The 144,179-nt window shown below is 42.5% G+C and overlaps 2 protein-coding genes and 1 pseudogene across 2 annotated transcripts; 1 reads left to right on the plus strand and 2 right to left on the minus strand.

Annotated features, from left to right (window-relative positions):
• Positions 1-36,590: 36,590 nt before the first annotated feature.
• Positions 36,591-117,014, minus strand: LOC147446429 (uncharacterized). The gene is made up of 8 exons (XM_086525652.1): positions 116,547-117,014; positions 42,916-42,995; positions 41,428-42,787; positions 37,770-41,357; positions 37,525-37,695; positions 37,353-37,434; positions 37,086-37,263; positions 36,591-37,004 (listed from the first exon to the last, which is right to left on the minus strand). The coding sequence occupies exons 5-8, from the start codon at positions 37,529-37,531 to the stop codon at positions 36,603-36,605; spliced, it is 669 nt and encodes a 222-aa protein (XP_086381778.1). The 5' UTR covers positions 37,532-37,695; positions 37,770-41,357; positions 41,428-42,787; positions 42,916-42,995; positions 116,547-117,014; the 3' UTR covers positions 36,591-36,602.
• LOC147446430 (histone H3.2-like) lies at positions 55,759-56,264 on the plus strand. The gene is made up of 3 exons (XM_086525653.1): positions 55,759-55,801; positions 55,950-56,082; positions 56,192-56,264. The coding sequence occupies exons 1-3, from the start codon at positions 55,759-55,761 to the stop codon at positions 56,262-56,264; spliced, it is 249 nt and encodes an 82-aa protein (XP_086381779.1).
• Positions 117,015-121,015: 4,001 nt separating the features above from the next.
• Positions 121,016-121,990, minus strand: LOC147446431 (uncharacterized; annotated as a pseudogene).
• Positions 121,991-144,179: the final 22,189 nt, after the last annotated feature.

Raw genomic sequence — 144,179 nt, forward strand, 5'->3', positions numbered from 1 at the left:
CTAAGTGAATGAAGCGTGACATATACTTCACCTTTTGAATGAACGAGATGACCTCCTTAAGACTCTTGGGTGATGGTAGCTCAATAAGAGCCTTTGCCTTCGAAGGATCCACTTCAATGCCTTTGTAAGAAACTTTATGACCAAGCAAGATTACTTCATCCTCACCTATATGGCACTTGTCGGGGTTGAGTTGACCTCCCATGTCGTAGAGCTTCTTTAAACCTTCTTCTACCCTTTGCAGATGCAATGATTTTGAGCTATAAATACAGAAATCATCAATGAACACCCTAATTGACTTTCCAAAGAATGCTTGAAACACCATATTCATGAAACGTTGGAATGTTGCAGGAGCATTTGTCAGACCAAATGGCATGACTCTAAAAGCATAACAACCCCAAGGAGTGATAAAGGTTGTTTTCAATTGATCCTCCAATGCAATCCCTATTTGAAAGTAACCTGAGTAACCATCGCACACAGTGTACTTCTCATGACCAGCTACCTCATTTAGTATCTCATCCTGGAATGGGAGGGGAAAGTGATCTCTCTTTGTTGCCTCATTGAGGGGACGGTAATCCACACACACCCTCCACTTGCCGTTCTTCTTAGGAGTGACAACAACAGGAGAGACCCACTCTGAATTCTCCACTGGATAAATGAACCCTGCTGCTAGAAGCTTTCTTACCTCCTTGAGTAGAGCCTGCTCTTTAATGACTCCTAGCCTTCGTAGCTTTTGAGCCTTAGGTGTGGCCTCTGGCTTCAACTCAATCTTGTGTTGAACAACATCTACTCCATGCACGTCAGTGTAGTCTTTAGCAAAAAGCCTAGGAAACTTCCTTAGCACACATTTGAACTCCTCTCTTTCATTCTTTGTAAGTGTTGTTGATAGCATACCTTCCAACATCCCTTCATCTTGATCACCTTCGTTCTCTTGAGGACCTACCTCCTCCAAGCCTTGACAAGAGGTCTCTTGGTTGCTTGGCTTAAACCTTACCCCCATGACTTCGATGGAAGACTCCTCTTCAGTAATGCTGCCGCTACTTTCTTCTTCTGAAGTGCTATCGGTCCAACCTTCTTCCGTCTCACTTTGAGATGATTCTTCATGGAGCTCCTCTTGGCGTTGCTCCTTCATGTCAAAGACAACCTTCTTGTGATTGTCATTCCTGCAAATTAGCTTTCCACTCTCCCAATCCTGCAAAGCTCGCATTTTCATTAGCCATGGTCTTCCTAGGATAAATGGGTAACCATTTCCCTTGGTAGACATGACATAGAAATCCACTGCCTTCTTAATGCCAAAGGCCTCCACAAAAACATTTTTACAAATGCCTACGCACCTAGCCTTGCTATTGTTTGCCATCTTGACCCTAATTTCAGGTGTCTCATGGATGTGCATGCCTAGTTTTTGCATGAGTCCCTCTGTCATGATGCAAATTTGTGCACCCCCATCCACTAGACCTTTCCTAACCAATCTCCCTTTGATGTAACAGTCTAGCACCGGTGTAATGTCCTCATTCATTTCAGCTTGTGCAATTTTTACAACAGGCACACTCTCTTTTACCTTTCTCCTAGTGCTAACTGCCCTTGTTAAATCCCTCCTAACTTGTGGACATAATGCAAGAAATTGAGGCCATGAAATATCAGGACCCTTACCTCTCATGTCTTCCAACAAGTTGTACGGAGCCATACCATGTCCAAGAGGGAAGTCTTGGAGATTGATACGACGTCGAGTCCTCTTAGCTTCCTTGGTCTCTTTTGCCTTCTTGCCTTGTCCATGGTCACTCTGTGATGTGACTCCTTCTTTCTCTTTACCTTTTCCTCGGCCACGCTTAATTCCATTGGCTTCCATGTCAACCTCATTTGAATTTGTCACCTCTACCACATGCACATTTGGATCTGGCAAAGGTGGAACTCCTTCTACCCCTTGTGAAGGTGGTCTTGGTCCATTTGGCCTTTGTAGAAGCCTTGGTTGTTGACCAGTTCCTTCACCTGCATTCATCACTGGGTAATTCAAGTTAGGCCTCCCTGGCTCCCCACGGGGCCAAGGACAATTATACATCCCATGTCCAGACTCTCCGCAATTCCAACATTGCAAGACTCTCCTAAGTCGTGGATCTCGCTCTTCAGACTTCTTTGCTTGTCCCTTTGGACCTACAGCTTGTGCAAGGTGAATTGACAGGCTGCTTAAAGATTCATTTAACTTCTCAATTACTTCCGCCGTTACCTCAGGAAGCTCCCTCGATGTTGATGCTTGTGACTTACCTTTGGGTCTAAGACCTTCTATTGGAACCTCTCCCCTTAAGCACTTGAGTTTCCTATACTTCTCAGCAGCCCTAGTTTCAGCTGCATCAAAAGTAGCAGGTGCACCCGCCTCAACTTTTACCTTAAGGTCAGGAAAGAGTCCGGCTATGAACCTCTCCTTCTTTAAAAATTCTGCACCATCACCAGGGTTAGCAACATTTCGTATCCATAGAGCCCAAAGACGTAGAAACTCTTGCTTGTACAAGTAGTAGTCATCTAAGTCTTTTTGCTTATGAGAAACAATGTCTTGCCATAGTTTCTGAGTGTTTTGGGGATCAAAGAAGTATCTCTTAAAACGATTCAAAACTTCTGTGTAATTCCCCTTAACTTCCTCAGGCAAAGAGTCAAACCAAGTACTAGCATCTTTCCTAAGGACCACCTCAAACATTTCTACACGTTCTTGATCGGTTACTATCCTCTTGATACGGCAAGACATCTTGAAATTTGCTAAAAATAATTCTGCATCCTCTCCAGGCTCTCCAAAGAAAAGAGGATATCCAGACATTTGGCGTTGGCTCTCCATTATTATGAAAGATTACAACACGAGTTACAATAAGGGATACAATAGAGATCTAGAACCACTCGCCTGCAAATGAAGAAGTGAGAAAATACCACTCTAGGTTTTCTTCTTCAGCTATCCAAGCTTCAATAAGGTCTCGATTTGTTTGATCAAAACAAAAGGGTAGACTATTGATGAGCTCTAAGAAGGGTTGAAATTCTTCAAAGCTAAGGCGATAAACAAAAATCTCTAGAACTTCCTTTCTGGATCCAAAAGAGCAACCACGTCCCAAGTGATAAATTGCACTTGCTCTACAATTCCCAATGCACAAGCGGTTTGTATAAAAACTAGATCTTCATGCTCGTCGAAGGCCGTGAGAAAGTAGCAATTGACTAGGAGCTCCTTTCCTTCGAGTTCCACACAGTCGGAGTGAGGCAACCTTCTCACAATTTCATAAAGAACATCCTCATCAAGTCCAATCAAGTTTGCAAGATTTAAAGACTCCACTTGTGCTACAAAATTCCTGGACAAAAACTCCTTAGGATTATGGTTAAATCATTCAAAAGCATAAAGAGATTTACAATGTCTCTATGAACAAAGTGTCATAGAAAGTAGAGAAGGATGAGAATTTATACAAATTTGCAATCTTCTCTATGCTCTCTTTATTAAGACAAGCTCTGAATAGCTCCCTATCTCCTTTTTGAAAGCGAAAGGAAGACTATTAATAAGATGCAAATGAGGGAAAAATTCACCAAATGTGAGTCTATGAAGCATGAACTCTGGCCGCAAGTTTCCTGAAGAAGAGTCTTCCTCAATGGTGAAATGCACTCGCCAAACGCCAAATTTCACTCTACAGGAAAAGCTCAATGGTGAAATGCACTCGCCAAACGCCAAATTTCACTCTATTTACCAATCTTAGGGCACACACTAGTTGGATGAATGCGCGGTCTTCCTTAGTGCCCAACAACAAGAAAAATGGAATCAACGCGTAGGACCTTCGTCTTAACTTCACCACCCTCTTGTTATGAGGGAGACGCCTTACTACTTGCTCCTGCAACTCAATTGGTAATAGAGCTAGATCTCTAAGGATTGAACTTTCACTGCACACACATTCCCAGTTAGAACAAATGATCGTTTTTTTTGTTTCTTGTAACAACTTGGACAAAGAAAAAACAAACATACACACTACTTTGCGGGCTGCACTTCATTTTAAAATAAAATGAACACATGTACATCAAAAGAAGTGTGGTAGTTGATGAGAGGTAGAATGACAGGGTTTGGTGATGATGCAAGAATTTCTCCTGCTCTTTGGGCACCAAACATGTGAACACCATTCGTTGTTTGAAAATGGATCTTTCTACTAATTGCAACGTTTATTCTAATGTGTGGAGTAAAATGAAAGGGAAAAACCTCTATTCCTGGGCCATTATCCATGGCCTATGCATGTCCTAATGCTTAAAACAAAACAAAAATATAGACGTCCAAACTAAGGTCGTACCTAATGAGAGGCAAAATAAAAGGATTTACTGAAGCGTTTATCTCGGCCAACCTAAGAGGACCTAAAATTCTACGAATGACACGTTGAAATTGCAACTTAGTACTAACAATTATGTGTACCTTTTGCCTTGCAATGGGAATGAAGGGATCATTGTTAACCCTCATGGCACACGGACACCCATCACCTACGATGGACGCGTATTATGTATTTGGTAGAGTCAGGTACCGGGCTTGTCGGTCCAATAGGGAAAGGTAGAGTGATCGCCGATGAGAGGCGCACTTTAACTTGGACATTCAAGGGATTAGTTGGTTAAGCATGGGCGCCCAAGTGTGAATGGGGTGAGCTCCTATAAAAGCCAACTAAACCTAATTTTTACTCATTCTCTCATTTGTGCAATTGAAGAGTGCTCTTGCTCCATCTCCATCTTCTTCTTCTTCTTCACCTCCTTGTGTGTGTGTGTGTGAGAGAGAGAGAGGGAGAGTGTGTGTGCGATCGAGCATTGCGAAGGCACGACGGCGGCGAAGCGGTTGAGCGCGGCACGACTGCAGCTTCTTCTTCATCGCGGCGAGGAATCCACCACGAAGGCGAGCGTAGAGCGGTGAGTGACACACCCTTTGTTTTCTTGAGCTTGCTAGTTTAGGCTTGTTGTGTTCTTGGAGCCGTTTGTGGCTCGCGTACGGTGTATTGGCAAGTCCCTTGCTTCGACAGTGCAGCAAGGAGCGCACATTTTTGGTGCCGTTGCCGGGGATATGCTCTACACTAAGCTCGGTTAGCACTTTACGCTTCCTTGTGGTGCAATCTCTATCATAGGAAAGGCAGGGAAGGAGTGTGTGGAAGGTTTCTGTTTTTTGCGTTTTCTGCAATTGCTGTCAAATTTCAATTTCTGCTATTGTCTGTGTTTTTTCAATTTCTGCAATTTCTGCATTTTCAAGTTCGGCGTTTTCAATTTCTGCAATTTTCTGCAATTTCTGCAATTTCTGCGTTTTTTTTGCATTTTCTGTCAATTTCTCCAGTTTCTGCGTTTTTCTGCATTTTTTTCAATTTTCTGCGTTTTTCTGCATTTTCTGCAATTTCTGCGTTTTTTTTGCATTTTCTGTCAATTTCTGCAGTTTCTGCGTTTTTCTGTAATTTTTTTCTATTTTTGCGTTTTTCTGTATTTTTTTCAATTTCTGCGTTTTTCTGCATTAAAAAAAAATAATAATAATAATAATTGAAAAAAAAAAAATTTTGAAAAAAAAAAAAACTCGCGAGTGGGTGGCGAAATTTTTCGAAAATAAAAAACGTGACTCTTAAAACGGACGGGTTGGTTTGTATAAAAGATAGATCGGGATCATTTTCCCAAGCCCAAGCCCAAGCCCAAGCCCAAGCCCAAGCCCAGGCCTCAGTCCTCAGTCGTATGATATATACTAGACTCACTTTTATATATATACCCTACTCCCTCAAGAGAGAATGAGAGCATGTGGGACAAGTCCTCCACTCTCCTCCTTTCTCTTCCCACTTGCACCCTTAGACTTTCTAGTTTGGGCCTAGTTCCCTACTGGAAATTGACAGTTTTAGAGATTTCGAGGGCATAGAGTGACCAAACGGAGGGCTGTAAAGCACGGCACGACCCTCTGACCGATACGCTCATTTCGAGCTATCACACGGCCCATTCCACGACACGCTCTAAAAAATCTAGCAAAAAAACAAACAAAAAACACGCTAAAAACTAGTCACAAGGCCTCCTAAAGCAGCTTTTTGACACCTTAGGGTATCAAAAGCATATGCACTTACGCTCTGGGCGGGTGCTAGAACACGAGCATATTGAGGGTGCCTCTGTTCATACGGACACCCATTACCCATCCAAGATAAGCTCTAGACCCTCAGCGGGGACACAAGGTAGCACCACCCAAGACCCTAAAATAGCCGCTAGTGATTCCTCCTCCGACTCAGAAATCATGGAAGCATACCCTACCCAAAACACTGAGAGAGAAGGCCATGCACCTCCCGAAGCTCCACAGCCTAGTACTAGTATGTTTAGCCGTTTCATGGAAACATTAGGTAGAGCTACTCGCTCGGAACCTGATGCAAATGAAGCACACGAAGGGGGTGGGGAAGTGGAATCTCCTTTCACATCTCACGTGGACCCCACACCCCCAAAGAGTGTCCATGTGGATATCCTACCAACTTCTTACCAAGAAGGCCCTGTTGAGCTGCCTCCTTCAGAAGTTCCCTCTAGAGTACCGTTGGTGCAAGTAAAACCACGGGGAGCAACATTGCTTCTACCTCACAAGAAACCGTTAACACGTCGACTCTAGAAGGATTGTTCATTAATGATCATTGGACATACGACCTCCACACTGAGGTGTTGACGGATCTACACTCTGGCCACGCCTACCATGTAGGATGGATAGAGATTGTACAATCCACCTCTAGTGCCACGAGCATCGAAGATCAACAGAAAATGATCTGTAATGTTATCCATGGCATTATTCAATCAGAAAGGCAAAACCGAGGGGTAAATATACTCTCAACTGGCCCATGAGATTTCTGGATACGAGCAAGGCTCAACAGCCTACTCTATCTCAAATGGAGACTCCTCTAATGATCCCCATGGACCCATCTTATGTCATTTCACCTGGGGTCTCTATGCAATCTGAGCCTCCGAGCGAAAACTTTAGCTTCCCTAACTTGGCTCAACCCTCTATCAAGGAAAACACAGTGCTCACTCCAGGGATAAGCCTGACAGAGAATGTACCGATGACATCTACGGTTAGCGCAATGCCACTACCTAGTGTCGTAGTACCTAATATGGGGCCTCGACCATATGTGCCTCTAGCCCCTTATGCACACATGGCCCCCACACCTCCAATTGTACCACTTGCTTATGCTCCTCGAGTGCCGCTCCCTAGCTCTTATCCGAGTGGACCTATGCCCGGTTATGTTCCATATCCTGCATCATCCACACATATGCCAAGACCGGTACCCGTTCCTCTCCCACATATGATTCCAAGAGTACCTCCACCGGCCCTGCCTCCTCACATAGGTGACTTGGCAGCGTTTGCTCAAACCATAGGTCGATCTATCGCGGAAAATATGCGTCATGCATCTGATAGAGAGCCTAGAAGTAAGGCAGTACAAATTGCCAAACTCACGCAAAAATTCAATGGGGACGAAGATGCTAGGAAACACATTGAAGTGTTTGAACAAGTATGTGATTCCTTAGGGGAACGCAACGAACTACATAAGTGCAATGCCTTAAGCTTGACATTAAGTGGGAAGGCTGGAGATTGGTATAGGACCCTAAGGGTGGACGAGAAAACAATCTACCCTACCCTTCGAAGGTTGTTTCTAAAGGAGTACATACGAGAAGGTGTGCTTTGGGGTGTAGCATCTCAGCTACAGAAGGCCGAACGTAAGGAAGGAGAGTCAGTAAGGGACTTCATTAGTCGTCTAAAGCACTTAAACTCTCGCTGCCCTGTAAATGAGCGCTTCAACAATAACCAACTGCTTGATCGATTCATTCGAGGGTTGAGGAATGAAGGAATCTATAATGGACTAGTGATTAGAGGTATCACAACCTGGGAAGATGTCACTGCCAATGCAATCCAATTAGAGGACAACTTGATGATAGCAGGCATGAGGGTGTCTACTGACACGAGATCCACTAGCTCACAAGCCATTGAGTATGAACCCATGACTGCAAAGCCCATTGCCAATGAGCCAAAGGTATTTGAGACATTCTTGACAGACCTCACCAAGGCAATCCAAGAGTCTCTTAAGGATAATCGACCCCCTCAAAATAGTCACATGTATCCAAGAAGGGAGCAACAATGGTGTTCCATTTGCTTAGGTCCACATAGCACTAGTGAGTGCCCTACGTTTAGAGTAAAATTTAATGGAACTTGCAACGCATGTGGTAGGTATGGTCACCAAGCTAAGGATTGTTTAATGATCAAACGTATGATGGCAAATAGACCACCTGTAGCCTGGACGGATGCGCCTCGAGCTCCTGTATTGATGCCTACTCCACCTGTTGAGCAACTACCGCAACACATGGTCCCTAGATCTCAAAATGTTGTACAAGCTACACCGCTACCACCTCCTGTGCTAGGACCGCAGCCCCCGCATCCAAGAGTCGCCCCTATGAACCAAGTGGGTTGCGAGCCATCAAACGCTTATGCAGATGGTTGTGAGGAGGAAATAGACACTAGTATTGCCTACGGACTTGATACATTGGAAGAATGTCCTATATACTACATGGAAGATTGTTGGGGACAAGTCAAGCCGGTTTATCAAGCTGCTGCTCTCGCATCCAGAGGTCAAAATATCAACACCCAGGCTAGGAGGCCACCTCTTCAATGCTACGAGTGTGGTGGACCACATCGAGTAGCGGAGTGCCCTATTAGGCTGCAAAAGAATGCTGCACAGATGCAAGTGAATCAAGGGAGCACGTCTGCAATGCCAATACTCACATGTAATCGTTGTGGCATAGATCACTTGATTGCCCAATGCCCCTATAACCCAAATGCGCCTAAAATCACACCCCTGAATTTGGTCGAAATTGCTAGTGTGACATCACCAATACCACCCGTCGCACCCGCTTATGCGATTACACAGTCCATGCTTCAAGGGCCAAGACATATCCTCGAAGAGAGAGATACCGCGTCAGTTATCCAAGCAAAGAAAAAGAAGACACGAAGGAAGAAGTCGCAGAATACGGAAAATTCAAAGCCAAGTTCCAAAACAAACATAGGAACAGGAGATGACCCCATGTATATGAATGACCTCGAGGATGATTCAGATTCAGTCGAGACAATGGAGACTAGAACCAATACCACAAAGGGAAAGACCGACAAAGAAAACCGTAACATGGAACCAAATGAAAACCGAATGAGAGAAAACCATAAAGAGCCTCTGAAAACACCACAAGTGTTTCCAAATCCAATCCAAGACCCCCAAGAAAAACCGCAGGGGCAAAAAGGGAAGAATCGTAAAAAGAAGATTGGGACGTACCCAAACCCTGTAGACGAGATTAAGCAGGTGAAACATCTAAGAGGTTTAGTGGAGGAGACTCAAAGGAAACTAGAACCAGAACCCATGCATGTAAAAATTCATGACACAGTGTTTCCCACGCAAGTTCATCCACCCCACATGAACCATAGACCGTTAGCCATATCTAGTATCATCCAAGAAGGGAGTGAGGACAGGACATCAGAAAGTGAGCATACACCCTTCTTGTTGGAAAGGATGTTTAACGAAGGAATACCTGATCCCATTGAGGAATATGAGATTCCATCCTCACCAGTTCCTAGTCAAGGACCTACACCCTGCAAAACGCCAATGAATGTTGCCAAACTAGTGGACTTCATGTCTTCTGAGGTCCGAACCACGATCATAGCAAAGCTGTATGGAGATCCTGAGTTATTCCTTGCACTTCGAGCATTCCTTAACGGAGAGCTACGAACGGGATTACCGCAGTTTGCGCAACCAAATAGGCCTGACTCGATTATGATTGATGAGGAAAATCATGTGCAATCACTTGACTTAGATGGACACGAGTCTGTGATCGAGGTACCCATTAACGAATTAGGGCAGTATTTTGAAGCGACGAGTCTAATGCGACCCTACCCATCACTACCAAGGGATTAACTATAAAGGGAATTCTTGATGGTGGTGCGGGAGTTAGCATCGTTACAAAAGATTGTTGGGAATCCATGGGAAAACCCCGCCTCAGTGTTACTAAAATTGTGGTAAAGATGGCAAATGGTACCATAGCCAAACCTATGGGGATGCTCAAGGATCTTAAGATCAAAGTTCTAGGATACAAGGTGCGACATACGTTCATTGTAATGGATTTCTCTAAACACCTTATGTCATATGAAATGATTTTAGGACGACCATTCATGAGGGAAGCACAAATGGTTCACGATTGGTCTAAAAATCATGTCTATTTGCAATTCCAAGACTCTGTCCTTAGAGTGGATTTGGTGACTGGTAAGGTACACCCTTAGGGAGTAAAACCATTATTGATCATTGCTCTGACACCACAGTTCACTCGGCCCCACTACAATATTGTTACACTTGTAAGAAGGATACAGACATTGGCCAAGATTCTCCTTATATGGATATCCTACCTGGGATGACTGAGTCGGACAATGTGGATTGGGTACACCTAGCTGCAACCATAGATACCTGGGGAAATAGAGGAACCACTTGGGTCACACCAGAGGGGGAAGAGGTACCACAAATTGCACCTCTGAACATGATCAGTGCCATACATGCATCTTCTAAGGGCAAGGCAATTGTGGACCAATCTGACAGTGACACTGATAGCTCAATAGAAGACTTTGACCAACACGACTTGGACACTGACTCCCAGAGTGAAACGGATTCTGAATCTCATGAATTAGAGAGTGGAGCAAGTTCACAGTCAAAACATTCGGAAGGATCGAGCACATCAACCGATGATAGCTCCTCCGAGAGTGAAGAGGACACCAACGAGGACTCCTTTAGTGAGCCAGATCTAAATGCAAATCAAAAGCAGGTCTCAAATAAGAAAAAGAAAAACCTTAAGAGGCGTCGATATCGAGCCAATGTACGTGCTAGGATAAACAAGAAGAGATCCTCAGCAGAATGGCTCAGTTATATAGGAGCATGTGATGCTCATCGAAAATTGGTAGACAATTGGGGTGAATATCTCCAAAATGTTATGTGGTGTAGACCACGACCCCATGACATAGCCCAATTAGAGATCATAGACAAGCCAAAGTTGAGCCGCACTGCAAGGAGGCGTCAAAACCAAGAGTTAGCTCGACAACACAAGAAAGCAGAAATGGAAGCACAAACCAACACACAACCAGAATCCACAGACTTGCATCCTGCACCAGAACATTTCAAATCTTACACCACAGGGGAAGCAAAGGTTGTGTACACAAAAGCCCAAAGAATACCTATCGATGGGAATAATGGAATCTATGATGGTCCGGCAATAGTTAAAGAAATAGAATTAGCTGACCCGGTGAAGAATCAAAACCTGTTTTTATTGCCCAAGACCTCACAGAAGTTGAAGAGGCGGTCCTCAAAGAGCTTCTCAAGGAATTCAAGGACGTATTCGCTTGGACATACCATGATATGAAAGGTGTTCCGCCTTCTGTGGTCCAACATACAATCCCTATGATTAGCACTGCGAAGCCCGTACAACAAAGACCCTACCCGATGAATCCTAAGTACGCAAAGATCATTCAAGAAGAACTAGAAAAGCTTAAAATGTGGGTTCATATATCCTATTGAACACTCTGAATGGGTGTCGCCAATAGTTATCGTGCCAAAAAAGAATGGGAAACTCAGGGTGTGCGTGGACCTCAAAAAAGTTAATGCAGCTACTAGAAGAGACCATTACCCCCTACCATATTCCGAACATGTACTCGAAAGAGTTGCAGGCAAGGAAGCTTATAGCTTTCTAGATGGGTACTCAGGCTACAACCAAATCACGATAGCGCTAGAGGACCAAGCTAAAACTGCCTTCATCACAGAATTTGGCGTGTTTGCATTTCGTGTGATGGCTTTTGGCTTAACAAATGCCCCTGCTACATTCCAACGATTAATAAACACTGCTTTTAAAGAATATTTGAGAGAGTTTTGTGAAGCTTTCTTAGACGACCTTTGTGTTTACTCTTCTTGGAAAGAACATCTATCATGTTTGCGGAAGGTGTTTGAAAAATGTAGGTTATATCGTATCTCATTGAACCCGTTCAAATGCCAATTTGGGTCAAGCATGGAGTTATTTTAGGGCATATAGTATCCAAGAATGGTATCTCAACCGATGAGAGCAAAATTAAAGTGATTCTAGAGTTACCACCACCAACCAATTACAAGGGAGTTCAAAGGTTCATGGGACACGTGGGTTATTATCGACGGTTTATTTTATTTTTCGCTGAGATAGCACGTCCTTTGTACAAGCTTCTCATTGAATTTAAATGGACTGAAGAGTGTGACCAGGCCTATGAACAATTGAAGAAAACACTAGCAAGTGCTCCAATTTTAAGGACACCTAACTGGGATGTCATTTTCCATGTGCATATTGATGCATCAAACTTTGCTATTGGGTGTGTTCTCACTCAACCAGGAGAACATAAATTGGACTATCCCATTAGCTTTGCAAGCCGTCAATTGAACGATGCTGAAAGGAACTACACCACTACAGAGCGAGAAGGTTTGGCAATGGTTTATGCAGTAAAGAAATTTCGCTACTACCTTCTGGCAAACAAGTTTGTATTTTATGTGGATCATCAAGCGTTGCTGTATCTGGTAAACAAGCCATGCTCCACAGGAAGAATCACACGATGGTTGTTAATTCTTCTTGAGTTTGATTTCACGATTGTAGTGAGACCCGGTAAAAGGCACGTCATGGCTGATCATTTGTCTCGCATACCCAATGGTGAAGCCCCTACAGGAGTTGATGATGAATTACCCGATACTTCCCTATTCATAGTTGAGACTATGCCTGAATGGAGTGAGAACATTGTTAACTTTTTAGTTAATGGTTTTCCACCCAAGGAACTTCGTAAGGATATCGCTCGAAGGCTAGTAAAAGAATGTGAACCCTATTGTTTGATTGCCGGAACCCTGTATAGATTAGGCAAGGACGATATTCTTAGGCGTTGTGCCCGCGAGGATGAATATTTGTATATCTTGCAAGAAGCACATATGGGCATAGCAGGAGGACATTTTTCAGGGGACCTGACTGCTAGAAAGGTGCTGCAATCAGGCTATTGGTGGCCAACTTTATTTAAGGATGCATCACTTTTTACAAAAGGGTGTGATGAGTGCCAACGTTACAAGACCACACAGCGCAAGGACAGAATGCCCTTACATCCTATTAAAGTAACCCAACCATTTGAAAAATGGGGCTTAGACTTTGTAGGCCCAATTAGTCCCGCAGCTCGCAACACTCAATCTCGATATATTCTAGTTGCTACGGACTATGTAACAAAGTGGGCTGAAGCTAAGGCTTCACAAAAAGCTGACGCGAGGACAACAGCTAAGTTTCTTTTTGAGAACATTATCACAAGATTTGGTTGCCCTTTTGAAATTGTTAGTGATAATGGTACCCATTTTATAAATGAGGTAATAAGAGAGCTTACCACGACCTTTATGATATCCCACCATAAGTCTACACCTTATTACCCGCAAGCTAATGGACAAGCCGAGAGCACCAACAAGACTCTAATCTCTATTTTAACCAAGACGGTAGAAGCTCATCGCACTGATTGGGATTTGAAGTTGACATCTGCTCTATGGGCTTATCGTACTGCTTATAAAGTGGCTATTAATTGTACGCCATTCAAAATGGTATACGGCCAAGAAGCGGTTATGCCTTGGGAGTTTGTCATTCCTAGTCTTAGGGTAGCTTCGCAAGAAGGATGGAATGGTAACCCTTAACCGAGCGTTTGTTTATCTTAGAAAAACTAGACGAAGAGAGACAGTTGGCTGTGCAAAATGCTCTTGTGGAAAAGGATAGGAGAAAGAAGTGGTTTGATCGCCATGTGAAGGACAAGGATATCAAAGTTGGTGATAAAGTCCTTATGTATGGAGTACGTAAAGAGAAGAAAAAGTTGAAATATGCTGGTAAAGGACCATATAGAGTATGTGAAATTACCCCACAAGGTACCCTTCGTGTGGAAACTCTTGATGGAGTTGAAACCATTGGATTCCTCAATGGGAGTAAATTCAAAAGATATTATGATCCTTTAAGCCAAGAAGAACTACGGGCCATTCATCAAAAGAAGGCCGCCAAAGCACAAACCGAGTTAAACAAGATACAAGCTCAAGCTGAGGCTAAGGAGCGACAACAACGTATAAGACAAAAACGAGAGGCTAACCTTGGGGTCACAAATGCATTCCACGTGGAAATCGAAGAGGATGGGTTGGACTCTGACACACCTCTACGATACCCATTGAGTTAAATAGTGCCTATGGAAAAGTGCTATATAACGCCTTATTGGACACGGGTGCTAAATACAATCTGCTATCCTATGGGGTGTGGTGTCAGTTAGGGAAGCCACCTCTATCTGAGAGTATTATCCAAGTCAAGGGTGTCAACAAGAAAAAAACTGCGGTTTTTGGAATCTGGCACACTTCTGTCAGTTATGACAATGGGGTGGTAGCTCAAGACTTTTTGGTCATGCCTACTGGAACTATGGAGGGTAATATAAACCTAGGCCGCACGTGGATGATAGCCACCAAATGCACTATTGATTGGGGGACTGGGGGTGTTACAACGCAAAAACCAACTCTTAGCCCTACCACTCAAACCATAGTCCCTGAGATATTGCCCAAGGAAATAAAACCCAAGACATTGCATGTCCAGGAGGTTGAACCATACGTCCCCATAGCCCAACTCTCTAGAGCTTCAACTAATGTAGTTGAAAGAAAGCTTGAGACACACAAGAACCATCCTAATATAACAGAGAAAACATACAAGTGGGTCCCTAAAACCTCTGTAGTGAGCATGGTTGATGCAAAAAAACGGAAACCTAGTAAGAACCGTACCACTCACTCCAAGAAATGTAAAGAAACGCTGCGTTGGATTCCTAAACGACTATTGGAAGCCCAAGGATACTATGAAGGAAATGATCAAATCTGGGTGCCCAAACGTAAAGTGTACTCTTACCTGTCACCTGGCCCATGTAAACCCAATCCTGTGGCTCCAAAACAAATTGAAAATCGCGGAAAGGAAAAAATCATGGAATGTTCACACCCGTTCTAGAGCTAGTTTGGGTACCAAAGAAAGAACGATTTGTTCCACCTAGCTCAGGAACAGGGAAAATCAAATGAAGCTTCTTGCTCTTCATGTAGTTCCTATATGCAAATAGAAGCTTCGACACAACCTCCACCTACCACTGTACATATCCATCCAAGCACGAAAGAGTTTGCACCTTCGGGGTAAGTTCACCACCTACAACAACGTTGCAAATAAAATCCTGGGAGAGTACCTTACCACCCTTGCAACTTGACGAGGCACCTAGGGTAATAGAAAACTACTGGCAAAAATCCTCACCTATTACCAACTGGAACAATTGGTTTCAAAAGGGTGACAAGCTCATTTCAAACGGTATGATCTACCCAAGGAAGGGGGGAGTGTTTGTGGACATCCATCATTCACTTGCTTCCCTCTCAACCTTTTTCCCTGACCTCTTAATCTCCGATCTTAGGGAATGTATATATATAGCCTTATACTCACAAAAAACAAAAATAGTAAAGAGCAAGAGCGCCTAGCAATGAGAGAGCACCCTATCAGATCTTACATATAAGTCCAAATTCACCGTGTCATTCAAGCAACACACAAAAACAACTCTTATGTTTTAAAGGCCTAACCAAATCTATCTGTCTTGTCAGAAATGGCTACTTCACCAGAGGCATGCACTTCTATTTTTGATGAAAGGTACCCCTTGTCTTTTCAACAAGTGTTCTACGTATGCTACCCTATACTTTCTTGCGAATGGGATTTGATAGAGAGCCTTGCATGTGAGAGAAATTTTGAGGAGTTAGAATGGCTGATACGTCTATGGCTAACTAGTGATCCCTACCCAGTAGCGAATGTGTCTCCAATGGCACATGCTTATTCTTTTGCACAAGATGAGTATCCACGCATCACGAGGTTCTTGATTAGCATGCTTGCACAAGAGGATGATGAAGAGGAACTAATAGAGACCGAGAAGACTATGGCCTCACGGACAACGATTTTATTTATCTAGATGATGAGGATAGAGGCCTAGCCTTAGGGTGGCCACCCGGTTTATATAATATCCTCTTTCCTTGATTCTAAAAGGGGTGACAGATAGGTAGGTTAGGGGTCTAGATTGTGTTTTGAGTTTGTTTTTTAGGAGTTTTAATTTTTCCCACTGATGTGCCTCCGGAGGTATTCTTGTGTTTCCTAGTGTGTACAGGAGCGTGTTGCTATTGATTGGATTTGGACCTTCATGGGACCTTTTCTTGTTCACACTTCAAATCAAGCGCGACCATCAACACAAACAGGTGTTCTTATCCATTAGCATTGCCCTTATCTTTTTTGCATCCATGTTTGTTGCTTTGAGTGTGATTGGTAGCATAATATCAGCGCATTTGCTTGGTATCAAACATTTAATTCAATGTAATCTTTTGTCATAGTCACTTGTCTAGGTTTAAAAATCAAGCAGTCCGACTAAGCTAGTTTGACCAAGCTAGGTATTAGAAATCTTCTCTTAATACCATGGGGAATGCCTTCCTAATAAACAATGGTTACTTAGGTTATTAATCCGATTTAGGCAGCATTGTATGAAATGTACTAGGGCTTTCTAGTGGGCTTAACCCTATTGACCTTTAGCGTAAGTATTATAAAGGGAGTTTACTAATGTGATGAGCCTGGGGAGGGTAACAGTGTTATATGGCCCCCCAAAGTTACAAAATTAAAATGATGAAAATGAACAAACAAAAAATCAAAGTGCCACAATGTAAAATTTTAAGCTGGAAGAGAAATCTCAGCTTGATTTGGTACTTCACTCACATGTATTGCCTATGGTACTAGAGCCCTAGAGGTTCCCAGTGTGGGTGCTTTTCCTTGAAAAGCAAAAAACCCAAGGCATACAAAATAAGCACCCACTTCAAAATTGAATCAGTGTGAAAAGACCTTGGGGGGTCAAAGAAAAAGTAATCAGTCAGGCGATGATTTCATGAGAAATTCCTTTTATGGTAGCTTAACTACAAAGTTTTCTAGGTATAGCCTCTAGTCAGCCCTCGAACATGAATACTTGGCTCTCGCGATTAAACAACTTAATTGACCACAGAAAGTTAAGAAGCTTACCCATGGTATTAATATTCGATCTCTAGTGCTTTTCGACCGTCAAATTAGCAACCCCAGACTTGTTTAATTTTCTACCTTTACATCTGTTTATGCATTTGATTACATTGCAATTTAATGTTCATTGCTAACAAATTGTTTGAAATTCTTTTACCAATCAATTTTTCTACCTAAAACTGCATATGCTTTTTAAGAGAATGCCATTACTGTGCCAATGTTGTTTGATTTTGCAGTGACTGAAGAAGGCTAAGGACATTCATCTCAAATGCTCTTCCACCTCGACGACCCAGCTTCAACTCAATAGCTTCCGAGGACGGAATCTACATCAGGAAGGGGGGCATGTTAACCCTCATGGCACACGGACACCCATCACCTACGATGGACGCGTATTATGTATTTGGTAGAGTCAGGTACCGGGCTTGTCGGTCCAATAGGGAAAGGTAGAGTGATCGCCGATGAGAGGCGCACTTTAACTTGGACATTCAAGGGATTAGTTGGTTAAGCATGGGCGCCCAAGTGTGAATGGGGTGAGCTCCTATAAAAGCCAACTAAACCTAATTTTTACTCATTCTCTCATTTGTGCAATTGAAGAGTGCTCTTGCTCCATCTCCATCTTCTTCTTCTTCTTCACCTCCTTGTGTGTGTGTGTGTGAGAGAGAGAGAGGGAGAGTGTGTGTGCGATCGAGCATTGCGAAGGCACGACGGCGGCGAAGCGGTTGAGCGCGGCACGACTGCAGCTTCTTCTTCATCGCGGCGAGGAATCCACCACGAAGGCGAGCGTAGAGCGGTGAGTGACACACCCTTTGTTTTCTTGAGCTTGCTAGTTTAGGCTTGTTGTGTGCTTGGAGCCGTTTGTGGCTCGCGTACGGTGTATTGGCAAGTCCCTTGCTTCGACAGTGCGGCAAGGAGCGCACAATCATACAAAGCTTCGTGATTCATGCAAACTACTTGACTATGCTAAAGGTTGATTCTACACAAAAATACACAAGCCGTTCCTCAGTGGGGGCACCAATTTGAGGCGGTCCGGGGCGGGCAACAAGAAGAGTGGCCTCTAGACACCCTTCAAGGCTCCCGTGCTGCTCAATGGGGCTGGGGCACAACACAACACAAACCAAAACAACAAACCCACCGCCAAATCCCAACTACACAAGGGGCACCACCTAGTTTAAGAGCGAACTAGGACGCAAAAGAGGAGAATCGTTAGAGCAACCCACAAACAAGCAAGGAATTTACACTAACCCTAACACCAATGGAACACTCTCACACACTAAAACACGAGAGAGAGAGAGAGAGAGAGAGAGAGAGAGAGAGAGAGAGAGAGAGAGAGAGAGAGAGAGAGAGAGAGAGAGAGAGAGAGAGAGAGTGCTCGGGCTGCTTTGAAACGTATCGGCAATGATCAAGCAAACACAACTATATATTTAAGAAAGAGAGAGAAAGGGGGAGGGGGTGCTTGTTACATTAATACCTTCTTACAAATCTGTCATGACAAATCAAAGTGAAATTAGTATTTGTTCAACATAGCTTGCGTAAATTTCACCACAACACATCACAAGAAAAGCCAACCCAATCACTGTCTTAGAGCCAGGGGAGTCCTCTCCACCCTGTCGCCCTCTTACAGTATGTGGGATTTATGGCTAGATTGATGACAACACCAGAGACAAGCTATCAAGAACTTAACAAAAAACACCAAGACACTTACGCATCATTGTTGTCCATTACTTCACGTTGGAAGGGAGACAAAATATCCAAGCTTAGTCCAAATCCACCCTCCTTGATTCAGCAAATGTTGGGCTTACACTAGTAGGAGAAATGATAGATTTCCTACTCTCAATTGAATGATCACTCTCTCTCTTACAATGGCATAGAGTTCCCTTGCTAATCCCCTATTACAAAACATGCACATGCATAAGACAATGAGCTTCCACTCAAGAGCTCCTTCTAGAGAGGTTGAGCTTGGCTTCTCAAGCTATAGCATAGTGCTCTTGCTTATGGCTCCCCAAATCCACCCTCCTTTTATAGCAATTTTGAAGGCTAGGGTTACTCCTCTAACCATGGTTGAGTTAGATTTTCAGCAATTTATCTAATTTCTTTTGCTTGGAATTATCAAGAAGTTGGTGGGGAAAGAGAGAGGAGAGAAATGGAGGTGATAGGACTTTTCATAGTGGGTTAGTGTTAGTAGAGTTAGTATTAATTTACAAATGGAATTGAATATTTACAATGGGAGTATCCATGTATGATACAAATAAGGAAGAAAAACTCTTAAGAGGTAAGAAAAGGTGGATTTCTTACAAGGTTGATGCTCCAAGTGTCTTGAGTAGGGCCAATTTTGACGCTTGTTGACGGTCCACTAGCTTTGACGGTACATTTTTTCTCCACTCTTGACCTTCCTTGGGAGACAAGGTAATTGAAGCTGAGTAATCAACCACCATGATGCTGTCTTTTAAGAGAAGAGGCTAAATTTTGTGGTTTTTTGATAGATATGGGTAATTTGGAGGAGGAAAAATGAGACTAGGTGGTCAATTTTGGAATGGAATTGTGTGTGGGAGGTATGAGTTCACCATGGTTTCTCTTATTCTTCAAGGTTGAGGAGAAGGTGAGTAGTGTGCAGAGAGGAGTGGTGAGAGAGATGGGGATGATGAGTGGAGAAGTGTGTGTGAAAGAGGAAAATGATAAAGTGGAAGAGAGAGTGTGGCTGCATAGCATGGGAAAACTGGGGTCCACTAAAAAAATCATAGCTCACAGATGGTAGCTCCAAAAATCATGAAAACATTTGGGGTGATTATTCAGAGCGTGGGCTACATTTTCTCTTTTGACCACCGCTCCAAATTCGGAGTGGAGATAGGTGCCAAAATTCTCACCAAAAAGCCTGTTTTTTATGCCTGCAAAAGTCTTTTAGTGGTCCCCTCCTTTGTTGAATTTGTACAATGCATCCAAGAGTGAGCCCCTCCTTTGTCATATTATAATACAAAGCATTCAAGTTGCCCTTGACCCATGCATGGAGGAGGATTATTGGTGAAATAAGAAATATATACATGGTGGGACTAGTGTATGGACTATTCATGGACTTTAGCTCAATGAGCACATGGTGTTAGAATAATGAGTAAAAATAATAATAAAAATATGGAGGAGTTATGGATATGGAAAGATATTGGAATCATATGATATGGTCCCTCCTTGAATTATTTTGGGTGAAAGAGGAAAATGTATGCAAGTAAATAATATAATAAAAGTAACCAATGAGTAGAAATCAATTTTTTGTTTTCACGAGGGTGAGGGTGAAAATGTGGGAGTGATTTGTATAAAGGAAAAATATGAGGTTAGAGTATGTACATATTGGCAAAAAAATAAAATTATGGTGTAAGAGGATGAAAGAAGGTGTACATAGGTTTAATAAAACACACACCTAAGTAGAAATATTTAAATAAAATACCAAAATAATTATAAAAAATCCCTATATTTAGGCCATATATACAATGAAATATTTACACACAAAGAGGCCATAATATACTTTTTTTTAAATTTTTTTTTTTTTTTGGCTCACCTAGCCCAGTGACTAGCTAGCTGAGGGTTTTTAAGAAGATATGGGAAAAGTCCCGTGACTCACGCACGCCTATGTACAGTGAAATGGTAGGGATAGCCACAGTGTTTGGGTGATTTTGGTAGGGTGAGGTAACTCACTGTGGCAATTACAAAGAGCCGAAAAAACGGCTATCATTAGCTCTCCCCCTGGATGATGGTATATTCATGTACCATCATAGAGCATCTTTTCCAAAGAGAGTGCTTCAGAGTCCTTGACAAGATCTGCATTGTTTAGCCCCTCAGAATTTTGGCTGGAGTTACACTCATGCTTCATGTAACAATACTGACATAAGACAGCGGCCTTTGGACAGATCTTTGGTAGATCCTTTGGTAGAAGGCGACTCAAATAGGGCTTCAAGCGATACCCGTTTACTTTCCTGGAGTGCTCTTTACCATTCAAGTCCATAAGCTGATAGTAACTTGAATTGAAAGCCTTCTTGACTATGTATGGCCCTTGCCATCTATTTTCAAACTTGGCATCAAAACGATTGTCAAGTCGATTGTCATACCTTAGCACAAGCTCTCCTTCCTTGATGCCTTTGTCCTTCAGTTTCTTGTCGTGCGTTTCTTTCGCTTGTGTGGCTTTCCTCTTGTAGCACTCGTATGCTGCTTCTCTTTTCCACTCAAGCTCCACTAACGTAAGAAGTCGATCCATCCATACCTCTTGATCATCTTGTGCTGATTTGCCATGAAGTCGCATTGTTGGAATGTTTAGCTCAATTGGCTGTAAAGCCTCTTGACCATAGACCAAGTGAAATGGTGTGAACTCCGTGGCTTCCCTATATGTGGTTCGATACGCCCACAAGGCACCATCCAAGAAGTCATCCCATAATTTTGTCTTGTTTTGCACCATCTTTCTAATGATTCCTGCAATGACACCATTAGCCTTTTCCACCAAACCATTTGACTGTGGGTAGTATGGTGTGCTATGACGATGTAGAATGTGAAGCTCTTCACAAACTTCTGTGAGCAAGCCTTTCCTAAACCCTGGACCATTATCAGAAACAATCTCCAAAGGTGTGCCAAATCTGCAACAAATGTGAGTGTACACAAACTTGCTAACTGTCCTCTCATTCACTCTTGCCACACTTTGAGCTTCCACCCACCTAGTCATATAGTCTACAGCCACTAGAATGTAGAGTTTACCATTTTTTGTCCTAGGCAGAGGACCCATAGCATCAATGCCCCACTTTTCAAAGGGTCCATTTGCAAGCACTATTTGCCTCGGGCCATGCACCAACCTTCTATTTCCATTTATCTGACAATTGTGACAGCTTTTACACCAATGTTGAACATCCACATGCAAGCTTGGCCAAACATACCCCGCAAGCAAAATCTTCTTCACAGTTGATTCTTGGGAAAAATGACCACCACATGCCTCTTCATGCAAACCTTTTAGAATGGCTGGAATTTCCTCGATAGTTGGTACTCTTCTGCACACTTGATCCTTCCCTTTTTGATAGAGGGAGCCTTCTAGGAAGAGATAGAAACTTGCCTTCTTCATGAGTCTCCTCTTCTGAGCCTTCGTGAAGTCTTGTGGAAACTCACCCTCCAAAATGTAGCCAATGATGGGAGCCAATGACTCCAATCCCTGGTATCTCGGTTGCTTGACAGCTGCTGCCACCATGATGACCTGCACTTCTTTCTTTACACATGCAACGGCTTGTTGTGCAAGTAAATCAGCATCTTCATTCTGTTTCCTAGGAATATGATATAGTTGCACTTCTTCAAATTGATTAAACAATCTACGAATGGCATGAACTTTTGTCCGTAAGCTCTCATTCTTGCATGCCCAAATGCCTAAAATCTGTTTAACAATGAGAAGTGCATCTCCCTTTACCATGAGGCGTTGTATCCCTTGGCCAATGCACATCTTCAAACCTTGAAGTAGAGTGTCATATTCTGCTTCATTGTTGCTAGCTGAACTTGGTAGATTGAACTTCTCTTTCATGACCACCTCTCCACTTGGGTTGAGCAACACTAGCCCTCCCCCTGCTTTTCCTGTGGCTCGACGAAAAGCTCCATCAAAGAACAAAGTAAAAGCATTAGGAATACTTTTTGGTGGTGGCAATGGTAGGGTCTTTACTTCAGGCACCTTAATCTCCTTTTCGTGCACCCTATAAGTGAGAATCCCTGCCAATTGTGCACGCACACTATCTTCTACCTTGAAAGAGTATTGAAACTCTTGCAACTCCATAATCCACTTTGAGATCCTAGTACTAAGATTCATTTGAGATGACACCCAAGGAACAAATTTTCTGCAGTGAGAATTACAAAAGGTTTTGGTAGCAGGTAGGATCTAAACTTTCTCACCGCAAACATGAGAGAAAGCATCATGAGTTCTGCTTCTGTGTAGTCTCTCTCCAAAGCATTCATGACCCTACTAGCAAAGTAGATGGGTCGCATCCTTGTACTGTGGGGATCTTGTTGTAGCAACACAGCACCAATTGTCTCTTTCGCAGCACTAGAGCTAACAAAGAATGTGTACTCCCAACAAGGAGGCATGAGTGTTGGTAGCTCTGACAAAATGACTTTAATGTTACAAAAGTACTCTTCAAGCTCATCAGACCATGCAAATTCTACTTGTTGTGTCAACTTTTGCAAAGGGTGAAGTAACTCCGAGGCTAAGTGAATGAAGCGTGACATATACTTCACCTTTTGAATGAACGAGATGACCTCCTTAAGACTCTTGGGTGATGGTAGCTCAATAAGAGCCTTTGCCTTCGAAGGATCCACTTCAATGCCTTTGTAAGAAACTTTATGACCAAGCAAGATTACTTCATCCTCACCTATATGGCACTTGTCGGGGTTGAGTTGACCTCCCATGTCGTAGAGCTTCTTTAAACCTTCTTCTACCCTTTGCAGATGCAATGATTTTGAGCTATAAATACAGAAATCATCAATGAACACCCTAATTGACTTTCCAAAGAATGCTTGAAACACCATATTCATGAAACGTTGGAATGTTGCAGGAGCATTTGTCAGACCAAATGGCATGACTCTAAAAGCATAACAACCCCAAGGAGTGATAAAGGTTGTTTTCAATTGATCCTCCAATGCAATCCCTATTTGAAAGTAACCTGAGTAACCATCGCACACAGTGTACTTCTCATGACCAGCTACCTCATTTAGTATCTCATCCTGGAATGGGAGGGGAAAGTGATCTCTCTTTGTTGCCTCATTGAGGGGACGGTAATCCACACACACCCTCCACTTGCCGTTCTTCTTAGGAGTGACAACAACAGGAGAGACCCACTCTGAATTCTCCACTGGATAAATGAACCCTGCTGCTAGAAGCTTTCTTACCTCCTTGAGTAGAGCCTGCTCTTTAATGACTCCTAGCCTTCGTAGCTTTTGAGCCTTAGGTGTGGCCTCTGGCTTCAACTCAATCTTGTGTTGAACAACATCTACTCCATGCACGTCAGTGTAGTCTTTCGCAAAAAGCCTAGGAAACTTCCCTAGCACACATTTGAACTCCTCTCTTTCATTCTTTGTAAGTGTTGTTGATAGCATACCTTCCAACATCCCTTCATCTTGATCACCTTCGTTCTCTTGAGGACCTACCTCCTCCAAGCCTTGACAAGAGGTCTCTTGGTTGCTTGGCTTAAACCTTACCCCCATGACTTCGATGGAAGACTCCTCTTCAGTAATGATGCCGCTACTTTCTTCTTCTGAAGTGCTATCGGTCCAACCTTCTTCCGTCTCACTTTGAGATGATTCTTCATGGAGCTCCTCTTGGCGTTGCTCCTTCATGTCAAAGACAACCTTCTTGTGATTGTCATTCCTGCAAATTAGCTTTCCACTCTCCCAATCCTGCAAAGCTCGCATTTTCATTAGCCATGGTCTTCCTAGGATAAATGGGTAACCATTTCCCTTGGTAGACATGACATAGAAATCCACTGCCTTCTTAATGCCAAAGGCCGCCACAAAAACATTTTTACAAATGCCTACGCACCTAGCCTTGCTATTGTTTGCCATCTTGACCCTAATTTCAGGTGTCTCATGGATGTGCATGCCTAGTTTTTGCATGAGTCCCTCTGTCATGATGCAAATTTGTGCACCCCCATCCACTAGACCTTTCCTAACCAATCTCCCTTTGATGTAACAGTCTAGCACCGGTGTAATGTCCTCATTCATTTCAGCTTGTGCAATTTTTACAACAGGCACACTCTCTTTTACCTTTCTCCTAGTGCTAACTGCCCTTGTTAAATCCCTCCTAACTTGTGGACATAATGCAAGAAATTGAGGCCATGAAATATCAGGACCCTTACCTCTCATGTCTTCCAACAAGTTGTACGGAGCCATACCATGTCCAAGAGGGAAGTCTTGGAGATTGATACGACGTCGAGTCCTCTTAGCTTCCTTGGTCTCTTTTGCCTTCTTGCCTTGTCCATGGTCACTCTGTGATGTGACTCCTTCTTTCTCTTTACCTTTTCCTCGGCCACGCTTAATTCCATTGGCTTCCATGTCAACCTCATTTGAATTTGTCACCTCTACCACATGCACATTTGGATCTGGCAAAGGTGGAACTCCTTCTACCCCTTGTGAAGGTGGTCTTGGTCCATTTGGCCTTTGTAGAAGCCTTGGTTGTTGACCAGTTCCTTCACCTGCATTCATCACTGGGTAATTCAAGTTAGGCCTCCCTGGCTCCCCACGGGGCCAAGGACAATTATACATCCCATGTCCAGACTCTCCGCAATTCCAACATTGCAAGACTCTCCTAAGTCGTGGATCTCGCTCTTCAGACTTCTTTGCTTGTCCCTTTGGACCTACAGCTTGTGCAAGGTGAATTGACAGGCTGCTTAAAGATTCGTTTAACTTCTCAATTACTTCCGCCATTACCTCAGGAAGCTCCCTCGATGTTGATGCTTGTGACTTACCTTTGGGTCTAAGACCTTCTATTGGAACCTCTCCCCTTAAGCACTTGAGTTTCCTATACTTCTCAGCAGCCCTAGTTTCAGCTGCATCAAAAGTAGCAGGTGCACCCGCCTCAACTTTTACCTTAAGGTCAGGAAAGAGTCCGGCTATGAACCTCTCCTTCTTTAAAAATTCTGCACCATCACCAGGGTTAGCAACATTTCGTATCCATAGAGCCCAAAGACGTAGAAACTCTTGCTTGTACAAGTAGTAGTCATCTAAGTCTTTTTGCTTATGAGAAACAATGTCTTGCCATAGTTTCTGAGTGTTTTGGGGATCAAAGAAGTATCTCTTAAAACGATTTAAAACTTCTGTGTAATTCCCCTTAACTTCCTCAGGCAAAGAGTCAAACCAAGTACTAGCATCTTTCCTAAGGACCACCTCAAACATTTCTACACGTTCTTGATCGGTTACTATCCTCTTGATACGGCAAGACATCTTGAAATTTGCTAAAAATAATTCCGCATCCTCTCCAGGCTCTCCAAAGAAAAGAGGATATCCAGACATTTGGCGTTGGCTCTCCATTATTATGAAAGATTACAACACGAGTTACAATAAGGGATACAATAGAGAGGTTGAGCTTGGCTTCTCAAGCTATAGCATAGTGCTCTTGCTTATGGCTCCCCAAATCCACCCTCCTTTTATAGCAATTTTGAAGGCTAGGGTTACTCCTCTAACCATGGTTGAGTTAGATTTTCAGCAATTTATCTAATTTCTTTTGCTTGGAATTATCAAGAAGTTGGTGGGGAAAGAGAGAGGAGAGAAATGGAGGTGATAGGACTTTTCATAGTGGGTTAGTGTTAGTAGAGTTAGTATTAATTTACAAATGGAATTGAATATTTACAATGGGAGTATCCATGTAGGATACAAATAAGGAAGAAAAACTCTTAAGAGGTAAGAAAAGGTGGATTTCTTACAAGGTTGATGCTCCAAGTGTCTTGAGTAGGGCCAATTTTGACGCTTGTTGACGGTCCACTAGCTTTGACGGTACATTTTTTCTCCACTCTTGACCTTCCTTGGGAGACAAGGTAATTGAAGCTGAGTAATCAACCACCATGATGCTGTCTTTTAAGAGAAGAGGCTGAATTTTGTGGTTTTTTGATAGATATGGGTAATTTGGAGGAGGAAAAATGAGACTAGGTGGTCAATTTTGGAATGGAATTGTGTGTGGGAGGTATGAGTTCACCATGGTTTCTCTTATTCTTCAAGGTTGAGGAGAAGGTGAGTAGTGTGCAGAGAGGAGTGGTGAGAGAGATGGGGATGATGAGTGGAGAAGTGTGTGTGAAAGAGGAAAATGATAAAGTGGAAGAGAGAGTGTGGCTGCATAGCATGGGAAAACTGGGGTCCACTAAAAAAATCATAGCTCACAGATGGTAGCTCCAAAAATCATGAAAAAATTTGGGGTGATTATTCAGAGCGTGGGCTACATTTTCTCTTTTGACCACCGCTCCAAATTCGGAGTGGAGATAGGTGCCAAAATTCTCACCAAAAAGCCTGTTTTTTATGCCTGCAAAAGTCTTTTAGTGGTCCCCTCCTTTGTTGAATTTGTACAATGCATCCAAGAGTGAGCCCCTCCTTTGTCATATTATAATACAAAGCATTCAAGTTGCCCTTGACCCATGCATGGAGGAGGATTATTGGTGAAATAAGAAATATATACATGGTGGGACTAGTGTATGGACTATTCATGGACTTTAGCTCAATGAGCACATGGTGTTAGAATAATGAGTAAAAATAATAATAAAAATATGGAGGAGTTATGGATATGGAAAGATATTGGAATCATATGATATGGTCCCTCCTTGAATTATTTTGGGTGAAAGAGGAAAATGTATGCAAGTAAATAATATAATAAAAGTAACCAATGAGTAGAAATCAATTTTTTGTTTTCACGAGGGTGAGGGTGAAAATGTGGGAGTGATTTGTATAAAGGAAAAATATGAGGTTAGAGTATGTACATATTGGCAAAAAAATAAAATTATGGTGTAAGAGGATGAAAGAAGGTGTACATAGGTTTAATAAAACACACACCTAAGTAGAAATATTTAAATAAAATACCAAAATAATTATAAAAAATCCCTATATTTAGGCCATATATACAATGAAATATTTACACACAGAGAGGCCATAATATACTTTTTTTTAAAATTTTTTTTTTTTTTGGCTCACCTAGCCCAGTGACTAGCTAGCTGAGGGTTTTTAAGAAGATATGGGAAAAGTCCCGTGACTCACGCACGCCTATGTACAGTGAAATGGTAGGGATAGCCACAGTGTTTGGGTGATTTTGGTAGGGTGAGGTAACTCACTGTGGCAATTACAAAGAGCCGAAAAAACGGCTATCAGCGACATGGTTTTGACCCGACCTCGGATGTGCTAGTAGAGGAGGCAGACATCCCGATCTCAGTCTGCTTTCCGGGTTTACGGAGGGAGTACCTTCCACTTCTCTCCAGGATTGGCTCCGCCATCGGGACTGTCCTGGAGACACCTCGTACGGCTACATCAGTAGCTGCCAAGGCGGCTGGCATCCCTTCAGTTCGAGTTTTGGTCAGAGATACCCACACCCTCCCGAAGGTCATCCTTCTGCCTCGGGTGAGTGGGGGTTGGCTTAGACAGAGTGTGGAGTACTCGGGTCTCCCGAACCAGTGCTTCATTTGCAGACATATGGGCCACCTAGCGAAGGCTTGTCCATGGAGGAGGCCACGACCTGCACCTCAGCCTCAACCCCAGCCTGCCAAGGCTGGGCCGCAGCCACAGCACCGGCACAACGCACAGATTCAGAGCCACCCTCCGAGCCTGGGGCTCCAGCGGCGGAGGGGTGGCAGCAGGCCCATGGCCGTCGATGCTAGGGGCCACAGTGACAGCCTGGCACTCAGAGTGGCCCTCAGGTGCCTACTCAGCAGCAGTGGGTTCCCACGGGGAACTGCTTTGGTCCTCTTGAGCAGGAGGAGCCCCCTACGCTAGCCTCCACCTCATCTTCACCCTCGCCAGCCGCCCCTCCTTCAGATTTCCCCTCCTCCTCCTCATCCTCTCCCCCGCCCTCTGCTCCCACCTACTCCCCTCCTCGCCCCCCTGTCTCTGTCGCCCCACCCCGCTTCTCTTCTCCTCCGCCCCCCTTAGCTCCTTCTCCCCCTCCTCCTGCTCCAGTACCACAGTCAACTCAGGAGGCTGGTCCCTCGTCGGCGGCTAGGAGATCTCTTGGCAGCGCCTTTGCCACGAGTTGCCTAGTGAGAGAGGGTCAGCCCTTCTTGCGGCCCCCTCTACAGATTCAGAATTCTTCCCTTGCAGCTATCCCTCGTGGTCTGATGAGCATTGACCTCCGACGCCGCTGGGATTTCTTCGACTACGGGTTTACTCGCATCCTCGGCGATTCCGGAGCAGACCACGAGGCAGCCTGCTTCAGGGTCCACGCTTTGTTCCTCGCCGCTAGGGGAACAGAGGCGTTGGACTCAGCAGTTGGTTTCTTCTTCCCCCTCTGTGGTAGGACCGAGACAGAGTGGTCCCTAGACTCAGTGGTGGGATGGTTGCATACACAGGTTCTCGAGTTCTCTCACCACATGGGAGAACTTGGAGTTACAGATTTGCTGCAGACTTTGTGGCCATTGGCCAAGTTTGCAGTGACACCCCCAGACTCAGCAGGATGTAGGCACATTGTGGTGTACTTTTTTTCTGATACGCAGTGTTTGCCTTGCTATGTATACATTCATGAGGACTCCTGGACAGAGGAGGTTGCTTTACGCAAGGCTCACTCTGCTTGGGCTTGGGCCAGGCACTCACTGTAGTCTCGCCTATCTAGAGGACGCTCAGATGCGGATTACTCCCCATCCAAGCCAGCCTCGAAGATAGCCCGTCTTGCTGCTGCGGCAGCATCTGTTCTCTCTAGCTCCCCATGAGGATCATCTCGTGGGACGTGCAAGGACTAGGTGGTCCCCAGTTTCAGCGACAGCGGGGCCGATTGCGTCAGGAGCTTCAACGTTGCCTTGTGGGAGGAGAGATTGATCTCCTTATGCTTCAGGAGCACCATTGTCTGAGAGCCGCATTCGGCGATGTGGTCAGATTTTGTGTGGACGTTATGATACCTTTTGGTCAGGTGCTTTTGGACCTGGAGGCATCCAGGGCGGGGTATGTATGACTATTGCGGATTCATTCCAGCAAGCCATTGTGGGAAGAGGCATTATTGTGCCAGGAAGGGCTCAGTGGATTACTATGCAGCTTCAGGGTGGCCTTGTGGGCTTCCTGAACATCTATGCGCCCAATGTGGCGAGTGCTCGTGCAGAGTTTTCGTCACAGATTGTTGAGTCTTTTCCACAGGTTGACCATTGGTGTGTAGGAGGGGACTTCAACATGTTGGAGGACCCTTCTGACAGGATCGGAGGCAGCCATGCTACTGTGCATGGAGTCGAGTTAGCAGCTTGGGAGAGGTTGTGTATGACTTTGAGGGTCTCGGATACATGGCAGCATTCTAGCTTTGTGAGGCCTCCAGAGAGTCTTGCCTTCTCTAGATCGGACCGCAGAGTGGGAGGAGTGAATCTATCGCGGATAGATCGCTTCTACACTAGTGACCACTTCAGTGACTTGGGGGGCTCAGTGGGCATCCTGGCAGGGACATCCTTCTCGGACCATTCACCAATGATCCTCACAGTGGCAGACAGGCAGAGGAGTGGGAGCACGATGCTTCGCATCCCAGAGCGGGTCTTGTTGGACTCAACACTCAGAGAGAGGGTAGAAGCTCTCTGGACAGAGGGCATGGACAGCAAGGCTCTACCTGCAGACAGAGTGGCCTTAGGCCTAGCTCAGCTTAGCCACTTTTTTCTCGGGGAGTCTCGGGCTCGACAGGCTGCAACAAGAGAGGAGGAGCAGTGTCTCAGACGAGGCATTGCTTCACTATAGAGGATGCAGGAGCAGCATCCACACAGGGAGGAGCAGTTACAGCAGGCTCGACAGGAGCTTGCTTGCACAAAGGAGAGGCGCCATGAGTTTGCTTTTTAGCGACAGGCATCTCAGTGGACTCTGGTGGGTGACAGAGTGACAGGTGTTTTTTTTGAGATAGTGGGACCTCGGCACTCACATGCCAAGGTCAATCAGTTGAGGAGACCCGATGGGTCAGTTGTTTGTGAGCCCGAGGATATGCGTGCAGTTTCTACTGACTTTTACCGTGAGTTACTGTCCGCTGAGCCCCAGTCAAAGAGACAGGATGCTTGCAGGGAGCAGGTTTGGGCACAGATGCCTTGTCTTGTGACTGAGGAGATGCGCCAGAGGCTAGAGATACCTCTTCAGCTTGAGGAGCTACACACGGCTCTTAGGGCCCTCCCTCGTGGTAGCTGTCCAGGTGAGAATGGGCTGACTCCTAGCTTCTTCTTGGAGTACTGGGACCTGCTTGGCCTAGATCTTTGTAGTGCCTTTCAGTACATTCTGTAGATAGGAGTGATGCCCGATAGCATGAGTGAGGGCCTGATTTACCTCATTCCAAAGGAGGGTGGCTCCTTGGATGAGATTCGATAGTGGCGCCCCATCACCATCCTAAACTCAGCCTACAAAATTCTTGCCAAGGCTCTGAGTTTGAGGATTCAACCACTTTTGGAGAGCCTTATACATGGGACTCAGACAGGTTTTGTCAAGGAACGCAGTATCGTTGACAACATCTTCACCTTTAGGGAGGCTTCTGCCCTGGCACGACTCCTTGGGGAGGACCTTGTGATTCTTCTTCTCGATTTTGAGAAGGCATACGACAAAGTTGACTGGGACTTTCTAGAGGGCACGCTACACAGGATGGGCTTCTCCGATGCTTGGATCAGAGGGGTGTCAGCTTTGTACGGACAGGCTCACAGTCAGGTGCTTTTGGCAAGAGGTAGAGGTGAGCGCTTCATGCTCACATGATAGGTCAGACATGGTTTTCCTCTTGCCCCCTTTCTCTTTCTATTCTATGCGGAGGCGATGAGCAGATTTTTGGTGTCACAGCAGGTTGGTTTGAGGGGCTTAGCACTCCCTATACGGGGAGATGAGCTTCTGGACGCTGAGTTTGCCTACGACTCGGCCTTGTACTTAGAGGACCAGGAGGACAATTTACACAGATGTGAGCAAGCTTTGGAGACCTTATGTTGTTCATCGGGTGCACTGATCAACTGGAGAAAGACAGTGGCTTTCTTAATTGGCAGTGCTCCTGTGCCAGATTGGATGCCAGGAGAGGGTTTCAGGTGGATTCTTCCAACGACTGCAGTTCGGTACTTGGGTTGTCAGGTTGGTTTGGACTTGACCCCCGAGCAGCAGATTGCTCCTCTTCTCCTGTCCATTAGGAGAAAGCTGTTACATTGGAGCTCAGCACGAATTTCGCTGGCTGGTAGAGTAGTAGTTGCCAACTAGGTGTTGTTGGCGACTATGTGGTACATCACTTCTTGCTATATCTTCTCCAGTTCTTGTATTAGCCAGGTAGAGAGGCTGACCAGGAACTTCCTTTGGTCAGGTCGCGACACTCAAATTGCCCAAGCCAAGGTGGCTTGGTCGGTCATCACACTTCCTTGTTCTCAGGGACGGCTTGGGATCATTGATCCAGCACAGCAGAGCAGAGCCCTTCTTGGGAAGTTCGTCGTCAGAGGACTTCTTCGAGGTGAGGAGCCCTGGAAGGAGTTCTTGTTGCAGAGGCTTCGTGCCAGGGTGCCTCAGTCAGGAGGCCCTTGGCAACCTTCGACCAGATGGATCTTTACAGAGCTGCGCCGAGTTGGTTTGAGCAGGAGACTGGAGGACCGATTTGCTGTGAGTTTTCTTCGATCTTGGGAGCTCTTACGGTGTGGCCTAGAGCAGAGATAGCCGACGTGCACGGAGGAGCGCCTACGGCAGCCCCTTGTCTGGAACCCCATGGTTAGCACTCAGAGAGGCCACTTGGTTGGGAGTCGGTGGCCTCATGTTTCTTGGGGTCCCATGAAAGCTGGTCCAGCGCGCTCTCTAGGTGACTAGCTAGAGTTCACAGGTTTGTCAGAGGAGGTGTAGGCTATCCAGCTAGAGGGCATGAGAGGGGTGCAGCACCCCGGTGGATGGGAGCCTTCACACGACTGGAGGTTCTCATTTCAGTCAGGGCTTGCTCAGAGACTGTCCTAGCTCTATTCTTCGAGCTCCAGGGTGGGGGACGATTACAACGAGTTTCAGTAGAGGCCCCGCAGGTAGTAGAGTGCTGTTTCCAGAGGATCCGAGTTGTGGGCATCTGTGGGAGGACTTGCTTCATAGACCCTGACCCAGCAACTCTTGAGACAGAACACTGGAGGCTATGGGCTTGGGAGTTCTATCCACTGGCACGAGTACAGTGGGATCCTGGTGAGTGGCTATGGAGGGACCCCTTCTCTTCTGCAGACCGCCCATGAGTCCCCTTCTTTCAGTACACTGTTCGGCTTGGACGTCATATACTTGCAGCACAGAGAGAGGCCCGCCCTGCTACAACACGTCATTGGCAGGAGGAGGGCCTCACAGTCGAGTTCTTGGAAGCTTTTTGGCAGAGGATGTGGGACTCTAGACAGCCAAGGCGAGTCACCTTGTTTAAGTGTGGCTGGTCGCACATAGAGCCACAGCAGTAGGGAGCTGTCTTGTGCATAGTGGTCTCTTGGCCACATGTGCAGCTTGTGACCATTTGGTGGAGAGTCAGAGTCAGTGTCTTTGGGACTGTCCCTTGTCCCAGCAGGTGTGGCTACGAGTTCTTTGGTTGATGCTTGCTCTCTCCACGGCTCGCCAGTACACTTGGGGGGCAGCGGCTTGGTCCACCCTCACGGGCCCGGCACTTCAGTTTGAGCTATCTTCCACCACCAGAATGATAGTGATATAGGGGGGGCGACCTACACTTCAGCCTACTACAGAGCTTACTCCACTCGAGTGGTGCAGTGAGAGAGAGGAGTGTTGGGAGCTCATCAGTGGCCTGACACTTTGGTTCATCTGGCGGGCCCACTTTTTTTGCATCTTTGAGGCTCGCCCTGTGCCACCAGCAGAGACTATTCGTGACTTTTGGCTACAGCTGATCCATACTCTCAGAGGACAGCTTGAGGGACTACAAGGCAACTTCGACTGCATGCGGGAGCGCCGTGAGGCTTTTGTTTGACTCTGGCGCCCTGGGCCTTTCTACACCATAGTCCAGGGGGTGATCAGATGGCACTACTGTCCACCTGTGTGGCTTTTCCCTCCTGCCATCTCTTGATTTAGCCCCATTGTATATATGTTGTTTTTTCATTGGGAGAGTCTCCCCATCATGCTTGTTGTAGCCCTCTCTTGCAGAGGTGGTTGTAGCCCTATGGGCAGTTTTCATTAACTAATAGAAGGATCTTTTTCTCGGAAAAAAAAAAACCTATAGACTTGTAGAGGAGAATTGGTGGCTACATCCTTTAACAATAGGCAATAGAGAACCTCTTTCTGCATGTTCAAGGGAAAACTTAATGTGACCATCAAAAAAGAAAGCATTCTTATGATTCCATATCAGCCATCACAAGGTGGATCTGATAATGTTCCAACAAAGTACATCTAATCTCTACTTTCATCCACCAAAAACTCCTTCAATGTAAAAGGAAGTGGATGCAAGTTTCCAAAGGCCAAGTGGATCTTTTGAAGTACTGTTCAATTCTAAGATTAGCTCATAAACAAATGGCGGATGTCTTCCTTGTGGTATATACATCTCGCTAATCACACATTAATTTTGTATGTTACTTATGCTTGTTAGCAATTTTATTCTTACAAATTGGGTGTACGATAAAACTTTTGTAAACCAGCTTCAAATTTGTTGGAGCTTTTGGATTTAGATTTATTATTTTTCAAGAGATTTCTAGTTATATATAAAATGATAGACAATTTATAATGCAATCCATCATCATATGTAATTAGCATACTCCATTTTATGTTGACTAACATTGTCCATGGAAAGGATTTTTGGTAATAGTTAGCATGCGTACATAAACCGTGTTCTGGTCAAATGGAGAGTTGGATCCATGAAGGATGACAGTGCAAAAAAATCAAGATGCTTGTCTTGATTTCATTGAACCTCCTACTAAATCGTGTTTTGGTCAAATGGGGAGCTAGATCCATGAAGGATGCCACTTCAACAAAACATTAGTGTTATTTATGAAGACATTAGGAAACGTTTGGACTCAAAAAAGGACTTTTTGGCATTAGAGAGAGAATGTTGTTCGACCAATAGAGTTTGAGTCACCACAACGGTAGCTCCAATTTATTTGATTTTTATCTCAAATTTGTGCGTTTTCAAAAAAGAGTTTTTTCTGTTAAAAATATCTGAATAAGAAGATACGACGCGATTTGTGCAAATTATTCCCCTGCGATGGGCGACAAACGCTGAATGTGCCATAACTCACATTCAATGAGGCACACCTTTTGATGAACACTTTTCAAGCTACTACTTCTTGTGTAAACTAGTGAGCCTCTTTTCTTTTATCGTTTTTGTGTAGTGTCACTTCGCAGCTAATAGAAGCAGAGATGGAAGGAAGATGACCATGACGACTATCCGCCTCTGTTAAGTCTGTGGAACTATTCAACAGCTTTGACTTAGACCATGGTCGCTGGATGTCTACCACAGTCACCATTGGTAGTTGGGTTCTGCTTCAAACAAGAAGAAGAAAACGGATGTCAAATGAATTCATCAACAGCTACAAAGGATGTGTGAAAGATTTTCACTTGTCTCAAACGGGAAAGACAATGAAAGAGGTGCTCATTGAGCATGCATATATGCACTCCAAACTACGACTACAACATTCACCTTTGGGGTTGCTTGCTCATAGACCAAACTGTGTGACTACTATATTGCTAAAAAGTCTTAAAGATCCTTCAAGTTATTTTGTTGACTATTTCTTGTGACCATTCTCTTATCTTTTGTTTTTGCAGATATTTATCCTTCTAACAAATAATACTGGCAACCAGTTGAGAGAATAATTGGTATTTTTTATGCTTTTCATGCTTCGGTGGGAGAACTTATGTACAGAACTAGTGCGAGAAGAGCTCTTGTAGAGAGGGGAGTTTTCTTTTACGACTACTTTTACAACGCCCCTTTCTCTGTCCATGGATTTGGCACTTTGAAACCTTTCCCTCTTCCTCAACAAGATTCCTCAAAGTGGCCAATTCCAACTTCAGAAACCTCTGAGTGTTTTGAACTCAAGCTTCATCAGGAAATTTTGAAGTGTTTGCGACCAAACATTGCAAGTAGGCAAGTACGAGTCAGTCTATTTATGCCATTACATGTCTTTATAGATTTCTTCCATGATGAGGAGGTTAGAAAAACAGAAACCATGTTCATCTGCAAATCCCAAACTTGCCTTGATTTTTTAGATGATAATTGGGATGTCAGTGATTCTGAAGGCATTTTGTGCAAAGTTGACAAGCGCTCGATTGTGTGCAAGTGTATGATAGCATCACAGAATTTTATAGTTTCTTTCTACTACATGAGGTGGCATCGAGTGAATGGTCAGTTGGTAGCTATGGATCAAGATTTAAGTGACAATGCTTTTAATCCCTTGATGTCCATCGAGATATGGTTTTCAAATTATTTGCTTACAGTTGTTGTGGTTAGATCAAATGTCACTTTAAGATAGGTTCGAGAGGATCTGTTAAATGAGTCCGATCTCAATTTGCCTTCAAATTTTTTTTTCAAGTGTAACATGCAAAAGGTACTAAGCTACATGTATTACTTTTATACGTTGATATTTCTATCGTGCTCATGTATCCCAATGTCTTATCGCGTACGTTGCATTGCAGGTACCTCACAGACAAGAAAAAACGACTCTTTGTGTACAGATTACCAATGACAGACTTGAAATAGTGAACTAACTGTACACAATGATTCAAATACTATTCTCAAAGATTACTCGACAAAGGCAGCTCTCTACATTACCAAACACCATTGGATCCTCACTCGCCCATTTTTTTGGAAAGCTGTACACAACATTTTGTAAACTTTGAACCATAATCAAAACAAAAGTCAAATTTCGATCCACTGCTTGTAATCAATTTGTTAAAAGTACATTTCATAATCTCTTTCTAATCTTGTGCGTACGGTGATGTGGGGCTGCTGGTTGAGGTTGAGGAGAGGTGGTGGCTTGGGGGTTTGGGGGCTCTGGAGCTGCTTCATGAGCAGCAGAGGTGTTGGGTGGGGGGTTTGAGGGTTCTGGAGCTGTTTCTTCAGGACGAGAGTTGGTGGGAGCTTGGGTTGGGGAGGTATCTGGGGAGATATTGATATGTGCTTGTGTTGGTGTGGCAGACACGGGGTATCTTGTCGGCGGAGGCCTAGGCATGGGCCTTGGTGCTGGCAAGATAAAAGCATCACGTGCTCCGTCTGGACGCATGGTCGCGCAATTGATCAAGTTTTCAATCATTCTGTTTCTAAACGAAGAAACATCAGCCTTTGAATAATCTACCAAATTTCTTACCTGCGTTAAGAACATCATGTTTATTAACATAGCTACTAACTTATTAAGATAAAAATCTGTAAACGAGTGTCAAATGCTTACACTTCTACGACTTCCATCAAGCATGACCCCTAAAAACATTTCTGCATTGAGTAAGACCCTCCATCCACAAGAGTAGGCATCGTCCTGCTTAGGGACTTTGTAACTAATAATCGTAAGATTCTCATATATCTGCTCTTGCGTTAAAGCTTCAAGAGCAGACACAAGCTTTCGAACAGATCTGCGCAAAATATAATTAAATTTCATAAGCGACTTTTAACAAACTTCTATGCGATGTCGAACAAAATACAAAACCTCTTAGCTACGTACTTCACCAATGAAATCCATGGATGAATTAGCAAGGTAGCACCGGTTTCGTTCAAGGTGTAAGAGAACAAGACTCCAATGAGATCTGTTACAAATAAACATAAGCAAAACATATGTCATCACAACAAATTAGAGTTCAAGATAAAATAATTTCACTATTGAAAACATTGCGTACCCTTCATGATAAGCCAGAACAAAAAATTTTGCCGTATCCATGTTCACTGACTGGAACCAGTCAACTATTTCCACTAAAGATGTATCCTCGGCCGTCAAAACGACCGAGAGGTTCGAGTCAAGGACGGTGACATCATCTTGCATATTCCAAGGCAAATTTGAAACTACAAAACTGTAAAGAAATTCGTGTCATACAAAATTGAATATATTAAAAGAATTTATTGTGAAAAAAAGAATAGCACGTACCAAAGCAATCAATTGATGATTGAGTCTGTGAGTTCCCTCGTCCGGTTCTGTAAAATTGCAATCTCGTGGGGGTGATAAGGAAAATATAGAATGCGTCCCCACACAGGAAGGCCAACATGGAAATAGGGAAACAGCAATGAAAAATATTCACCGTTGGCGTCGCTGATGGCATCTGCCATTTGTTCCTCCACCATCTCAAGGCATAACTGCTACAATCTCTCACTATCGTCTTCTATTGTGTCCCGCTCGGTGTTGAGACGGGTGCTATATTGATGCATTTGTGTAGACACTTCATGAACTTTGACCTTGTCAATAGGTGGTATTCTAAGAATATTGTCCATCTTTCGGTCTGAAATACCGGCAGGCGGTATTGTTTTGTCATACCTGAACCTGAGAAGGCGAAGTGTGTTGATGTCTCGCGGCATCAATGTTGTTCTATGGGCGTGGGCCGAGAGGATGTAGCTGTCCTGGAAAAGCTCTACAAAAAAATCCTCGGCGGCCTCGTGCAAGCATCCCATTGCACTTCGAGACCACCAGAAATTCAGGTTGTGTTGCTCGCAAATCTCGCGAACAACTCTCTGGAATGGCAGTTTAGGTATTGCCAATGAAATGTGCTTTTGGAGCTTACGAAGTTCGAGTAGAATGCTCCTATTCTGCTCGTATCTTCTTCTTCGCATTGTTGCCCATAACTGCGGCATGGTCTTGCCCGGAATCACCTGTGATGTTGACGGTTGCATTGTAGACAAGCTAGCCTGGCCCTGCGCACCAGACTGGCCAGGATAAACCTTCCTTGCTGTTTGCTTTGTGGGGGCCATGACCTGAACGAGGAGAATGCGAGGAAATATGGAAATCTGGATGTGGGTAAAAAGGCAGAGTGACTAGAGACACTTCGGAAAAAACGATGAGAAAAAAAAAGGGGGGGGGGGGGGGGGAGGGTGTTTATATTACCGGAATAAGTATAATGAGAAGAGGCGGCTGCACTAATCATGACATTGCGAGGTATGACAGGAAGCGTGCGAGTATAATGATTACGCGCCATGTGGCACATCGGGACTCAAGCGATATTGATGGTGCCCCAACGGGTTGCCCTAGCAACAACGGTAGGTTGCGGCACAACGCGAGGAGGTGGACCACAATACTCTGCACTGTTCGTATCACGTTATGACGCGACAAAAAGCTTTCGCGCCAAAACGCTATAGCGGTGCTTTCGTGGAGCGGCGGCACCAGTTTCGCATTGTGGCGCGACCGTTCCACGACGAATGACACTGGCGTAATCATCACGGCGACTGCATGATGCATACGTGGCACGACAAAAAAGGCATCTCGGCACAACGCAGGAGGCGGATCTGAGTACTCTGGACTGGCCGTATCGCGTTACGACTCGTCAACAAGTTGTCGCGCCAAAACGCGATAGTGGTGCTTTTCTGGTGCAGTGGCACCAGTTTCGCGTTGTGGCGCGATCGTTCCACGGGGGCGGCTGACATGTGGCATAATCATCACGGTGACTGCATGATGTACGCCGGCCCCATGATGCACGTCAATCGATGTCATCATTGTCCTCAGGAGTCCTATACATATGACTTGCTCCCCCATTTGCCCTTTGTTTGGATTTTGTGCTCTCTCGTCTATCTTCGCTTTTGAATTTCCGTTATGGACCCCTTCAATGTTGAAGCAGAGGAGGAAGTGCCTTGCTCTGAGGATGCCCCCCAAGACAAACTATCTCATTTTCTATACCGCATTGGGCTTCAGCAGCACGAGATAGAGATCAGGCCGATGTTCAATCCAGATTTTTCTTTGCATGAGTGGATTGTCTTCGCGCAACATTATCTATCAGGTTTTGATCAGACCTACCAACAGCAAACGTCTGGTGGCATTGTCGAGATACAAGGAGTTCGTTTTGTTCACATGAAGGATATCAATTCGGACTCCTCCAAGAAACACATATTTTCTAGGGAGTTGCCTTAAGCTGCCAGTGCACTTGCGGATAACAGACTACAAGTGTACACTTCATAACCGCAAGTGTCGAGTGGCTGAATATTATGCAGGTTTTATTTTATATTTGTATTTAATTTTGAATGAGCATGCTGATGCTGCAGAGGCCTCGCTAGAGGATCAGATTGGGGAGGGCCAAGAGCCCATCTCTCGGGGAAGCCTTGCCTTGCAGGTTTCAGAGGGAGTCTAGCTTTAGGAGGGTACTTTGCCTACTAGTGTTCTACCTACCATACCTATTGGTGATTTGCAGTATGTCATGCTTAACGACATTATGGAGATTTTTGAACTTCGAGAGGACTATTGCCTTGCCACTGTGGCACAGAATCTCGAAGCGGATGATGCTATCATTGACCCTGAGCACGACAAGTATTCTGTTATAGATGCCCATGTAAATGACGATGAGTTCGTTGACCCCGTAAGTGCACTTGTGATGATTTACAATGATGTTGCTAGGTATGAGCGCACGCTTCCAACAGAAAAGGAGTTCATGGAAGTGCAAAAAATGCTAGGGATTGAAGAAATGGGTAAGGCAAGCACTTCTTCATCATCTTTGGCCTCAACCTCCAATGCGCCCACTAGAGGTCAGAGCAGCATCAACCTATGGAATGAGGACTTACTTGAGGAAGATGAAAACCAGAAGGTAATCTTTTTTTATTTGCCTTACCTTTTTGGTTTCTACTTATCTCATTTCATAACTTTAATTTGTTGCAGTTGGTGGTCTATGATGATACCTTCATTCCTCGCCCTCGTGGACGAGGCATGGGAGATTTAGGAAAGAATTCCTCTCTCGGCCAATACTTAAAGAATCTTAAGTATCCGATTTTTTTGGTCTTCCATTCGTCCTTCTCCAATGACAACGCGGAGCTACCCTTGATGACGTTGAAGACACTTTCAAGATATTTAGGAGGGGCCGTCATTAGGTGGAACGCATATAAAATAATGCTTTTAGAAAAAAAGACCGCATTGTATATGTTTGGCCAATGGCCAGGAATGTATGGTTTGTGTAGTCGCTATTTTTTGACCCAAGCAGCATATGGTTTGGCATGCGGAATCACTGACCCTGCGCAATTACTAGAGTATGACAAGCATGCTATGTTTCGCAATAAACAACCAATTGCGCATTTGCCTACTGAAGAAATGTCTCTTGTGGCTGTGGAGGTGGAGACAAATGTATTATCGACAAACGAACCTGCAGGACTAGGTTGCAAAAGACCAAGCCAAGAAGAAGACGATAACACACAGTTGTCCAAGTTTTTCTAATGCGTTCTTTTTGAAGTCGCCACTCTGCATGTTGCGATGCCACAGAAGATGCCTCCCATATTTCCTTCTTCCGTTGTTTGCTTGCTAATCTCATTGCTTGGCCAATCTGACTGTCTTTGACACATTCCTTTCGGTGTGTTCTATGCATAAGCTTTTGATAAGTCATTGATGTAGTTCCTCCAAACTGTTGGCTTTGTTTGCACCACCTCCGTGACGAGTGTGGCTGAAATAGCCAGTACGGGCTTGGTAGTGAGTTTTCTCCATACCTTGTGTAGACCATATAGCCAAGCTACCATACTACCTAGCAAACCAAGGCATGTGGTTGCATATGATATGCTGCAAAAAAAAACCAGCCTATTGTTTATATGTAAATATATAATCACAATTTTATCAAATAAAGTAATACCATGTAATGAGTTATGTGTTGATTTGTCCATGCAGCTATGAAAGACCTGTGGAAGGTCTCCAGAGCGTCTTGAAACAATGTATAGCCAGTATCTCTCCAAGTATTGAGCTCACAAAACTTGAATATGGAATCCAAACTTTTCCACACGTTCGCTTTGCGAGTCCTTGCTGCACCATTGTCTGCGTGGTCAACCACCGCATTGTGCAGGTTTCTCCACCGGTTGTATCTCAATGTCAGCCTTTTGGCTTTTGCGTTGTCTGGCACTTGTTGGCATCGACAAGAAGAGACGGGTTTTCACACCGCCAATAGACAACTTCTTTGGCACATCTCGACCATTCTTCGACCTCTTCTCGTCCTGCTCTATTTTCACATGTCCTCCATGCAAGCCCATATATGAGAAAACTGTTTCCAATGATAATATAGCCCTTGGTTTTGCTGATGCTGGTCGAGTGGTCCAAGCAAAACAAATGTAAAGAAACATAATTTTATCAATGATTTTGCAGAGTGCATGCATCGTGCAAATATGTACTCTGGATAGTGGAATATCCAACACTGGGCAGAAGTTAAGGTCCTGCAACTGCTTGTCCGGTGCTCTCCTCCAATTTCTTTTGTCAAGAACAATGACTCCTCCCATGCAATACAAACAAGGGCTTTTACTTGTTTCTCCTTTTGAGATGTTGTACATACACTTTAGGGTTTTGAGATCTCCAGCCATATGCCACTCTACTGTGTGTGAACCCATGCCTAATACATCGAGTGTCTTTCCATTTCTCTGTTCGCTTATGACTTCAGGAATACTTGTTTGATGGAAAACCCAGTTAAGAATATCGAAATTCTCTACAGGCACCTGAAATGGGAAAACCAAACCAATCAAATGAAACATGTCTAACCATTTTTTTAAGCAAAAACTTGTTGATATCAAACCTTGAATGTGGCTAATAAGAAAATATTGTTTTTGGATTTCACGCTAAAGTTTCTAAGGTCGTCTGAAGCAATGCTTTCATCTAATTGTCTATTCATAAGTGTTATTGTGACACGCTTAACCTTTGTCTCTTTCACTAGCTCGCACTCATCCAGTTTAAGCACAAACTTCAAGACTCCATTGCATTCCTCTTTAGAAACCTTGAACAATTGAATGAAATATGTCTGCAAAGCTACTAAATCATAAAATATATTATTGTATTTGTCATAGACCACTTCCTCTGCTGATGGCGATCGGTACATTGCTTCAATGTGAAAAGGAGTGCCCAATGTCCGAAGCACTTCCTGGTTGACCTCTAGTCTTGTCTTTCGAATGGAGAAAGGATTTGGCAGCAACGTGTGCTTGAGATTGAACTTCTTACTTTGTTGCTGCATAGTTCTGTAAACAGAAAATTAAGTAAATGGACTATTTCCAAGTTTTCAAATGCTATACATATCCAATATACCTAAAAATTACAGACATTTGATTTGACCGGTGAAGACAATTGATTCAAACACCAGACATACCTAAAAATTGCAGAATAACCTTTGTTGGATATTTCGGCTTCATCCAGAATTGACTGAACATCACGTGTTTGGAGTTGATTCTGTTTCAAAAGAGTGTCAAGTTGCTTAGCAACAATCTTGCAGTAGCACTTATCGTCCAAAAGTCCGACGACATCTTTGCGTTTCAGTATGAGACCATAAGGAATTGAAGAAGTTGGTGTGTTGCTATCAATATTTGACTAAGGATGTAACAACGATCTAAGAATAAATATGAAAAGTAAGATATAAAACTACAAATGTAAAGATGAATTAAACTTGCTTGAATGATAATATTACTTGATTGCTTTAACCCTCTTCTTCAAACCCCTAGAACCAACCTTCAGCTGTTCAATGTCTCGTAAGCGTCGTTCTCTTAACCGAGGACCCAAGACAATATTTTTTTCTCTGAGATCCTGCGTGAGCTGCGTGATGCTTTCGTCCTTGCCTTTCAGTTACTTAGCGCACTCTGTCACAGTTTGCTTCAAGAAAAAGTTTTCTTTGTGTGCAAGGTCTCTCTCAAGCTTAAGAATATCACTTTTGGCCGCCAAATGCTTGGTGTAGCCATATAAACCAAAATAACCGTCTCCTACATAGTTCAGCAACGACGTTATGTTTCTGAATGGTGGAGTTGAGTTGGTGATAGGATGCTCAGGATATATCCTACCATCCACCCAAAGATCGATGCTTTTTTTACCTTGAAATCTGAAGTTCTCTTTTGAAGCTTCAGAAAGGATGCCTCGCTTATTCTTCTTGTGGAGGGGCTCGTATTCTCTGGACAGTTCAATATTCATATGATACACATCGTTTTGACTCCTCGTCTGAGTTCTTTGTGAAGATGATAATGACATTGAGACGACTTGGTGAATGAGAAAGCTCAAAACAGAGGAGAGCGCAAGAGTGGAGCAAATGGAAGAGAGCTCAAGGGAGGAGACTGCGCGCAGGCAGAAAGCAAGAGAGACGCAAAACTGAGGAGAATAATAACATTCAATGCACCTCGTTGAGCGCCAAATCTTAGTTTTGAAAAATCCAAAAGATTGAGACAATCGGCGTTCAATTCGGAGCCGTCGTATGTTATCATTGTCTGAATACTTTTTGAGAGTTTTAATAAACGTGCCCCCCAAATCTGATATCCGAGTTTTTTTGAAAGTGAATATCAAAACTGAAATTAGGGACTTTTTATTATCTCTCTCTAAGCTGACCTGGCATTTCTTACAAGGCCCATTTTTTAGTCCAAACTTTTCCTAATGTATGACCCTTTTTTTTAGGATGAAAACGCTTCTCCAAGGGGGGAGTAATGTCATGCCTAGGGTGAGACCGGGCAGGCCAAGGGCTAGGATGGACATGTAGTCAAGGGGTACTATATTTGATTAGCAATAAGCCTATATAGTGATGATGGGTGGAGAGTTGCATGGTCCAGTCTCCTCTGGTCTTAGAGTCCACCTTTCAAAAATACCTATAGCATGTGCGTTCAAGACATGTTTTTAAAACCCCTCCACACACACACACACACACACACTCTTCATCATGAATTAAAAGACCCCTCTTCCTTCATAAACCTGTAACATTTTTTCAATTTTCCATTTTTAAACCCCTCTTGTACAATTGTGGACATCTCTGATAAAATTCTTTCCAAAACCAATGTCATGTTATGACCAAAAAATGAAATCCCACTCAATTATGTCATAGGCTTTGTCAAAATCAATTTTGAAACAAATGTAGTCTAAGGCCTCACAGATTGTGATGATAGAATCGAGAATAAATATTCTCATGATAAACCCTTCTTGTTCCTTCAAATGAAGCGAATCCATGGTGGGTCTAGACCTTCCAACTAAAGAGAGAAAAAAAAAGATGCTTCATTCCAAAACAATGAGGTGGAAACACCTCCTAGTGCAACTCAAGCATGCCCAACATGTTTCCCCTCTTGCCTTTCATGCTAGAACTCACCCCCACTTGTCTTGGACTTTGCTTCGTAAGTACACATACCACACACACTTATTCAATTCACACAAAACAAGTGTGTGCTACTTTAGACATGTGGCCTACCTAAGCTTAGAAAACAAAGACTAGAGCCAAATTATTAAATGAGGAAGGCTTGATCTAACCTTAGTCTCTAGCTTCTCCCTTTCATTCAATAAAAACCATAAACTTACCTTTTAATTAATTAGCTCAGGTACAAGACCTTTGCACAAACCTTGGAGTCTTATGAAGCTGACCCGGGGCTACATCCTAGCTACTAATTTAGGATCTACTAAATAGGGATAAAATTTGGAAAAGATAAAACTCATCCTTTGGGCTTTGAAACTTTCACCTCCTGTGCTTTGGAGGTGCCGCCAAACTGCTCCCAAAATCTGCTAAATCTAGACCTACTAAATTTAAACATTTCATGAGACAAGTTAGAATTTCACCCTTAGGCTTTCTAGAATTCATACTTAGAGTCTAGAGAGTTATTCTAATGACTTGAGCTTAACCAATCACTTTCTATTTTTAGACTTGTATAATTGCTCAAGCGATCATTTCCTTTGCCTTGTACTTTTGATCAAGGATGCCCAGGATACATTTATCCTTCCTTTACTTATACATATGGATAAGATAATTAATTAGCAATTACCCTTGCTCTTTTATGGAAATTCCTTTTTTGGTCCCAAGCCTTGACCGGTTGGTCCATTAACACTTGATCAATCTCTTTAAGTTATTTTCCTTGGACTGAACTGGCCAATTTAAGTTGGAAATTAATTTTATAAGGCTAGAAATTAATATTCATGACCGTGTTATCAAGTGAGAAATCTCTTCACTATTGGACATCAATCTCGTCTTGTATACTATTCAAGTTTAGTTGTGGGGGTGCTTCTATAGCCTTTAGCCTAGCTTTTGGCAAAGAACAAGCATTAGCAGCCTCTCAATGTTCAGATTCTATAAGAGCTTTCCCCAAAACATTTTTACATGCATTGGAAATGAAAAAATTGAAGTCACTTGAGTTCTCCTTGGCATTCATAGTAGGCATCAAAGAAGCATCCCTATCCACAACCTCTTCATGTGTCGATGTGGAATGTGGAAGAGAAGATTGTCCCAGCATTGTGATAGGGGAAATAGCAGCAAGAATATGCAATCTATTTATTGCGTCTTCAAGTGGAGAGGTGGGGTACCCAAGTTAACAAGATAAGGAAGAAGTGTAGGCAGCCCAATAGAAGAATTGGCTATAGTAGTGATTCCTTGCATCATAAGGTGTTGAACTTGAGAAGCACCACCAGGCTTTGCAGATGAAGAGGTTTGGTTGAGGTCATTGATTAGTGCCTCATGTAGAGCCATAATTATACTCCCCAACAAGGGTGAACCAAAGGCCAATCAAGATGGTATGGATCAAAGGATAGGGTTGAGCGTATCTGATTCCAGATGAACTATGCACAATGAGGTGCATCAAACCTCTGTAGACCTTCTCTTCCAAACTTTACTTGTGTCCACTCTTCACTCTCCTACGTGCGTCACATCTACCACCTCTTATATTTAAGCATTGCTGCATCAAGAGCATCTATAAACCTTGAATAGCTTGGACTTTTCTACAAGTTCTTAATTAACCTTTTTGCATGGTCTCTACCGTACCACCACTTCTATATATACATACTTTAATTAATCTGGTTGTGTTGGGTGTGTGGTCAATAGCATCTCTAAATATTAAAATTCATGGACTTCGTGGGCGTTATTTCCACTTTGCTACAACTCCAATACATTCTCAAAATAAAGAATAGCTATAACTTTGGAAGCTTCAAAATGCAAGAAATATGCACATCATAAGAAAATTTTAAAATTCAATAATCTAAGAACTTAAACCTAAAAAGTTCAGCATGCCTTCTTAGGCCAAATTTCATTCGGTCAAGAAAAAGCTTTGACAATAGGCCTACTATTTTGGCACCAAAATAGGAATGTCCTCGTTTATAGGGATTTGAATAAATGCAATTTCGTCTAAAAAAGAATCTAAAAATTTGTTTCCGAGGGCATTCTATACCCTAATTATAGGATTTTCTATTTGATTTTTGATCTTACCACAATGAAAAATTAGGTTCTTAAAAATACTCAATCTTGAAAAATTGCATGCAATGGTTTTGTAAGGAAAGCTGTTAAAATAAGCAACAATAAAGAGTAGTTATACATTGGTTGATCACCCAATAATATTTTTAGTTGGAGTGCCAAACTTTAAAGATTCATAGTGGATGGATATTGCAGTTGAGGAGGACCGCAACACCATCATCAGTAATCAATTACTCTTGTATTCTTTACAGTCATTGAATGGTGCTAGGATGAGGGGGTGATTGACAAGAATTTTGTTCATGATGATAGCTTATAATCTACCATTTTTGTACCATTCATTGGGCCCCCACATAAAGCATCTAGAATTTCTCTAAATCCAAATAGGCAGCATCATCATGATAGCATACCATCTACCACTATTGTACCATTTGTTGGGCCCACACAGAAAGCATCTAGAATCATTCAATATCCAAATAGGCAACATCATCATGTAAGTATTCCTAGATCTACATAGCCTTTTTCTTTTGTAGATGCTTGTTCAGACGTAGCAATTTAATAGAGTAATCCAAATTAGTGTTTGAATCTAGATCTATAAGAATACCCTTGCCTTTGCTTACTCTATGGGACTCTTGCATTGTTTCCCTAGTGACTCTTTGTGAGTGTGCTCCTAAGTTGGATTAGATTGGATCTGATCCTTCCAATTTTGAGTCTAGTCCTCAGCTTGCCCTCTTGCCTTTGTGGCTCCTTATGTATTGCTAGTGTGCTCACCACCAATTTCCACGAACCTGGTGTTGGAGGAGGTTGTTCATTATCATCATCATCATCATCCTTGCTATTGCTTAAGCTAGCTCCATAGGCTCCTTCTTCTCTTCGTCGTCATCATCTTCATTTTTGCTATTACTTAAGCTAGCTCCATGGTCTCCTTCTTCTCTTTGTCGTCATCATCTTCTTCTTCTTCTTCATCACCCTCTTTCGGTTAGGTTGACTAATCTGGTAGTATACTCTTTAGAATTTGCATCCAAATCAAAATTAACCCACTAAGTTTTGCAAATCTTCCAGATTCAATGTCATATTACCTTCTAGGTTAAATATGTCCGACAGTGACTGGTTGATGGATTTATTCATAATTGAATGTTTAAGAGCGTTGTGAATTGTTTAAAGAGTACTCAAAGCAACCCTTTTTTGATCGAGAAGAGAATTTAGTGCATTGTTTTCCTTGCGCATTTTCTTTTTCTCTTCTTCCAAAATAGAGTTTTGGGCAGTTAGATGATCCAATTTTTGTTTCTAAACTATGATGATTTGCCCATCTTTTTTTTTATCTATTTGATGTTGAGATCTTTTAGGCAGAATTTTTCCTTTCTATACTCTTCAAAGTTGTTTCTAGCCTCTTAAAATTCCTCCTACAGGATGGTGAACTAAGAACATGAAATGGAACCTTGGGATGTCATCATCTCACCAATAGCATTTACAATGGTGTTCCACACTGTCTGAATGGAGGATTCACAACCGTAAAAGCAGTCAATTGTGTTGTTGTTTTTATCTTAGCCTTGAGCTATGTGAAGAGATCTACAAGGTTGTCCTATGTTGGCACATAATCCAAGATGACCTCTCCGACTGAGAGTCTCTCCTTAACATAGTGATAATGCACCTCAATGTGCTTTGTACAAGCAAGAAAGGTTGGGTTTGTCACAACCGTCAATGCGCCTTATATCTCATTGTAAATGAGAGTGCCTATCATAAAATCTAATATCTAACCAACGCAAATGATTTTCTCATATTAAACTAATCATTTAATGTGGGAGAATAAACGGGAACAAGGGGTAGGATATAGACATGTGCTTATAGATATATCTCAACACGGGGCCAATGGTAAAGGGGCCCAAATGAGAGATGGTCTATCAAAGAGAAAGTCTAACCCATGGAGAATACAGACCTTAGGGTTAGCTTCATTGAAGACCTCCAATAATTAGTGTAAAAGTCCTTTGACCTTAGGTAAGCTAGGGTTGAGCTTGAGGTGGAGCTTGAGGTGGGAATCCGGCCCAAGCTTAAGGTGCTTGCGGTGCTTGTCGTGCTTAATGACTAAGATGCTTGAGGTGCTTGATGATTGAGATGCTTGAGGTGCTTGTCATGCTTGAGATGCTAGGGTTGTACTTGAGGTGAGAACCTAGCCCAAGTTTGAGGGGCTTAAGGGCCAAGATTATGGTGAGAACTAGGCCCAAGGTTGAGGGGCTTGAGGTGGCACAAAAGTCAAAGCTAATCCCTACAAGGAGGAGGAGATCCCTAAAAGAGAGGGGATGAGAGAGAGACCACACACACTCACATAAGGCATGCTTGGTACAAAGAAAGCAAGAGGGACACTTGTCAAGTTCCTCCTCATGTTTCCCTCATGGTATGCCTTAAGCCTATTGGTTGGCCACCCATGGGGTCCAATGATAATTTAGAACATTTAATTAATTGTTTTTTCATTTATCAAGTCCCCTATCTCAAAGGAAAAAGGGGGACACTTTTCCCAAGGCTACGCTTGTTGCTTGATATGACTCCTACATATGATTGGCTAGGCCTGGAGGGGTCCAATGAGTTTCCAGCATGAGCTACAAGGGGGGGTCGTCCAAAGCAAGTAGGAGGCTTGCTTAGGGGGTATACTCTCCCACACACACTCTCATTGTGTGAAGTGCAAAGTGCAAGAGCTCCCTCTCCTTCTCCAAGCAAGTAGAGAGTTTGAGAGCCTACACCGACACTCTTGGCTATGGAGTGAAAATCCAACCAAGAGCCATGATTCAATGCTTAAGATTGCCATCTTCTCCATCTTCATTACTATGCTATTATGTATGCTAGCAAGAAGAGTGATGATAAGTGAGGAACTAATTCTTTCTCCTATGAAATGTTTCTTCTTGCTCTTCCCTACCCTCATTCCCTTCTAGCTCTCTCCACCTTCGAAGGTATTTGAGGTCTTAGGAGTGAGGCTTGGGATAGTTAATGCTTTCCCCAAATTTTATGTTATGCTCATGATGCATGAAGCTTTCCATCTTCATTGCATCACCTAGGTCACGAGGAACACAAAGATTGTATTGTAGCAAGTCTCTCTTGATGGGAGAAACCATAAGACAAATGCCTATTGGAGTGGGGACCGGCTCCACATAAATTTGGTCCTCAATTGTTGTCATGTTCTCTAAATACTCTCTCTTGCAAAAGTATTGTTCATGCCAAGTTAAGTAAATCTATGTTTATGTTGCTACCATCAATTATGTTCACCTGCTATGCTCCCAAAGTAATTTCATAAAATAACTCTCTCTAATTTACGCTACTCTCAAGTTAATAGGCCAATTCCATTACATTGGTATCAAAGCATTTGGTTTCTCTCTTCTTGCTTAAGAAGATAGGTCCTTAAGTAGCCTATAAATTGTTGACGTTGTTAATTATATTACAATAAGTGGAACTAGGATCTATTATTGGTTTTGCTGAGCCCACTATGTGGGATATGGTGCACACCTCGGGAGCTTTGGACTTAATAATGGAGTCTTTTTAAACTTGCCTACAGCTTCACCATTATTGAGCCATAATAAGTTCAAAAGGAGATAGCCCTCGACAACTCTGCTATGTTAGACCTACTCAACTACTCTCTATAATTAACCACTTCGAGCCGTGGGTGTAGATACTTAAGAGCCAATTTTCAAAGGCTAAGAGGAGTGGCAACTAAGGTTTTGAATTGCCAAAGCATACACTAAGTACGTACATAAATTTTGTTAACATGGCTGACAATAACCAAGAGAGTATAATGAACATAGATACCTTTGATTTTGCACATGAAGGTTCTAATGATGATGCCCCCATGTTTGTGAATTATCTCATAACTAGGTTGAAGCAAGCTATGGGCAACCCTGCTTTGCAAGCCGAAGTTACTCAACAACTTTGCGCTTATCGAATTTACCTTCCTCTCCAAGAGGAGTGAGAGCTTAGGAGGCCTCTTGAAGAGACCCCCAAGAGAAGACTCTCTCCCATACGAGAGGAGGAATCCAAAGAGCAAGAAAGAAATGAGACTTTAAGTTCCTCTGAAGATGTGGCTCCATGAAGATGGCGGTCTAGACGATTGCCCACTCCTCCCAAGAGGAAAAGATCAACACACAATTCTTCTCCTCTCCATTCGGGAAGGGAAGAGAGGAAACAAACAAAGAAAGGGCTAGAAAGAGGCCACCCTCTTCTCTTTCTTGTTCACCTTCCTCCTCTTCCAAAGAAATCTACGGCTATTCTCCTAGAGAATACAAGAGGGGAGGACATCACAAATCATACCTTGCATGGCAAAGGTCACAAAAACTAAAGAAGTTCAAGGAGGGAGGAAAGAGTATCTCTTTTCTCACCTATGATGGCACATTTGGTGATACCCACAAAGTGTTGGCTTTCATCCATCAATTTGATGCGACCTTTGGAGACAAGGGATTCACAGAGTCCTTTAAGCTACACCATGTAGCTATGCACTTCCAAAAATCAACTCGTCAATGGTGGGCTAGCCTTCGTGGAAACGGCAAAGCCTCAAAGACATGGAAAACTCTACGAGTTTCCATAATGAAGCGATTCCTTGCAAGCGATGCACAGGACAAAGTGCTTAGCGAATGGTGCAGTTTGAAGCTTCTCTCTCATGAGTCTATCCACAAGTATATAGAAAAGTTTGGTATTTACATCTCAAAGCTACCGTCTTTCAAAAGATAGACTTTGTCGCGCAAAAGCAGCAATTTTGTGTGGGATTACCTAAAGAGATGGCCGAATACATCAACTCTCAACGGCCTGGTTCTATCAGCGAGGTAATCCATCAGACCATGGTTTCTTCACGCATCAATTTCCATCAAGGGGCTAGACGGAATGTGAGGCCCATGGAAAACAAAGACAAACATGATGCAAAGGGGAAAACCAATGCTCAAAATTCTTCTCAAGGCACTTCCAACAACAATAACAATCGGTCCAAGGAGAAGGGAACTTACAAAGGCAAAAAGAGCTTGAAGCTTTTTGCAAGGGCCATAAGTGTTTCAAGTGTGGGGAGCAAGGACATGGCTACCGTTCTTGCCCCAATAATAATGCTTGCAATGAGACTCCTAGGGCTTCCACCATCGAAGCTCCAAAAGAGGACATTCATTGCAAAGGATCATCACTTTCCTATGCTTTGGGAAAGGTAAGAGAGCATGATGCCTTCATCTTGTTTGACCCTGGCTCTACTCACAACTTCATATCAACGGAGTTGGCCACCAATTGGGAATTCAATCTTTCGAGATGGGAGATATGGTAATGGCTGACACAGCTTTCAAGGGACAACAAGCCTCCGTTACTCCCTTCATTGGGAAGTTGAGGCTTCATGTACAACGCTATGTTGACAAAGAAGACTTTTTCATCTCTCCTCTCCAACATGAGGATGCTATCCTAGAGGAGCCATGGTTTGATCGCATGGCTGCCAATATGAAGTTCCCTACAAGGAGAATCTATTTTACCTACATGGGAAAGAACATGTATATAGATGCTAGTGAGCGTGGTCGCACTATTCCACTTGTAAATCCTCCTGCTTTTGATAAATCAATGAAGAGCTCAGTTTCTGTGTACATGATTTTTGTCAAAGAGTCTCTAAAAGATCCTAATGTTTCATCAAATATAAATGGTATGAATCAAGAAGAGTTAGACTTGTCGAATTTTCTGAAAGGATTCAAGATATGTTCTTCAATGATATCCCTATGGACTTGCCTCCAAAACGAGGGGATGATGACCATCGCATTGAGCTCTTTCTAGGAAGCTCACCGCCTAACAAGCCTCCTTATCGAGTCTCACAAGCTCAACAAGAGGAGATCATGAGGCAAGTACATGAATTGGTATGGTGAGGCCTAGTTCCTCTCCCTTTTGTTGTCCAGTTCTTTTAGTGCAAAAGAAAGATGGTACATATCGTATGTGTATGGACTATCGAGCACTAGACCATATCACTATCAAAAATAGATTTCTCATGCCTCGGATAAAAGATTTGTTTGATCAGCTACGGGTGATACCATTTAACGAGCAGTGAAAAGCGAGCAAGGGATAAACATCGAGCAAAGAATAAAAATAGATAGATAATATTGACCACGTTCAATTGTTTTTGTCTTCCATGTCCACTTCCTCCAAGCTTTAGTTGCATGTATGCATCATGTAAAAGTGGGTTTTTTTAATACTCTTTAGTGCCTCCTATGAACTTACCTAGGTATAGAAGATCGGTTGTTTTGATAGGTAATCCATATACCTATTTTGATGTTAAAGTCATGTGTGATCAAATAAACATGAACCTAACTTTTCTTGTATTCAATGCTAGATCATCTTAACATCAAAGCTACACAATAATGCTTGCCAATATATTGATATACATGATGCAATAACATATGATATTGACAATAATTGTACTTTTACTTTTGCTATGCATAGACAAAAAGAGATCTTAAAATTAACAAAAACCATGTTGATTTTAAACACAAAGATGCAGTAGGCAAGCACACTAGTTTTCTATCACTACCAAGATTGAAATCTCCGAAATTAGTAAAGGAGACTATTATTAAGAAAATTAGAAGTGTACTAGAGATGAAACTAAAGAAGAGAAAAGGCATAGTACGAATGAAATCTATCAAAAAAGAAGCCACGACAAAGGTACAACAAACACATTAATAACCTTCTCCTTGGTATCCATACTATTGATGTAGTTTGTTGCTTCACTTGTACTTACATCTCCATCATCCACATCACAATACTAATCACGCTCATCTATTTCTTGAATGACACTATTGTATGATTATCTGTATTGACTACCTGCTAAGTATTTGAAGTTATCGAAATGCTATCATAAAATGCTATAATGAAGCCCTTGATTGGATGTCTTTTAGCATCAAGGGATTGTCAATGAAGGCTAATAATTTTTTAACTTTATTGGTGGTGCTATGAAAAAGTCCATTGGAAATTGAAATCAGGAGTCTAGAGGATGGAAAGAAAAAGATGGTAGAAACTTAAAAAGTGAATCTCAAGTTTGATAAATGGTGAGAAATTTTGGTTTTGCTTGATTACAAAAGAAAACATCTCTTCCACAAGTATAGAATTTTCTTTACTTGCCTTTTATGAATCAAAATAAGCAATGATTAATACGGATCTAGAAAATGGTGGGAACACTACTTGATCAATTTAGGATTGTGTCAAAAACACAAGTACAAGAGTTTTTGTATGGCTGATAATGTTTAAAAGGATGTTGTAGGTCTTGATAACATTGAATTTCCTATGTGCAATCAATGCTTTATAAGATACTCATGTCTTTTCAACTTGTTGGGCATCAACTATCAGGTTTGCTTTGAGCAGGTGCTAAAAGGATTTGCAAGGATTGTTTAGTCAGTCGAGATAGACATATGTGATGCTTTAGACATATGTGATGCTTTATCTGTAGTTGTTCTCATTGTAGTTTATAGTATGGATGTAGATATCCTCTTGTATTTTTTTTAATAACACTCTCGATGTGAAAAGATTGCCTAAAGGAAAAAGCAATGTGTATGCTTCAGTAGTGGAAGGGGGGTTCCTTTTTGTATAGTAGAGTCATAGAAAGAAATTTATTACATTTTATTTTGATAAGAGAAGAAACGTTGGACCACACAAATACATCCTAACCTTATAAGAGCTAAACGTTCTATTTTCCCAAATTTTCCCCCTTCTATGTAGTGTGCTATGTAGTGATAGAGAATAAGAGCTCTGAAGCCTACACTTTCTTATTTGTAAAAGAAGATATGAGCATTGATGATAGACAAACTCTACAAAGTTAAATGTGAAGGGATTTTATTTGTATTGATCTAGGTTTTTTTTGTTTTTTGTTTTTTTTGCAAAACTCACAATTATGAGTGATTGTATTATAAAGTCACCGAGAAATATACAAATCATCCTCAAGCTCATGTCGAGTCTTGAGGGATAGAAAGTTACGTGCACCTAGTAACTTACTATTGCAATAGCAAGGCTTGACCAAATGGCGAGGGTCTCCCTAAGCCAATCATCTGAGTTATGCCTTTTACCTACCACATATATTATCTCCTTGATTTCTTGTACAATCTATATCAGATTTATGACGTCGAGTTTTAAACTAATAGAAGAATCCCCCAATAGCTCACATAAAAGAATAGATCCCATGAAAAGAGCACATTGTATAGATTTTTGTACAACTAGTGAATAGGTGGATTTCTTTTGAATTGGTATCAAAAGTCAATGTGAATCGAAGTAACAGATGGGGCTATGAGATATGTTTTGTGAAAGATTATGTCATGTGAAGAAAACTCCAAAACTAGTCTAGTGAATGGATAATTCTTAAGTTGTGGACTCATACATGCACCAACAAACTAGTGAATGGATAATTCTTAAGTTGTGGACTCTTACATGCACCAACAAACTTGGAACATAGGCATTGTTCGTGTCCTTGTAGTACATACTTGAAGCGGATTGCAACGCGGATTGTTGCATGTTTTTCATTTACATGCAAAATGGAGAGAAGATGAGTTTTTTTGGCTATGTTTGACTTGGTGAGGATCAATGATTTTTAACTTAGGGGGTCCTCAAGGCACATAAATTATCCTCACCAAGCCTTGAGTAATAGCATTTGGAAACGCAAGTTTGGAGGGCTAGGTGAGAGATATTGCAGGGTTCCTCACCTAGCCTTTTAGAATTGCGCTTCGAAATGCAAGTCTGCAGGGTCTGGTGAGAGACCCTATAGGGGGATGGTCAAGCGAATATCTTTTGCCTCACCAGGCCTTGGAGAATTGCGTTTGGAAACGCTAGTGTGGAATGGCAGGTGAGAGATCTTTCAGAGATCGTGATCTGGAGGAAGGTCTTCCGTGAATGGGTGTGTGAGAGAGAGAGAGAGAGAGAGAGAGAGGGGGGATACTGTTATGGTATGAGAATCAAAGCCATGGACACTGGGGCTAGCTGAGTGCTTGCTTCACTCCTCACGTGCAAGTAGCTTGCCACCAAGGCAGCAAGGAAGTTGGACCTTCCCACTGGTGGTGTCAAGAAGCCCCATCGCTTCAGGCCCGACACCGTTGCTCTTCGTGAAATTCGCAAGTACCAGAAAAGTGCAGATCTTCTCATTTGCAAGATTCCCTTCCAAGGGTTAGTGCCAGAAATCGCCCAAGATTTCAAAACCGACCTGTGCTTTCAAAGCTCTGTTGTTCTCGCTCTAGAAGAAGCAGCTGAATCTTATCTTGTTGGGCTTTTTGAGGATACTAACCTCTGCACTATTCATGCCTAAAGATATTCAGCTTCCTCGTTGTATCCGCGGTGAGCGAGCTTAGATGCCCATCATCTCTCTTCAATGATGTATTTATGCACCTTCATACTCACAAGAAGTTTTGGACAAATTCTTACAATAATTCTCACATTGTGACTTACCTCAACATCATGAGCTTTTGTAAGGGAGGCACCGCATACCTAGCTAGGTACGATTGGGGCAGGGGACTGTCGGCCCGGGGCGGGGGGGGGTGGGCGGTGGTCCCCTACCCCCAATCATACCTAGCTAGGTATGCGGTGCCAAGCTCATGATGTTATTCATTGTATGAAAAACATTGGAAAAGTCTCCATTTTCCTACATGAGAAAATTTCTAAATTTTCTTGTGACTCAAAATTTATCTCTCTCTTGATACTTCTGATTTGGCTCTCTTTCTTTGCGATCGTTTCTCTCTCTCTCTCTCTCTGTCTCTCTCTCTCTCTCTCTCTCCTTCCAAGGACGAGGACGCAAAGGAGGGGTGGGAGGGGGCTTGACGCCATGCAATTAAATGAGTCAGCATGCATTTATCTGCGCGCGAGAGAGAGAGAGAGAGAGAGAGAGAGAGAGAGAGAGAGAGAGAGAGAGAGAGAGAGAGAGAGAGAGAGAGAGAGGAAAGGGGATTTCTTGAGATTCAAGCTACTCAAAGAGTTTTTGAAATTGAGCAAACATACTACTGTCTCCATAGTAGTGATCCATTATTAATGTAAACTTAGGCTTGTGTCACAAATGTTTGGATGGATGTGCAGTGTTGGCAAAAAGTGATTTGTCTTGAAGACTTGTTTTGTTGAGGAAAATTGACCTCATCCCACACCCTCCATCCCCCTTCAGCCCCACCTACGGACATCATTGGTCAAAATTGTGTAAGGGTGCATCTGCACGGCGGGGGTAGAACTCCAAGCCCTCGTAAGCCATTTTGGAACATAGTGATTAATGAGGCTCTATGCATGAGCTACGCAGAATTTTGAAAGCGGGGATAGAAGTGGCCGTTTGCCAGCTTTGTCAAAATTGGCAGAGTGGGGAGAAGCAAGCAGGGTTTCATTGAGATCAGCGGGACGTGGGTTCTACTCCAGCTTGTGCGAGACTGCCCTAATGCTAGATGGAGGCCTTGGATCATGAATTTCTGTCAAACATGAAGACGTTCAATCAATTGAACGTAGTAATTAACTTCATTGAATTTTCAAAATGGAAGACGTGTTCAACTTGTATGGAGAGTTAGAATGATGTGGTCACCAAATTTGGTGCCCTTTATGAAGCATTGGTATGATCCTAGTACGGTTAAAAGAAAGCACAATTGCAGAGTTACTCTAGGCAAAGCCCACGTCGCCTCAGGGACTGCAACACATGAATCTATGATGACGACGATGTGGGAGACGTTGGCCACTTTGGGCTTAGGTTTTTCTTAATATACAACAGTATCCTTTTGTGTTTTTGCAAAACTCACAAGTGTGAGTGGATAGTATTAAGAACATCAGAAATATACACCAACCTTGAGCTCACACCGAGCCTTGAGGGTCAAAGGCCTAGGCTTTACTTATTACAAGATGTCATCATGACATGTATTGTTCTAGACCAATCCTATGAGGCTTGTTTGCCTCCGATCCTGTGGATCGACACTTTGCCCAATTCTAGAGGCAAAAAAAATCTTCATGGGCTAACGTAGAAAAGAACAAATCCATGCTAATGTTTTGTTAGCTTTCTTCGAGGAAACCTTTGTCAATAATTTTGAACTTTAGCTAGTAACAATAAGCAAAATGCTAGTTTTTGTGAGCGTGGCTTAGGGGTGAGTAAATAAAGGGACATAGCTTTGTCTATATGTGACCACCCTCTCATTATCTCTCTTACTGTTATTGGCATCAGCCACCATAGCAAGGATGTTTTGAGATTTTTCTTTTCAATGTGGTCAATTTTCTAACAACAAAGGAGTAAAGGAAGTGAGATTTTTCCAACTTTCTAACAAAGACATAAATCTATGTGAATGTAAAAGCAATGCATAAGGAACCATGAAAAAATCTATTTTAGTTGTTTTATACCAAAATTGAATTGTTGCTATGACACCTAAAGTGCTACAACTTGGACTATCAGCATGTGCCTTTTAAAGCATTTCTCTTCATAATTTTTTAGTCTTTGCAATTGGAAGGGGCAAAGACATAGTAGAAAACCTCCCAAGAATGAGGGAGTGGCCTTTTAGTACATTAAGTAGCTTTTTTTATTTCTATAGGCACTAAAGGATCATGAATATTTCAGATCATAATTGACTCTTATCCCTCGCTCGCTTTAAGTTGCTCGTTCTTTGCTCGTTAAATGATAGCACCCATAAGCTACAAGGCTCTAACGATTTGTTTGATAAGCTACAAGGCTCTACCTACTTCAGTAGGATTGACCTTAACATTAGGAAGAGGATGGGGTGTAGGAGGGCCTGTTTATTTGCCATGAGCTTATGGAGGTGATTAACATTTCGATGAATAGTTGTATGCCATGTGTGCAAGAATGGTGGGTGTGTAAGAGATGTGTAAGAGTGGTCCAAGGATGCACTTTTTCTCCAAAAAAGGAGGTGGACAATTTTATAATTTTCGGTCTTCCATAACTCCTACATATGATCTCTGATTTGAGCGGAGATCATAGATCTTCAATCTACGCTTTGATCTCTTTCCATAGATATGCTACATGATATGGATTTACTTGCTCGATTTTAAATTCCATTTTGGGTGGAAACTTTGAATTCAAATAAAGTAGCCATTTTGCTTGTTTGAATTCAAAAGATGTCCTTTGATTACTTTTTTAATACTAAGGGTTTGACTTCCTGAAATTGCCAAATAAAGAGGCCCTCCTAGACCCCATTCTCTTCTTAATCAAGTGGCTATCATCAAATAAGGATAGTGAATGAAGATATCTTAAAGACCGTGTTTCGCACAACGTTTGGTCTTTATGAATATCTAGTCATGCCTTTTGGCTTTACTAATGCACCACCTACGTTCAATCGTCTAATGGAGAAAAATTTTAGACCTTACCGCAAATTCACTGGAGTGTTCTTTGATGATATCATCATCTACTCCAAGTCTTTGTAGAAACATAAGAAACATCTCCAAGTGATTTTTCAAGCATTGAGGGAGAACAAGATTTTTCTCAACCAAAAGAAAAGCGAATTTTTTCTTCAAGAGATTCAATACCTAGGTCATATTATCTCTCAAGACGGTATCCATATGGATCCATCGAAGTCAGAGGTAATAAAAGCATGGCCTAATCCAAGGAATCTACATGAGCTAAGAAGCTTTATTGGTATGTGTGCATACTATAGACGCTTCATAGCAAAATTCTCTCAAATAGCAGGACCACTACATGACTTAACTAAGAAGAACGTTAAGTATGTATGGACTGCTAAGGAGAAAAATGCTTTTGATAAGCTCAAAGAAAAGCTTACCTCCCAACTAGTCCTCATGCTTCCGAATCTCTCAAAGCCATTTGAGGTCCAATGTGATGCTTGCGGTGATTGCCTTGGAGCAGTTTTCCTTCAAGAAGGGCATGCCATAACATATGAGAGCCGAAGGCTCAATACCGATGAACGAGTCTTGGGCATTTATGAGAAAGAGCTTTTAGCTGTTCTGCATGCCCTAGACACATGGAAGAACTATTTATTGGGGACTCCATTTATTCTACAAACCGACCACCAAAGTCTCAAGTATTTCATGACGCAAACCAAGCAATTTAATTTCCATATTGCTGACATTGTTGGTAAGCACAATCAAGTGGCTGATGCACTTTCACGACGACCAAAAGTTAATGTGGTGTCTATAGCTACTCACAATGATCTATCCTCTATGATAGATGAGTATGCTACTGACCTTGACTTTAGAGACATAATGTTCGCCCTTGCTTTGGGGAAGAAAGAGGAACCATTCACCTTGCAAGATGGTTATCTTCTCCACGGAAATAGTCTATGTGTTACCCATTCCCTTCATGAGAAAGTTATGTATGAATCCCATGCTCCTCCCTATGCGGGGCATAGAGGTATTCAACCTACTCTTCGAGGAGTAGAGACATATTTCTATTGGCCTACCATGAAAGTGGACATACAAGAGTATGTTTCAAAATGTGTAGTATTCCAAAAGACCAAGTATATTAGAGGGAAGAAACCTGGATTACTCCAGCCATCGCCTATCCCAAATTCACCATGGGAGAGTATATCCATGGATTTCATCTTTGGATTGCTCAAGTCTATCCATGGGAATACGGGAATATAGACAATAGTCAACAAGTTTAGCAAGCAAGATCACTTTATTCTTGTCAAAAAGACTATTAAGGCACGCCAAATGGCGACTCTCTTCATATCTCAGATTTTAAAACACCATGGAAACCAACATCCATCGTGTCAGATAGAGATTCTAGAATGACCAATAATTTTTGGAAAGGTCTCTTTAAAAATCTAGGAACAAGATTGAATTTCTCTTCAGCCTATCATCCACAAATGGATGGCAAAAGTGAGATAGCCAATCTTACAATACTCAATCTACTCAACGCTTATGTTACCGAAGTAGATCAACGCTCACAATGGGAAAAGTACTTACCTTTTGTAGAGTATGCCTATAATAATATGGATGGCCAAAGTGAGATAGCCAATCTTACGATACTCGATCTACTCAAGACTTATGTTACCGAAGTAGATCAACGCTCACAATGGGAAAAGTAATTACCTCTTGTAGAGTATGCCTACAATAATATTGTATATACTTCTACGAGAAAAGCACCTTTTGAGATCACTCATGGAAGACCTAAAAGTCCCTTGCTACTCAAAGTACATGGGAAGATCTTCGCTACCGATGAGTATAGCCGTGATGTACAAGAATTTTTTCAAAATATTAAGGAGGCTATATCCATCTCTCAACAAAGGCAAAAAGCTGTTGCTGAGACAAGCACAGAAGGGCCTTAACGTTCAAAGAAAATGATTGGGTCTTGCTTAAGTTTCCTAAGGCTCGATTGAGGCAAACCACGGGAAAAAATCCTACGGGCCATCAAAAGTATTATGCTAAGCTAGCAAAAAGATACTATGGTCCTTTTAAAATTTTGAAGCCTATCAATGAGACGGCCTACCAACTCAAGTTGCCCAACCATTGGCTCATACACAATGCCTTTCATGTGAGCCTACTCAAGCCCTACAAAGGAGAGCCACCAAGTGAACCAACTATTGAAGACCCTCCCAAAGTTGAAGACCAAGAAGAGGTGCTACAACCCGAAGCTATCCTTTTGCATGAAGACAAGGTACTATGACATGGTAAGATTATCCAACGATATCTTATTAAATTCAAAAATTATACTTTTGAAGATGCTAGATGGATGTAAGGAATACATCTTAAGGATAGTATGAACCTGGTCAATGCTTACAATGCTACATTAGAGTAAGCACATGTACAAATTTCTTTTAAATGACCCATGTTTTTGTCTTATAAGACTAGTTTTTAATTGTGCACAAATTTAAATAGAATGCATGCTTAGAATCATGTTTGTGATGAAGACGTCTCTCAAACACCAAGTAGAATTTGTCACTCTACTTTGGGAGAATAAAATGGACTAAAGAGCAAACATGCTTGCGGCAGCTATGTCTCCCAAGCATCAAATGGATTGGTCATCCATTTTGGAAAGATGTCGTAGGGTAAAAAGGGATCCTCTACCCACTAAAAGTAAGATTGACTAATGACTAAGGCTTTATCTCTTCTACCTCATAGTCGAGGACAACTATGATTTCAAGAGATAGGTAATGTCATAAGGCTTTATCTCTTCTACCTCATAGTCGAGGACAACTATGATTTCAAGAGATAGGTAATGTCATAAAATCTATATCTAACCAACCCAAATGATTTTCTCATATTAAACTGATCATTTAATGTGGGAGAATAAACGGGAACAAGGGTTAGGATATAGACATGTGATTACAGATCTATCTCAACATGGGGCCAATGGTAAAGCGGCCGAAATGAGAGATGGTCTATCAAAGAGCAAGGCTAACCTTAGGGTTAGCTTCATTGAAGACCTCCAATAATTAGTGTAAAAGTCCTTTGACCTTAGGTAAGCTAGGGCTGAGCTTGAGGTGGGAACCGGACCCAAGCTTAAGGTGCTTGAGGGGCTTGTTGTGCTTGATGACTGAGATACTTGAGGTGCTTGATGATTGAGATGCTTGACGTGCTTTCCATGGTTGAAATGCTAGGGTTGTAATTGAGTTGAGAACCCAGCCCAAGCTTCAGGGGCTCAAGGGCCAAGCTTGTGGTGAGAACTAGGCCCAAGCTTGAGGGGCTTGAGGTGGCACAAAAGTCAAAGCTAATCCCTACAAGGAGGGGGCAAGCCCTACAAGAGGGGGGATGAGACAGAACCCACACACTCACACAAGGCATGCTTGGTACAAAGAAAGCAAGAGGGACACTTGTCAAGTTCCTTCTCATGTTTCCCTCATGGTATGCCTGAAGCCTATTGGTTGGCCACCCAAGGGGTCCAATGATAATTTAGAAGATTTAATTAACTGAATTTGCATTTATCAAGTCCTCTCTCTCAAAGGAGAAAGGGGGACACTTGTCCGAAGGCTACCCTTGTTGCTTGATATGATTCCTACATATGATTGGCTAGGCTTGGAGAGGTCCAATGAGCTTCCAGCATGAGCTACAATGGGGGGTCGACCAAAGCAAGTAGGGAGATTGATTAGGGGGTATACTCTCCCACACACACTCTCATTGTGTGAAGTGAAAAGTACAAGAGCTCCCTCTCCTTCTCCAAGCACGTAGAGAGGTTGAGAGCCTACACCAACACTCTTGGCTATAGAGTGAAAATCCAACCAAGAGCCATCTTCTCCATCTTCTCCATCTTCATTATTATGCTATTATGTATGCTAGCAAGAAGAGTGATGATAAGTGAGGAACTAATTCTTTCTCCTATGAAATGTTTCTTCTTCCTCTTCCTTACCCTCATTCCCTTATAGCTCTCTCCACCTTAGAAGGTGTTTGAGGTCTTAGGACGGAGGTTTGGGATAGTTATTGCTTTCCACAAATTTTATGTTATGCTCGTGATGCATGAAGATTTCCTTCTTCATTGCATCACCTAGGTCACAATGAACACAAATATTGTATTGTAACAAGTCTCTCTTGATGGGAGAAACCATAATACAAATGCCTATTTTGGAGGGGGGACCGGCTTATCCTTGGTAGGCATCATCTAAAGCCTTGTGCAACATTTGCATAAGCTCCACATCATTGTCAACAACTCATTTCTGAATGTCACATCTCTCATCATGATGTGAGTTACCCTTGACATATGGAACCTGAAACCCTTCCAAAGAATCATCTAGAAGATCCACTAATGCATCATCATCTTCATATACTATCAAAACACCCTACAATTTATCAATAGTAAGCTGTAAAGAAATAATTACACTCATAGCATGCATAAGATCTCTATATCATTGAAATTTTCCCTAATCCTCCTCAACTATTAGTAAGCATCTTTGTACCTTTTCTTCATAGAAATCTACATCGTCATAAAGATAGCATTAATTTTTGTTTCCATGTCATCAACATATTCCATGCACAAAGTAGTAACAATAATTGCTTGCATAGCATCCATCACCCCCTTTGGATAGACATTCCATCCAATTCTTGTAATGGCTATTGCCCACACAGGAGCAATAGGCATTACGGGAATGATTACCCGCAACTACATTATATGAACATCAACGCACACAATGAAAAGAGAAGGAAGTACAAAGTACACAGACACAGAACAACCCTTGCTTCATTCATCTATAATCCACACAGAGAGTACAATAGATGATGCCATGAATATCATAGAGATTGGTTAAGTTACATCAAAAGACAGGTATGCCCCTCCATATACAACCGCTGCTCCAGCGCAGATCGGGAACGGTGCACACACTCTTGTCCCATGATATCCTATGAAGAACTGCCGCTCCGGCCGCCGCATACCGCATGACTCCTGACTCCTGATCCGCAGTGTCTAGACCTCCGAAGGACCGCATGTGCGGCTAATGCCGTAACACCTGGCACGCACGGTGGATTGCGCGAACCCACAATCAGCCCCTCCGGTTGGAAGGTTCCGGTGGTTGCTCTGCACCCTGCTCTGGTGAAGAGGAAACATCAATATAGCCAAAGCCCCAAAAATCTACAGTATGGGCTCCATAGACCTCATCCAAAAGACGTGGATCTATCTCAATTTGTTCCGGCCAGGCAGCCCGAGGAATAAACTGTGTTGGCAAGGAGATAGATTGAGGCGGCTATGGCAGAGGAGCAAGAGGTGTATGCAAGGGATAATAACGAGTAAGGTAGCGATTAAGAGCAGCCCAAAATGGAGGGCAAGGTGGGAGACTGAGAGAAAAGGAATGAGCTAAGGTCTCCACCAAAAAACAGACCCTGCGCCTCTCCTTACGAAATCGACGAATCATTTTCTGCAAACGAGAGACATGAGCCTGGGCTTCAGCACAATCCTCTGTAGCTTGTGCCCAATCAGCGACATAAAAACCCTCCGGAAAAACACTCTTACCTCTGTCAGTGCTGGATGACTCGAGTTGGTGCACCACAACCGGCTGAGCGGGTGGCTGTGCTCCCACCTCAGCAGCCAAGCGTGTGCTCCAGCTTTGTAATTGATTATCTAAAAAAGTTCGGAGATCCTCTTGCATCTCCACTGCCAATGCATCCAAATCAGTCATGTTGATCATTACATTGCCAGGGTGCGAGGTTAAGTAAGAAGCTAGGCTATGCTGTGTTCTCAACTGCAGAAGTTCTTGTTGAATAGACCTTACAAACTCAGCATTAGCCCCTCTAAATCTTTGTATTTCTGCCCCTTGCTGGCGAGTAGTGGCAGTCAGTTGTTCATTCTGAGTGTTTAACTCGTCAATCCGAGTTTGCGAAGTCGCTACTTGCGCTTCCAGCTCATTGACTCGTCCCTCTGTGGCTGGGACTGGCCACGCTGCACGAATAGACTCTGCAAGTCTGCTAAAAAATGTGCCGCATGCCTGTAATTGGTCAGCAGGGGTCGTTGCTGCCGTAGCCTCCCAGGGTAGTGTTGCGGGGAGAATACCTCCCGTCGAGGCAGCCGTATTCGTAATACCCGACGTTTCCGGTTGAGCAGGGACGTCCGCAACCGCAGAGCTCATCCACAAGGGAGTCGTACTGCTAACTCTTTCTTGCATTCGGCGGCGCCAGCAAGCCACCATAGAATCTTCCGCAATAGGAGATGCAGCTGCTGGAGGTGGTGTTGAAAATTGTTGCTCCGCACGGCCGCGCTTGCGTCTTGCTGATCTTGCACCTATAGTGGCCATCTCCTGGGCTCCAGAGGATACCACCGCCGTCGATGAACCAGGCAATTCCACAGTACCCACCTGTTGCTGCTGTGTTTCCCTCTCCACCGGCACTGCCAAGCTTTGTGTTTGTGACAGAGGAGGATTAGTGCCTTGGACCACCAAGCGATCATCTTCAAAGTGGCAAAGAGGACGCAGGGCAAGAGGAAACACTTCTCTCAAAGGAAAGATCAATGTGAGCAGTTGGCCCACGTTTGTATTGGTTGGGATACCCCTCCCCAACTGTGCCATCACTCGTTGGCACTCCGCCAGCAGTCGCTCTCTGACCACTGCTGCCCAAGCTACTGGCCCAAAGTTGGCCGAATGCAACAAATTTCTAGCTCGGGTCGAAATAGTATACGTTTTGGCATGTAGCCAAATTGCCTCAAGGAACCACCGATATGCATCCCTGGTTGCCACATCTGACAACCCTGACAGTTTATACTCCCCTTTGACCTTCAAGCCAAATTCCTGCTCGACATCTGTAGCAGGGATCACATGGGAGGCTCGCACCACACCATCGTTGGGTAAACAGCAACATCTTGAGATTCTTTCTGCTGTCAACTGTAACTGTTGATTGTTGAGGACCACTATATCCCCAGCCGCGAGTTGCTCGATCAAACGTGCTGCCTGCGGGTGCACTGGGATTCCTTGCCAGTCTAGGTTGGTGAACACACGTAGCCGCAAGTCTTGTAGCCATGCGTCCACTCGTCGAAGCGCGAGCTGCTGCACGGGAGTGAAAGGGACACATTGCAGAAGAGAAGCTGTCATGGTGGCGATGAGATGCAGGAGCAGAGAATAAAACACTAAGAGCGCGCGACACACGAAACTAGAGAACCACAATAAAAAAAGTCTGCATGCAATAGTAGCCCTTCCACAATGAGTTCCCAAAATGGGGCGATCCACGGTGTCGCAACCATCATAGATATTTTCTCGCTTCCCAAGATTGCATGCAAAAGAATCCCCAATCATGATTAAGGCGGCTTCCGGCTCTTGTACCGCAGCAAAGGGACACTGAATCGTGGTAGGTGAAACATAATGGCGTAGTCTGAAACCATTGACCGGCACAGAAATAACCTCCCCCCGCAAATCCGCCAAATAAAAAGAGATAGGTCCGCATGCTTGAAAAATCCAAAATGGTCCTGACCACCTTAATTTAAGCTTTCCCGGCATCTTCCCGAGACGGGAATTGAAGACAAGGACCAGCTGTCCTCGAACAAATTGCCGTGCTTTCGGGCGATCCAGCCATTTTTTCCGCCTAGACTGCAGATCCTGCAGCACCGCAAAGCTCTACAGCCGCTCTTCGTCCAGTTCACAGTAGCAGCATTCAATTTCCGGTAATCCACACAAATTCGGATTTGCTTATTTTTCTTTGGTACTACCACAATTGGAGAAATCCATTCCGGATTATCAATAGGGGTAATAAAACCCACTTCCAACAGGCGATCAATTTCCAATTTAACTTGCTTTGCCACATTCGGATTCATCCTGTACGAATGCTGCTTCACGAGCACCGCATCCGGTTTCAGATTGATCGTTATGCTGATAAAACTAAGGATCCAATCCTTGCATGTCCGCATATTCCCATGCGAAAACATCCTTAAACTCTGTCAGTAATTTGATCAAATCATCTCTAAAACTTGCTTCCAACTGCTTATTAATGTATATGGGCTGCGACTCCGCTTGCTCCCCAAGAAAAACCTTCTCTAATTCATCTTCCTTAACCCTTGTAATTTTTTCCATTTGCGCCTCAAACGCTTGTTCTTGCTAAATCACGTCCTCCAGTGACTCAGGACTTGGAAGCACCTGTTGTTGGGGCTCCCCTATTCCTCCTGGAGTTCCTGAAACCCCCACCGAATGCCCTTTCGGAATCAGAGAAATATCCGCAAGGTATAGAGAAACCATATCCGGATTTGCTTTGAGAAATTGTTCCTCTTCATCCTCTTCCAATCCTTCCACCATATTAACTGTTTCTGCTATCACCGGCCATGCTGCCTGAACTGGTTGTCGGCATGTTCCCAACATCACACGCATTTTTCTTTTACCCTTCTTTACTGTAAGCATATTTGCTTCCCAATTATGTTTTACCCTCGCTTGTCGTAACTAGGGTCTCCCCAAGATAATGTGATAATCCTGATTATGATCTTCAATATTCAAAACTACTAAGGAAACAGCAAAGGACAAGCCCACTACAACCAAAACAATACCCCGAAGTAAACCCACTGGTTGCACTCTTCGCTGATCTGCCATGCGGACTACAAAGGGTGCAGGCTCCCAATCACTGAGACCAAAACGCTCACACGCTGCTTGGGTGATAATGTTTACCCCCGCTCCTCCATCCAAGAGTACCTTGTCAATGTATGTGCCATGGTATCGAACTGAAAGTTCCGGAATACGGGTATCCGTGATCCTATTCGCCGGCAACGGGGCTGAATCATCATCCTCGCTTTCAACCTTCCCAATGGCGACTTCCCTCAGCTCAGCGGCCGTTTGTCGTAGCAATGCATTATGGAAACTCGGGACCAATTTCAGCAATGAACCCAGAGGTACTTGAATTGGTGACGTGAGAACCTCTTTCCAAACTGAATTCCACTCCTCCTGTTCTTTAATATCACCCTTAATTCCAGCTTTCCCTTCCCTTATTTCCAGGCCTACAGTGGTTGGCATAGTCGATGGTCCTGCTGTCTTTACTGGTGGTGCGGATTGTGGCAACCAGGACACGGTCTTTTTCTGCACCTCTTCCTCATCCGTCCAATCCGGAATTTTCACATCGGGAATAGGAACCACATTTTTACCCGATCGCGTGATTAATGAAACCGCTGGGTCAGACTCCTCTAATCCTTCAATCTGAACCATAGCCACACTAGGCTGTTTCCCTGCAGCGCGTTCCTGCTTTTTCCGATTGTATTCCATAGCTTCAGTACACTCAGATCGCCAATGACCATCCCCCAAACAGAAAAGGCATGTCTTGGGGAGATTAGGATCTCGGCCACCTCTTCCGCGGCCTCGTTCTCTCCCTTGACCCCGTTCTCCTGCTTGACCTTGCAGAGGCGGCTCTGGTGTATGAGCATGAGCCATCGCCACAGCAGGCTCTTGTCCCTGCCCTATCTATGATTGTTGCCAGGTAGAAGAGTCCCCTCGTCTCCGACGACCTCGGCCATTGAAATAACATTCCACTGTATTATGAGTATTGGTCGTGCAAATTGCACACCACTTCTGATTCATTGCACATTCCTGAGCAGCATGGCCCGGATTCCGACATTGGGTACACCAGATTTCCTTCAGAATTTTAGCCACTGCAGCCGATTCCGTCGATCGGGAGGATACACCTTTCCCGTGACGCTGGTATTTTTTCCGTGGTGTGTCTTCCGATTCTTTTCCCGAATCGCTATTGCCTGAGTCCGAGGAATCAGATCCTGCGGATTCCGACTCCGAACTATCACTGCCACTGTCCTGTGACTTCCGATGAGATTTCTTTCTATCTTTCTTCTTTGACTTCTTTGGATGTTCCGTATCCTCTAAAGCCTCTCCTGCTACTACAGCCCTAGCAATTACAGTATCCAGTGGAGTAGTTACATTATCCACTATCGCCATAGCCGTTCTGAGATCCTTGTTGAGCCCCCGCAAAAAATAGTCATTCAGTACTTCCGCTGCCTGTCTTTGTGCCTAAGGTACCCTCTGCAAAAGCATCCGAAATTTTGCAGCGTAATCCTCTACTGGCAATGACTTCTGCCGGAGCGTTCGAATCTTCTCCAGATGTTGAGGGACTGTCTTTTTCGTTCGAAACCTTCGTAGAAATGCTATGGATCCGTCAGCATACGTCTGGAAATGATCATCAGGATATTCGAACAACCATTTCGCAGTTTTCCCTAAGAGTGTAGATTCAAATACTGACTGTTGATGGAGAGAAATCACCACCCCAGGATGATTCAATCCATAAGCTTTATTGAATTGGCGTAAATGTGCATCCGGGTCTTCACTCGAAAGACCTCAAAACCGACTATACTTAATCTGAGGATGAGCCATCACTCCTTGCCCAACTGTTCCTCCTCCCCCCGGAAAAAGCTGACGAGCACTAGGAGGTGGGGACAGTGGTGGAGATACTCCCGGACTGCTTACCGGAGACGGTGGTGGAGCAACCTGTGTGGGTGAGGGTGAACGTACGACAGAAGGACATGACTGACTACGCGGAGTACGTCTCGCTCGCCGCAACCTCCTACCACGCACTTGGCTTGGTGATGGAGATACCGATTCCTCAATCTGCGGTGAAGAAAAAACAAATTCATCTGAACCGCCTCTCCTCCGACGTCTTCCTACAATTGGAACCACAGGGTCAGGTGGACCCTGCAACCTAGTGTGCATGCATATTCATCGCAGGCCGTTTATCACGTATCGTGGTTGCCAGATGTAATGGCTCTTGCCCACACAGGAGCAATAGGCATTACGAGAATGATTACCTGCAACTACATTATATGAACATCAACGCACAGAATGACAAGAGAAGGAAGTACAAAGTACACAGACAGAGAACAACCCTTGCTTCATTCAAGTGTAATCCAGACACAGAGTACAATAGATGATACCATGAATATCATAGAGATTGGTTAAGTTACATCAAAAGACAGGTATGCCCCTCCATATACAACCGCTGCTCCAACGCAGATCGGGAACGGTGCACACACTCCTGTCCCATGATATCCTATGAAGAACTGCTGCTCCAGCCGTCGCATACCTCATGACTCCTGACTCCTGATTCGCAGTGTCCAGACCTTCGCAGGACCGCATGTGCGGCTAATGCCGTAACAATTCTAATCTTCATGAGATACCAAATCACATGCATATGCACCACAAATAGAAACATTATTTTATGAGATACCAAATCGTATACATAGGCACCACAAATAGAAACATCATTTCAATCACATGGAGTTGATTTTCTCATTATAGCAATATCCATATCATGCACTAAGTTCTCATGTATCTTCTTATGAATGTATAGCCACACAGTGTGAGCATCTTTTGGGACTAGCTTTTATGTGGTCCTAGTATTGACAACCTATGGCATGCACTATACCTTTGAAGACATCCCAATCTTCTTTGATATTTAGAGGAGAATGCTGACAATTTACTTGTTGATTTTAGAATGACATGCCATATCCATAGAAAAAGGGATGATTTTGAGAAAGGAAAATTATTTTTGTTATATCTTAGAGACAATGCTCAACAATAGTTTATATATTCTCACGTTGGAGAAGGCTATGCCCAAATTTCTAAGGCTTTGAAAATATTCTCTCTAAAGTACCAATAACGGAGCAATTATGGGCTTTATTGAAGATGCCTCAAGAGAATGGTGAAGGAGAAGCATGAACCAATGTAAGCTTCTAAATATCCTAATTATCACTTTCCAAAAGAGAGATCTCAAATTCCCTCTTTCCCCAGAGTAGTTGTTAGAGTCAAGGCCATTTGAGGATCTTGGCCCTTGGTGTGATGAGTCTTTAGATTTTGTTTCTAATGTAGGGAGCAAAGAGTCACTAGACCAATTAGGTCCATCCATCCATAGACTTGGAAATTTAAGCGAAGTCCCCACTTTCCACTCTCATACTCACACTTTGATTGTACTTTGTTGTTCATTATCACAAAGTTCCTTTAATATTTACCAAAACGGTTCTCTTTGGTGCCATATTTCCTCTCCCTACTTAAGTACTTAACTTTATTTGAGATATGAAGTGATAGCTTTAATTGTTTTATAACAAAACCAAATTTCACCATGAGGTAGAATTCTAGGTTATCCTTAAATTTATGTTGCAGATTCCACCATAGTTTATTCACATAGACATCCATGGGCATCCATACACCTGCAAGTACATGCCTATGTCGATTTATAATACCTTTAATTTTTGAATTTAATCCGATTATCCTTAGGATAGATGATTAATATGAGTGACCTTAGCATACATTAATTTAATTCTGGAAAAATCTTTGTGAGAGACAAGTTTGTGGGCAACAATCTAAGGTGATAGATACACACTTGCCATTTTTTATATTTTCTAAGATAAGTATGAAATATTGGGATGGGATAGATCGAGATGAGATGGTCATTTCTAGGAGCATACAAGGTGCTAAAAAACTTACTATTTTAAGACAAAATGGACAAAAAAATTGAAATTCTATTTTTGAGAAATTTACATCAAACTTTACATTTGGAGTCTGCATGAGATAGTGGGCTAGGCTAATATTACAAAAACTTTCTATTTATGGCCAAAATGATCAAGTGAGATTATTATTTTCCTCTAGCAAGACCCTTCAGGCTAGGGTGGTGGAGACTTTACATCCTCCCAAACGTGAAAAATTGAGATGTCCTCATCTCAGCAGAAAATCTGCATGATCCTTACAAAGAGAAGTTTTTTCTTCCCATGTTGTATCTTCTTATGGAAAGTCCTTCCACTTGACTGTTCTCATCTCAATAGAAAATATGCATGATCCTTACAAAGAGAAGTTTTGTCTTCCCATGTTGTATCTTCTTATGGAAAGTCCTTCTACTTGATGATGTTCCTATTTCTAAGATTTTGTTCTCAAGTTTTGAAAACATAATCAAGTTGAAGTTCAAGAACTCCTTTAGTTGGAAGAAGTATTTGTTCACTATCCAGGATTTGATCATGGTTATGAACATATGGCTTTAGCAAGTAGACATGAAAGACATCATAAATTTTTGAGATTTGAAGGTTGCTTTAATTTGTAAGCTTGTTCCCTTACTACCTTAAAAATCTCATAAGGTCCACAATATTTGGAACTAAGATTCTTGTACTTTCCCAAGGATAGGCAGTTTCAACTTGTAAGCTTGGTCACATACTACCTTCGTAATCTCATAAGTACGTCCACATTATCTAAGTTTCTTGTACTTTCTCATAAGTTCCACAATATCTACCTTAACAATCTCATAAGGTCAATGGTATCTAGAACTAAGCTTCTTGTACTTTTCCGAGGATACGCTACTTTTCTTGGGCATGAAATGAAGAAATACCTTGTCTCACTCTTTAAAGATTGAATTCGACCTCTTTTTATCTATATAATACTTATGTCTATCCTAAGGCTCTTGAATATCCTTTCAAATAGCTTTAGTTTGAGCTTCAAAATTTTCAAGCATTTTCTTTGAAGCTTCAATCCCCATCCCAAGGCTCAACAAACTTCTCTATAGACTACATTGGCCTTTGATTTCAATATTATAAAAAAAGAATCAAAGAGTCAAGTATTCCAAAGACAACTCTTAATACTAGCTATGGACATTATGAATTCTTAGTAATGTCTTTGGTCTTACTAATGATCATTAAAGATTCAATTGACTAAATTATGATATCCTTAGACAAGGATTACCAAAAGTCGAGCAAAGAAATTTGAGCAAAGCAAAGAAAGCGAGTAGCAACTTAACCGAGCAAGCACCACTTCATTTGCAACCCCCTATAAACTCATGCTCAATAATCTATAAGTAATAACAAACAATTGTATAAATTTTACAAATGAAAAACTTAGCAGTTTTTGGAGGTGCAAGCTGAAAGTTTCCATCTCCTATGCCAAGTGCCAATATGTGTTTGAAAGTTGGAAAGGTATACACTAGGAGGTGTCTATATAGGTTGAAGGCAGCTAGAATAAATTAACAAGGAAGGTTCTTATGTCTATTTATACTATCAAAGTTGGGCTCACTTGGCTCTCTCTCTCTCTCTCTCTCTCTCTCTCTCCCTCCTACCTATGACACTAAAAGTTACCCCCCCCCCCCCCCCCCCCCCCCCCCCCCCCCCCCCCCAACACCAACAACCAAAACAAATTCTCTACTAAAAGATGCTCCATTTGACTTGAAGTTATCAGTACATTGTAAAAAATAAAAGGTTAAGGATACATAACCAATGTTTCAATTATTTACAATGTTGGGTCTTAACAAAGTGAGATGAACATTCATGTGGTGTGAGAGCATGACTAGGGATTTTACCACCAAGCTCAATGAACTTTTTGCCATTCCTAGCAAGGTAGTCTAGTACTTACAATATTGGATTAGTACAATGTAAGATGAGGATCTACGACAAAGATCTTGACTAGGGACTTATCCGCCACTCAAAATTTTATTGCAGACCCTCATCTTTCTATTTAATGAGGATCTACGATAAAGATCTTGACTAGGGACTTATCCCCCAATCAAAAGTTTATTACATACCCTCATCTTTCTCTTTAATGATCCAATAATTCAAGTATTAGACTTCCTTGCTAGGGATAGCAAGGAAGCCTAATGGTGGCAAAGTCCCTAATCACGATCTAACCCATACATGTTCATCCCACTTGGATAAGATCCAACATTTTTAATAATTAAAACTTTTTTTTTTAATCCTTGAGCTTTCTTTTTGTGAAGTTTAGTGATTATTTCAAATCAAAAGGAACATCAATCTTTAGGAAGCAGCATTTTATAAGGTGTTTTTAAGATAGGATCACATCCAGTAATAGTTTCAATCGCATGGCCTACTTGTCACAGAGGTGCTAGACTTGTAAGATTTTTGGGAAAGATGTCTAAAAATTCCTTAAGCCAGTCTGGATCATAACCTAAATTTGATTTTTCTACCTTGTCGCATTTGATGACATAAATTTGTTGACCCTTTTGCAATTGCATAATAAGTCTATTTACTTTAGCTATTGGGCTTTAGGTCTCCCATTTTTACCCTCAATTAAAAATCCTTTATCAAGACTATCATGAAAGGTAAGGTTTGAGCGCCGTGTATATGGGATTTATTTTTAACTAGCCAGTCCATACCCAAAATCCCATCATAAATCCCCAAAGGTAGGATCTGAAAATGAGAAAAGGTAGAGTAAACCCCCCAATTGAAAATTTAATTTTCCTATTGTGTGTTGAGATAAGACTTCCTTTCCATTAGCAAACTCCACAACTAGCATCTTGGTAGGATATTGTTCTAGCTTAAGCTTTCTTAGCCTCTATTTGCTCTCTCATGTCCTTTTTGAGCATTTGGTTGGCCTCTCCCATTTTCTCTCTCAGGTACTCCTCAACTAACAAGGATAGTTCGCACGCTCGTTGGTAGGGAGAGAAGAGCTCGTTCATCTTTAGGGCTTTATGAGTTGGCGAAAGATGCCACTTGGTCACATTAGTTTTAATCCCTTCCTAGGATTGAGAAGGCCCTACCACTCCCAAATCTCTACAATGTTGCTTCCATTAGATTTGCACATCTTCCGTAAGATGGAACATTGAGAGAATTGTCTGATTCTTGGGCTGAGTACTCGCTGCTTCAAAGTAATCTTCAATTGCCTTTCTAGCCAAAATTTAGCATCACATTCTATAGCTCCCTTCACCCTTGACATGGGAGGCTTGGCTTACTTAATGAGAATTTATTCTCGTGAACTAAAGTGTGTAACCCTATTGAATTCTCTTGTACACTATGCCGCTCTAACTTCATAAACCGTTTGCTTAAACTTACTCAATATTTGAATTAAGTTCAAGCCAAGTTGGTAATTTAATCAAGAAAACATAATTATAATACTCAAAACAAGATCATTTCATTAGATTCAACGTATTTACAAAAGTTGGCTCTCCCTAAGAAAGATAAATGAGCATTAAGTTCAAGATATTTACAAGGAGATTCTTTGAGCTAGATTTGCAGGGATATAGTGCGACAAACGATAAGAGTTTAAATTCCACTATCTCATTTGTGTAGTAACTCCTATATACATCATTAAGAGAATCATAAAACGTCGGGGTTTTATTTGGAGGAAAAATGTTAGGAATAGAGATAGTTGAGTGCCCTTGAGAAGGAAGTGCTGGAAGACAATGCAAAGATGCAGGGTGTAGTGCTTACTACATATGAAGTAGAAGAACTGAAGTAGTAATTGCAAGAGAAGTCAAAAGGAGTTGTGGGGTGGGATGAAAAGGACGTTGCAGCAAAACTGGATGCAAAAATTGGTTAAAGACCTAGAGAAGATTTTCATAAAAGCAGAGGGTAAGGAGTTACTGCTGGAAGTGAAAGTATTGCGGGCTCTAAATAGAATTTTGAAGGAAAAAATGGTAGCATGGAAGCGAAACAAGCTATGTTGGTGGACCAAATAGCGGTTTTAACCACTAAGGCGGTGCAGGAAAGAGTGGAAGCCAGCAGTTTGATAAAACTGGTGGAAAAGAAAACAGAGTTGTTGATGGTGAAGACGGGGGAAAGGTACTCCAATGATGGGTGGCAGTCCGGTAGCAACAAGTGCTTTGGTCCGATTAAGTGATTACAGTCCAAATACGCAAGCGAAGAGTCCTCCCAAAATATTCCTTTGATTTTGAATTTACGGATTGTGAGTGTCGAGTCAAATTTTGCAAAAAATTCAATCTAACTGGTAGTGCATGTGTAAAAGGCATACTTAGCCATTACCTATTTTTCATTTGTAAGGTCAAAAATTTGTTTTGTTCTTATTATTTGTGTGGCTATCTTGGGAGTTTCATGTGCTCTCAAAAGTTATGCCATTTAGCTTTCCTAGATAACTTCTTGTAATCTTGTAACGCGTCAAGCAATGAAGAAGAGAGTTTCTCAAGTCTTGCCTTTGTCTATGCATATGTTTCGCAGTCTGTGTATTTTTTGCACATGTTTCACCATAGTTAACATGACCAAACAACTTAGATTTGTAATCATTTTTTCTAATGATTGGGTAATCAGATTTCAATTCCAAAACTTGCATTGTGTTCCTCTTTCCTTGCTCTTTCAATTAAGTGTAAGCACTGCAAATAGTGTTGTGGTTTGCAACTACTTGTCTGCAAGCCTAATCTTCCAATGTGAGTGCTTAAATCATTGTTTTTTTTATGTTTTGACCATATGAGAGTCGTATTAGACCTTAGGGAAATTGGTTTGGGATGTTTTGTTGTAGTTTCTATGACTTGGGTCATGATGGATCTTGATCCATGTACCTTGTCAAAATGCTATCAGACTTTGTCGACTTGTCCCTGTAGGCCTAGTGAAGCTTCCCTTAAAGTTTCATGACGATCCAAATTTGTTTAGTCGACAAAATGGCATGATGACTGAGAGTAGTGAGAAAGGACATATGCAGATTTCCTGATCATGACTGGTGGTTAGCTTGTTGAGTTAATGTATTTACATGTTAGGTTCACTTCTTGAGGGCTGATAAACGCAAAGAGTCTACATGCCCCATACGAGTCACTTCCCTGAGTATTGACATTATGTTAGTGCCAAATAGCTATGCTATAGACAACCGTCGCGGTGACCTGCTAACACATAGTCAAGAGCTTATGATAGGTTGTCCAGTGTTTAAGTTGTCTAAAATGCATACGTTTTGTGAGGCTTGTTAGTTTGGAAAGCAAAAAAAAGTGTCATTTTCTCATGTCAAGCATGTAATCAAAATTGTGCTAGAGATAGTGTATTTTAATGTATGGGATCGTGTGAAGACTGCATCTATGGGTGGATGGAGGTTTTTTGTTATCTTCATTGATGACCATATAGGGAAGGTATAGTTATACTTCATGAAGGAGAAGAGTGAGTTGTTTAGTCACTTTCATAGTTTCAAGGTTATGGATTAAAAATAGATAGGGAAATATATACAAAGCCCGAGGTCAAATGTAGGGGGAGAGTACTCCTCCAATAAGTTTAGCAAGTAGTTCAAAGGCAATTCTCATGTAGATATCATTGCAGAAAAATGGTGTGGTTGAGAGGAAGAACATGCACATTGCAAGGACGATGATGAATGAGAAGAAGATGCCTCATTGTTATTGGACTGAGATAGTTGTAACATTTATTTACATAATAAACATGACACCCATTGTTCATATACACAATATGTCACTTGAGGATAATTTCAATGACAAAACACCTAATTTGGGAAACCTCTAAGTGTTTAGATGTATGTCTTATGTGGGTATTCGGGATGATTTGTGAACAAAATTCAACATAAAAGGTGAAAATTGTGTGATTATTGGGTATTTCCTTGAGTAAAAAGGGTATAAATGTTACAACCCTATCACACATCAAGTGAGGATAAGTAGGAATGTTTTTTTTCATGAGTTAAAGATCTAATATGTTGATGTAAAGGATTTTTTTGGGGCTAATGTAAAAAACAATGTGGTCAAAGATAATGCGAGTGTGCAGTCCCAAGTTTTGACTGGACTGAAAGGGTCACCTAGTTTAAGTATTACTGAAAACCCATGGAGTGGCCTGTTATGTGAAAGTGTTAGTCCTCCAAATTTTTACAGCGTAAGCTGCACACTGTGGTCCAGCGGACGTTCGGACACTGCAGACTAGGAATTCATGCGGCATTGGACAGTTCTTCATGGGATATCATGGGACAAGACGGGGTTTTGCACCGTTCTTGATTTGTGCTGGAGTAGCGGGTGTATTTGGGGGGGCATACTAGTCATTGTGGATATCTCTTAATCAATCAATTTATCATTCTCATGTAATCTTGTGTTCGATTACATATCAATGAAGAAGGTGGTGTTTTGTTTCTGTATATTGTCTTCTATTCTGTCTTCTTATACATTGTTGTTCATCTAATGTAAGTAAGTGTGAGGGTATCCATTCCCGTAGTGCTTATTGCTCCACTATGGAGCTATAGGTATTACATTTGGCGACCACGATGCGCGATGGGTGACCTACTGTGAATATGCATGCACACTAGGTTGCACGGTCCTCCTGACCCTATTGCTCCAATCGTGGGAAGATGACGGAGGAGAGGCGGTTCGGATGAATTCATTTTTTCTACACCCCACGTTGAGCAACATGTGTCTCCATTTCCAAGCTCGGTTTGTGATTGGTGTATTTGGCGTGCATGGTGTACTCCGCGTAGTCAGTCATGTTCGCCCACCATGCACTCTCCCAAAATCATGTTGCTCCACCACTGAGTCCGGTAAGCAGTCTCGGAGTTTCACCACCATCGTCCCCGCCTCCTATGGTCCGGACGCTCTTTCCAGGAGGGGCACAATTCAAGCAAGGGGTTATGGAGCAACTAGTGGTGGGTGGTCAGATTAAGTATAGTCGCTTTCAAGGTCTCTCAAAGGAAGACCCTGATGCACATTTGCGGCAATTTAATAAAGTTTATGGGTTGAATCACCCTGGCATGGTGGTTCCTCTCCATCAACAATTGGTGTTTGAGTCTACAGTTTCAGGGAAAGCTACGAAATGGTTGTTAGAGTATCCTGATGATCACTTTCAAACTTATGTCAAAGGTTCCAGAGTGTTCTTGCGTGGATTCAGAATGAAAAAGATGGTCCCTCAACATTTGAAAAAGCTTCGGATGCCGCGTCAAAAGTTGTTGCCAGTGGAGGATTATGCTGCAAAGTTTTGGATGCTTTTGCAGCGGGTACCTCAGGCACAATGGCCAGCAGTCGAGGTGTTGAATGATTATTTTCTGCAAGGACTGAATAAGGATCTCAAAACTGCTATGGAAACAATGGATAAGGTGACCACTCTAGTGGATAATGTTATTGCATGGGCTATTGTAGCACGAGAAGCCTTAGAAGATACGGAGTCACCAAGGAAATAAAAGAAAAAGGATCCCAAGAAATCTCATCGTAAATCTTAGGGAAGTGGCAGTGATAGTTTGGAGTCGGAGAGTGCAGACTCAAAATCCTCAAATTTGGGCAGCAGTGGTTCAGTGAAAGAGTTGGAGGAAGCACCTTGAAAAAAAACCCAGTGTTAAGGGAAAGGTGTTCCATCCGGATCGGCGAAATCTTCTACGGTGGTAAAAATTCTGAAGGAGGTCTGGTGTACTCACTGCCGAAATCCGGGACATTCCGCTCAAGAGTGTGCAATAAATCAGAAATGTTGTGCAATTTGCACAACCAATACCCATAATACAGTGGAATGCTATTACAATGGTCGTGGCTGTAGGCGTTGGGATTCTTCTACATGACAGTCACAACAGTTAGGACAAGAGCATGTGGTGGTGTTGGCCCACGCTCATGCATCAGAGGTGCCTTTTCAAGGACCAGCCGATGCACGAGGTCAAGGAGGGGGTCGCGGCCGCGGAAGAGGTGGTCGAGATCCTAATCAACCCAAGACCTGCCTTTTCTGTTTGGGAGATGGGCATTGGTGGTTGGAGTGTTCAGAAGCTTTGGAATATGATCGAAAGAAACAGGAACGTGTTGCCAAAAAGCAACTGAGTGTGGCTATGGTTCAGATTGAGGAATTGGACAAATCTGACTTGGTGGTTTCGCTGATTACCTGTTTTGGCAAGTGATGTGGTACCAGCAGCCAATGTTAAGCTTTAGGATTGGGCAACTCAAGAGGATGTACGCAAAAAGACTGTAACTTGGATGCCACATTCAGTACCACCATTGCAATCATTAGGACCATTAGCAACCTCTTCGGAGAAGAAAGAGGGGAAAGTCATAAACATGGCAAATACCATGGACGAAGATAATTGGGATTCTGTTTGGAAGGAGGCTCTAGAATCACCATTACAAGTAGATTGGGATAGTTATTGAAATTAGTTTTGAATTTTCACAAATCTTTGTTGAGTCAGAAGTTCAAAGAAATGAATGAGATGGAAGTTGATGTTGCAGCAACTGAGGGCGAGCGGGATGATTCAGTCCCGTTGCCGGCAACTAGGATTACGAATACACGAATTCCAGAGCTTTCAGTAGGATATCATGGAACGTATATTGACAAAGTCCTATTAGATGGAGGTGTGGGAGTGAATATTATTACTTAAGAGGCTTGTGAGTGCTTTGGTCTTAATGATTGGGAACTTGCTCCCTTTGTAGTTCGCATGGCGGATTAGAGAAGAGTATAAGCAGTAGGATTGCTTCAACTCATTGTGCTGGATGTGGATGGTTTGTCCTTTGCTGCTTCCTTAGTGGTGTTAAATATTGAGGATTATAGTCATGATTATCATATTATTTTGGGGAGACCATGGTTACGCCAAGCCAGGGTAAAGTATAATTGGAAGGCAAACATGCTGATAGTTAAAAAGGGCCGCAGGAAAGTTCGGGTGATGCTGGGAACATGCAGACAACCAGTTCAGGCAGCATGGCCTGTGATAGCGGAGACAATGAATATGGTGGAAGGATTAAAAGATGATGAAGAGGATCAATTCCTGAAGGCAAACCCAGATTTAGTTTCTCTTTATCTTGCAGATGTTTCTACGATTTCGGAGGGGAAGTCCTTATGGGATCAAGAAATAGCACCGTCAGGGAGGCAAGAAAAAGCCTTGCCTATGCCCGAACCATTGGAAGAGATTATTAGGCAAGAACGTGAGTTTGAAGCACAGATGGGTAAAGTAACAAGGGTGAAGGAGGATGAATTGGAGACGGTCGTTCTAGGAGCTCTGGAGGAGTCTAAGCCAATTCATATCAGTAGACGACTTGAGGCAAGTTTCCGAGGGGACCTGATTAACTTGTTGACAGAATTTAAGGATGTTTTCGCATGGGAGTATGCAGATATGAAAGGATTGGATCCAAGGTTTTATCATCACAAGATTCATTTAAAAATAGATGCAGTGCTGGTGAAGTAGCATTCATATAGGATGAATCCGAATGTGGCCAAGCAAGTCAAGGTGGAAATTGATTGCTTGTTGCAGGTGGGTTTTATTACCCCTATTGATAACCCAGAATGGAATTCTCCTATTGTGGTGGCACCAAAGAAAAACAAGAAAATTTGAATTTGTGTGGATTATAGGAAGCTGAATGCAGCTATTGTTCCAGACCCTTTTTCACTTCCATTTCTGGATTCTATTTTGGATGATGTGGCAGGGCATGAGATGTATTCTTTTCTGGTCGGGTTTAATGGATATAATCAAATTTTGATGGTTGACGGGGATCAGGCTAAAACAAATTTTATTACAGCATGGGGCGTTTTTTCATACACAGTAATGTGGTTCGGATTACGGAATACGCCCTCAACTTTTCAAAGGGATATGTTTCAAACTTTTGGTCCTTACTTGACAGATTTTATGCAAATCTTTCTGGATGGCCTCAGTGTCTTTGGAGCGCAATTAGAACATTTGAAGCAATTGCGGTTATGTTTTAGGAAATGTAGAGAGGTGAAATTTAGTTTAAATCCTCTAAAATGTGCATTCGTAGTGCACAGTGGTAGATTATTGGGCCATGTAATTTTTGAGAATAGTATTTTAGTGGATTCGGATAAAATAGCAGCAATTATGGAAGCACCTCCTATTGGGGTATAAAGCCCAATGTGGTCGCCCAGGTAAGTGGGCGGGCCGCCAGGTATGTACACATATTTATTTGTTAAAACCTAATAAGAACTCACTATGCTCTACACATTACATAGAGCGAGTTCACCATATCATCGTGCTCTTCTTATTGCACTCTCTCTCGCGTCGCACTTCCGCTCGTACTCCTTCAACTGGTATCAGAGCTTAGATCGAGGCTCGGGGCAGCACTGCAGGAGGCTAGAGTCACCAGCTCAGATTGGAGTGAAATTCGATAGGCAAAGACACGGCCCCAAATCTTGTGGGTAAGGCCGTAGGGCTTGGTGTGCTCAGAATTTCATTCTGAGGTCATCTCGGTCACCGTTCGGCTTTGACAAAGTTCTGCGCAGGCCATTTTCGACTACGTGGTCTCGACGGGTGCAGATCCGACTCTGCAAATTTGGGGTTTTCGCCCTACGACTGTAGGTGCTGAGGATATCGACACTCCTAGAGTGTTGATTTGTGGCTGTTTACACATCGAAGGACGGCTCACAGTTCTTGGAGGCGTGTCACATACGACACGGGCGTATCTACACACAGACTATAGGCGACATCCAGTAGTTCATCAGGTAGCTTGTGTTTACTGCTTGATATTCCAGATTTCATCCTGACATTGCAGGTACTTCCACATGGGATGTATTGTCACAGATGATGTATGTCTGTTGAGGGTTTGCTGGCTGTGAGTCACGCAGCAAACAATCGTCGCAGCGGTTACAACATACAGTGGGAAATTTGTGGATGTATGACTTTGTGGGAAGTCTATGTACTGTCAGATTTACTGCAGCCTTTGTTGAGGGTCAAGTGAGGTTTTATTGAGCTAGGGGATTCTCGAATGTTGAGATCCTTTCGGTGATACAGGTCTTGGAGCGATCCCTCGAGCACCCTTAGATAGGCAGCTAGGATGTATTGACTGTGAGTTAGACAGTTGGGATTGCATCTTTGCTTTACTGCCGTTGAGGCATTGTCGCAGTGTATGCTTACGGGAAAGTGACAGAACAGTCAGAGACAGTACAGGTGCAGGACAGGTTTACCCACAGCTTACAGTGTCAGAGAGACAGTGTTTTTGAGCTGTTTTTTGGTCTGTTTTTGAGTACACCAGAGCCATTTTACAAAGGAGACTCTGCCAAAATTTATGCAGAATCTGAAGCTTTCTTGGTTCATTTGACAGGTTGATTTTGGTTCAGAGGTCAGTTTACAGGGGAAACTTTGCCGAATTTTTCCCAGGAAAGTAAACTACTGTGAAGCGTAGCTATGGCTGGATCATAGGACACTGCTCTTTACAATATCAAGAAGCTCGATGGAACCAATTTCCCATTGTGGAAGAAGCAGATTTGGCATGTGTTGGTACAAAAGAAGCAGATAAAACCTATAAAGCTCAAGGGGATAAAACCAGAAGATATGGACGAAGATGAATGGAGCGAAATGGATGAATTGGCACTTTCTACCATTATGTTTACTTTGGCAGAAAGCGTTTACTTCAATGTAGCAGGCGAGATGTCGACTTATCAAGCATGGTTAAAGCTGAGTGATCTTTATGAGAAGCAGAGTGCAGCTTCACAAGTATACTGGCTTAAGAAGCTTGTTGACTTGAAGATGAAAGAAGGGACCCCTATGTCCAATCATCTCAATGAATTCAACACAATCTCTAGTCAGTTGTCAGCTGAAGGTGTCAAGTTTGATGAACCTGTTAGAGCTATGTTCCTGTTGATCACATTGCCGGAAAGTTGGAACACTTTTCACACAACTTTGAGTAATTCTGCACCTCCAGATGGTTTGAACATAGCAGGTGTAGAAGGAAGTCTGCTTACTGAAGAAACCAATAGAAAGACAATGGACAAGGCAAAGGAACAGCCTTAGTTGTCAGGGGAAGGACCAAAGAAAAGTACAAAGGTGGAAAGAGGAATCAGTCTCGTAGCAAATCCCGCAGTGCTAAAGGCAAGAGTGACATAGAATGCTACCATTGTGGCAAGAAGGGTCACATGAAAAGAGACTGCAGAGAATGGAAAGCAGAAAAAGGCAAAGAGAAAGCTGAAGACCATGGTGAGAAGAACAGCATCTGATGGAAATTCACTGAGTGACTGGATTATAGACTCAGGGGCATCACTTCATGTGTCTCCAAACAAGGAGTGGTTTACTTCTTATGTGACCACTAAAGATCATGTTCGGCTAGGCAATGGGCAGACATGTGAGATCTTAGGTGTTGGAGATGTTCAATTGAAGTTTCAGAATGGCTCTTCTTTCATGCTGAAGAATGTGAGACATGTTTCCGCAATTACAAAGAGCTTGATCAGCACATGTTTACTTGATGATGCTGGCTACGTCACCACTTTTGGACAGATCATGTGGAAGATATCCAAGGGTTCTATGACAGTAGCACATGGAGTAAAGTCTGGAGGGCTTTACATGATTTATGTATCAAATGTCTCTAAAAATGTAATCAATGTAACCGAGCAGCCGAACGTTTCTTTGTGGCATAGCCGGTTAGGACATATGTCCAAGAAGGGAATAGAAATCTTGTCTCGTTCTGGTTATTTGCCTGGCTTTTCATTTAATGATTTTGAATTCTGTGAACATTGTCTGTATGGTAAGCAAACACAGCAGCCACATAAACATAGAAGCAATAGAAGAGATACACAGTTGGCACTTGTTCATAGTGATTTGTGTGGACCTATGCCTAACCTATCTCTAGGGGGAGCTTCTTACTTTATGACATTTATAGATGATTATTCGAGGAAAGTATGGGTTTACTTTCTCAAGCACAAGGATGAAGCGTTTAGTGTTTTCAAAACGTTTGTGACACTTGTGGAGAATCAGAGTGGCAAGAAGCTTAAATGCTTACGCACTGACAATGGTGGAGAGTATGTTTCAAAGGCCTTTCAGGACTTTTGTGAGTCAAAAGGTATAAAACGTGAACTTACTGCTCCTTACAATCCTCCTCAAAATGGTGTTTCTTAGAGGATGAATAGGACCATACAAGAGAAGGTCAGAAGTATGTTGTCTAATGCACAACTGCCAAATGGGTTTTGGGCTGAAGCTGTATCAACAGTTGTTCATCTTGTAAATAGATCTCCTAGCAAGGTTTTGCAGAAGGATTCAGTGCCAGAGATGGTATGGTCAGGCAAAATGCCCTCATACAAGCATCTCAGAGTCTTTGGCTGTGAGGCATATACTCACGTTCCAAAGGAATTTAGGAACAAAATTGAGCCAAAGAGTAGAAAGTGCATCTTTCTAGGCTATGGTAATTCTGGTGAGATGGGGTACAGACTTTGGGATCCCGAATCCAGAAAGGTTGTCCGCAGCAATGATGTTCACTTTAATGAATCCAAATATCATTCTAAACTAGAGAGGGTTGAGGAGATTAGAAGAGTTGTCTTCCAAGAAGATGGACCTGCACATGCAAGACAAAATGTCAGGGCTCAAGAGGAGCAAGGACATGATAGAGTGGAACCACAGGTTGTGGCTGAGCCTGAGCCACCTATTTTGCGTAGATCTGGACGTGTCACGCGACCTCTTGATAGGTTTGTTCCATCTATGAACTATGTCATGTTGAGTGATTGCAATGAGCCTTCATGTTACAAGGAAGCAGTGCAAATGAAGAACTCCGGGAATTGGCAATTGGCCATGCAGTCAGAGATGACAGCTCTGCATAAAAACCAGACATGGAAGCTAGTTAAATTACCACGGGGCAAAAAGGCTCTACCCTGTAAATGGGTTTACAGGTATAAGATAACCACTCATGATAGTCAGCCAAAGTACAAAGCAAGGCTTGTTGCCAAGGGCTTTAAGCAAGAGCAAGGCATTGACTTTGATGAAGTCTTCTCTCCGGTGGTCAAGATGACTACATTGAGATGCTTTCTTGCATTGGTTGCCATATTAGATTTGGTGTTGCACCAAATGGATGTCAAGACAGCGTTCTTGCATGGTGATTTAGATGTGGAAATTTATATGCAGCAGCCAGAAGGTTTTGTTGAGAAAGGCAAGGAAGATTGGGTATGCCAGTTGTTAAAGAGTCTTTATGGCTTAAAACAATCACCGAGGGCATGGTACCATAAATTCCACAAGTTTATGCTTTCTCAAGGCTACAAACGTACTGAGTTCGATCACTATCTATATACAAAGAAGGCTAAGGATGGTAGTTGGATGACCCTTATTTTGTATGTGGATGACATGTTGATTGTTGGCAAGCACTTGGAAGAAATTTCAGCTTTGAAGTCAAAGATGGCAAAATCGTTTGAAATGAAAGACATGGGTGAGGCAAGTCATATACTTGGTATGCGCATTGAGAGAGATAGATCAAAGAAGTTGATTTGGTTATCTCAAACAGAGTATATTGACAAGGTTTTGCAACGTTTCAATATGGAGAAGGGAAAGGCACTGAGTGTTCCACTGCCACCATATGTGAAACTTAGCAAACAAGATTGTCCTATGTCTGAGGAAGAACAGGCTGAAATGGATAAGATTCCATATGCGTCTGCAGTGGGTAGTTTGATGTATGCAATGATTGCTACTCGCCCAGACATTGCATTTGCAGTGGGAGTAGTAAGTCGATACATGTCAAACCTAGGCAAGAAACATTGGGAGGCAGTGAAAGGAATATTGAGATACCTGAAAGCTACAAAGAGTATGCGTATATGCTATGGGATTCAGGAGATAAGTGTAAAGGGTTTTACAGACTCATATTATGCAGGTGACTTAGACAACCGAAGGTCTACGTCAGGGTATGTCTTTACATTGGCTGGTGGAGCAGTATCATGGCGTTCTAGATTACAAGATTGTGTTACTCAGTCTACTACAGAGGCTGAATATGTTGCAGCATCAGAGGCATGCAAAGAATCAATTTGGCTTAATCGACAAGTAACAGACTTGGGAATCAAAGAAGAGATGCCTGTGTTATATTGTGATAGTCAAAGTGCTATACAATTGGCTCGCAATCCAGTTTATCACTCAAAGACAAAGCATGTGGATGTGAAGTATCATTTCATCAGGGAAATGCTCGAGGATAAGCAACTTCATCTTGTCAAAGTTCACACCACAGAAAATCCTGCTGATCTACTTACAAAAGGACTTCCCTCACAGAGATTTGCGCATTTTCGCAAGCAGTTAGGTGTAGGGTAGTACATCACTTCTCTACATCTCTTGTATATTAGCTTGTATAGTAGCTTCTCTCACACTTAAAGTACCACATTGAACTTTAAGTGGGAGGTTGTTGGGGTATAAAGCCCAATGTGGTCGCCCAGGTAAGTGGACGGGCCGCCAGGTATGTACACATATTTATTTGTTAAAACCTAATAAGAACTCACTATGCTCTACACATTATAGTAGAGCGAGTTCACCATATCGTCGTGCTCTTCTTCTTGCACTCTCTCTCGCGTCGCACTTTCGCTCGTACTCCTTCACCTCCGTCGGTAAATCCAAAGCAGTATGCAGTACTTCTGGGTCAAGCTCGATGGCATGGGAGGCATTTGCGGTTTGTAGCACATTTGGAAATCCCTATTAATCAGGTAGCACATGCCAAAGTTTTTTAATGTGATTTGGCCTATAAGAGATTAAAAATTTAACTCTCCAAAGCTCCTATCATGATTCCTCCGAATTGGGGTCAGGATTTTCATGTTTTTGTGGATGCTTTTGATAGGGCTATTGGTAGTGTGCTGATGCAGGAACAAACTCACGGGTGGTTTTGACCTGTCTATTATGCCAGCAGACGATTATCATCCGCAGAAAAAAAGAATTCAGTAACAAAAAGAAAATGCTAAGGGATGATTTACTCGGTGAAGAAATTTTGTCATTATCTGTTGGGATAGTGGTTTTTCTTTCATGTGGATCATTTGGCTCTCTTATATCTGGTGTGCCAACAAAATTTGACATGAAGATTAGCCAGATGGGTGCTCTTGTTATTACAGGAATTTGATTTTGAGATCATACATCATCCCGGAGTGCAGCATGCGGTTGCTGATTACCTGTCCTGGATTGATTTAGGCGAGCCGGCGACGGGGGTTGCGGATGAATTTCCGGATGCGTCCCTATTTTTGACAGGAGTAGTTGCGGATGAGATTCCAGTTACGTAATCATCTCGGATGATTCCTAGCATTCTCTAGACCTGGTATGAGGAGATGTTTCATTTTCTCGACAGTGGAGAAATGCCTTCATTTTTGTCACGACATCAACGACATCGGATGGCTATTCATAGCCAAAATTTTGAGATCGTAATGGGGAAATTGTATTATCGCACAGTGGTGGATGTTCTACTAAGATGTGTCCTACCATAAGAGCAAGGATCTGTTCTGGAGGAGGTTCATACAAGCATTGCTGGGGGTCACTTTGCAGCTTTGATCACAACACGAAAAGTGCTACAATCTGGATTATGGTGGCCGATGTTGTTTCAAGATGTGAGGGATTTTGTACAACATTGTGATGTTTGTTGGGGAAACCTTCTAAGATGTCCAGAATGCCTTTATAGGCAGTATTACCCTTGGAGCCGTTTCAAAAATGGGGATTGGATTTTATTGGACCTTTTAAACTAGTAGCAGCTAGCACTGGTAATAGGTATATTTTGACGACCACAGATTATGCAACTAAATGGGTGGAAGCATGGCCTTTGAAAGATAATACAGTGGTTTCTGTTACTGGGTGCTTATATAAGGATATTTTTTCCCGATATGACTGTCCCATTGAGTTGGGTAGTGATCGGGGTAGCCATTTCTTGAATAAGGTGATGGAGAGAATGTTGCAATTCTATTTTGTGTTACACAGGAAGTCTTCTTCATATTATCCTTAGGCAAATGGACAGGCAGAATCAACTAATAAGCAATTGGTTTGCATCTTGACAAAGCTAGTTAATCTGCATAGAACGGATTGGGATGTTAAACTTCCTTCAGCATTATGGGCCTATCGTACGGCATATAACGTGGCAACATGTCTAACTCCTTTCAAATTAGCATTTGGTATGGAGGCAATTACCCTAGTGGAGCATGTGGTGCGGAGCTTGCGGATGCTGATTGCGGATAGGCTTCTTTCGAAAGATTCCGTTGTTTATCGTTTGAATTCTTTGCAGGAATTAGCTGAAGAGCGATTACGCAGTTTTGACACGTGCGACATGACGCGCACATTTTTGGTGCCGTTGCCGGGAAAATGTCCTGCATTAAGCTTGAGTAGCACTTTGTGCTGCCCTGTGGTGCATTATGAAATGTAGGAAAGGTAGAGAAGGAAGGTGTGTGTGTGTGTGTTGAGAAGGAGTTTGTTTTTCTGCAGAGTGTACTGTTTTTGTTAATAAGGTATTGCAATGTACTGTGTTTTCTCTATTGATAAGGTGTTAGAATTAAGGTAGTAGATCGATAATGTTAGTTTTGTAAGGTACAATAAGTAGGTCTGTTAGCTAATGAGTTGTTGTAGTACTGTATTAATGTGTAACAGTAGCTATGTTAGTTGTAAGTAGGTAGGTTAGGTGTGTGTGCGCTCGCGCAAGTAGCGCGACCGCAGCGACCTTATCCCAAAAAAAAAATTAAAGGTAGGATCGGGATCGGGAATATTTCCTAAGCCCAATCCCAAGCTCACACTCAGGCTCAAGCCTCAGTCGCCCTTTAAAATTACTTATTTTAGCCTCACACGTAAGTAAAAATCGACCCTTTTGAGGACCATCAAAGCTTGAGGTAACCAAACGTTGTGTTATAAAGCACACCACGACCCCTTGAGCGATACGCTTGTTTCGAGCTAACACACTTTAATCCAAAAGCTGATCATTAAAAAACATCAAAAAACGAGTGAAAACGGGTTGCAAAATGCCTAAAAACTCAAGCGGTTAACCTTCAAGGGTATTCACCGACACTTGTAGGGGGCCAAAGGCACATGCATCTGCACTCTGATCATGTGCTAGAGACCAAGCAACTAGCGAGTACTTTCACTTACGCAAGTTCTCAATACCCACCTATCTTAGGTTCCAGGCCCTCAGCGGGAACCCAAGGTAGTACCACTCAGGACCCGCATATAGCATCTAGTGACTATTCCTCTGACTATGACATCATGGAGGGTTACCCAATGCCTAATCCTGATAGCTCAAGCCAAGACATGCATGCAATGGGCCCACGATCCGGTCCGAGCGTGCTTAGCCGCTTGAAGGAAACCTTTAGTAGAGCCATCGCTCCGAACATGGAGCTAACAATGTAAATGAGGGGGATGGGGAAGTAAATTTTCCATTCATGACCAACGTAGACCCTATGCTCTTAAAGAGTGTGCATGTGAATACTCCATTCACTGCACCCCCTGACTCTTCAGAGCTATTCTCCCCCGAGGTTATATTACATGATGGTAGAAGCCTTGCCGAAGTACAAGAAGTTGAGCGGTATATCATCGCGGCTAGGGAGAAGGAAATTGAGATCTTACCCAAGGCGGAGCAACGAAGAGAGTTAAAAGTGAAAGCTCCTATGTCAATATCCTTTCTAGGAGAGCAATCGAGTGCTCCTGAATTAGCGACCACTAAGGGTCAACCCATAGAGAGCCACATTGCATCTACTTCAAAAGACACCCCTAGCACCTCAATCCTAGATGGAGTGTTCTTAAATGAGAACTGGGAGTACAAACTACAAACGGAAACTCTAATCAACCTATACATAGGTCACACCTATCACGTGGGTTGGTTAGATGTCCTACAATCCACAACGGGTGATACTAGTGTGAAGGATCAACAACAAAGAGTTTGTGAGGTCATCCATAGGGTTATTGAGCTAGAGAGACAGAACAAGGGGATCCACATGCCTTCAAAGGGTCTCATGAGATTCTTGGATACAAGGAAGGCTAAACAACCAACCTTATCGCAAATGGAGACTCCTTTGGTAAGTCCAATGTATCCTCCATATGTTGTTTCACCAGGGGTCTTAGTGCAATCTGATCCCACAAGTGATAGCTTTACTTTTCCAAGTCTATCTCATCTTTCCCTTGATGACACCATGGCTACCATGCCTACCCCAATGATGGGCATGCCAAGAAACACGCCATGGACTTCATTTGTTAGTAAAGCACCGCTACATGGTAGCTCAATGCCTGCAACATGCATCATATACATCTATAGGTTCTCGTACTCATGTAGCCCCTACCCCTCCCATTGTTTCAACAACCTATGCTCCACAACCACACACATATGAACTTTGGGCCGCCACATGGCACAACACCGTACCAAACGTGGAACCCAAGGTCTTCCTATGCGCCAAGCTCAATGCCAGTACCTAGTCCACATGTAGTCTCTGGAGCACCTTCACCCATGGTACCTGCTCACTTAGGTGACTTGACAACATTTGCTCAATCTATCGGTCGATCTATTGCTGAGAATATGTGTAACATGCCTGATAGAGAACGTAGAAGTAAGGCAGTACAAATAGCCAAGCTCACACAAAAATTTAGTGGAGACGGGGATGTGAGAAAGCACATCGAAGTGTTTGAGCAAATATGCAATTCTCTAGGAGAACACAATGACTTGCATAAGCCTTAATGCTTTAAGCCTAACCTTAATTGGGAAGGAAGGGGATTGGTATAGAACCCTAAGGGTGGAAGAAAATAGATTTACCCTACTCTTAGGAGACTGTTCTGAAAAGAATACATATGAGAGGGAGTGCTTTGGGGTGTAGCCTCTCAGCTCCAGAAAGCCCAACGAGAGGAAGGAGAGTCAGTGAAAGACTTTATTAGTCGCTTAAAGCATTTGAATTCGCGTTGTGATCCAAATGAGGCCTTCAATAATAATCAATTTCTTGATAGATTCATTATGGGATTACGACATGAGGATATCTACAATGCCCTAGTTATTAGAGGTATCACCACTTGGGAAGCGATCACCACCAATGCGATGCAATTGGAAGATAATTTAATGATTCAATGAGAAAGAGTGTTTGTTGAGCCTAAATCTACTAGCTCGCAAGCATCGGGGCATCAGCCAATGACCCTAAAGCTTATTGCTAAGGAGCCAAAGACATCTGAGATGACTTTAGCAAATCTCACCAAGGCCATTCAAGAGAGTTGTAGAGACAATCATGCTCCGCAAAACAATCATATGTATCCAAGAAGGGAGCAACAATGGTGCTCAGTATGCTATGGACCGCATAGTACCAGTGAATGCCCTACTTTTAGAGTAAAATTCAATGGGAATTGCAATGCCTGTGGGAGGTATGGTCATCAAGCTAAGGATTGCATAGTAGTTAAGCATGCGATGGCCAATAGACCAACCTTAGCATGGACAGACACACCTTGAGTGCCTGCATTGATGCCGGCCCCACCTCTTGAACAAACGTCACAACACATGGTCCCTAGGGCCCAATTTGTTTTTCAAACAACACCCTTACCACCTCCAGTGCTAGGACCACAACCACCACATCCGAGAATCACTTTTGTGAATCACGTGGGTTGTGAGTCATCTATTGCTTGTTTGGAAGGTTGTGAGGAAGACATAGACCCTATATTGCCTATAGGATGGATGCGCTTGAAGAAAGTCCACAATACTACATGGAGGACTATTGGGGACAAGTCAAACCTGTCTATCAAGTAGCTGATCTTGCTGCAAGAGGCCAAAATATCAATTACACTGCTAAAAGACCACCTCTTCAATGCTATGAGTTTGGAGGTCCACATCGTGTGGCCGAGTGTCCTATTAGGCTACAAAAGAATGCCACACTAATGAAAACCAATCAAGGGAGCACGTCTATAATGTTGATACTCATGTGTAATCGATGTGGCATAGATCATCTGATTGCCAATGTCCAAATAATCCAAATGCACCAAAGATCACATCATTAAACTTGATTGAGGTTACCAAGGAGCCATCACAAAGTACACATGTGGTACCAGTAAACGTACTCACACGATCAATGCTCCAAAAACAAAATTATATTCTTGAAGAAAGAGACACGGCATCAATTGCCCAATCTCAGAAGAAGAAGAAAACATGAAGGAAGAGATCGCAAAAAGCAGCGAAGTCAGACCCCAGTTCAAAGACAAACATAGGGACTGGTGATGACCCCATATATATGAACGAAGTTGAAGAGGATTTTGATTCAGGTGAAACCATGGAGACCAAAATGACCACTAAGAAAGAAACCAACAAGGAAGATTGTCATGAGCCACAATGGCTAGGATCCAACAAAAAGATAGGAACTTATCCAAACCCTACAGAGGAGATCGAGCGAGTTAAGCAATTAAGGAGTTTGGTAGAAGATACCCAAAGGGATCTAGAGCCAGCACCTTTTCAGATCCAGATTACAGACACAGTATTACCTGCACAACAACAACCTCAGCAAGTCCATAGACCCTTAGCCATACCTAGTGTCATCCAAGAAGAAAGTGACTTAAAGTCATGGGAAAGTGGGCGTACTCACTTCTTGTTGGAAAGAATGTTTACAGAGGGACTACCTGATCCTATCAAAGAAATGGAGATCCCATCTTCCCCACGTCAAGGAACTGAAGTCCAAAGATGCCGTTAAATATTGCCAAATTGATGGATTTCATGGCTTCTGAAGTCAGAACCACTATCATGTCCAAACTATATGGAGACCCTGAGCTATTCTTAGCTCTTCGAGATTTCCTCAATGGAGAATTGAAGGTCGGGCTATCACAATTTTCACAGATGGATGGAGCTAGGGAGATGCCCATAGAGGAGGAACACTTAGATCCACAACCCAACCTAGATAAGAACCTTGTTGTAGAAATACTTGTTAACAAGTTGGGGCAATATTTTGAGGGCGATGAATCCAATGCGACCATACCAGTCACTACTAAGGGATTAACTGTGAAGGGAATCCTTGATGGTGGCGCTGGGGTTAGCATTGTAACTAAAAATTTCTGGGAAACTATGGTAGGGCCTCACCTTCGGACCACAACCATAGTAGTAAAGCTTGCCAATGGGTCTATTGTTAAACCTATTGGGATGCTAGAAGATCTCAAGATCAAGGTCTTTGGACATAAAATACGAATTACCTTAGTTGTTATGGATTTATCCAAGCACACTATGGCATCTGAGGTGATCTTAGGACGTCCTTTCATGAGGGAAGCAAAAATGGTGCATGACTAGTCTAAAAACCATGTCTACTTGTAGTTCCAACATTCTGTTATTCGAGTAGATCTTGTAACTGGTCGAGCACATCCTCTAGGGAAACAGGTTTATAATTGATCATAGATCTGACACCACAGTTCACTCGGCCCCATTGCAATATTGCTACACGTGTAAAGTGGACATTGATGTTGGGGAAGATTCTCCTTATATGGATGTACTACCTGGGATGACTGAGTCGGACAATGTGGATTGGGTTCACCTAGCAGCAACCATAGACACTTGGGGAAACATGGGGATGACATGGGTAACACCTGAGGGGGATGAAATGCCACCACTCGTACCCTTAAATATTCTAGAAGCTATGCATATAGCTTCTGATGACCTACAAGATGAAGGTTTGACTGGCATTGGAACCAGTAGAGTCTCACAAGACTATAGCCCACACGATAGAATTGAAATTGACTCTGAGGACAATCACTATTCATGGCAATCACTCTTTTTCGGCACAATCACTATTGAAGACACCCATTTTGAGTGCTCAATAGGGTATATGAATTCGCATTTCACAAGATGTTCAATCTCTTCTTGAACGATCTTTGCATATTTAGGATTCATTGGGTAGGGTCGTTGCCACCACCTACAAACTATAAAGAAGTTCAAAGGTTCATGGGCCATGTTGGTTATTACCGACGGTTTATTTTAAAATTTGCCGAGATAGCTCATCCTTTGTACAAGCTTCTTATTGAGTTCCACTAGACCGCAGAGTGTGACCATGCTTATGAGTCATTGAAAAAGACCTTGACTAGTGCTCCTATTCTACGAGTGCCCGATTGGAATGTAATTTTCCATGTGCATATTGATGCATCAAAATTTTCTATTGGGTGTGTTCTAGCTCAACCAGGAGAACATAAATTGGACTACCCCATTAGCTTTGCAAGTCGTCAATTGAATGATCCCGAGAGAAACTACACCACTACAGAGCGAGAAGGTTTAGGTATGATTTATGCAGTGAAGAAATTTTGCTACTACCTTCTGGCCAACAAGTTTGTTTTCTATGTTGATCATCAAGCCTTGTTGTATCTAGTAAATAAACCTTGTTCCACGAGAAGAATTACACGATGGTTGTTAAATCTCCTTGAGTTTTATTTTACCCTTGTGGTGAGACAGGGTAAAAGACATGTCATGGCGGATCATTTGTCTCGCATACCCAATAGTGAATCTCCCTACCGGAGTCAATGATGAGTTGCCCGATATTTCTCTATTCCTAGTCAAAACCATACCTGAATGGAGTGAGAAGATTGTGAACATTCTAGTTAATGATTTTCCACCCAAAGAGCTTCGTAAGGACATATCTCAAAAATTGTTTAAAGAATGTGAACCTTACTCTCTCATTGCATGAACTCTCTATAGGCTAGGGAAGGATGATATTCTTAGACATTGTGCCCGTGGGGATGAGTATTTATACGTACTACAAGAAGCCCACATGGGTGTAGCCAGAGGACATTTCTCCGAGGAACTAATAGCTAGAAAGGTGTTGCAATCAGGCTATTGGTGGCCTACCTTATTCAAGGATGCATCACTTTTTGCAAAAGGATGTGATGAATGCCAACGTTACAAGATCACGCAACGAAAGGATAGGATGCCCTTACATCCTGTTAAAGTGACTCGACCATTTGAAAAATGGGGTTTGGACTTTGTAGGCCCAATTAGACCGGCAGCTCATAGCACTCAATCTCAATATATTATCGTTGCCACTGACTATGTAACAAAGTGGGAGGAAACCAGGGCGACACACAAGGCTGATGCAAGATCAACTACCAAGTTTCTCTTTGAGAACATTATTACAAGATTTGGTTGCCCCTTTGAGATTGTGAGTGACAATGGCACTCATTTTATAAATGGAGTGATAAAAGAACTCACTACCAACTTCATGATAGCTCACCTTAATTCCACACCTTATTATCCACAAGCAAATGGCCAAGCTGAGAGTACCAACAAAACTCTCATCTCCATTTTGACAAAGATAGTTGAGGCTCTTTGTACAGATTGGGATTTAACGCTTACATCAGCTCTATGGGCTTATCGTACTGCGTACAAAGTTGCCATTAATTGCACACCGTTTAAAATGGTGTATGGCTAAGAAGCGGTTCGGCCATGGGAGATTGTCATTCCTAGTCTTCAAGTAGCTTCTCAAGAAGGTTGGGATGGTAACCCCTTAGTTGAGCAATTATATATCTCCTTGAAAGGCTAGATGAAGAGATGCAATTAGCTATGCAAAATGCACTTGTGGACAAAGATAGAAGGAAGAAATGGTTTGATCGTCGTCTAAAGAACAAAGATATCAATGTTGGTGATAAAGTCCTCATGTATGGAGTACGTAACAAAAAGAAAAAGTTGAAATATTAGGAAAAAGAACCATATAGAGTATGTGAAATCACCCCACAAGGAACCATTTGTGTTGAGACTCTAGATAGAGTTGAAACCATTGGATTCCTCAATGGTATCAAATTTAAAAGATATTATGATCCTTTAAGCCACGAGGAGCTACGTGCCATCCGTCAAAAAAAGGCAGCCAAGGCACAAACAAAATTGAAAAAGATACATGCTCGAGATGAAGCGAAAGAGCGACAACAACGCATAAGACCAACCTTGGAGTTACACATGCATTCCACATTGAAACAGAGGATGATTGGTTGGACTCTGACACACCTGTATGATACCCTATTGAAGTAAATAGTGCCTATGGAAAAGTGCTATATAATGCCTTATTGGACACGGGTGCTAAGTATAATCTACCATCATATAGGGTGTGGTGTCAGTTGGGAAAGCCACCTCTATCTGAGAGTATTATCCAAGTCAAGGGTGTCAACAAGAAAAAAACTGCGGTTTTTGGAATCTGGCTTACTTCTGTCAGTTATGACAATGGAGTTGTAGCTCAAGACTTTTTGGTCATGCTTGCTCGAACTATGGAGGGTAATATAAACCTAGGATGCACGTGGATGATAGCCACCAAATGCACTATTGATTGGGGGACAAGGGGTGTCACAACGCAGAAACTAACTCCTAGCCCTGCCACTCAAGCCATAGTCCCTGAGTATTATTGCCTCTCAAGGAAATAAAACCCAAAACATTGCATGTCCAAGAGGTTGAACCATATGTCCCCATAGCCTAACTCTCTAGAGCTTCAACTGATGTAGTTGAAATAAAGTTTGAGACACACAAGACCCATCCCAATGTAACAAAGAAAACATACAAGTGGGTCCCTAAAGCTTCTTTAGAGACCATAGCTAATGCTAAAAGACAGGATCTTGGTAAGAGACGTCCCACTCTCCCCAAGAAATGTAAAGAAACGTTGCGTTGGATTCCTAAAAAACTATTGGAAGCCCAAGGTTACTATGAAGGAAATGATCAAATCTGGGTGCCAAAACGTAAATTGTGCTCTTACTTGTCACCTGGCCCATGTGAGCCCGATCCTGTGGCTCCAAAACAAATTGAAGATCGCGAAAAGGAAAAAAATACGAAATGCTACACACCCACTCTAGAGCTAGTTTGGGTACCGAAGAAAGAACGATTTGTTCCACCTAGCTCAAGAACAGGGAAGTCAAATGAAGCTTCTTGCTCTTCATGTAGTTCCTATACGGAAATAGAATCTTCGACACAACCTCCACCTACCATTGTATATATCCATACAAACAAGAAAGAGTTTGTACCTCCCATTGTAAGTTCACCACTTACAACAACGTTGCAAATAAAATCATGGGAGAGTACCTTAGCACCCTTGCAACTAGATGAAACGCATAGGGCGGTCAAAATCTATTTGTTAAATCCTTCACCCATAACAACTTGGTACCCAAGAAAGGGGGGAGTGTTTGCTGACATCCATCATTCACTTTCTTCCCTCTCAACCTTCCTCCCTGACCTCTTAATCTCCAATCCTAGGGAATGTATATATAAAGCCTTATACTCATAAAAACAAGATAAAAAAGTAAAAGAGCAAGAGCTACCAAGCAATAATGTGGAAACTTACAAGTTCTATACATAACACAAAATCATAAAAACACAATATGCACTAAAACACGACCCTTGTAATATATTTGTACTCTAACCATCATCTATCTATGTGTACAGATATGGCTAGTACGCTAGAGTCATTCACTCCTGCCTTGGGTGAGAGGTACCCTCGTTACTTTTCACAAGTGTTTCACATGGTCTTTCCGGTGCTTGCATGTGAATGGGATTTGGTAGGTATGCTAGCATGCGAGAGGAATTTTGAGGAGTTAGAATGGCTGATACGTCTCTTGACCACGACTGATCCATACTTAGTAGAGAGTGTCTCTCCCATTGCACAAGCCTACACTTTTCACCAAGATGACTATAGGCATCTAGTGACCTTCGTAGTAAACATTGGTGCCTCTGATGATGAAGAAGATTTACATGATTGCACGGATGGCACATATGGTCTCACGGATGATGACTTTGTTTTTCTCGACGACGAGGATAGGGGTTTAGCCTTAGGGTTTCCCCCCAATCTCTACAATATCCTATTCCCTTGACTCTCTAGGGGGGGTGCAAATAATTAGGTTAGGATCATTATGTTTTTTAATTGTGTTCAATAAGTGTTGGTACCTTTTCCCACTGATGTGTCTCTAGAAGGTGGATGTTTGGTGGTGACTATTGTGCAGTTTGTGACTACATAAGGATGCCTTCCAAGGACAACGATAATGGATGTTTACATGTTACAATGGATGTTCTCCATTATATCAGGTGTCCTACTTCCTTTTATCTATGCTTTCCAGAGTTACATGTTTGCATCTTGTCATTTAAGTTTCTAACAATGCATAAAATTTATGAAGTTGTGACATTGCCAATTTAGAGGCTATAATTTTTTCAAACTTCTAGTACCTTGTTCTTCTCTTTGAGTTTGGTCTATTAGTTGTCTTTAAGTAGGTATCAGGACCTTAGGATAAACTAGGCCACTTAATTGCTAACTTTAATTCCTGAATAGTCTATTAATTTTAGTAACTTTAGTAATGTTTTAGGCTATGAGGATATAGTTCTCTCTAGCTTATTCCACCTAAGTGTGACTTGTGTTGTGGAAGTCCATGTGTTAAGCTGGTATTTGAGACCTCGAGTCTCCCGGATAGTTTATGCTCAAGCTGGTATTTGAGACCTTGAATCTCCCTGTTGCTGCTGTTGGTATTTGAGACCTCAAGTCCCCCAGCTACTTGTAGCAACTATGGCAACGCCAAAAAAAGAAAAAAAAAAGAAAGAAAAAAAAAAGCAAATAGCACAAACTTCCTTGTATTTTATGTTGATGACACTTAAGTGGTATAAGTGACAAGATCACTAGTCTTTAGACCCCAACGAGCATTCCTAGGGTTAACTACTCTTTAGTCGACATTTTTTAATTAACGTTAGACAATCTAGTACTTACTTTAGTCCTAGCTCTTGTATACTTCTCTTAGAGTCAACCTAATATACCTTAACTCAATTGCATTTCATTCAGGTACTACGCTTGTTCTAGTTGGCAATGTTACAATTCATGATTTCTTTTGCATTTCCTAGAATATCATGTATGCATCTCACTTATTGCACACATGTACATGCTACCTTTGAGCTTTCACAATGTTGCTTTTCTTCTGACACGGGTACTCCTATCATAGATTTTGATGCTGCGTTGTTATATTTCGAGGGTGAAATCTACATCAGGAAGGGGGGTATGTTAACCACCGGCGTCCACTTCTAGTAGTCATGGGTCGGGCTTGTCAGTCCAGTAGGAAAAGGGTAAGAGTGATCGCCAATGATACATACACTCTAACTGGAACATTCAAGGGTTAGTTGGCTAAGCATGGGCACCCAAGTGTGAATGGGCAAGCTCATATAAAAGTCACCTAAACCTAAAAATCACTCATTCTCTCATTTGTGCAATTGAAGAGTGCTCTTGCTCCATCTCCATCTTCTTCTTCTTCATCTCCTTGTGTGTGTGTGTGTGTGTGTGTGTGTGTGTGTGTGTGTATGCATGACAGAGAGAGAGAGAGAGAGAGAGAGAGAGAGAGAGTGTGTGCAGTCGAGCATTGCGACAACGGCATGGCGGCAGCGAGGCGTTTGAGTGCGACACGATGGTAGCTCCTTCTTCTTCGCGGCGATAAATCCTCCACGAAGGCGAGCGTAGGGCATTGAGTGACACACCCTTGCTCTCTTGAGCTTTCTAGATTAGTCTGGTTGTGTGCTTGCAGCCATTTGTGGCTTGCACACAGTGTACAGTAAGTCCCTTGCATTGACACGTTGGATAGGGGGAAAGGGGAACACACCCAAAACACAAGTAGTCTGCCTCACTACAACTCAGGGTAAACACAACACCCCAATCCACTGGGATTCACCTTCAAAATCCTCTTTCCTGCTAGTAGACCACCGGCTGCACACCTCTCGAGTCGATCACACTATATCATATCACAATCGAACACAACCGCACCGCATTACACATTTTTCAGCTTCCCACGCACACCCAAAGCCTCTTTCTCTCTCTTTGTCACAAGACACCGCTGGTTCGATGGGGGCACATTTGCCTACACACACACTTGACACCGCGGACACAAGCACAAGAGCAATAGAACAGAGGGGGTGAAAGGGAAAAACATGTTCGAAAGTGGGCAATCACTGCTTTTGTTATATTCAAGATCACCAAATACATATAGTCCCGTCGGCACGACCTCGACGAGCGTGGGAAAAACCGGGCTTTAACAACCCTCACTAATACCATTGCTATGGTGCAGTCTCCCTCCTCTCGCCTTTGTTACAGCTGCACACTTGCACAAGCTCCATCGAGCTTCCATCTTTCGAACCAAGAAAAAAAACTCCTCGAACTTCCCCCTTCCTGAACTGCCAAAGCCGAATTCGAAGGCGTAGAATCTTTTACCTTTCTGCCTTCACCTCCGTGCTCAAAACAAAACACCTTCTCTTTTTTTTTCTCCTTCTACTTTCTTTCTTCTCTGTTTTTCCCTTTCCTTTTCTTTTTCTTTCCCTTCCTTCTCTCGTTCCTTTTCCTTCACTCCTTCCCATAATGACGAGCGCTCCCTTTCTTTTGCCTTTCCTCCTTCTTTTCTCTTCTAAAACTCCTCTCCTTTTTCAGAAAAAAATCTTCCTTCCCTCTTTTGCACTCCAGGGGCAACGACGGGGCCGTTGTTGCTCCCTTGGAGTCTTTAAACTTTTTTTAAGAAAACCTTTAAGCGGAGGATCCCACGCCCCCCCTCACGTGAACATACCCATGCAAAAAAAGGCTCCGAAATTATCGCTTCATCCGTCTCAAGGGTGACACCGTCTGAAACAGGCCCCTAGTCGTCCGTGTCCACTGGACATGCCGTTCCTGCTTTCATTATTTTCAATTCATTGAACGAAGCCAGGAAAAAATGGGCCAGCATTATTTGTATCCACCTTTTCGTAAATTGACCCCGACTTTGTCGAGTTGTATTGCAGTAATCGTAAACCCGATTGTTGAGCCGTCATTTTTGCCTTGCTCCGCATAGTGCACATCGCTCCCAGAACCCTGGCGAGGATAAGAAACTTCTAAATGGCGTGCTTGGTGGGACGGCCAAACCATGCCAAAATCGGCCCTCGACAAAATCTTCATTGGACCATAACTTGCCCATCCGAATTCTGATTGAGTATCTGCCACTTCCTATGAAGTCCACGTGCAATGCACACCCTTGGGAACCTTGGAACAACTTTGAAACTTCCAAATGGCGCGTTCTCCAATATGACCCCGCGGGCACACAATTGCCCCCCTGCAACTTTTCACATGGCCGTAACTTTCCCATTCGGACTCTGATTGGCAATCCGAAAAGTCCGGCATGCCCCACAATTTGAGCCTTCTAATTCTATTTTCTGATGCTAGCCTTGTCCATGTGTCCGCATCTGCCCTGCTTATCGAGGATCTGCAAAGGTGTAAGGTCTCTGACCCCAACCAACTGACCCCAACCAAAAAGAGCACCCTTGTACCATGAAATGATCATAATGGAAAAAAGTTACTATTTTTAGCAGTTTTTCGAATTCTGTCAGTGCCATGATATTTAGTATGTTATAAAGCTTCGAAATGTGAATTAAAATAATTTTTGTGAAAATTTTCTAAATATAGTAAGTTTTTGGTCACCCGATCCGTCTAGTTTTGACCGTCTCGAAAAACTGCACCCATACCCCGGATTTGAAAAAAATGCATTTTTGGACCCCCGAAGGCTGCTAAATAGTTCAGGTACTCGGTCCAGTACGCCTTAGTTAGAGCTCAATATAGCAATTTACGGTATCAAAATCTGACTCGTATGGCGCGTTTTAGCCTAAAACCAATTTTTCATAAAATTTTCCGGGGAGGTACTAGGGGCCTGGGGCTGTGTGGGAACAGGTTCCAGGCCACTCCAGACCAGCTTTAACAGCTAGGGGGTGCCCTCTTTCCTTGTGGGAGTCTTGGGAGAGTTTCTAAGCTTGCTACTAAGTGTGAGAGTCAGTTAACCAAGGCAACTGGACACTTGGTGGGTAGGGGAACTGGACTTGCCAATGCAGAGACTCAGTGCTCCCCCAGATGCAAATAGCAAGGCTGGTCGATTTTCAGCCTGTAGGAGCCTATTTAAAGGCCTGCACACACACACACACACACACACACACACACACACACATGCTCACACACACACCCAGTACACACACACACACACACACACACACACACACACACACACACACACACACACACACACACACACACACACACACACACACACACCTTGGGAAGGTGCTGCCGGTACACACACAATTTTTGAAGGAGAAGCAAGGAGGGTGGTGCTGCCGAAATTCTCATCTTGAGGATTCATTGGATCAGAAAAATCAGAGGATTCTCAGCCCCTAATCACGGTAATCATGGTTTAATTACTGCTCTTCTTAATTCTCATTCTTATTCTCCAAATTCCTTAGCTACTATGCTTAATCCTGGCTATAATTCCCTATAGCTGCTCTCTAAATCTCCATAGCTATACTCCATTACATAATCATCATTCAATTAGCTAAATTATGCAGCCATTCATCATCCTTAACCAAGGATTAATGCATGATTAGGAAAGATTCTCTCTCTAGGCAGCATAGTTAATAAATTATCAGCCAGTAATAGTGTAGATTTGATGAAATTCATTCTTTTACCACTCAATAGTGTTGTAATTAAATTAGACTCAATATTCTCCCACATTAAAATGTGATTAAGGCTGAAAATTAATCCGTCATTAGGCCATTAAGAAGAGAATTTTATGTCACACATGCCTGTGGCAATTCTGCATCTTCATATTGCTCTAGGAAAATGGATGAGCTTGCTTACTTCATCTCTTTCGTGAATCAATTAGTAAAATTCTGAATTTCTTAATCATCTAAGCCAAGTAATTAACCTTAGAGCCATTTCCCAAAGGATAAGTAAGGAATTACCCATAAAATTACTAGGTCTCGAAGGAAAAATCTAATCTCTTGCCTAAGGAGGATTCTTTTATAATTCTAATCTGCCATTTGGTTGTTATGATGCTCTCGGACTTTAGCTCTTTCTTCAAGTTTATCATTTAAAGTAGTGAGTAAAATGGCCCCGGTTAAGAGAACTCGCTTCGGTGGTGCCCACGACCACGAGCCGGGAACGAGCAATACAAATGGAAAAGAAAAAGCTCCCATGGTCGAAAAAGCACCGGCCATCTCATGAGCCAATGACGAAGAAATGGAAGAGGTAGATCACAGTTTTATTCAAGTTGTTTAATTTAACATTGCATACGTTTAGCTAGGAATGAACATATCCCCAAACATGTTGGAGAAATCCGACGAAAACCTCGGCAATTGAATTCATTTGTATATTAAAGTCTAAAGTAGGAAAGAAATGATTGACGGATATACTGTTTGCAATAGGAAAGAATGTCTGCTAGGGAAAATTTAGCTCGGTATGTTCATTCTATTTCCAATGTTGAATTAGTCATGAATCCCCTCCTGATCACAGGGGGCAGAGTTCTTGGTTAAGGGCTCTTCAATCCACGACTGGTGGTTAAGCGGTGGATACCCATGACTGCTGGTAAAGCGGTGGGAACCCACGTCTGTTGGTTAAGCGGTGGGAATGTCCATGTCATGCTTTCTATGCGGTGGACATACCTAGTTGTATGGGTAGCTAGGCGACAACGGGAGGAGTAAACTCTCGCTGGAGGGGGGATGTTGTACCTCCAAAACATTGGAATTTTAATGAATAAGTTTGAGTAGAATTTTTTTCTAGAATACTGTCTTGGTGTTGTTTGCAATACTGGTTGAAGGGTTGTCTTAACGAACAATGTGCTTCGGAATTAAAACAAGGAATGTTTATGTTGAACAACCCTTGTGGTAGTAATTAGGTCACACAAGGAAGTGTGAGTGTGGGGGTGGAAAGTGGGGCCTTGGCTCAGGTTGCCAATGCCTACGAGATGGGTGGTCCCGATTGGTCGGGAACTCTCTGTCTCCATAGTGCCTACTTCGATATTAGTAATACTCATTGCCCCTAGAACGGTGAAATCTCGAGAGTACGTGCCTCTGAAACATGGGGAAAAAGGCACTCGGTGTTTCTCTCCTCTTGGAAGGTGAGTCTTAGGATTTCTAGATAGCTTAAGTACGCTTCCCCTGCGAGGTGGAGCTAGATCTCATTGCTAGTAGGCTCGAGCTCGATTCAATTTGTGATGAGAGATCGTCCGCTAGCTATCCCCCAAACCACTTTGTTTGCTTCCGTTATAGATCTAGTGGCCACCAGGTTCACCATCAGATCCACCGTTTGATACAGTGGGGTGGGGACCTCACAAAAGGCTTCTAAATTGGAACTTTGATATCTTTCACATCGGGGCTCCGTTTGACGAGTCGTCTGGACAGGCCTCAAGAGCATCTTGAACCCTACATTCCAAGGCACATTCCCCACATTTTGGACACTTTGGACACATTTTGGACACTTTGGTCCCAATTTGAAGGCCCCTTGGCCTAAAAAACCACTTTAGACATACATTTCCGCTGTCACTCGTCTACCGAGGACTTTCCCACCTACTTTAGCTCGCCGCCATACACCTGCTAGCATCCATAGCAATGCTTGTTACCCTTCCTAGCACGGACCAACTTTGGCTACACCATCATTGCCCACCCCCTAGTTGAACATTCATGTTCAACCAAAAGCATATGTACAGAACTTGAAACTTGCAACACTTCACTAGCACTCAAGCATATGGAAAAAGGCACAACTATATGTATAGTATGTGCAATATGTACAACATTGTATATCTGTTACTTTCAAATCTCCTCAGGTGGGTTGCCCAACCCCCCTAGCTACAATCTGGTTTACGTCAGGCATCAGAACTCTATCAAAGTACAACTTGAGCCATACACCGTTTACCTTGTGTCTGAGAAACTTACCATTAACTCTCACCAACTGATAGGTCCCATTCGGAAACGCCTTTTGCACTTTGTACGGACCCGTCCATTTCTTCTTGAAATTCTTCATGATGGTGAAGTCCAGTAGCTCTCGTATTTCATTACCAGGTCTCCTTCCTCTATCTTCTTGTTTGGCAGACTCTTATTGACTTCGGCCACTCGTCTTTCCCGCTGCTTCATGTAGTATTCTGTTGCTGCTTCTCTATTCATCTGTAATGCCTCAAGGCTGACAATCCTATCCTGTAAGACAACTTGTGGAGTGGCATTGATGCCCCACATACCTTTCAAAGCACCGAGTTGTGCATGCATTGGCAGTATTGCCTCCTTACCATAAACCAACTCAAATGGAGTAAAGTTGGTTGCCACCTTGTAGGATGTCCTGTAGGCCCATAGGCACTTCTCTAGATTGATCTCCCATTCTGTCTCTTGCTTATACCATTAGGGAAAATTTGGACTCACAAAGGGGCCTTATAAGGAGTTTGACTTCCTCTCTCATGTCCAAAACGGGCGTGCGGTGAAAATTTTACAAATCAACTCTAAACTTGGCAGAGATTTGACAGTTAGAATCTACTCTTTAAGCTCTTTCCATTGATATACAGCACGCCATGAGATTCCTCATATTTTTAAAGATTCTATTTTTTATTCTCTTATGATGTGACAACTCCGTCTAGAATCTAGAGAATAAAAAATAAAATCTTTCAAAATATGAGGAATCTCGTGGCGTGCTATATATCAATAGAAAGAGCTTGAAGAGTAGATTCTAACTGCCAAATCTCCATGAAGTTTAGAGTTGATTTGCAAAAATTTTACCGCACGCCCGTTTTGGACATGAGAGAGGAAGTCAAACTCCTTATAAGGCCCCTTTGTGAGTCCAAATTTTCCCTAATGCACATACTTTGCCAGCATCTTGATGATTTGTCCATTGGCACTCTCCACAAGACCATTGCATTGGGGATGATAAGGCGAGGAAAATCGATGCTGAATGTTTAATTTTTCCACTAATGCCTGCATAAGCTTGCTTCTGATTCCTTGGCCTCTATCAGAAACGAGTACCCACAGCACTCCAAAATGACAACAAATGTTATCGAAAACAAAGTGGGCTACAATCTGTGCATTGACCTTCTTCACAGCTTTGGCCTCGACCCACCTGGTAAGGTAGTCAATTTCCACTACAATGTATTTTTTACCGCTTGTCGACTTCGGGAGTGGACCAATGGCATCCAAGCCCCACTTCTCAAAAGCATCTTGGGCAATGATAACTCCTTGTGATTCGGCTATCAGCCTCCTCTCACCCATAGTCTGACATTCATGGCAGGTTTTGCACCAATAGTGCACGTCACGTACTATCCACGGCCACCAAAAACCTGCTCTCAAGATTTGAAACAAAACCTGGTCTTTACCTGGATGCCCACTTTCCTCATGACATTGCTGCAGTACCATACCAATTTCTTCCTTATAAAGTACCCTTCGCAGCACTTCATCCTGTTCGTAGGTCATAAGATCCTCCCCTATCAATGTAAACTTGCGATATTTCTATACTATCCTCCGCTTTTGGAAATTCGACAATCTTTCAGAGCATTTACTGGTATTCAAAAAGTCTTCAATCTCTTTCAAGGTCTCACGACCAGCATAGGTGGCTGGGGCCACTTATATACCTGCAACCTGCACTTGTACTTTGCTGCTTGCAAGCTGATATGCTTCTTGGTTCTACTCTCTGCTAACATTCTTGAACTGAACCTCCTCAAAAAACTTCAGCAACTTCTTGATGGCATAGAACCAATGCTTTAATGAATCCCATTTCACCTGCCATTGGCCCAACAACTGCTTGATGACTAACAGTGCATCACCTTTCACCACCAACCTCGCTATACCAAACTCAACACACTGTTTCAAACCTAAATGGAGGGTAAGATACTCTGCCTCATTATTGGTATGAACATCCTTCAAGTCATAGATCCTGTTGTGTGGATCTCGTATCACCACACCCCCGCCTGCTTTTTGTATTACCCTCCTATATGATCCATCAAACCACATGGTAAAAGCTTCCACTAAGTCAGGCTCCTCCTTGGTTTCATCCCGCACCACCCTGGGATAGATCGGCAAATCAACCGCCTTGCTGACTATAATATCTACCAGGTGAGATCGACTTGTTTGGTCAACTTTGAATTCAAAATCAAATTCTTGTAGCTCTATCACCCACTTCATGATCCGTTTCCCTGGCTTCAAGTGCAACACTACCTCTGGCAATAAATTATTTTCCGTTAGCACAAAAAACTTTCGCACGATGAGATACACCTTGAACTTCCTATAGGCAAAAAACTAAGGCCATCACCCACTATTTGGCTTCAGTGTAGGTTGCCTCCCCAGGACTTATCACCTTGCTTTCAAAATAAATAGGTTTATAGCTCCTTCCCACCTTTTGCAATAGTACTGCCCCAATGGCTACAGTGCCTACCGTCATGGCAACATAAAAATCATCTTCATGATTGGGAGGAAACACCGTAGGCAGTTGACACAAGATTTCTTTCACCCTATCAAAATCTACTTGAGCCTCTTCATCCCATGTAAAACTGTGCACCAGCTGCGCCCTCTTTTGAAGGGGGTATACATACTGTGACAACATCCAAAAAAACCTTGACAGATACTTCAGCCTGTGCATGAATGACGCGAAAGCTTGTGCACTGGGAGGAGGATCCATCAAGACTAGAGCCTTGAACTTTTCTGATCCGCTTCAATCCCATTTTCTGACACCACATGGCCCAACAATGATGCCCGAGGCTGTGCTAATCTGCACTTCTTGGGGTTCAACTGGCCTCCCTCTTCATTCAGTCTCTGAAACACAGTTGTAGCTTTGACAAATGATCTGCCCTTGAGCTATAACATCCAATGTCATCCATGAGAACTCTAATGAACCTGCCCAAATAGGGGCCAAACACCCTATTCATCCAGTCTTGGAAGGTAGCATAGGCATTCACCAAACCTAACGGCATCCTGCGATAGGAAAAGCAACTCCATGGAGATATGAATGTCGTCTTCAATTGTTCTTCAAGAGCAATCCCTATTTAAAAGTAACCTGAAAACCCATCCATAATGGAATACCTCTCATGGCCAGCCACCTGATTCAAAATCTCATCTTGAAATGGCAATGGGTAGTGATTCCTCTTGGTCACAACATTCAATGGCTTATAGTTGACACACACCCGCCATCTCCCATTCTTTTTAGGAGTGATAACCACTGGGGAAACCCACTCTGATTCCTTTACGGGGTATATAATACCTGCATCCAGTAATTGATTGATCTCCTGCCAAAGGGCTTCCTTTTGAATTTCACCCAATCTCCTTAGCTTCTGCGCCTTAGGTTTATATCCTTCCTTGAGGGCTATTTTGTGCTCAACACCCTTGGCTCCTCTCAAATATTTATACTCCTTTGCAAATAGGTTTAGAAAAGATGCACACAACTGGACATAACTTTCTTTCTCCTTCTTGGTCAAGTCTCCACTTAGCATATTGACCACCTCTTCAGTACCCATGGCATGCACCTGTGCTTGCACCCCCTCTTTCGCACAAGGTTCATCCACAGTGACCCCAAACAAGTCAGCATCAATCTTGAGCATATCATCCTCGCTTTCTTCTTCCTTTGTATCTGTATATCCCTCCTCATAGGCCGTTTCAGTCTCGTACTCATAGCTGGTGGTGTCCTCTTCGTCTCTCGCCGCTATAGGATGAAAATGGCTTTCCTTAGTCTTCAGATCCAGAAACACTTGTCTTCCTTTCTCTTTATCAGGTAAGGTAAACACTTTGCTTTCCCAATCCTGTTTGGCACCTATTGCCAACAGCCATGGCCTACCCAAGATGATAGGATATGCATTATCCCCAGCTTTCATCACAAAGAGGTCGATCAGGCGTCTATGCCCATCACTTTCACTCTTACATCTTGGGCCATGCCCAAACACCTAGCTTTAGCATGGTTAGCCATCCTCATGCGCACATTCGACTGGGCTACCACCTTGACCCCCGTTTCCTTCATCGCAGCCTCCGTCATGACACATACCTGTGCTCCCCCATCTATATAGGCTTGAACCTGCATCTTTTTCTCGATGAAAACATCCACCAAAGGAAGAAAATCCGTCAGGCTACCTACCCTGAGTGCCATATTTTGCACCGTCTGCAGATTGCCCTTACCTCTTGGTAGCCTAGTGCTAACACCCGTCGACCACTGCCGCCTCAATGTTGGGTTCAATGCCAACAGCTGTCCAAAAGTAATATTAGCTCTTTGACTTTGGACATCACTCACCAAATCATACTCTAGATGGCCGCGCCCAAGCTAGAAATCGGTTTGTTTAATCGTGCGACACCTTCTTTTCTTGCTAGTTTCAGGCTTCTCTTTCCCCTCGTACACCTTCTCCTTGCCTTTACGAGCTCTAGTCTCCCGCTCAGTTTCTGTCTCCCTTTTAGCTCTAGCTCTTTGGTTGGCCAACATGTCAACATTCTGTTTATCCACCCCAATGATGGTCACCGTCGGGACTTCATTGCCATCCGTTTGAGCTTGCTGCACTGGATTCTCAACTGCCTACTCCCTCGGGTCATTAAACTGTGCTTGGCCTCTCCCTCTGCCAAACAATGGGTAGATACCACCTCTTTCCCTCACCCGATGGGAACAGTCGGGTGCATAATTCCCTTCTTCACCGCAATTATAGCACCTTCCAGGTAGAGGCCTTGCCCTACCCCTTGCTCCTCTTGGATCTCCCCTGTCCATTACGCTCAATCGCAGCTCTTGCATCTGCTCCGATAGATCCTGAACCGTACGTATCCACTCCTGTGGAATAGCAGCCGTAGCCCTATTCCATTGATTTTCCTCCTGAGTTGACTCTCGAGGGCTTTGTGGTTGAGCAGGTGCCTTTGCTTCATAGCTTGCTATGCCCTGCTCTATCTTTTTTTTAACTTTTCTACTTTTCGACCTTGCAATTGCCACTGCCCCATTGTAGTTCTCTAGGCTTTCAAAGTCCACTTTCTCTCTCACCTTCGGATGTAAGCATGCCATAAACTTATCCAATTTGAAGTACTCACCATTGGCTAGTTGCATACTTGCTGTGCTAACTCTGCCCAACATGCTTCAAAATGATCCAGAAACAAGCTGAATTCCTCACCTACATCCTGCTTTAGAGCCTTTAGCTTCGCATCCATCTCAACTGGAGAAGCTTCTTTATGAAAATCATGGAAAAATATTGTCCGTAGAGCCGGTTATGCCTGTCTCGGCTCAATCTCCAAACGTTCAAACCACAGTTTGGCCTTTTCGCGCATCACCAAAGGGAAGGTTTGCATCTCGCTATCCTCATTAGGCATTTGCAAAGACAACATGTACAATTCAAAATCTGCAAGCCATTCGTCTGGATTCTCTTCACTTGTAAAAATCGGACCATAGCTTCGGGATGCCATCCTTACCTATACGGAAACCTGTATTTTTTCCTTTACCAGCGAGAGAAATTAGCGTGCTCCTCCGTGGGGGCACCAAAAGATGGATAGGGGGAAAGGGGAACACACCCGAAACACAAGTAGTCTACCTCACTACAACTCAGGGTAAACACAACACCCCAATCCACTGGGATTTTCAGCTGTCTCCTTGTGTTTTGGTTCTTGTGCAAATTCATCTTCCTTTTCATGTTCAACTTCTGCTTCTTTCGTTGGCTCATTTGTTGTGTCTTTAACTGTCGTTGATGGTGGTGGACTCGGAATTTGGTTGATCTTGGTGTTCAGTGACAAGAGAAGAGATGCGGGGAGACACATCACCTTGGGCATGTTGTGCTGCTCCTTGTGCAGTGGTCTCCTTTGCATGCTCTTGATGTTCTTCTGCCTCTTTTGCCTTCTTTTCCACTTCTTTGGCTTCCTTTATCTTTAAAGCTTCTCCTTCTTGGTACATCCATTTCAGTACTTCAACGGGTTCTTCACCTTGCTTCTTGGTGTGATGCTTGGCCCTGGGTCCCCTGGGTCCCTTAATCTCAATTGCCTCCTCATACAAAGGAGACTCTGTCAGATTTTTCCCATGAGTCCGTTTTATGAGTTCTTGGCAGCACGGTCCTTACACGATGATTGTACTACATTTTGGTTTGAGTTTTCGCTCCTATCCTAAGGAAAACTATGCCAAAATTATCCCAAGCAATTTGCCATAAAGTGTTTGGCTACATTCTCTTAATCATGGCTGAGAGTAGTGCTTTCGAAAGAGAAGAGTACTACATCAAAAAGTTTGATGGCTCAAACTTTGTCATTTGGTGGTAGCGTATGCAAGATGTTTTGATCAAAGAAGGCTTGATAGCACCCTTGCGTGCAAGAAGAGAGAATGTCTACACTAATGATGAGTGGGATGATTTGAATGAGCGTGCTATGGGACCATTCGCCTACACCTTGGTGAATCCATTTACTTTACCATAATGGATAAGACCAATGCCAAAAATTTGTGGGATGCTCTATGTCAGGCTTGGGATGGCAACAACACCTCGAACAAGGTTTTCTTGATGAAGAAATTGATGCGCATGAACATGAAAGAAGGTAGTAATGTTAGAACTCTCACTTAAACAAGTTCAACAATGTTTTTTCACAACTTACTTCAAAAGGTCTCAATTTCGATGATGAAATAAAGGCCATTTTCTTGCTACGTTTCTCTACCATCGTCATCGGATACCTTCAACACAGCCATAAGCAATTTTGTACCCAATTGCAAGCTAGATTTCAATGTTGTTGCTGGTGCGTTGCTCACTGAGGAGATTTGACGATGATCTCTTGATGTGAGTGGGCATGGTGATGCATAAGTGGCTAGTGGCAATTGTGACAAGGAAAGGCAGCGTGGTTGTAGCCGCGATTGTTCATAGGTATTAGGATTGCAAGTAAGGTCGTAGCAAGAGTTGTGGCAAAGACATGCAAAATGTAGAGTGTTACTACTGCAATAAAAAGGGACACTGGAAGAAAGATTGCCGCACAATGCAGCATGATAAGATCAAAGAGAAAGCAAATTTTGACAAACCTAAAAGCAACGTGAAAATTGAAGAGCTTAATGTGGTTGAGTATGCAGCCATTGAAATAGTTTCTGAAGTTTCAAATGATGTGTTGATTTTCACATCGGATTTGAGTCTTGATGCATTGTTAGCTCATGACAAGTTTTATGCACAGAATTAGATTGTGGACTCAGGTGCTAGCTTTTGCGTGACTCCTCACAAGGAGTGGTTTTCTACATACACTCCCATGCATGGCACAGTGAAGCTAGACAATTCTTATGAGCTTGTTATATGCTGTGTGGGTAGCATTAAGTTTTCTATGCGTAATGGCATTGAGTTTATGTTGCATAATGTCATACATGTACCCAAATTGACAAAGAGCTTGGAATAGCTGGATGATTTGGGTTACGCTACCATATTTGCTCATGGTTCTTGGATCATCAAGAAGGAAAATCTGGTTATTCTTAAAGGCAAAAAGTCTAGCTCATTGTACTCACTTTATGTCTCTTTTGTGAAAGAGAATTCTATTTGTGTAGCCGAGCTGCCATCTACAGAGTTGTGGCATAGTCGCCTGTGTTAGATTATTCTAAATTCTCTTTATGTGAGAATTGTATCTATGGAAAACAGACTAGTTTGACATCAAACTCTTTGGACAAGGAGTTAGGGAGTCCTCTAGATCTCATTCATAGCAACTTGTGTGGACCTATGCCAGTCAAGCCTCTAGGGAGAGCGTTATACTTCCTAACATTCATAGAAGATTCTACTAGATGGTGTGGGTTTATCTCTTGAAGCAAAATAACAATGTCTTTAGTGTCTCTTAGAAATTCTTAGCATTGGTAGAGAACCAACTGGGTAGAAAGCTTAAAGCTTTGTGCAGTGACAATGGAGGCGAGTACATCTCCTCCGTGTTCAAGGACTTTTGCAGTAAAAGAGCAATTAAAAGACAGTTTACCACGCCTTACACACCCGCCCAAAACAGTGTAGCTAAGAGGATGAATAGAACCATTCAAGAACGGGTCACTTCTATGTTATCTACGGCCAATTTACCTGTTACGATGGGTGCTTACTTGATCAATCAGTCACCTAGTACACCACTAAAGTACAAGGTTCCGCGGAAGATGTGGATCGGCATAGAGCCCAATTATGATAGATTACTTGTATATGAGTGCGAGACATTCTCACACGTGCCAAAAGCGCTTAGACAAAAACTGGACCCCAAATCAGACAAGTGCATCCTCATTATATACGGTGTGGATGGAGGGATCGGATATCGTCTCTGGCACCCAGAATCTAAGAAGTTCATACATAGCTCACAAGTGATAATCAACGAGTCTAAGATGCATAAAAAGCCAATGAAAGACATTGAGTATCGCAGAGTACGGTTTGAGGATGTTTCCTCACCACCAATTACACAGAATGTTGGACGTGCTAGTGATGCACCTTCCACTAGTACATGCACACATGTTGCTCCAGAGAGAGCAGAATCCAACAGTCAACATGCACTTTGGAGATCTACTCGTCTTCGCGTGCACCTGAGCATTTTGAGCCAGGATTAGACTACATGATAGTCACTGATTGCGGTGAACCCACTTGCTACAAAGAGGCCATTCATATGGACGATAGCGTGAAGTGGGAGGAGGCTATGCAATGTGAGTATAACTCGATCTTAGCCAATGAAACTTGGGAATTGACAAAGTTACCTATTAATAAACAGGAATGCCATGCAAATGGGTGTACAAGAAGAAGTATATCCCAGATGATCCTGAGCCGAAGTATAAGGCAAGATTGGTTGCTAAAGGGTTCAAGAAAATGAAAGGCATGTATTTCAATGAAATCTTTCTCCAGTGGTCAAGATGACTACATTGCATCTTGTGCTTGGTATAGTAGCCATTGAGGACTTGGAATTGGTCCAAATAGATGTGAAGACAAGGTTTCTTCATGGGGATCTTGAAGAGGATGTTTACCTGAAACAATCAGAAGCTTTTGCGATAAAGCCTGAGATGCCAACACGAGTAGAACTCATTTGTAGACTCAAGAAAGATTTGTATGGATTAAAGCAAGGCTCAAGACAATGATACATCAAGTTTGATAAGTACATTTAGTCCAGGGTTACGTATGGAGCCAAGAGGATCACTGCTTGTACACGAAAAGGTTGAACGACAATGGTTCCCTCATCATCCTAATTTTGTACAAGGACAATATGCTTATAGTCGAGAAGTGAAAAGATGAGTTGGCCCTTCTCAAGGATGCCTTAAGCAAGCACTGTGCTATGAAAGATTTGGGTGATGCACATCACTTTCTTGGTATGCATATCAAGAGGGATTGCAAACATACTTGAACTTTTACAGGAAGAGTATATTCACAAGGTCTTGCAACGTTTTAATATGCAAGGGGGAAAAGCACCGAGTACCCCAATGGTAGCATACAAAAAACTTAGCAAGCATGATTATCCTAAATCAGATGTTGAAAAGGCAGAGATGGCAAAGGTGCCGTATTCTTCAACAGTTGGCAGTCTTATGTTCACCATGGTTAGCACACGGCCAGACATTGCATATGCAGTGGGAGTGGTCAATAGGTTTATGGTAAATCCAGGTTGAAAGCATTGGGAGGCAATGAAATACATCTTGAGAGACATCAAGGACTCAGATAGCAAGTGCTTACGCTTTGGAAACAGTGATGCATCCATAGTTGGATACACTAATTTGGATTATGTGGGTTGTGTGGACATTAGACTAGCCACATCTGGCTACGTTTTCTTTTTTGCTGGAGCGATAGTTTCTTGGAGATAATGTATCTAGAATTACACTCGGTCTTTCACCACTGAGACAGAGTATGTTGCAGTTTCTAGTTCTAGTAAGGAAGCTGTGTGGTTATCTCATCTTGTGGGAGATTTTGGTATACACCAGACTCCAATGCTACATTATGATAGTCAGAGTGTAATTGTGTTAGCAAAGAACCCCATGTTTCACTCCAAGTTGAAACACATAGAGGTCAGGTATCATGTGGTTGGAATATTTTGGCTAGCAAACGCATTGAGTTAGTCAAAGTTCACACAGATGAAAACCCAACGGATGCTCTAACAAAGAGCTTAGGCTCAAAGAGGTTTGTACATTGCATAGAGATTATGGGCGTAGGGTGAAGCTAGGGTCATGCTTCACATTTTGTACAGTTGTACATAATAGCCCCTACATTCTTCAGCCACTTGGGCCACGTTGGCCTTCAAGTGAGAGATTGTTGGGTGGTTTCAGGCTCTGCGACCGGGCGGGCTGGGCGCCCGCCCATTATCTATTCCTTGGCTATATAGCTAATAAGGAGTAGAGAGATTTACTCTCTAATGCTCCACCAAGATCGGTCTGCTCTGCATCTCCTTCTCCTTCTCTCTATCCCTTCCCTTGCACTCCATAGTATCTATAGTGTCTGATCCTTGTACAAAGCTGCTTTTTAGGAAGCCAAATGTGATATGCTTTGTGTCCATACAAATGTGTAATTGCATAGGTTTTGGTGCAAAATTCGAGGACATGTGTGTGCATAGTGTGGGTGTTTCTAGAGTTTTGATAATCTGAGGATTGAACGTTTACATACATTACTTGATTCCTTAATAACGGGCTAAGAGGATGTGTATTAAAGTTGGCGGTTTCTTGCTCTTGAATCTCTCGCAGCTTTGAGGTCACAAAAAAATTATATGTTACTGTGGGATTGCTCCCTTGATAAACTGGTTCTCAAAGCACCCATGGAAAAGCACCCTATTCTGGGTTGCGGGTCTTATTACAACAAGAAGAGGCTCTTTCCAAAGCACGGGGCCAAGATGTGGACCATAGCGCACTCGGAATTGAACTCCTGTGGAGCCGACCTTTCGAAAAAATATGCTTAATTTGCCTTGTTCTCCTGATGTAAACGCAAGAGCACTGCGTGTGAATTGCAGCTAATGGACCGGTTTGACTTCAAAGGCCAATTTGATATATATAGCTTTCTGTGCTCCCCTTCTCAAAATAGGAAAGGATTTTGAACCCACGACCCACCACACACACTAAGAATAGAGGTGAAGGTCCTATCGAACTCACCCCACATGGGTAGCTTGTGAGGGTTTCAAAAATTAATTTGCACTAGTAGAGGTAGACCTCACACACCCTAAAATAGTGAACTTTGGGTGATGGAGTTTTGAGGGTACCCGACCTCAAAATGCAAAGCTTGAGAGCTCTTCAGATAGATTTAAGAAAGCACTACCCACGCACAAGATTAATTCAATGAAAATACGTCGATGGGGGGATTAATTTAAGATGACAATTGTGCAAAAAACACACTAAATGCAACAACTACTTGACGAGAAAGATCATGCAATAAATAAACACTTACCATCACTACTTCCTTCTCTTCTAATCACCAAAGGATAGTGGAACATGCTCATGTCAAACTGATCATGATCCGCATCTGGAGAAAGAAGGTAATTGTTCTTGAAGACGCAACCACCAACTACATAGTGCTCATGGCCTAAGGAAAAGAAAGAAAGTAATTCTCATGTCTGTGCTTGCTCGTGAGAGCTATTTATGAAAGCAATTCTCATGTATAAGCTTGCTTGTGAGAGCTATGTGACTGAACCTTCCAATTCGTTGCAAATAGGGAAAAAGCAGCCACCAACTACATAGTGCTCATGGCCGGAGGAAAAGAACGAAAGTGATTCTCATGTATATGCTTCGAACTTCCTTGTGAGAGCTATGTAACTGAACCTTCGAATGCATTGTAAATATAGAAAAATGAGTATACTAGCTTCGGAAATAAATTATTTGCCAAATATAGCCTCAACTGCCGCCACCTCTCTCTCTCTCTCTCTCTCTCTCTCTCTCTGTGCGCGCGCGCTCTCTATGCGGTGAGAAAGAGAACGGTGAGGAGCTGTGGCCTAGGGTGAGAGGTGACTGGAAAGGCCTGTCCCAGTCACCTTCTCTCTCTCTCTCTCTCTCTCTCCTCATCGCACTCTCTCCCCATGTGATGAGAAAGGGAACAGCATGCAGAGATGAGAAGTGCCCTAGGGACCAGGCAGGCTAGGGTGAGAGGTGACTGGAAAGGTCTGTGGTCTTACGCACGACGTTGACATGGGTTATGATAGAAATCGCCAAGGTGATCAAGGGCGTATAGGTAAGTGGGATGGCGGCACAGTATAGAAGTTAGAACTTGTGTCCTGTTGCGTAATACTATAAACAAATGATGGGAGAATCGCCTGCGCGCATAAAGGCTGCCTCCACAAATCCAAGCGCAGAGATCTGATGGACGATTTGGCGGTGGTGGCGTGCACGATTTGATTGACAGGATTGCGTTTTTTGTAAGGGATCTGTTGCCACTGGCGTGTGAGAGCGTTGGGATGCCTGTCCGTGGCAGTGTGGGTAAACAGTTCTAAGACTAAGACTCCTCCTACGTTAACAAAATTACGTAGCTTATTACTTGGCAAGGTGCTTGAATAGAGGGATAGGTCAAGTGCTTCCACCATGGCAAGGTTATTCCTTTTTGTATGAAATCAAATGTCTTGCCATATTGTAATGTGCTCTTACAGAAGAGAGAATACACCAAATGAGCCTGCCTCTTACACGAGAGTGCCGCCCTTAATATTCCAAGTGCCAGGTACATACCAAGAGATGAACTGTTACATTCTGTTAGTCTGTTAGAAGGGCTCGCGTGAGGGGACGCCACACCTCCCCCCTTAGGCCGGATGAGTTGCAGGAGCAGTGTAACGCTTGATCCGACACACGTGTGCGGTAGTGACAGAGCCGTTACTCAACCTTTGAAGGTGGTATGTATTTGTACGTAGGCGGCGCACGACTTTATAGGGACCTACCCACCGATGCATAAGGGATTCGCTGAGACCAGGGCGGCGCAAGGGGCAATAGACTGAGACAAGGTCGCCATCTGCATACTCCATGAAGTGTCTGTTATTATCGTATGAACGTTGCTGGCGTTGTTGTGCCTTTAAGAGGCTGAGAATTAGAGCTTGCCGAAGAACGGGTTGGACCTGAGATAGGTAAGAGAGCCAATCCTGAGCGTCTTGGTGGCGAGGTTCCACTTGCAGCGTGTTGATGTCTGGTGGGAATCAAGGATCTCGACCATAGAGGGCGCGGAACGGACTGACTCTTGTGGACTCCTGAACAGAAGTATTGTACGCATGTACAACATAGGGTAAGGCTTCATCCCAATGTTGATGGAGTGGGTCGACATAGGCAGCCAACATCTGTTTGAGTGTGCGATTCATGCGCTCTGTCAGTCCATTCGTTTGTGGATGATAAGGGGAGGAGAAAACCTGGGTGATGCCTAAGCACTTGGTTAGAACTTCCATGACTTCACTACAGAATTGAGGACCCTGATCAGAAAGGACCTGCTGAGGGCAGCCATGCCTGAAAATGATGTTATGAAAGAGCGCAGAAGCAACAGTTGTGGCTGAAGCATTGGGGAGAGCTTGTGCTTCGCACCAACGTGTTAAGTAGTCCATCATGACTAGAACATAACGGTTACCCGAGACGGATGTAGGAAATGGACCCACAAGATCCCAGCCTATCAACTCAAATGGAGTTGATACTCTGATGGGTTCCAAGTAACCGGGTTTCTGGAGGGGGTTTTTGACCTGTTGACATTGAGGGCATTGTTGTAAGAATGTAGAGACATGCTAGCGCATCTTTGGCCAGTAATGGTGCTGGCGAAGATTATGCAAGACACGATGGAAACCTAGGTGACCAAAGAGGGGATGACTATGGAAATAGGCTATGTAATGTGTTTGGAGCTGTTGTGGCACATAAATGCGAGGAGGGGCTTGTGGTTGGATATAATGGAGGAGGTTGTTGATGAGGACAAACTGCTTTTGATGGCGATGTGGGCTAGGAGATCTTATGTTGTGTATAATGGACTGCACCTGAGGATCTTGTTGTTGAAGTTGTGGGAGGTTATAGGGATTGATTGGGAAGGATGGTTGGAGAGTTTGGGTGTGTTGCAAGTGAGGAGTGCGAGAGAGACCGTCCGCTATGAGATTATGAGAGCCACGACGATAGCTAATGGTGAAAGAATATGACTGTAAAAAGAGTGCCCAGCGAAGAAGCCGGCCAGGCGGATGGGTTTTCTTAAGCAGAGAAATAATTGGCTGATGATCAGTTTCGACAGTGACTGAGGTACCATGTAAGTAGGGGTGAAATTTAGAGAAGGCCCAGACAATCGCGAGGAGCTCTTTCTCTGTAGTGGAGTAATTTTGCTCTGTAAGGGTCAGGGCGCGGCTAATAAATGAAATGGGTTGCCAATGACCATGGTCATTTTGTTGGAGAAACGCAGCCCCCAAACCAGTATTAGAAGCATCAGTTTGGAGAAGGAATGGTTTATCGAAGTTAGGATGGGCTAGAAGAGCGGAGTTTTGAATGATTGTTTTGAGATTATTGAAGCTAGCTTGGCAGGCAGGGGACCAGAGAAAAGGGGTATTTTTCTTCAAAAGTGATCGGAGTGGGTGTGTGAGCTTGGCTAAGTTAGGGATGAACCTGAGAGAAAATGTGGCCATTCCCAAGAAGCTCTGCAGGGATTTCTTATTTGCTGGTGTAGGAAATTGCTGGACTGCAATGACTTTGGCTGGATCCATTTGGAGACCATCGGCCGAAATGATGAAGCCTAAAAACTTCAGCTTTGTTGATCCCCACCTGCATTTTTTTAGTTGAAGTTGCAGATTATACCTGTGTAGTCTTTGAAGAACTTCTCTGTGGACCTGCAGGTGGTGTTCCCAAGTCGGGGTGTGGATCAGAATGTCGTCAAGATATACCACCACTACTTGTTGTTGAATAAGATCCTGAAAAATGAAATTGGCTGTCCGTTGAAAAGTGCTTGGAGAATCTGAGAGGCCAAATGGCATCCTGGTGAATTCATATAGACCGCTGGGTGTCCTGAAAGCAGTTTTATGGGCATCCTCGGATTAAGAGGAATTTGCCAATATCCAGAGGCCAGATCCAATGAGGTGAAGTAGCGAGATTTCCCTAATTGGTCAAGTAGATCATCAAGGCGAGGAAGTGGAAAAACATCATGCTGAGTGACCCTGTTGAGAGGACGGTAATCCACACAAAAGCGAAGAGACCCATCATCTTTCCTCACGAGATGGGGTTCAGCTGCCCAATCGCTACATGAAGGGCGGATGACACCTCGGGCGAGCATATCAGCTACTGCATTGTTAAGAGCTGCAATCTCCTTTGGTGAGCGCCGTCGCATCGCCATTTTGATTGGAGACGAAGAGCCAGTATGAATTGAGTGAGTGATTGGAAGGTTAATTGTGTTTTGTTTGGACCCTTTGTGAAAAAGAGAAGGAATAGATGCAAGAAGTGTGTGTATGTCTCTAGTACGTTGTGTGATGTCTTGGACAATGGCTTGTGTGTGTACGAAGTTAGGTCCTTCAGCTGAGTAAAGGAAGGGAATGGGCAGAGACTGAGGAAAACTCAAATGGTGGGTTTCAAAGTCTAAGTGGGCTTTGGTTTTGACAAACCAGTCACAACCAAGAGTGAGAGGAAATAGTTGCCTAGGTAGGATATAGAACTCATGCTGTAGAGTGTGGTGTCCTATGTTGAAGGTGCAAGTGGCTAGCTTCTCTGAGTGATATAGTGTATTGTTGTCACCAAACAAGACAGAAATGGGGGAAGTGGGACGAATTGGAAGATCTAAAAGGGTTACTAAGTGTTCACTAATGGAAGAAATGGTACTGCCAGAGTCTAAGAGTGCCTCTTGTGATGTGTTTCCTATGTTTACTAGAGTGGAACATACCATTCGTTGGGAAGTTTGTATTGCTTGGTATTGCGGATGGGCCCCTTCCTCACTCCATCCGCTTAAATGTTTTCCGGAAGTGCGGCAAGCTCTGTTGAAGTGGCCATCTCTACCTGAACATTTTGCACCTGGTTTCGAGACTGACGTCGCCTACAGTGCCTTCGAATATGGCCATATGCATTGCAGAAGAAACATCTTGGCCGTCCCTGAGAATCCCTGTCAGGTAGATTCCTTCTAGAATTGAACTGGGTATTCTGGATGTCAATGTCCATGGGTGTTGGGTGTTCTTGGGGAATCCGGACATGAAGGGGAGTTGGTAGTAATGGTGCAGAACTAGATTCCATGACATTGGAGCTTTCTATGCGCTGGGCTATTTGAATGGCGTCATGGAAAGATTTGGGGCCTTGATCTCGTACCCGACGGGCCATATCATGCTGAAGCCTTGGCTAGAGAAAGTAGAGTTTCATGTCCTCCGACATGGATGCATCAGCACGCAAGAGGAGTTGATTTAACTTGACCGCAAATTGTGCCACAGGTTCACCTTGCTGTTGTCGCAGTGCATGTAACTGCTGCAACGCCGATTGTGTAAGGTTATGTTGGGTAAAGCTTTGAACGAGAAGCTGTCGGAGGAGTGGCCAATCATGCTTCACCTGGTCAGATTGCTGTACATACCATGTAGCTACCACCCCTTCAAGTAATGTGCGTACCTCTTTTGCCCTCCGTGTGTCTTCCCAATTGTGGTAATCTGCAACATTAGTGAAATGATCTAACCAGGTGAGGATGTCTTCTGACGGGAGACCTGAAAAGGGTTTCGGTCGAACCTTGGGGTGTGAGCGATTGCTAGCCGAGTGTTGATTAGAGAGGAACCCTACCAGAGATTGATTCGTGTGGTTAATCTGTAGTAGAATATTAGAGAGGGCAGCCAACATGTGATCCATGTTAGACAAGGTGGGCTCAGAGGAGTATTCAGGCTGCATAGCAGCATCCATGTACTGAGGAGAAAAGGGTGTATCACGTGGAGATGTGGGCCTGCTCATGGGGTTGTGAGAGAAGCAAGAAAATGAAGGGGCTGCCCGTCAACTCCACCAATGTAATGTGCTGTTACAGAAGAGAGAATACACCAAATGAGCCTGCCTCTTACACGAGAGTGCCGCCCTTAATATTCCAAGTGCCAGGTACATACCAAGAGATGAACTGTTACATTCTGTTAGTCTGTTAGAAGGGATCGCGTGAGGGGACGCCACAATATCATGTACTCTTAATATGAACAGGGTTTCTCAGCTAAGTCAATATGAGATACAAAGGTTCTTGCCTTGGCAAAAGTGGAAGTTTTGTCTCAGCCAAATCTACTCTATCCCTAGACTCATCATGTTTGAATGCATACATGAGATGTAAAGATGTACATGGGGGGCCTTCCTCTGCCCTACCTTGAGGACCTTCTCTTGTATTTTCTCCTTTTAATTTAACTTTTCAACTTTGCATCAAAAAAAAAAAAAGTGCTTCCACCACGGCAGACTTCATTTGGGGTCACAAAGGCCCTTTTGTAGATTTTGTTGAGCTGGGGACGAAAAGATAGGTCATAAATTCGCTCGGCCTCAACTCTTCCCCTCGAAACCATATGCTTTTATCACCATGCTCTATGGTTAAGGGTTCAACTACTGCTTCCACGCTATCTTACACGGACAAACCTCATTTGGGATCACGAAGGCTATCCAACGCATTTTGTAAATTGGGGAGAGATGGAAAATTCAGACTCGTTCATGTCTTGGGCCTACCATGCCCACATACGTTAAATGAAACATATAGAATCTAGGTGCATGTTGCAGAAGCGAATCACACCACCTATAAAGTGCATGTAACACTACCTAAATCAACATAATGTCAATCGAGTACACATATGACACGATAAGTGCACGGAGCAATCTATATAGCTTGTTAGGCTGAGACCATCTCACACGTACAATACTCTGGAAAGCCAACTAAACCAAAATCAAGAATCTCACTGCTCTCAACTACACCACCCAACCCACATACACACAAACGGAAGGAAACTCACCAAATCATACCAGAATCATACGAAACTTAAGGAACACCATCCCCTCACTAGGATACACCTACTCCCAAAATCCTGACTCCAAACCCATCTGCTGCAAACACGTTTGAAGACAATTTTTTTTTTGAAAGTGTCCAAAATTGAAATCTATGAGTACATTTGCGTAGCTGATGTTGCCACGATTCTAAGAACTACTTGCACTCAAAAAAAAGATATCGTTTGATACACTTATGGCCACAAATAGCTCGTAGATATGTTGGCGCATGTGCCACGTTTCACGTGGAATGCTTGGCGTTGTTGCTGCGTAACTCTCTCCGAGCCTATTGCAATGGTACAGTCGGATCTCCAATGCGATGAGCGAGCAGGGAGTAGCATCAAGATGAAGCTCACACTCTCTCTCTTTCTCTCTCACACAATCGACGGCCACAAATAGCTCGTAGATGCATTAATACGTGTGCTCCATTTACGTGGAATGCTTGGCGTTGTTGCGTAACTCTCTTCGAGCCTATCGCAATGGTGTCGTCGGATCTCCAATGCGATGAGCGAGCAGAGAGTAGCGTCAGGATGAAGCTCACACTCTCTCTCTTTCTCTCTCATACATAGTCAATGGCAACACAATACCTTGATTAAGATTAAAAGTTTCTTTACAAAATGACATAGGTACCTTATATACTAAGGCTGTTATAGGTTAAATGAAAAAGAAAGTCCAATGTGTCAAATGGCTTTGTATTTACAATCTCGAAGTGCCATTGCACCTCGGCTTCTGTAACAAGAAATGATGTTTTTAACCATAATCCGCATCATTTCATAACTCTCAAAAAATAAGACTTTGGTACAAAAATTGAGTTATGCCATGTTGTTGACCCATGAATCAATACTCCCTCCCCCCTCCGAATTCATGTCGTCCCTTACATGACCTGATTGTCAATGTCGGTACGGTCTTTGTTGTCGATTTTGCTTCTTTTTTTTTGCTCCACGGCTTGTACATTGTCTTTTGGATGCCTCTATAAACTCCTTACTAGAATCTCCTTTGATGTCTAGTGCTTATTGGCCTTACTATAACTTCAGGAATGACTTAAGACTTTGAGTCTTCAATTGTCTATCTTTTGTCTTTGCTCTTATTCATTAGCGACCTTTTTGTTCTTGCATCAAGGTGATCAAAGTTTCATTTGCCACTGTTAGCTTTTGTGGGCTATGTAAATCATTGTACTGCTTCTACTTGATACATGACCTAATTAAAGCCTCACAAACCCTAGTTAATTCCACAATTTAGTAACTTGCTTCAAAAAGGCCTTATCCGACATTATTCACGATAGATGACCTTATCATTGTCCATTTGTCCCCAAAACTCATATACATGATGTGGAGGGTATGTAGATGGCTATCAAGGCTTCATATTTGAAAAATTGCATATCTGGTTAGGGGTGAAACTTCTATCCTTTTCCAATTTTTCTTCACCCTTAGCTTGTATTCTCTATTCATAGCCTATTGACAAAGTTTGGGTTGATTTGGACTTGTATTTGGCTTTCTAAGCTTCACCACCGTGGATTTTGAAATCCACTTCTGATGCACTTTGTTCTTGCAGCAATGACATTGGTTCGTGGATCTTTGATATCGATAATCATAAAACCGTGCATTAGTTAAAGTGTCATTCATGTCACCTGCTGGGTTGTTCGGATTTTTGTTGTTGACATCTTCTTGAAGCTCCAAGTGTTCTACGGAGTCATAGAACTCGTCTTCTTCTTCGACTTTTGATTCATGATATCAGAAGCAATCTTGAATCTATGTCAAATGGCAATTTCACACTTAGTACCCAACCAAGTAAGTGTTGTTATCTATGTTTTTCTTTAAGTGGTTATTGATTCAGTACTTAATTAGAGCTTTAAAAAAAGTTAATTAGAGTACTTATTGATTAAGTACTCTAGTTAGAGAATAATCACTTACTTTCGATTTATAGAGCATGATTTTAGATGTACCTATAGTTTGATTAACTTAGTGAAAGAGTTTAAAGGTGTATCAAGGAGGCAGTAGCAAATAATTATGAGTGTATGTAGTCATTAATGAAGAGGATTAAATAGAGATTAGAAAAAACTAATAGAATGAGATTGAAGAGTGAATTTTGAGATGCATTGAGAATTGAAAAAGAACAATAGAGTAGAGGAGAGGAAAATGTTAGTATCTGAGAGGAGAGTAGAAGTTTAGGACTTGGGAATGTAATCTCAAAAAAGTTACAATGGTTAGTAGACTGAAAGTTTGATGAGTGCAGGTTTAGGAGGGATTAAGAGAAAGGGAGGGAGTGACTAAGAGGAGGCAAGGGAGATTACACAGAGAGATTAGAAGAGATTAGGGAGTGATTAAGAGGATCTAAGGGTAATTACACAAAAAGATTAGAAGAAGATATCTCTCTCTCTCACACACACACACACGACAGAGAGAGAGAGAGAGACAAAGAGGTGCACCTGGATAAGCCTTTCAAATTTGAAATTCAAAATTCAAATCTGGAAACCACTGCTATAACAGATCTTCATCTGTAATAAAAAAGACACACACACACACACACACACACACACACACACACACACAGATAATGTAGACGTGAGAGAAAGAGCTTTTTGTGTGACTGCCAATAGATACATAGAGGAGAGGGAGATGTGGAAGTAAAGAACCTTACTTGTCACGTCGTTGTCGGGTTTTCCACAATCTGCAAGAAAATCCTAACCCTATTTTAATGTAGAAGAGAGAGAGAGAGAGAGAGAGAGAGAGAGAGAGAGAGAGAGAGAGAGAGTGAGTTGATGTAGACGTGTGAGAAAGATCCTTGTGGGACCGCGAGCAGATGCACAGAGGGTAGGGAGACGCGAGCGTAAAGAATCTCACCTGTCGCGCCGTTGTCCCGAATTCGTCACCATGTGTAGAAAAATTCAAACCTATTATAATATAGAAGGTTTCAAAAGCATTAAAAAGGCTTTAATAGCTTTTCCCACCAACCCTACCAAGGTTAGATTAGCAAACACACATGTGTGGACCAAAACTAATGGGTTTTCATAATGGTTAAAAGAAGTGGAAAAAAAACTTTTCACAAAAATCAACATAACTTTCACATACGGAGTCCGATTGCAAAACTTTTTTTACGAGCCTATAGCTTGAGAGCGGCTCTAAGCTTGAGAGAACAAACCTTGTTAAGAAAACCTGTGAAATAACAAGTTTTATGAACAGTTCTTAAAAAAACGACGTTTAAAGGGTCAAAAAATTCGACGAAGTTAGGGGTGTCTAGAACTAGTTCTTTTAGAGTTTTTGGAAAAAAATACTCACAAGTTGACTTCTCTTGGCTAAAACCTCTTAGGATCAATGAGTGAGGGACCCACCTCCACCAACCCTCTTGCTTAACCGATTTCTTGGTACCTTTATGCATGTAAAATTGTCCTGCTACAATATGTAAAACACCAGGACTATAATCACCAAGACTTGATTTACACATAAACAACTAAGAAAAAAACCTCATTGTATTTTGAATGTCCATCAAGGCTCAATTTTCATAGCATAATCTCCAAGGCCACCTATACTCAAACTAATGTTCTATCCTAAAAGAAAACTATATGGCTAACTAGTCTCGAACTTAAGTTTGAGCCACTCAAGCAACTACTTTGAAGCCTCACCTTCTTATAAGCTCCGACTCTTTAGATAGGCCATTCAAGGAAACTTAGGTTTGATCTAAAGCTCATCATTACCTTGGCTCCACCTTACAACTCTTTAAATGTATAATGCAGCTCAAACTTCAATTTGAGTCTCCTTCCAAATTCAAGGCTATTTCAACATAGCTTGGGTTTTTTCTCACACCTCTTGTTGCTTGTAGATTTATAACACTTGAATGTGCATCTATGCTCAAACTTGAGTTTGAGCCTTCTACCAAATTCCATGGGTGCCTCCATGTAACTTGGGCTCCATCTTGCAACCTGTGTGACAAGTATAGATTTCTAACACTTGGATGTACATTTAGGCTCAAACTTGAGTTCGAGCCTCCTACCAAATTCCATGGTTGCCTCTATGTAACTTTGGATTCGTGAAACTCTTGTTAGCTAGGTATTTATAGCACCTAGATGTACATCTAAGTGCTAGAAATACTCTAAGATCAAATGAGTTTGAGCCTCCTACCATTCTCCACGGGTTGATTCGATGTAACTTGGGCTCCATCTTGAAACTCTTGCTACCTATAGATTTCTAGCACATAGATGTACATCTAGGCTCCAACATCAATTCAAACATTCCATTAAAATCCATGGGTGACTCGATGTAACTTGGGATCCATCTTGCAGCTCTTGTCATCTTCAAATTTCTGGCACTTAGATCTACATCTAGGCTCAAACGTGAGCTTGAGCCTCCTACCATCCTCCATGGGTTGACTCAATATAGCTTGAGATCCATCTTGCAGCTATTTTAAGCTATAGATTTCTAGCTCTTAGATCTACATCCTCCTACCAAAATCCATGAGTTTCTCTGCATTGTAACTTAGGCTCCATCTTGGACCTATTTTCAGCTTTAGATTTCTAGCACTTAGATGTACATCTAGGCTCAAACTTGAGCTCGAGTCTCCTACCATCCCACATGGGTTTATTCACAATAACTTGATATCCATCTTGCAACTCTTGTGAGCTATATATTTCTAGCGTTTGGATGTGCATAAAGGCTCCATCCTCCTATCTAACTCCATGGGTGCCTCTGCAATGTAACATAGTTCCTATCTTGCAACTCTTGTCAGATTTAGATTTCTAGCACTTAGATATACATATAAGCCTACCTTCCTCCATGAATTGACTCAGTGTAGATTTTCTTAATTGAATGGGATGCAAGATTTTACCAAAATTGTTAGTGTAACCTCACTTTTACTCAAAACTTCTCCCCAACCTATATATATACTCAAAAATCAATTTTCTCTCTTAAAATCTCATAGCTAGGCCTACAAAATATGAAACTTCTCAACTATTTTTATTTCCCTCCAAAATCACTCCTCTCCGTCTCTTCTCTCTCCTACTTTTAAGCACACACTCTACCTCCTTCCCTCTCTCACTCCTCTACCTCCCTCTTCTCTCTCTTACTTTTCAGCACACACTTCCTCCTTCCCTCTTTTTCTTGCATGTCCACTCCGTAGCTTTGCTGCAGGTCTCCCCCCCATGGCTCTCCACTCCATAGCTTCATCATTCCCTGTCTTTGTTGCAGGTCCACTCCATAGCTTTGTTGCAGCTCTCCCCCCATGGCTCTCCACTCCATAGCTTCCTCCTTCCCTCTCTTTTTTGCAGGTCCACTCCATAGCTTTGCTGCAGCTCTCCCCCATGGCTCTCCACTCCATAGATTCCTCCTTCCCTCTCTTTGTGTTGCAGGTCCACTCCATAGCTTTGCTACATCTCTCCCCCCATGGCTCTCCACTCCATAGATTCCTCCTTTCCTCTCTTTGATGCAGGTCCACTCCATAGCTTTGTTGTAGCTCTCCCCCCCATGGCTCTCCACTTCATGGCCCTCCTCTCCACTTTGTAGCTCTCATGCAACACTCCACTGCATAGCTCTCCTCTCCACTTCGTAGCTCTCCTGAAGCTCTCCATCCCATAGCTCTTCACTCTGTGCCTCTACTGCAGCTCTCCACTCTTTCTTGAGGCCTTATTTATTCTCCTTGCCATGGAGCTAGGCAACATTACAAACCTCCTATCCACAACAAGATTGTCGAGTTCAGAAACAATTTCTCTACATGTTCAGTTGCCAAAGGACTTCGCACCCTCAAAGCGTCATTACTTGCAAACTGCACAACAACGCCGTGCTGCAGGTCACACCAATGTGGACCTTTGGGTGCATGGTTGCCTCTACCCTAATGATCCAGCCATCAATGTGTACCCAACATTCAATAGCCTTGCTTCATTCTTACAATATGTAGGTAGAGGGGAGCAAGGTCTTCTTGGATATGCAAGCGATTGTCGACTATTGGAGCTGATAGTGCACAATGGTCTTTGCATCAATGTCAACTTCATTCCCATACCACTAGTGGATTGCATGAAAGGATCTTTCATGTAGAGGAGGAAGTGTAAACTCTTAAGCTACAGGTGGAAGAGAAGGATGCTAAGATTGCAAAGCTTGAAGATAAGATCCTGCATCTTAAAAACACACCCTTAGGTGCAAGGGAATGTAAGAGGAGCTTCAATGCCATAGAGACTTTAGCCCCCAAAGGTGGTGCTAGAAAAAGAAGGATTACAGCTACAAGGTACATTTTTCTACGCTCCAATCTGTGTTTCTGTGGTGGTAATGTCTCCATTCTTGTAGGAATTTTGTAATAAGGTTTTTGTTAATTCTTGTAGGAATTTTATCCAAGAGCTGTGTGGTGGCCATAGCCAGGAGGATCACATCCATTTATTAAGTTTGTGCCTCAAGAAATCGGATGTCGTAGCCCTTTTACAAGCATAGAATGCAGAACATTTAAACAATGTTGTCACAAAGGAGGTGATGCAAAAGTTTTCAAATCTTGTGAGTGATGTTGATGTATAGAAGGATTGTGATGAAGTTGGAATTAGTACCAAGGGATACATTGCCTTATATGGTCTCCTTAAGGATGCTTTAAGGGAAAGAGGAATTACTGAAAATGTTTTTCCTATACCACTTAAGGTCAATCTTGCTAAGAAGGCCTCGAACGAAGACGTGTACTTTTGAATAGGAGGCTATTTGCACATAGAGGAGATAATGCCTTCATCCATCTTTACCAAGCAGTCCAAAGGAGTTAAGAAACATACCAATGCAAGCGTAGGTGCGGAAAGGGTCGACAAGGGATTTCCTTACTCAATGTCAAATAATATTTTTGTTGATTTGAGAAGACTTCAAATGGAAATGATACATTTTTATAGTGTACCACCTAATGGTGAGCCTACGGTAATGCAATTGTTTTTTTCAATTATGGTTTTCCTTATGTTATTTTGGACATGTTTCAGTGCTAGGCTCAAAGTTGGTGTTTGTGCTCAAGTTAGACGAGTATCGGATTGTGAAGAAACGAAGATTAGAAAGGATAAGTATTACTCTCATGAACGAGGCATTATTTCATGCAAAACGTATAGCTATGAACAAGGATTGTGCACCATCTTTCAGTGTGCAGTCAAAGAAATAAATTTGGTGTCTTGGTGCTATTGAGGTTCCCAAGGAGACCCATGGAGTGCTTGCTTGGATTTTTGAACGCATTCCATGGATAATAGATGTCATTAAGGCACAGCTAGCTGGGGAAAAACTCCAAGTAGATGGCATAGGGGAGTTTGAAGTTTACTGGCACTTAGGTGGCGATTTGAAAACAATCAAGTGTATTCTAGGGTGCAAACAAGGGGCAGGAGCTCTGTATCCTTGTCCATTTTACATTAAGGGCTATAAGGGGAATGCACGCAAGATCGCGATGGTCGACGAAACAGAGCTAGATGACAATTCACAAATTACACGTGTGTGTGAGCATTCGATTCTACAATGTCCTATGCTAGAGGAGCCCAATCGTGCCGCAAAAGACAGTGAATGGAACCCTATAATTAACTTCCCCCTCAAAAATGTGCATTTTTGCACACTTCATGCTTTTATGTGCATCGTTGATTGTTTATTAAAACTTCATATTGATAATGCCATTACAATGAATCCTATAGAGAGGTCGTTTGACGCTATCTCAAAAGTGGAAGGGCTCTTAAATTCAATAGGTTACCATGGTACCAACACCTCCATTGTTGCATAGAAGAACAATGCAAGCACTGAGGAAGTGGCCCAACCAGTTTCCATGAGTGGACTAAAGGCAAGGCATTTTTTGAAGAGGGTTCGGTCCAAGGAAAGGGGTGCTCCTACCGGAACATCAACATCTAAAGGTGGATGGGAGTTCTGGAAGGATCTCTGCAAGTATACAACAGACAATGATAGCAATGCAAGTGTTGTGCTTAACCGACAACATGTTTGGGTGGTATTTGACAAGATGATGAAGATACTACGACTTGCAAGCACAACCAGTGAGCAACGGCCAGAATTCAAAAATTTGGTGGTAGAGTTCACAAAGGCAGTCGTCATTGCATGGGGTGAATTGAACATTACACACTATATGGTGAGTGCTTGCTATTCCGACTTGGTGTGTACTATGCTTTAGTTTTGATCATCGATGTGTTGTGGCTTTTTGGGCAGCACATCCTCTATGCCCATGGTGTATACTTTATGAACATGTATGGTTCATTGGATCTTTGGATCACGCAAGGTATGGAGAAGTCACACTATCATGCCAGGGGTGTCTACTTCAGGAATACTAGACATGGAGGAGTTTTAGTGCACTCATGCTATCTTCAGGAAATGTTCAACTGGTTTTACCGCACCACCTTTGGACGCAAAGTGTTGATTGAAAGTGCAAGGTCATCGTGCTTGGAAAAAGAAACCCGTCTACTCGCCCATGTTCATTCTTCAGAACACTGGAGGTCCTCACAAGGTCTAGCACGGCATGCAGTGTGGTGAGCATCAAGGACTAGGGTTGGAAAAGTTTGGGTCAGGCGATAGTAGTTGTATTTAGAATCTCAAGAAAATGAAAAATCTACGACATTTGGATGCTCTCTTTTTTGGATCAAGCGTTTGCATTGTTTGATTGTTTATGCAATTTTAGAAGTGTACGTTTTGCTCTATGTGTTTGAATAGTTCTCCAATTACATGTGGTTTTAAAATTCAGAAGATTATTTTCTCGTGCTTTTAGCGGCTCTTTTCCACCATGTGAACCCGCCCTTATATGGCCACCCTATATAAAGAGGTAAAACCCCCCCATTCTCAAACACATAACACTCCTTCCCTCACCGAACACCACGAGCTCTACGAAGGCCCCCAGACGCACTTTCAGGATGGCAAGGACAAAACAAACTACAAAGAATAATCCCATGACCATTGAGGCACACAGAAAGCAGAAGATGCGTGAAAATCAACAACCTGAAGAGCTAGCTAACCCAGATCGAACAGAGACAGACACGTCCGATGAACATGCACAGTGGGAAAGGGAGGACATTCTAGTGAACCACAGGGTGGGCGAGAAGACATTGCTAGGAGAAATGGGCCCTAGGCCATTTGGCCCAGGTCGCCCCTCTGTGGCCGGCAAGTCACTGCTCAAAGGAATGGGTGCCATGCCTTCTGATTAACACAACAATGATGAGCATAGCAGTGAAGATGAGGATTATGATCTAGATGAAGGTGCCCCCCAGCCACCTCCCAAGCGCCGTTTAAAGTCAAAATTCTACAAGAAGCCACAAAGAGCAAAGCTACAAGGAGCTTAGAGGCCCCCACAACGCCGCCCTCAAAAAACAAGACGATTTTGTTGAGCGTTTGTTGCTGAGATCCGGCATTACCAGAAGATAGCAGACCTGCTTAGTAGGAAAGCACCTTTTGCATGGACATGTAAAGAAGTGCTACAAAGCTACAACACAGAGCTTCGAATGTCTGCAATTGCCCTCAAATCAATTCAGGAGGCTGTAGAGGATTATTTGGTCAGTCTCTTTAAAGACACATTCTTATGTGCTGTCCATGCCAAGCGTATAACAATCATGGCCATGAAGCTTTCCCGTTGTCTAAGGCAAGAATGATACCTTTGATGTCAAAACCTTTTTTTGTAACTAACTTTTGTATTGGAATCAATCTACTTTGGAACCCTTATATTGGATTCAAGTTTTCTTGAGAACTCAATGTATTTTCACTTTGCGACAAATATAATTTGTCTCTTTTTGTCCAATTTTATTGTCTATTTGTCTACATTTATTTTGTGAAATGGTTGAAGGTGAGATTCTAATCAGCTGTACAAAAGGCTAATCAATTGGCAGCAAAAGCTAAATAATTTTTTTGTTTGGCTTGAAATTGTCCATTAGGTAAATATTTTGCTTTGTATTTGCCAAAAACTTGCACAGCTTGAAAATTTTGTGTTGTCCACAAAATAGAGAGATTGGCCAGACAGCAATCTTGCAGGGCAAAATCTCGTTGCCTTGTGGACACATTGAAAATTGCATGATTTGTCAATTTCAGGGCACAACTAGTACCAAACAAGCTATTATATGTAATTTTTTGGACAAACTTTTTTCAATGTACAGAATCAACTTTCAAACAGTTTGCATCGTCACTCAACATGAACAAAACAATAAATTGAACTTTGCAAAGATCATGGAGAAGAGAGCTAATTTTCATTTAAAAGCTTGTACATCTGGCTTAAGGATCTTTTGACAGGAGGCGCTTTGCAACCTCTCTACAATGTTCTTTAGCGTTGGGTAGAATAGATGTCAGTACAGAAGCAGTTATAGCTTGGGCACTGTCAACCCCCATGGCTGGACAAAGAGCTATGCGTGTCATGACCTTGCCGCGGAAGCCAGTGCCAAAAGTGGCAATTGCCAGTGATTTTTTCACAAGAATAACTACATGGGCTGTTTGAGGGATGGTGGCCAAACATAGGAGTTTACTTGCGGTCTTAAGCACCCTCAAAACAAAATGGCCATTAGGGGAGAAATCCTTGTGAATGATGCACACATCTTGCATTGGTAGTTTTCCGATGTAGTGCGCTAGGGTAGCTCTTGAGACCCAAACACCGTGCGCTCTCCCCCCTTCCGGCTAGCCCAAAGGTCCATGTCCAAAACATCCTACAAAATTTTAATTAACCAAAATAAAAGAAGAAAGGTTAAATTATCAACGTAGAAGATGATTAGTATTACCTCTTGTTGCTTATCCTCATCATCCATTGTTGGTGTGGCTTCATGGTTGATAGAGGACTTCCTCTCATCAACCTTGTGGGGGCTCTACGAATGAGGCGAATCGGGGTGGATAGGAGTTTGTTTGGCAACAACTTTGGGATTTGTGGCAACGAACTCCTTGTCCGTGACTTTGCTCTGCTCTGCAGTGATAATATCCGTTGTCACTAGCGCAATTGTGTCAGCAACAGAGTCCCCCAATGGAAGCAGCTTGTCATCTAGAGCTTCTGCTGTTGTAGGATCTAGGGGGAACTCCATCTTGGTGCATATGAGGCTACGACACTCATCTAGTCGAACACCAAAAGCCTTTTCAAGATCATGTAAGAATAAATACTCCTCATCTTCTATAATTATGCTATTGAGACGGCTAGTCTCCACTTTGGGAATCGCAGCAGGGTCACGGCACTCGGGGTCGGGCACCTCGGAGGTGCCAGCAATCTGCTCTCTCGCTGCAATTGCTTCTTCCAAGCCATGGGGATATTCGGCAGCTTGCAGTCTTTGCTCTCGTTGGACATCTAAAGGTGCAGCCTTGGGATCTTTACAATTCGCCAGCACCCCACTCACTGCCAAATGCAAAATCTCCATCACAGGTGACAAGGAAGAAGAGAGTGGAAATATTGGACAAGAAAGATTGCCCAAATTTGCGTTTCTTTGAAGGAGTCTGCAACTTCCTTTGTTACTTGACGGAAGTGGTTTGCCTCTTTTGCAATCGCTTCAAAGAGAGCTAGTCTCTTTGAAAATGCTGTGTTGCCCTTGTGGATGTAGCGAAGCAGATCACATGGCAACCACATCATGGTGTTGTCTTCAAAGCTCATAGCATACTTGAGTATATGCGCATGCATATACTCTATGATGTCATGAAAAGTGTCATTGTGGAGTTGCATGGTTTTTTGTAAGTCCACTATGCAGGTAAAGAAGCCGTGAAGATCACTGCATCCAACATATTCGGTGTCCTCTAAGAAAATAAGAAACCACAAAAGGGGGCTGTGTGTCTCTTCCAACACTGCTCTGTGTGGGAGGAGGATGCGCTAGCATGTTTTGCCATGACACTCTGTGTGTGTGTGTGTGTGTGTGTGTGTGTGTGTGTGTGTGTGTGTGTGTGTGTCTTCTTTCTGTCCCTCTCAAGTGCTAACAGAAAAATAAGAAGCCCCCTCCCCTTTATATACACCCCCCCCCCCCCCCCCCCCACTACAAAAAAAGACACCATCCCAAATCTCTTTGATATACATACAAACACACATGGGTGTGCACGCAAACACCCAAACAAAATCTAAAAAACTTAATCAACAAAGGTGACACTATAATGACAAAAAAGTTTTGAATTTCCATTAAATAGAAGGCTTTACAACGTGGTATTAGAGCCGGTTACATTGATCTATCATATCAACTTAAAGACAGTGCGCCGCCAACCGTCCACTCCTCTTGCACTTTCATTGCTGCCTCCATCCGCGTACCAATCTGAAACAACAAAAATGCTTTTAATAAGACTAACAATTGGCACATGTAGACAACATATAAACTAAACTAACCTTTTGCCGATTGAGACGGAAGTAATCATCTTTGATTTCCTCGTAGACCAAGATAATCAAGTGTTCCCGTATGTTGGTGAGTGTCTAGTGTGTGATTGACTCGCACAATCTCAGAAACGCCATTTGACAAAGTAACGGGCATGTCAAATGTCACAAAATTAGCTGCACTAGATTGTAAGGGTATCCACTTTCCACTCTTACACATCCAATGCTCATAGTGAAAACGTAAGTACAAAGTAGTGCACACTTTCAAATATCGTATCCCTATGCCTAAAGCGCCCACCTTACACTTGTATTTATCTCCTTGGTGCACTCCCTCAACCATTTCCCAATTATCTCCAAATACCAGTTTTAGTGCTTCATACATGACATTCTTGCTACAAAACATAGTAGGTGTGACACAGAATGGCAATGTCTGGAACAGGTGCTCAAAAACATGCACGGGGCAGCACCAACTAAGCCCTACTGATCTGGAAGCCTTCCCAAATTTTAACGAGAAAATATCAAAAAGCATCTTCTCCTTCACTGAGAAAAGTGACCATGGATTGGGTTGTGGCCATTCCGGACTTAGTAATGAAGGTTTGTCAACAGCAATGATCTTACCATATCCATCCTTTGAGGCCGGCACTACATACGCGTGTGAGTAGAAGAAGATTCTGCATTGCAGCAGAATCAAAGGCAGCGAGTTGGGAAGCATCATAACACCAATGTTCACATGAAGAGCGTTGAAGGTTCCTATGATACTCTTAATTGGTTGTTCCTCAACAAGGTCGGATGGGAATATATCTATGACAACACCAACAATTATTAAAAAACAAATAACAAGCATTTACAATTAGCAACAACCAACAATGTTCTATGATTTACAATGTATTGGGAAATCTCTTGAGCTTCCATTCCTCAATCGCATGGAATGCAAAGAGTACACGTGTTGAACAATGGCCACTGTGCCATTGACTCTATGGTTTTTGAAACCAAGAAGTCTCCCCTTCCAATGTTTGTCAAGGTTGCCACGGTTTCAAACTCGATGAGGCCCGATAGCTGCAGGTTGCATGAAGATCCAAGATCCTTTAGAAAACACCTGTGGGCGACAGGCATTCCCCATCAAAATCCCTAGTGTTATTCCAGCAAACCGCCTCTATCTCATCCTTTGGCTTCCTTCAAGTGGAGGGGGTTGACATGGTAGCACTAGAAGAAGAAGAGTTGTGGTGTTAGAGAGAGAGGCATGTTGTTTCAGGAATGAAATGAGAAGGAATGGCTGAATGGAAAACAAAGGGGAGAAGAAGTAGTTCAAATGGATGGTGTGGATGAAAGGGGGAGACAGGTAGTGCAGCTAGGGAAAGCTTCCATTTGTGATGCAGCTATGGAAAGCTTGGTGGGAGCAAGTGGAGAAAAAGTAGTTCAAAGGGATGGTGTGGATGAAATGGGGAGACAAATGGTGCAGCTATGGAAATCTTCCTCATGTGCAGCTTGGAGATGGAAGGAGAAAGAGAAGAGGTAGAATAGAGGGTATTGCTCAAAAATGCAGATTTTGGTAAAAGAAAATAGTTTTTTGACCATGTATTTGGTTATGAGAGCTTTTGGAGAGTGAAAAGGGAGATTTAGAGATTTTCAAAAAAACATGAAATTTTAGGGTTACTTTATGGGCGCCCATGAAAATGGAGGGAACCCCCCCCCCCCCCCCCCCCCCCCCCCTTTCCCCCTTGTCTCTCTTTCTAGGGGACAAAGCTATAATGAGGGGAACAAATAGGCCCTCATGCCTCCTACTACCCTACCTTTTCAGAGGGTATAGCTGTGGCCACCACCCTCTTCCTACTAGTCCATGCTTAATCACCTCTTAAGCTAAAGGGCCCTTTTGGGGTTCATATTTTTTCTAATGCATGCGTGTGAATGTGGCTGGTGCATTTGTCAAACCAAATGTCATGACAAGAAATTCGTAGTGTCCAGTTTGTGTCTTGAAAGCAGTTTTGTAGACATCATGTTCAAAAATTTTGACTTGGTAATACCTTGATTTAAGGTCAATTTTGTTAAAGACGTTTGCCCCTTTCAATTTGTTTAACAAATCATCCCTCTAGGAATAGGAAACCTATTCTTAATGGTGATCTTGTTTAAAGCCCGATAGTCAATACACATACAAAAGGTTCCATTTTTCTTCTTGACAAGAAGTACTGGAGCTCCGTATGGTGAACTACTAGGTTGGATTAGGCCTCGGTCAAGTAAATCAGTGATTTGAGTTTGTATCTCCCTTTGTGCGGTTGGATTTACATGATAAGGTGCTCTACAAGGAGGTTCACTATCCGATATAATGTCAATTTTGTGGTCTTTTGGGCGTGATGATGAAATTCCAGGTGGCAGATCATGCATGAAACAATCTTTAAATTGCGAGATAAATTCATCGTGTGTGGAGTTACGTGAAGTTTCAGTTTCAGCAAAAAATTGATTTATCAACACTAGATATGTCTTTCCCTGTTTTCGAATTGCTCTTTTGGCTTGAGTGTGAGAGGGAGTGGAAATTTTTGATATGCTATTGTTGCTTGGATGGAGAAGTTTTTATTATTATGAGTGAAAGACATAGTACGTGTTTTATAATTGATCAACGGGTTAAATTCATGACGAAATGGAATTCCCAAAATCATATCAAGACCATGAAATGGTGCTACAGAAAATGTTCGTACTTGTGTAAATTCATCAATGTAAACTTCAACAGTGACTTGGGTTTTACAATTAAAACATTGATTATTAAAAATAGTTTTAACTTTGTGAAGTGATGAGATTTTAGAGAGATAGTTGTTGTGCTAAGCGTGTAGAAACGAGATCATGGCTACCAGCATCATCTAACAGAATGGTGACACTTTCACCCTTAGCAGTGCTTTTCACTTTAAACAAAGTGTGAGGAGATATAAGAGTATCTGAAGATGGGTTGTCATCATTATCACAATCAGGATCATATCCCTCACTGTAGTTTGCTTCCACTTCATTGTCGTCGGGATTAGCATCTTTGATGAGGTTAAGAGTAGAACCGTTGGGGCGGTTGTATCTAAAGGATTTTTGACTTGAATTTCTATTGACTGCATTGGAGTGGCCATTGGATCCTTAGTAGGACCATTTGGCCCGCCCTCACCGTAGTTAGCTTCCACTTCATTGTCGTTGAGAGTAGCATCTTCAATGAGGTTAAGAGTAGCACCGTTGCGGCGGTTGTTGCTGAAGGATTTTTGACTTGAATTTCTATTTACTCCATTGGAGTGGCCATTGGATTGACCATTGCCCTTAGCAGGACAATTTGGGCACTTTCTTTGTGCTAAAAGAAGAGAAGATCTTAAAAGAATCATTGGTATAGAATGCTCTACCTTCTGTCTTGCTAAGAATTCATCAAAAGCTCTTATTAACTTACTTATGGATATCTATTGTATCTTCACAGCAGATGATATTACACAATGTTATGAAAACATTCCTCTCTGAGGAAATTATGGCCTTCTTGGAGTACTCAAAGATATTATCAACCTAGCTTTTTCCAACAAAAACACACAAGGGTTTGAAAAGATCTCGTTGGTGAGAACACCTTGTTGAGTTAAAAAATCAGTCAAAAAACCACCATTGTGCTTTGACAAATTTACTCTAGTTATGATAATCAAATGGATATTGTAGAATTGCTTTATCCAATTGGGGCCAAACTGTTAGAGACAAAAAATGGAGTTATTATTTTTTGAATACAAATGGTTGTGTTGAAAAATGAAACATTATGAGAAGACGAGACAACTTTTAGCCTTCAATAACACATTTAGATTCATGGATGATTTATTGAGTATAAAGAATTAGACCTTCAAAAACTACCTGGTGGAAATTTACCCACCTTGCCTCATGATAGAGCCTACCTCTCTGGAAGAATGAGTGGTAGACGATAAAACTATAGTTAAGAGAACTGCATTTTAAACATGGAAATACTGCTTCACTCTCCTTACATTGGAAATTACACTACACGCTTGTTTTGGAAGTGAGATAATATGTCATGTAATCCTGCTGAATTTGTTAAAAGGAAAAGTAATAGGCCTATAAAAAATGAGTGCAACACCTGCTTAGGTATTTTGTCTCTTATTATATACTCTTCTTCAGATAAATTTTCTTCCTTTGAAGAAATCAACAAGTTGATAGGTAAAGTTTGTAATAATGGGTGGTTTTTGTGGAATGAAATAGTTACTAGTGTTACAAAAGCAATCTACTTGAATAGTTGGCCGGGTGCCACAATAGATACTATTTTTCTTTGCAATCTACTAAGGAAGTAGGCCCATACCTAATGGGTCCACGACCTTATTAGGTATGTGCCTGGGTATGGGTGGGCACACACACACACACACACAAATCTAGAGGAATATTGACTTAGGGGCAAGATAGGATTTCCCTTGGCCGGCAATATTGCTTCCTTTTTATGTATCCAAGCATAAAAAATCCTCAGGAGTTTTGTTTCACTTGGTAGGTGTCACTAAAATTGGGTAATAAGGTATAACTCAGTATGAGCATTAGTCTATATGGTAACTTCTCTACAGCGCGCTAACTTTGGGCGGCGAAGTCGGGATTCATCACGTTTATGGAGGCAGTCTATTGGTGGTGCACATGGCACATTTATGGCAAGAATCTTCCACCAAATGCACGACAGAGAGTGAGCGACATGACTATATTTGGGCTTCCAAATGTCAGCATAATCCGTAGAAAGTCTATAAAGGGGAGGGTCTCCCTAACTTAGCAGGCTCATTTATGCTTGTGTATTCTTTGTTAGTAACTGAGGGCTAGTTGCATGAGTGATTGAACTTGGAGTGCGTTATACAATGGCAAAAGGGAAGGAAAAACAACAGGTCCTGGAAGTCCACCCTTTGGCTTCTTCTTCTTCTTAGGTCGAGTTCTTTTGCTTGATGAGTTAAGATTGAAAATGGTACTTGGTATTGTGAAATCATTTCATGTTGCAATGTGTCATAATATGAATAAGGGCAAGGGTTTGCTTGCGATTTTGATGGGCGATTGTGGTATAAACTGGTATGACGATGGAGATGACTGCTTTAAAGGGTGAAGGCTATATCTATTTAGTATTATTTAGTAAGGATTGGAAGGGTGACAACATGATATTTAAAAATTATAAAAGGCATGTTAGATAAGCATGAATATTCAATAAAACCTGGTCATTATGTAGGTCCTACCATTTTGTGTACTGAATTTGGTTTTTTGGGATGCCATGATAAACTAACTCGGTTTTTAATTGTCGGAAGCTGGTCATTCTTTTTAGGTTGGCATGGTTATGCTTTCAAAACTATGAGCACCTTTGTGGACCTTTCCTGAGGTAGTAAAGGGTCTCGACCTAAGTATAGGGTATCGACCTTGGGTTGATTGTTGATTGGGTAATTTCCTTCTATTGCTGGTATGCTAATGAATCTATGCTTTTGCTTCTACTGACATTAGTTTGCAATAAGCTCATTGGCTACTAATGTCTTGACCTAATACTAAATGTACCTTGCTGAAAGCAGAGTAATCATTTGTGTTCTGATATTGAGATGAGTTTTAGTTTGGATTGGGAATGAGGTAAATTTCCTTCTGAAGCTAATGGATAGAGGTCAGCATTATACATTAGTGACCGATGCCGTATGCATGCTGGATTTTTTGGGGACATTCTTGGCTGGTGCGGTACATTGTCGAGGCCATTCACAGAGATTACAGGCCGACAGAAGGGTACGAATCCGTCTCGAACCCTTGGATTTTGAGCGTGGTGAAGGCCACAATGTCACGATGCAAAAACCCCATATGATTTGTAGGAGTAGCTTTAGGTAAGTCATTAGATTATGATCTAGAGCTATTCATGATTGATTTATTTGCTAAAGTGCTTGTTTGCATTCATGATCTCTAAAAAGTTTGCTTTTGAGGCAGAAATGCAATAAACAACTTTCTCTTGTTGATATTTTTGCATAATTGATTGATGTTGAGCATATAAGAGGACATGTGCAAGGGTTCTGTGAAGAAAAAATGAGATTCTGTAAACTTGGACATTATATGCGTATAATGTCTCAAGGAGCATCTCGAGATCAAATTTGAAAAATTTGACTGCACCGATGTGTTTAGAAGAGGGGTTTTACCCTAAGTACACATTGAAACTAGAGTTTTGACCAAATCTTGACACCCAAAACACAAAAGGGGGAGTGTCAGCAATGGAAAAATTGAGAAACTTCTGATTTTGAGCACGTTTTTGCATGAAAATTGCTAGAAGTGCTTGAAAACCAGTATTAGAGACTTGGGGACGCTTGTGAATGAATTTTGTCCAAAAATTCATCAGCAGACATCATACACATATGATGTCTAAATGGTGATTCTGGCAGACAAAATGAAGTTTTCACATTATACCCATCTTCTGCATGCTGTGTTGAGCACACCCACCAAATTTCTGTAATGTACCCAACATTTTTCAATAAAGATACTTCATTTACTTTGTAAATATTTGAGGTCTGCATTTTATTAAGTCAAAGAGCATTCTAATGGAACGATCGGATAAAAAATTGAAATTTAGAACTATTAATTATGACCCTTATTCACTTAAAACAATGGGTTGATGGGAAACTTAAGCCTCAAAACTGTATCTAGAGATAAGAGTTGACCCTTAAGAAAGAAATAGAAATTTTAGGAAAGGAGGAGTAATTTTAGAAGAGAAGGAGTACTTTTAGGAAAGAAAGAGTCTTTTTAGAAAAAGAGAGGAGGAGCTTAGTTTAGAACTCTTTTCTTGAAAGCCAAGCTTCTTCTAAGAGGCTCAAAATCATGCATCGAAATCCGTGTCTGTAAATTTTTTTAAAAAACTAAATAAATAAATGAAATAAATTTTTTTACAACCGCGAACGTGCGCAAACTTATCTCTCCTTGATTCCCTCTATTCTTAGTTGGCCTTGAGAGCCTATATAAAGACCCCTCTCCCTTCACTTTGAGGACACACACTCTCAGAAGCAGAAGCTCTCTTGCCTTGACATCAGAGCTACCTTCTCTCCCTCAAGCTCTCTCCCTCAAGCCATCTTCATCTCCAACTTCTTTCTCTACCATCATCGTGCTGCCCTCAAATTTTTGAGTTCTCTTTCTCACTTACTCCTTTTTCTTTCGCGTTACAATGGCCCTGAAGCGAGTGTCTCGAAGCTCGAAGGACGCTCATGTTGCCCCAACTCCAAGAAAGGTGCAGAGGAAGGCATCAACTACTCCAAATGTTGCTCAAGCGGAGGATTGGTTGTGGAAGAAGCTGAAGCCATCCAACCTCAACCATGAGAGGTAGTCAAACGTGTTGCTAATCCGGTAAGATGAATTTATAATTGTGCATTGTTATACATGATGACCTGTAAGTCAAGCCTAAGAATTTCCTTAAACTATCCAATAAATGTGCTTATATCACAAGAAACAAGCATATGATTTCATAGAGTAGAGAAGGAATTGTTTGATTTATGGTTACTGTTTGATAAACTGTCTCCGTTTGATATTGGAAGTTAGTTAATCTTGTTTGAAAAATCACATAAAGAAAACAATTGCTGAAATAATATCTTGTTTCTAGTTGGAACTTGTGGTTAGCGAGGTGATTCCATGATTAGTGGAGATTAAGATGAGGTTATTAGCTCTCTTTTTGTCTCTTGCGGTTAGCAGGATGCCTTGCGGTTAGCGAAAAGAAAAATATGCGCATTTCGCGGTTAGTGAATAAGTAAATCCTTTGCAAAGGCTCTGTTGGTTAGACAGAGAAAGTCCGCGGGTAGCGGAAAACTCTTAAGAATGATTGAAAGATTCATTTTTGTTGAATTATAGGATTGTCTTCATTAGACCATGTCTGAGAAAGAAATGTTTTGGTGATGTTTGAAGGGCTGGATGAAAGAACCTGTGCTTGAATTAAGAAAAGAAGATTTTTTGTATATGTAAAACAATGTGGTAGTAATTAGAAAACAAGCTAAAAAGTGTGAGTGTGGGGTGGAAAGTGGGGCCTGGCTCAGGTTGCCAGTCAAGGATGGGTGGTCTTCATTAGTTGAGAAACTCTCCACTCCCTCTTATTAAGAGAAAGTGAAAGCTATGGACCCAATTAGTCGGGTACTTTTCACAAGATTACTAGTTAAGTTTAGACTAAGTCTCATATCATATTTATGATTTTTGGATGGCGGTCGTGCGTTTATGGACGCCAAATGTTTAACTATCTTTAAGGCAACATATCACACTGCTTGCCAATCACCACTATTCAAATTTTGAGAGAATGTGTTCTGCATTCTTGACAAGGTTTTTGCACCTCACATCAATGTTGATCTACCAAATACATGGTTATATACAAATCGTTGATTCGTGGAACAACCTTTTCTATCCGAGCACATCCACATTGAACACTTGGAGATTGATCTACATCAAATTAAGTGGGCTAAAGAATTGAATTTGGTTTTATACTTTCAATTTTACAAAGCACCACTGACTATCATGGCCCCGGATGGAGTTGCAATTTGTAATCAATGGGTTTAAGACAAAGTGACATCAATTATCCCTGCCAATCGTGTTTTATTGACAATCACACTCCACCGACCTTCAAGGAAAAAGTTTTTAGTGTGCTACCCTGAGCTTCCTCTTGTGTTTCTCTTCTTACATCCACATCGTCAACTACCAATCTTTTACGACATGTCAACTGATGTGTATTATAGCTATGATTGAAACCTCTATTATGTTTTCTCATGGAGAGATCTCTTGTAGACCCCTATCTGGCTTTTTGACGAGATTATGAATAGTAATGTTTTGCTTCAAAAGATTGTTGACTGGTTAAGTCATTTGATTGAGTTGTTTTTCTTCAAAGAAATTTTATGACTGGTTAAGTCATGTGACTAAGTTCTGATGGGCTGGGTAAGTCATGACTGGTTAAGTCATGTGACTGAGTTTT

Source organism: Adiantum capillus-veneris, chromosome 12, assembly GCF_014529385.1.
Source record: "Adiantum capillus-veneris isolate H3 chromosome 12, ASM1452938v2, whole genome shotgun sequence".
Taxonomy (NCBI): Eukaryota; Viridiplantae; Streptophyta; class Polypodiopsida; order Polypodiales; family Pteridaceae; genus Adiantum; species Adiantum capillus-veneris.

Coding starts and splice junctions, on each gene's coding strand:
- LOC147446429 (XM_086525652.1), bottom strand. Junction 37,264..37,352: donor CCATGGATTTCATTGGTGAA/GTACGTAGCTAA, acceptor TATTTTGCGCAG/ATCTGTTCGAAAGCTTGTGT. Junction 37,005..37,085: donor TTGATGGAAGTCGTAGAAGT/GTAAGCATTTGA, acceptor TTCTTAACGCAG/GTAAGAAATTTGGTAGATTA.
- LOC147446430 (XM_086525653.1), top strand. CDS start 55,759: ATGGCAGGTGAGAGATCTTTCAGAGATCGTGATCTGGAGGAAG. Junction 55,802..55,949: donor AGATCGTGATCTGGAGGAAG/GTCTTCCGTGAA, acceptor CCACCAAGGCAG/CAAGGAAGTTGGACCTTCCC. Junction 56,083..56,191: donor TGCAAGATTCCCTTCCAAGG/GTTAGTGCCAGA, acceptor GGGCTTTTTGAG/GATACTAACCTCTGCACTAT.